Source organism: Elaeis guineensis, chromosome 1 (assembly GCF_000442705.2).
Source record: "Elaeis guineensis isolate ETL-2024a chromosome 1, EG11, whole genome shotgun sequence".
NCBI classification, from domain to species: Eukaryota; Viridiplantae; Streptophyta; class Magnoliopsida; order Arecales; family Arecaceae; genus Elaeis; species Elaeis guineensis.
Genome location: NC_025993.2, coordinates 172,001,553 through 172,145,731, shown reverse-complemented (window position 1 = coordinate 172,145,731; position 144,179 = coordinate 172,001,553). Strand labels below are relative to the sequence as shown.

Sequence of the window (144,179 nt, the reverse complement as noted above, 5' to 3'; positions counted from 1 at the left end):
TATTATATATTAAAATATTATTATACTATATAATATTATTATCATATAATATAGTATCATATTATAATATAATATAATATAATTATATTTTAAAAATATTATTTTATTGTATAATATTTTTATCATATAATGTAATATCATATAATATATGCTATATTATAATATTATTATTATTATGATGTAACATATAATGTAATATAATATAATGGATTATAATTTAATCTAATAATAAATTATAATATAACTGATTATATTATATTATTAATAGATATTGTTATATCAAATTATATTTTAATAATATAATAATACTATAATAGATTATATTATATATTTATAATATATTATTATATTAATTTATTATATTATATTATTTTTATAGTATAATGATATAATATGATAATTATGAAATTTGTTAGTAGGTATTTTTGTCATTAAAAAAATTTATTCAAATCAAAATAGCTTTCCAACATTAGTCAGAAAGTATTTTTGGAGAAAGCTTCAAAATAGAACTTTCCTCAAATAGATCTTTTCAATTTTTTGATAAAATCAAAATAATTTTTTAATTTTTTATCAAACATCACTGTCTCAAAGTGCTTTCTAAAGAACAGAAAATATTTTCTGGTATTTTCAAAACTTAGCCAAAAAGAGTCTTAGTACCACAATATGGTACACATAAGCCTACTATATAGTCGATAAAATCAACCAACTTTATATGCACTCACCCATATTTAGAAAGTACACGCTTCTTAACTCAAATTTTTTTAAAATATTATTTTTAATACTTATTTTTAAATTTACTTCTTTTTTCATCTTATTTCTCAAAATATGGCAGATGCGTCAAGTCGGCTGGCATGTCATGAAATCGCATTTTGAACCTATGATTTCAAGAGGATGTGGCAGGCCAATTAGAAATCACATCTTGAAGATGCGATTCCATTTTTTTTCTCCCCCGTTGCATCGAGGGGCAAGCATGGATGGAGGACATGCGGGGTGGAGGTGGGGGTGGGGGGCGTGGGGTGCGAGCACCGGGCCAAGGGAGGGTGGAAGGGGGGAGGGGGGCCCGCACAAAGCCGCGAGGGGGGTGTAGGGTGTGGGCTTCATTGGGTTTGGGGGAGAAGGGGAAATCGTGTGGAGCTGTGGGGTGCTAGCTTTAGGGGGGCTTGGGGGTGAGGAGGGGCGTGTGGGGGCGCTATGCCATGGGGGGTGTATGGTGCAGCTCAAGGGGGCATGGAGGGCTACAGAGGAGCAATGGAGTGCAAGCTTCGTCAAGGTCAGAGGGAGGGGAGGGTCGCATAAAGTCGTGAGGTGCAGGCTTTATTAAGGCTAGGGGAAAGAGGGTGCCGAGCTGCGGGAGATATGGGGTGAGGCATGGGGGGCATGGGGGACCATGGAGAAGTGACGAGCGAGGACCGTGGGGGGCATGGGGTGCAGACACCGAGGTCGGAGGTGGGTGGAGGGGGGGAGGTTCATGCGAAGCCGCGAGGGCCGTGGGTTGCGGGCTTCGCTGGGCCCTGAGAGAAGGAGGGATCCCCGTAGGGTTGGGGGGCTCACCAAGCCATGGGTTGTGTGGGGTGCAGTGCAGGGGGCATGGGGGTGTCACAGGGCATTTTTTTCCTTTTTTTTTTCTTTTTTTTTTTTTACTGAGGATGGAACACTTACGGGCTTGGGGCCGAAAAACCACCGTCCGTGCCACTTCATCGCCTCCCTCCCCAATCACGACATACAGGACACCCCATCTGTGATGCTGCCATGGACCTCTCTTCCTTACCGCCTCCCTCTCCTCTCACGATGTCCAGGCCATCACTGTCCATTCCACACCCGCATGTCCTCCGCCTGCGCTGGCCCTTTGATACAAAGAGGAAAAAAAAAATCGCACCTTTAAGATGCAATTTCATTTTAAATTTGAAATCAAACTGAAATCGCATGTTTGGCCTATGATTTTAAAAAATTGTATCTTGAACATATAATTTTTTATTAGCCTGCCATGTCATCTTGAAACCATAGATTCAAAACACGATTTTGTGATGTGGCAGCCGACTCACTGCCTCTTTCGTATTTTGGGAAGTAAGATGAGAAGGCTTAAATTTGAAAATAAGTATTAAAAAAATAATATTAAAAAAAAAAATCCTCCAAACTCAAACGAGAGAAGGAAGAGAGCACAACATAAGTTAAGTAGAATCGTATCATCCATATTCCATAATATAAATAAAATAGGAAAAAGGGGAAATTGGATGCAGCATCACAGCCGTCTATGCTTTCCTAGGCCCGGAGAGCGACGGCTGGAGAGGGGTGAGATAAGCGGGGGCCTAACCTGCCTAGTATCAGAAAGGCTGTTGGCTCCCGGCTAAGAAGAAGGGGAGGAAGGAGATGGCGGCGCCGCCGCAGAAGCTCCGGTGGGGGGAGCTGGAGGAGGAGGATGACGGGGGGGACTTGGATTTTCTGCTTCCGCCGCCGGTAGTGTTGGGGCCGGACGAGAACGGGGTGAAGAAGACGATCCAGTATCGGTTCGACGAGGAGGGGAACAAGGTAAAGGTCACCACCACCACCCGCGTCCGCAAGCTCGCCCGCGCCCGCCTCAGCAAGCGTGCCCTCGAGCGCCGCTCTTGGGCCAAATTCGGCGACGCCGTCCACGAGGACGTCGGCAGCCGCCTCACCATGGTATCCACCGAGGAGATCGTGCTCGAAAGGCCCCGCGCCCCAGGTCAACCCTCCTTCCGTTTGACCTCTTTATTTTTATATAAGGATCTGTGTTGATTAGAAAGATTAGATGCTATGGTTTTGCTTAGACTAGAAATTAAAGATCGCTTCTTTTTGGTGGGTGATATTAAAAATTTGACCTTTTTTGGAGTTAATTTATTTGAAGCACGCTTTTGTGCCCCGTAGCAATTTGGGATTTTGCGACCGGAAATTTCTTTAATCTTGTTATCCTTAGTGTTTTTGGGGCTGCTTCTTCTTTAATGCTATATTAGGTTTGATTTACATAAAGTTTTAAAGTAGCAGGATGACAAGGTTTTTGTATGCTCTTGTTTTGCTTTAAACTTCCTTTCTTTGGTTGTTTAATAGTTACGCATAAAGATTTTTGCTCTTGGTTGCCAATTATTTGAAGAACACCTTGTACTTTAATTCTTTAAAGCAAGTTGGAATTTTTTTTGTTCTATAATATTTTGGTTTTCATTTTTCTTATGATCCATACTCTTTCCTTGGAAGTCTCCTTTACCATGATTACGACATGATGGACTGATGGACTCTAGCATGGCTACCTTGTTTGATCTAGTATATCAGTTAGGTTTATGATTTCTATCAAAAGTTGACAAGCATATTGCTAAACATATATTGTTAATTTGATTAATGAACTAGTAAAGATGCGGCAGTCTGTCACACCCTTCTTGCTTAAATTAACATCTTGTTGCTGGCAAGATCTTAGAAATGTAATTTACTTGCTAACTTCAAATGAAGGATTGCCATTAACTTTGAGATGAGTTATTATTTTAAGTCTGATAGTTATAGGAAAAGTCTATCTTGTTGACATAAGGAAGATGACAAGGCAACCCATCATTCTTTTGTATAATGCAAAGAAGTCGTTTGGAAATGCTAAGTTTCACTAGTGATATTCAATATTATTTAGGTAGCTGTGTCTTGTCAGTCCAAGTTATCATTCAATCTTGAGATGCTGTTTATGTGATAGAGATTAGTTTTTGTATGCCTTTTGGTTCATGATAGCAGCAATATTAATTGAAATATTCAACATCTTGAGGTTTGCCTAACATCAACCATTTGAGTACTTTTGAGATGTTGATAAGTTAATAAATCTACATACATGAGCACATTGTTCTATTGTTACAGAAAGGCTTTGCTAGTTTGTTACAGAGCAGGGATAGTATATCGAGATTGTAAACAGTTAAGGACGTAATTGAATGGAGAGACTATTTTTAGTATAAACTGCTTTTGCTACCTTGGTCCATTCGATAAAAGATGGAAAGATGTAATGTTCAGTCAGATCAATCCAAGGTGGATAAAGGAATGAAGCACCTGTGGTATGTTATTTTAAATCACACCAGTGATAATTTTATAGATAAGTAATGTGACTGGCTATATAAACTAGATGTCGGAAGGGAGGAGTCTCTGCAAATCTATAGTATGCATGGCAATCTTTGGGCAGCAAAGAGTCCCCGCACAACTTAAGCTGAGAGAGTAGAGCTGAGAATGTTGAGGTTGATGTCTCAGAATCAGGTGCATGGAATCAGAAACAACTCCATGCCACATTTCCTTGTTTGAGCAGATTGTTTTATAAACTGCTTGAGAAAATTCCCTTTTTGAACGTAATATCTGCTAAGACCAAATTTGATTGATTAATTTTGTTTTGTATCTTCTCCCCACTTTACTTTTTTTTTGCTCCTAAAAGAAACTGAAGAATGATTCTTTTTGTTTCCATCTTATTTATATGAGATAATTGGGGATAGAATATAACTTAAGTGCAGGTAGCAAAGCAGAAGAAACAAACATAGCTGGGGACGTGCTGGCTGCAGCTGGAAAGGCAGGTGCTGTTCTCATGGTATGCAGGACTTGTGGTAAGAAGGGTGATCACTGGACATCAAAGTGCCCATACAAGGATCTTGCGCCCCAGACCGACGGCTTCATTGACAAGTCCCTGGGGCCAGAGAATGCTGCTTCAGCATCTGGGACTAGCAAGGGGACATATGTGCCCCCTGGCATGAGAGGTGGCGATAGAAGTGGGGTGGAGATGAAACGCCGTGATGAGAACTCAGTCCGAGTTACCAACCTTTCAGAGGATACCCGCGAACCTGACCTTCTGGAGCTCTTTCGTGCCTTCGGTCCAGTTAGTCGTGTATATGTTGCTGTTGATCAGAAAACTGGAGTCAGTCGGGGCTTCGGTTTTGTCAATTTCATTCACAGGGAAGATGCTGAAAGAGCTATCAACAAACTCAATGGATATGGTTATGATAATCTTATTCTCAGAGTCGAGTGGGCTACTCCAAGGCCGAATTGAAGTTCCCTTCAGGGTTGATGACAGTTCATCCGAGGTCAATTTGCCTTTTTTTTTTTTTCCTCCCCTTTTTGTTTATGAGGCAAGTAATTCAGCTCTTGATACATTCGTTTGCTTCTACTTCAGGTTTCTATTTCGCTATGTGGATGTTTATGGCACATATCTGTGTGATACCGCCTGTGTTTCCTAACTGTTATTGAGCCCTGATTTTGCTGCTGCTGGTTCAATCCTTTTGCCTATGCGTTGCTGAACCCACGTCAGCTTTTATATAGTTGAAATGGCACTCGGATCAGGTCTATTTTGCTCCCCTGCCCTGTGCAATCAGTCTTCCAAGCAACTCCTAAATATTTGGCTTCTGGTCTCTCCAGACACTTCAGGAGAACTTCTATCATGGGACACAATTTGAATTATCATGGTCCAACATTTAAAGGATATAATGCAACTTAAATAAATAAAATTTGGATCATGAATATCATGACTAATTCTAAATGAAGCGAAAGTCATCAAAAGCACTCCTTCTTAAGCATGACTAAAGACGCGCTCATAAAATGAAACAGAAGTCATCCAAAGCACCCGCAAAGTGCGGCTGAGCACATTTCATCCACAAGCCTCAAATAGCAGAGAAACTGATAAGATAAGATGCAGCTAAACACATCTAAATCACAATGGCAAATACCACCTGCTTCCATATTATTATTTGAATCCCAATCCCGTCATTGGTGTAAAGGGCAGGGCCGCAAGTGCATATCATTAAAAATTGTTGGATGGAAACTTATCCTTCTGAAACAACATCACCGTAGATAGCTCATCCTCTTCATTTTAGGACTTTCGATCAGCACAGACATTCTTATAGAGCGGCGGAGTGTGCACTCACTGCCCCAACATTCCCAACTGGAAAGCTCTCTTAAAGAAGGTTCCATCTGCAAAAGCATCATTCACCCGAAAAATATCCCCGTATCCTTCCATCCTCATCAGTACAACCAACTAAAAAATCTCTTGGATAAGATTGCATTGCTTACGTTCTTCTTCCCAATGCTATGAACGGGCTCCCTTCGCCTAGAACGCTGGAACTCATATATCCGCAGTTCCACTAGTGGCAGAAGTTAGCATCAACTTTGTAAGGTGGTGGATCAGGCATGTCCTTCATTTTGCTCTATTACCATATCGAGGGGATGTGTTTGTTGGGTGTGGCGTTGGGGCTTGCATGGCTATAGTGGGATTCTACTAGGAATAGAATGAGTTTGGGTGGGGAAGTTTCTTGGCACCATTAAAGGTGGGATTTCAGGAAGATCGTCACAGTTTGTCTGGCTTCAGGTGTTGCCGTAATGAAACATGCTGTTCTCATTTGAGAAGTTGATACTATATCTAGTTCCAGGATAAGACAGGATAAATTGGATTTATATTGGCGTATTACATTGCTAGCGCGGTGAATCTCCACACAATGCATGCCCAGGATTGGGTTATGTACCTCATGCCCGCCGCCCTCTAGAACGGCACCGCTGCGCTCCAACCACCGACTCGGTCGACACCATCGCCGCCTCCTTATCTTTCCTTCCTGGTTTTACGCCCTTCTCTCGGACCCAGATTGCTTCAGGTAGACTATTGTTTGAAAATGACGCACGATCACGTTATAACGGTCCCCACCAAAACCGTTATGGGTCACACTACAATACTTATCAAAAAAATAATTTTTAATTCTATAATATTAAACAATCACTGAAATATAATGATTATTGTTGGGTATAAAATACCCGCACTCCTACTGGAGCCGGGCTCCTCCTCCAACAGCAGTACGGCTCCGCCCGGACTCCTACGGGAGCAGGGCTCCTCCTTCAACAACAGTACGGCTCCGCCCGGACTCCTACGGGAGCCGGGCTCCTCCTTCAACAACAGTACGGTTCCGCCCGGACTCCTACGGGAGCCGGGCTTCAGACGAATTTGACATCAGCACGGCTCCGTCCGGACTCCTACGGGAGCCGGGCTCCTCCTCCAACAGCAGTACGGCTCCGTCCGGACTCCTACGGGAGCCGGACTCCTCCTTCAACAGCAGTACGGCTCCGCCCGGACTCCTACGGGAGCCGGGCTCCAGACGAATTCGACATCAACACGGCTCCGCCCGGACTCCTACGGGAGCCGGGCTCCTCCTCCAACAGCAGTACGGCTCCGTCCGGACTCCTACGGGAGCCGGGCTCCTCCTTCAACATCAGCACGGCTCCGCCCGGACTCCTACGGGAGCCGGGCTCCTCCTTCAACAGTAGTACGGCTTCGCCCGGACTCCTACGGGAGCCGGGCTCCTCCTTCAACAGCAGTACGGCTCCGCTCGGACTCCTACGGGAGTCGGGCTTCAGACGAATTCGACATCAGCACGGCTCCGCCCGGACTCCTACGGGAGCCGGGCTCCTCCATCGGCAGCAGGACGACTCCGTCCGGATTCCTACGGGAGCCAGGCCCCGCCTGCAACTTCAGTTCTGAGAGGGTTTCACCCGGACTCCTACGGGAGCCAAGCTCCGACCTCAGTCTCCGACCTCAGCATCAGCCGCTGGAGCCGAACCCCACCCACGACCTCAACCAAGGGGGGATTCCTCCCGGACTCCTGCAAAGGCCGAACTCCGACCGCTGCCGAGCCTTGATCGACAGATCCGCGTCCCTTGGCAGATAACAATAACTGCCAAGATCCTATTCCACTTCTTGTAGTGGATTCCGCGCGGCTCCACCTCCCCCTGCGACAGGTGCTGCACGATCCCACTACCCTCTGACAGGCTGTATCGACAGCTATGATGCTGCTCCGCTTCCTACGGCAGGTGCTGCACGATCCCACTACTCTCTGACATGCTGTGTCGACAGCTATGATGCTGCTCCGCTCCCTGCGGCAGGTGCTGCACGATCCCACTACTCGCTGACAACTAGCGGCAACGGACGCCGCTCCACTACCTGCAGCGGGCTATGATGATGGCCACGTGTCTGCTCCATTATCTTTCGCAATCAATTTCCCTGACCATGGGCGGCCCACTACCAGGCGGTTACAAACGTCGCCATCAGTCCGTTGCCTCCCCCGCCTATAAAAGGGGGACTCAGATACGTTATTCTTTAAGCTCTTTTGCCTTATCCTAAAACTCTGCTAAACTCTCCGTTCGAGCACTCCATTCTTGTTGAGGCAGAGAACTGACTTGAGCGTCGGAGGGTCTTGCCGGAGCAACCCCACCTCCGGTTTAGACTTCCCTTGCAGGTCCCGGCGGCGACCGCGGCTTCCTCAACTCCAGCTTCTCCGGCGCAGGCGGATTTTTGCACCAACAGGATTGGCGCTAGAGGAAGGGCGTGTGTCTTCGCAGCACCCTTGTTCTTGAAGGAGCGCTCAACGGATCCACTTCCGGCCATCTTTTCCGGCATCCCATCCTCTTTTCCCCATCCGATGCCCTCTCGCGAGGTTTCTGCACAACTACCTCCAGCTATGGTTGCTGATAAAGGATGGCCGGATGACCAGTCTTCGCCAGATTCCGTCAACGTCATCTCGGGGGAATCCCGGCAGGAGGCAATTATCACATCAGCTGCACCCCTCAAGCGGCAAAAAGTTGAAGAACCCATAGCCTTCACTGAAGAAGATGCCCAGGGAGTCCAATTCCCTCATAACGACGCGGTCGTAGTTTCTTTGAATATAGCAGATTATGATGTCCGTCGCATTCTCGTCGACAACGGAAGTTCGGCCGACATCTTATTCTACAGTGCCTTTTCGAGAATGGCCGCTCTTGGCGGTCATCTAAGGCCGATGTGCTCCCCCTTGATAGGGTTTACTGGTGACTCCGTTCCGACGGAAGGAACGATAGCTCTAACTGTGACCGCGGGTCAGCATCCAAAGCAGTCCAGAGCCCTGGTGAATTTTCTGGTGGTAAAGGCGCCATCTGCCTACAACGCAATTCTTGGCCGACCCGGCCTCAATGCCCTCAAAGCCGTTGTTTCAACCTACCATTTGAAATTGAAGTTCCCACTGACAAGGGGATTGGAGAAGTTCGGGGAGACCAAGCGCTGGCCAGGCACTGCTACAATATTACCCTGCAAAGAAGCGATCAAGCGGACCTCTGTCCCGTCGACGGGTTGGATGCGCGCGACGACCTCACTGAAGAGAGGGGCGGCCCGATCGAGGACCTAATACCAATTCCTTTGAATGATGGGAATGCGGAGCATGTGGTGTTAATTGGCTCCAACCTGGAAAAGGAGGTGCGGACGCATCTCGTGGATTTCCTCCGAAGGAATGCAGACGTTTTCGCATGGGTCCCGGCGGATATGCCGGGGATTGACACAGAAGTCATGGAACATCATCTGGCGGTCGACCCTAAACACCGGCCAACAAAAGAAAAAATCCGGAGTCACGCCCCGGAGAGGCAGAAGGCAATAGCCGAGGAAGTGGATAAACTTCTCAAGGCCGGATTCATCAAGGAGGTCAACTATCCGGAATGGATCTCCAATGTTGTCTTGGTTAAGAAAGCAAACGGCAAGTGGAGGATGTGTATCGATTTCAAAAAGCTGAACAAGGCTTGTCCAAAGGACAGCTACCCCCTTTCCAGGATCGACCAACTGGTGGATGCTACCTCGGGCCACGAGCTTCTCACTTTTATGGACGCATTCTCCGGCTATAACCAGATTAGGATGGCATCGGAAGACGAAGAAAAGACTGCTTTTATCACTAATCGCGGCCTTTACTGCTACAGGGTTATGCCGTTCGGCCTCAAGAACGCGGGGGCAACCTATCAACGACTGGTGAACAAAATCTTCAAGGAGCAGATCGGCCGAAATATGGAAGTTTATGTGGACGATATGCTCGTGAAAAGCAGGTCTTCCGGGAATCATGTCACCGACCTCGAAGAAACCTTTGGCGCTCTTCGAAAGTATAGAATGAAGCTGAACCCAACCAAATGCGCCTTCGGGGTAACCTCGGGGAAGTTCCTGGGCTTCATGGTATCAGGGCGCGGGATCGAGGCCAATCCGGAGAAAATCCGCGCCATCCAAAATATGATTGCCCCAAGATCGATCAAAGAGGTTCAGTGCCTCACGGGAAGAGTTGCGGCTCTTAATCGCTTTGTCGCAAGGTCGGTCGAGCGATGTCTGCCCTTCTTTCACCCGGACTCCTACGGGAGCCGGGTTCCGCCGCCAAAGAGACTTCGCCCGGACTCCTACGGGAGCCGGGTTCCGCCGCCAAAGAGACTTCGCCCGGACTCCTACGGGAGCCGGGTTCCTACACCAAGGAGACTTCGCCCGGACTCCTACGGGAGCCGGGTTCCGCCGTCAAAGGGACTTCACCCGGACTCCTACGGGAGCCGGGTTCCGCCGCCAAAGGGACTTCACCCGGACTCCTACGGGAGTCGGGTTCCGCCGCAAAAAATACTTCACCCGGACTCCCACGGGAGCCGGGCTCTACCGTTAACATCAGCTACAGGACAGCTCCACCCGGACTTCTACGGAAGCCGGGCTTTGTTTGTGACTTTGATTACAGAAAAACTCTGCCCCGACTTTTACGAGAATCGAGCTACTCCAACCTCTGGAGGGCTTCTCCGTTCGGACTATCAAGGGGGCCGAACTTAGCCTCGACTTCAGCGGAGAAAAATCCAGGCAAACCTGACAAGCGGGTATCTCCGAACGACATGAACTGAAAAGGTCGCTGACGACCCTGGAACGACGTAACACAGACAAAGAGAAGGAAAGGAAAATGAAGAAGTTCGGCAGACAACTATTTAACACAAGATGCAGACAAGCTCTCGCCCATCTCGCCTCATTCTGTTCCCGAGGTCCCAACCTTAACAGGAAAGGGGCGGGGTAGATCCCCGGAGGCGGAGGAGACAACGACGGCCGCCGCTCGAGACGCTCCGGCAAGGTCGGCATGCGTTACTTCCACCGTCCCCGCAACAAGTTCTACTGCCCCACCATCGACACCGACCGCCTCTGGTCTCTCAGCCCCGACGGCGTCAAGGATCCCGTCATGGCTTGTAACGGCTATTCTGCCCTCTTGACCGGTATCACCCTGCCTTGCTACTCCGAGATTCGCGGACAGAACAACCTCACCGACAGCCCCCGTTATTAAACCCTTGTTGTTGAAGGAATTCTTCCTTGGGCTCCTTTTGGGACGACGGAGATTCCCACCGGCCGCCATTTTCCTTCTCTCCTTCCTCCAAACCCTAAGAATTCCCTCGAGGACAGCCTCCCGAGTGGATAACATGGTATAAGGGGAGGAGACAGGAACCGGGGCGAGAGAAGCAGGACTCTCAGATGAAAGAATCACGCCAGGATGAAATCACGAAGGGACTGAGGGATTTAAATAGCCGATGGATCCTGGCGTAATTATGGCAGCGGGTATTCCTGGGCCAAATGGCGTGTGCCGCGTGGCGCGCTTATCCCCTTCACCACCATCAAGGGTTGACCGCTCGCGAATTCCCGCAGAGCGACGCTTGGGACCGCGTTTCGACGGAAACTCCGAAAAGACTTTTCAAGTCACCTTCACCGAAAAACGGATTCTGACGTACGCGCATTAAATGGGGGCGGCAGTGCGCAAAGTTCGAAGGGGCGATTCCGGCTGCGCGCATCTCTCTCTGTGTACTTCCTTCGCTTGAAATTCAAACTCGGAAGTAGGGGGACTGGTATTGGGTATAAAATACCCGCACTCCTACTGGAGCTGGGCTCCTCCTCCAACAGCAGTACGGCTCCGCCCGGACTCCTACGGGAGCCGGGCTCCTCCTTCAACAGCAGTACGGCTCCGCCCGGACTCCTACGGGAGCCGGGCTCCTCCTCCAATAGCAGTACGGCTGCGCCCGGACTCCTACGGGAGCCGGGCTCCTCCTTCAACAGCAGTACGGCTCCGCCCGGACTCCTACGGGAGCCGGGCTTCAGACGAATTCGACATCAGCACGGCTCCGCCCGGACTCCTACGGGAGCCGGGCTCCTCCTCCAACAGCAGTACGGCTCCGCCCGGACTCCTACGGGAGCCGGGCTCCTCCTTCAACATCAGCACGGCTCCGCCCGGACTCCTACGGGAGCTGGGCTCCTCCTCCAACAGCAGTACGGCTCCGTCCGGACTCCTACGGGAGTCGGGCTCCTCCTTCAACAGCAGTACGGCTCCGCCCGGACTCCTACGGGAGCCGGGCTCCAGACGAATTCGACATCAGCACGGCTCCGCCCGGACTCCTACGGGAGCCGGGCTCCTCCTCCAACAGCAGTACGGCTCCGCCCGGACTCCTACGGGAGCCGGGCTCCTCCTCCAACAGCAGTACGGCTCCGTCCGGACTCCTACGGGAGTCGGGCTCCTCCTTCAACATCAGCACGGCTCCGCCCGGACTCCTACGGGAGTCGGGCTCCTCCTTCAACAGCAGTACGGCTCCGCCCGGACTCCTACGGGAGCCGGACTCCTCCTTCAACAGTAGTACGGCTCCGCTCGGACTCCTACGGGAGCCGGACTTTAGACGAATTCGACATCAGCACGACTCCGCCCGGACTCCTACGGGAGCCGGGCTCCTCCATCGGCAGCAGGACGACTCCGTCCGGATTCCTACGAGAGCCAGGCCCCGCCTGCAACTTCAGTTCCGAGAGGGTTTCACCCGGACTCCTACGGGAGCCAAGCTCCGACCTCAGCATCAGCCGCTGGAGCCGAACCCCACCCACGACCTCAACCGAGGGGGGGACTCCTCCCGGACTCCTGCAAAGGCCGAACTCCGACCGCTGTCGAGCCTTGATCGACAGATCCGCGTCCCTTGGCAGATAACAATAACTGCCAAGATCCTGTTCCACTTCCTGTAGTGGATTCCGCGCAGCTCCACCTCCCCCTGCGACAGGTGCTGCACGATCCCACTACCCTCTGACAGGCTGTGTCGACAGCTATGATGCTGCTCCGCTCTCTACGGCAGGTGCTGCACGATCCCACTACTCTCTGACAGGCTGTGTCGACAGCTATGATGCTGCTCCGCTCCCTGCGGCAGGTGCTGCACGATCCCACTACTCGCTGACAACTAGCGGCAACGGACGCCGCTCCACTACCTGCAGCGGGCTATGATGATGGCCACGTGTCTGCTCCATTATCTTTCGCAATCAATTCCCCTGACCATGGGCGGTCCACTACCAGGCGGTTACAAACGTCGCCATCAGTCCGTTGCCTCCCCCGCCTATAAAAGGGGGACTCAGATACGTTATTCTTTAAGCTCTTTTGCCTTATCTTAAAACTCTGCTAAACTCTCTGTTCGAGCACTCAATTCTTGTTGAGGCAGAGAACTGACTTGAGCGTCGGAGGGTCTTGCCGGAGCAACCCCACCTCCGGTTTAGACTTCCCTTGCAGGTCCCGGCGGCGACCGCGGCTTCCTCAACTCCAGCTTCTCCGGCGCAGGCAGATTTTTGCACCAACAATTATTATGACACTATTATAATAGAAAATGAAAGAAAAATAACGACATTATCTTTTCCTTCATTTTTTATTGCTAAAATAATATTCTTGTGGAACTATATAACCATTTTTAGAGAAATTTTGAGGAAAAAAAGATATAAAAATATTATTTTATTGATAAGAAGATAGGGCTGGAAGTGGACTGGACTGGGTCACGCCATAACCCTATCTGAGCCCAGCTTGAAATCTTTTTTGAGGCTTTTGGCCAAGCTTAGGCCTGAGATTTTTTTGAAAGACTCAGATCCGAATCCGATACGAACCCAATTGAGCTCACGATCCACACCATCTCTTTTTTCTCTTATAAAAAAAAAAAAAACCTAAGCCCTAACTTGCTCCAACCACAACAATGACGATGACTACTTACTCTCCAGCAAAGACAATGACCTTCTGGAGCTCGAGCTTGGCTTGATCAGTATCAGCGATATTGGCAAAGGTGACGCTGGCCTTCGAAAACTTAGATTTAGAGCAAGCAAAGTCCATGGGACCATAGAGGCCATCAGGGCTACCTCCAGAGCCCCTTTAGGCACAACAAAAGAGGAAGAAGAGGTCGGCGAAGGTGAATTTGTTGATGAAGGTGAAGTGGCCATTACCGCCACACCTTCAGAGATGGAAATATCAATAATGTTCATGGGTGGTACGGACTGGTGTTAATGAGGTCGGGGTCGTTGGGGACAACGACGATGGTGCAGCGGCTGTCGACGATGGCGAGATGGAGGGCACCACCATCCTTGCTAAAGCGAACAAGGTGAACGGGAGCTCTAAAGCTTGGGGAGGTCCGGAGATGGTTAGGGCTTGGGGCGGTCTAGAGAGAATTGAGAAGGGGCAAATTTCGGAACATATGCACAGTGGATAGTGTGTAATTAGAAATTGGTTAAATACAAGAGGCAACATGGCGCGTTATGCACCGTGGGATTTGAATTGAGAAGTTGGACTGGGTTTCGAGTTCGGACCTAGGTGGGGCCAAAAATATACTTGATCTCGATCCAAAAAACAAAGAGGTTCTATAATTAGATCCAAACCTGACATGAATTGTTTTGGGTCTAACCCAAAGCCCAATCCGAAGTCGGACTGGCCCGATGAGCCTCGGGCCGGTCTGAGCCCAATTCCAGCCTTATAAAGAGGTACAAATAAAAATAATATCCGTTAATTGTATAATAACAGATGGTTATAAAAAAAAATACTGAAAATAATAACCATTATATCTTTCCATTCTATGCAACAAGATTGATCGAGTAGGCTTTTTTTCTTTTTAGTAACAACTAGCCTAAGTTATATAATGGACATAGAGACCACTCAATTTTAAAAAACTTGATCTAACTTATTCATAGAGATGTTTAATATAAAATTCATGCGCAGACAAAACCAGAAGAAGGAAATTGAAATTTCTACCAATACGCTTATTACATGTCATCAATGCCATCCATCGAACTTCCAATGCTATCTCGTTGTTTGCAAATGCTTCCTAAACTGTTTCTCACGTACTTCTTAGGATGGGGATTTTTCCTCATAACGACAGAAGTTTCACTAACTCCATCCCTTCGGTGGACCTAAACATGAATATGCTTTTAAATATTTCTGAATGTTCTATAAATACAACAATTGAAATCATACCTTTTACATTTCCCAGTCCACCCGTACGCATTTTTCTAGAACGAAATGCTTTGATGAGCATGGAAGAACTGCGAACGTGGCAGAAGAGACTAGACAAGACACTGAGTCAATTTTTTGCGGACATCGCACGAACTCTGCGTGACCATTCATAACAGGCAAATTCTTTGTGCACCATGCAAAAAATTCAACATAGATTTCAATATAAAATGCAACATTCTATATAAAGTACATTATTCTATATGATTGATCCATATAATTATTATTTTTTAATATATATTTAATATTTATAATTTTATTTTTTTATTTAAAAAATTTATATAATAAAAATATTTTATTTTTAAAAAAATTATAATATCTTATATGTAAAATATCATAATATGACTCAAAAAATTATGACATCTTATGACATTCTGCATCAAATTATGACTTTCTAAATATAAAATACTATAATATGACTTAAAATATCATAATATAGAAAAAAATATTTTTACCTAATTATTTTTCAATGCATATTTAATTCCTGTAATTTTTTTCTTTTGTTTAAAAATTTTGAATAACGATAATACTCCTACTCTTTAAAAAAATTTATGACATCCTCTAACATATTATGACATCCTGTATTAAAATTATTACTTTCCACATATACGCAGAATATCATAACATAAAATAAGACATCATAAATTTTTTCAAAGAACAAAAATATTTTCATCATTCAAAATTTTTAAATAAAAAAAATAAAACCACAAACATTAATTATATATTCAAAAATGATAACTACGTTGACCAATTACATAAAATGACATGCTCCATATCAGATTTTCTACACCACTCACGCTGCACAAAAAAGTAGCCTTCATAACAAAATCTATCAAGCGGAGCAATATCGCAGTCCGGGTCCATGACTGATTTCTAAAGCCCAAACTGCCCATTTTGCAAATGAAGCATATTCACTCCAAATACTTCAAATTGCTATTTATCAATAACTGATGCGAACAGCAAGGCAATTTGAGGTCTTGCTAATGAGCAACATCTAAACTTTTTCGCCAGCACGTCTACCTTGTTTGATACAATTTTGCTCATTAAACTTTACATTCCATCTTTTTTGATCAATGCCACATAACTTATGCCTCAATGAGAACCACCAAGGCTTGAGTGGGCTAAAAAAATGTAACTAGTAAAATTAAACCCAATAAAGATCTCAAACTGGCACGGCACGCATGAAAAGCTGGAAGGCCAAATTTTTCTAGCTTGTCTGACTTGAATGCCGAAGCCCTGGTAAGTAGGCATTCTGGACATGCAACCAAAAGAGCAGAATTACTCATTCCAACTTGTGTATTTTTTTTTTTTTAAAAAAAGAGAAAATCCTACACCAGCCGGTCAACAAAAACTCCACATTTTCAGCTTGCCAGCCTCAGCGGTTGATGGGAGTATGCATCCGCTCAACAATCCTGTTAACAGCATCTCGCGTCATGACAAGCGTGTCATGCTGCAGGATGCTGTAAACGTTCAGACCCTGCAAGAACCAAAAATTGATATCAACATACAGATCTAGAGGAAAATACACCACATCTCCTGTGAATAAATTCTTGCATCAAATATAGTCCAATATAGTCAAAAAACTCAATTGAAGGCAACACGTTGACATAACACCAAAAAACTCAAAAAAACAATAAAAAACACACTTTAGTTACTTACAATTGAAGGCAACACGTTCACATAACGTAGGTTTCTTGTTGCCAACTTCAGTTTGTCATCTACAGGACCACCGTCTACCAACAAAATCTTCTTCGTGTTCTCCATTTGGGAGACATAATTAACAATGTTCTTAGTCTTGTGGCTAGGAATTGCCAAATCCTCAAAAACTAAAAGCTGTTAGAAAGCGATGTTAGAAACATTTCTATATAATAAATACAGACAGGAAGATACAAGTTAGAGAAAACCAGCTTACAATGAAGGCAAGGTTATCAGGGCACTGGTTTAAATTGGTGCATGTTACCAACCACTGTTTGAAAATACCAATTAATTTGTCCAATCTATTGTTAAATTGACATACATACAGCTTTACTAGCAAAATTATCTTCAGTGTTTAGATATGAAAGCCAAAAAAAGACCATTATCACCACAGGAGATTTATTACACAAGAACTTACAAATTATCACAGGTCTTCGTTAATGTGACAAATACTAATAATAGACAAACTCAATGAAGAAGAGAAGTTTGCATGCAGTGATACCCGGTTGATTACCATTGGTAAAATTCTGATAATTCTGATAATTGACTTGTTTTCTTCTATAAATGTTCTTAGCTAAATAAGAATGAAATCGATTGATACCATGACAATACAACTTCAAAGTTTTCAAAATCCTACAGAATGTTGTGCCATTAAGGACACAGCAAATAACTTGAGCAAAAGCATGAAGCACTGACTAGAACTTTATCATTCATACGTCATGTAAGTAATAACAAGAGAAAAATGAAAGGTTAATTCTCAAAAACAAGAAAGAAAAAGATAAAATGTTTTATATGTAATAATCATGTTCAGAAATTTAAAGCATATTTGAGGTGGGAGTTGGAAAGGGAAGATGAGATGAAGACATGCCTTGCCTTCAGCTGTTCGAGCTGACAAAGCAATTTTTAGTCCTAGTCGTCGAACCTTCTTTTGCAGCTTGATTGCATGACTTCGTGGCTTCGGCCCATGCATGGTGGCACCATGCCTAAACTGTTGAGGTACACTTATTAAATCAGACAGCACTACTATGTCAGAAAACAGAAATAGTGGAAAGGTTGTTCCAATGCATGCCATTCACTAAAGCAAAACCAAAAGCTAGAGTAATTCAAGTAACCTGCGGCCCTCGCAAAGTCCCATGTCTTGCGCGCCCGGTGCCTTTTTGCCTGTATGGCTTTTTCCCAGTACCACTTACTTCACTAATTGTTTTGGTTGAGTGTGTTCCCTGTGAAACACATTAGATGAAACGTTCCAAAATTCAAAGATTTCTCTCTTTCAAATGTGGTTTTCCAGAGTGGCCAAAAAAAGGTTGATTGGCAAAGCAATTGTAGTTAAGAAGATACATGTCACATGCATTAGGATCTCATTTTACATCCATCCAGCCATCCATAAACATAAAACTGCAATTATACATGATCATATGTGTATGTATGCACGCAGGCATGTAGAAAGAGCAAATCTAATAATCAGGAAAAAATTATCCAAATTGATTGAAGTTCTGTGTTCTGCATGCTAAATCTCATCTCACTTCATAATAGATTACTTCTGGGTGAATATAAGTTGTTTGAATTCTAACATAATCATGCATATCAAATTCCAAGATTACAGGAAAAATCTACAAGTATAAATGCAAATAAAGAGCCTACACAGGTAACAGTTCACTGTACAATATATCGGGGTGTCAATGGGCTGCACCAGCTTGAACAGCCTGAAGACCCAACTGGAAAAAAAATCGGGCCCGAGCTCAGGTTTTGGGACCGAGGGCTGGGCTTGGGCTTGGAAAACGAGGCCCGAATAAATTTAGGGCCAGGCTGAGGCATGCTTAGATTTTTGAAGAAATCTGGGCCCAGGTACATTATGTTGAAGTCACTGTATTTGACCAGACATTCTAAGTGTGCACTCCTTTGATATTTATTTATATTGAAAGTGGACATTAAACTTGGAAGTCTACTTAACATCCTAACATCCCACTAATATCTAAAAGCTAATCTGAAGAAAACCCTAACCTTCTCTGCTCTCTCCATCTCCTCCTTCCCCTTTCCCTCTCCTCAATCCTCTTCTCTCCCTCTCTCCCATGGTTGATTCGCATGGATGTGCAGAGCATCTTGGTGGTGACTGATGAAGCATGAGCTCTCTTTCCTCCTCCCACAGTTCTCAAGATTCCAAGGACTAGTCCGAGACATCTTGCTATAGATCTAGTGGTCCTAGGCTCCGAGCACTTATTCATAGATCCTCTTCGATCTGGCAGTGCATCAATAAGGACTGGTAATCATAGATCTATAACCTAACTCTCCCATCATTTTTGTCCTCCTTTCTTTCTACATGAGGATATCTACATGTGGCCATTGTGTGGAAGTACGTAATATTATACTTTGTAGGAAAATAGGATTTCTTTTTATCATTTGGGTTTGATTAAGTTATGCCTTTAGTTTTCAGAGAGCATGCTTGGTTCCAAGGGAGTTTCATAATGTCATAGGGGTCTCATAGATGAAATTAGTTTTATATATATATATATATATATATATATATATATATATATATATATATATATATATATATATATATATATATCCTTCAAATAGTGTATATGATAGCATATATAATTAGGTATTTATATATGTTTTGATCCTTAGAATAGTGTACATGATAGCATATATATTTTCAAAAATGCAATACTATTTTCTGTCTTGTATGTACTTTCAGATTATAATTTTTAGTTTCTAATAATGTTACTGGTTCTTGATTCATGCAATACTATTTTCTGTCTTATATATATATATATATATATCCTTCAAATAGTGTATATGATAGCATATATAATTAGGTATTTATATATGTTTTGATCCTTAGAATAGTGTACATGATAGCATATATATTTTCAAAAATGCAATACTATTTTCTGTCTTGTATGTATTTTCAGATTATAATTTTTAGTTTCTAATAATGTTACTGGTTCTTGATTCATGCTCTTACAAATTTTGTTTGATTGGTGGCTTGTGCATTTGCTTCTTAGTCATTACCTTTTCTTTTTTAAATGCTTAGATATGTCAAAAAAAAATGAACTTGTTTGATCAAAATATGGAAGAGGGAGAGAATGATACTATAGAAAATAGTGTGTCTGGACCAAGCAAAAAGCAAAGAAAAGGAAAACCTAAATTTTGGGATGATTTTCAAAAAATCTTTGTCAGTGGGAAGCTTCATGGTGCTATCATGTTTTAATTAGTATTCTGCAAAAACTAGTGGAGGGCTAAGCAATTTGAAGAGGCACCTTGAATTATGTCATAAACATGCAGAGGTCACCAAAAAGCAGCTTTATATTGTCATTTTGTTGATCAACACACTGATTGGAAATTTGATCAATAAGTCTCTGGGAAGGAACATGCTAGGATGATTGTTTTACATGAACACCTTTTTTAATTGTAGAGTATGATGAGTTTAGAAGGTTTGTTGCAAGTCTTAATCCACAATTTATGGTGGCATCACATAATACCTCTAAAGATGATTGTATGGAGTTTGTTAATGATGATAAAGCAAACCATAAGGAAAAAATTATGAATTCATGTGAGCAGGATTCCTTAACAGTTCATATGTGGATTTCTAATCAAACAATAAGATATTTGATTTTAATGGCTCATGTCATTGATAAAGAATGGAATCTTCCACAGAGAATCATAAAATTTTGTAGGGTGGAACCACCTGACACTGCAATTCTTTAATCAGAGATTTTAATTAGAGATTGGAATCTTGACGGCAAGGTTTTAACTTGGATAATGCTTCGGTAAATGATTCACTTGCTTTGTTCCTTAAAGAACTTTTTTTGGAAAGGAATTTGCTTTCAGTCAGGGAAGTTGTTCCATATTCTTTGAGCAGCTCATGTACTTAATCTCGTTGATCAAGATGGGCTAAAAGAAATCCAAGATATCATTTATAATGTATGAGAGAGAGTGTTAAGTACATAAAGGGCTCGGCTTTGTGAAAGCAAAACTTTGAAGTTGTTCAACAACTAGGAATGTCACATAACAACCATCCTTGCTTGGATGTGGCGACATGTTGGAACTTGATGTATTGCATGTTGGAGAGTGCTATAATTTTCAAAAAAAAAAAAAGAGGAGCATTCTCTTCTTTGCCTTTTTGGGTCTCTAACTATAAATATGCACTCTCTCTTCAAGATTGGAAAGTGGCTAAACTACTGAAGCTCTTAAAGATCTTCTATCATGCAACTAAAGTGATTTTCAGATCCAATTATCAAACCTCTAACTCATATCTTTCATGAAATACGCAAAGCAAGGAGCCTTCTACAAATTAAAGCATCAAATAAAAAATCATTCAATTAGTCTTATGGTGATGGAAGTGCAAAGGAAATTTAAACAAATATTAGAATGTTTCATAGTTGTATCTAGTAATTCCAGTTATGTTAGAGCCTCAACTCAAGATAACTTTTGTGGAGTTTTGTTCTAAACAAGCTTTTGGCAGTGAAGAACAAAAAGTAAATTGGTAAAATTCATGAAGTTTTACAGGGGTATTTCAATGACAATGCCAACACAAGTGCTGAACATGTAATGCCTTCTCCCTTGAGCAAGGATGATAGCATTGAGAATCTAAATGATGACTTCGACCCATTGTCAGATTGAGACCAACATGCAAATATATAATCAAGAAATCAGCATGTAACACCACTTGATAGATGCTAAGAAGAGTGACTTTCCTCAAAAAGATGATTTCAATATTCTTAATGGGTGGATGACAAACACACCAAAATACCCAACACTTTCATGTACCGTACATGATTTGCTAGCCACACCCACTTCAACTGTTGCATCTGAATCAGCATTTTTAGTACCGGAGGATAAGTAATTAGTAAATTTAGAAGCTTACCGAATAGTGAAATACTTGAAGCACTCATTTGTGGTCAAGATTGGATTAAAGCAGAACATTTGTTACCATGTATCAATTCTTCTGTTTACAGTTGTTATTAGTTTGTCTGCATCGCGTAATAATTTTTTATTGTATATAGCATCTTCTAGCGCCTATGTGGGATCTTTTCAATGACTTTGAAGATAGCTTTACTTATCTTCAGAAATGACAGATAATGGTGAGTTTTATTGCATCCCCTCTAGTTCAAAACCTTGACATAACTGTTATCGCAACCCGTCTTACTTCTTTGGTTAATATTTGTAGGATGCAAATGAAAGCTTGGAGTCTTTACACTTGAGAGCCACAACAACTAGTTTGACCAATGCATTTGCTGCTGTTTTTTCATTGATCAATTTTATTTTCTGATTGTGCTGCCACGATGTTTTGTATTATCTTGTCGACTTTGGCAAGTATGAACTCTTGTTAATTTTAGACATGGCAACTGTTGTATTTTGGTTAGGAAAATGGCTCAGTTTTTAGTTGCTGGTATGGTTTTGGACATGAATTTCAAGGCTAGATATCAAGAATTTAGTTTCAATTGTTATGGTCAGCTTGCTCTCCCTGAAGGTCATATATTAACATTTTAATTCCTGTTTATATTCCATAGATATATTAACATTTCTATTTTAATTGTTTTGGTTCACCCCCCTTATATTGCTATTGTTGTATGCTTTTGAATAATAAACAATCACAGGTTATGTATGTTTCTGTTAGATAATCACATACATAAGCTGGACCAAAAATGTATGGCTTCAGGCCAGGCCATGCTAGGCCTCATAGATTAATCTGTGCCAAAATCAGCCCTATTTTCAAATATTCCATTCAGGGCCAGGCTCGAGCCTAAGAAACTTAGGCTATGTTTGGACTGGACCAGGCTTGGGCTTAAGGTTTGAGTCCTAGGCCTGCTTTGGGACTTGGCCTGGCCTATTGACACCCCTAACAATATACATGAACATTATGATTTACTGGATCACCACTGCAACAATGCTTATTCAATATCACTTATATTTACCTGCAGTAAGCAATAAGTTCCCTAGCCAAACATCATATTTATAACTGTCTAATGCCCCATCTCTGAATGCTGCAAACAATATCATATCACTCAGACTGGCGCTAACCATAGAATACTGATCCATGCCACTTATAGGTACACAAAAATATGCAAAATATTGAATTTTCTTTTTCTTCAGATAGTTTTTCTCATAATGCTTTAGCCAGTCAAAGAAGAGAAAGAAAGAAGGGAATGGAAGGAGAAAAGAGCAAGTGTCAAAAAAGTGGCGGTGCTGCAGGGCAAGGTGACAGCTAGTAAGGAAGCACTGTTGGCCAGAACCCTTTAATGCAAACCTGAACTCACAAAGCCAGTACATATGGTCTACTAGACGTCAAGACCCTTGCCCAATCAGACATGGGTCCAGTCAAGCTGGGTAAATGGGTTTAAGTCAAAATTGCCAGCCCCGCATACAGCAATTCCCCATGAGGTTATGGTCAACATGTATTTCCGATAAATCTAAATGGAAGTGAGTTCCTGGAATAGAAAAGGACCTGAAAGTCACAACTTAAGGGTTGCCCAAAATGTAGATGTTATGTCTCCAGACAACCATCCTATAAAACATTTCAATATTCAAAATTGTCAAGAATAAGAGTGAACGAATAGAGCACCGTATTGGTTAAATATGTTGCAAGATAATTAATATATAATTTCCTGGGTCATACATGTATATATAAAACATCCTTGAAGAAACCCAGTAAACCAAAAGGATCATAGAATACAATGACATATGATATGAGTCAGGCATCTGATATTGTTTTGATAGTCCTGTCACCATGCCTTATCCTCAAATAGGTTTCAATTCTGTCAACCATGGTCCAACAGTGATACTTATACAGCTAGAAGATCCATCACTTCCACAGATTCAACAACATAACCATATTTAAATTATAGGAAAAGTTAAACCCAATCAGGTCATAATTAAAAAACTCTATCTCTTGGATTAAAATGTCAGAAAATACTGTGTAAAAGAATGGACTGTATATCAAACAATGAAACTTTAAAAGAAACAAATTAATATATAAGTTTAAGCCAGCCAAGGAAAATGCGTAGGAATTTAGTCTGTTCCATACAACACAAAATTGCAAGCAACTTGAAAAAGTGCTATGATACCAAAAATAAAAGGTCTTGAGCAGAAATCAACTACATGCTCCAAAAGTCCAGACATGTCTAAAGATTACTGATTAAACATTCCGCAAACATATTCCTGGTGCTTTTTTGAAATCCTCATAGCAAAACATTGTCACAACTACAACCATGATAATCATATGATCACCATCTAATCACCATTTTCCAACTTCTAAATGAATAAGTTAAACAAATATAAAACCACCTTTTCATTGTCACTGCATAAACCCTGATGACTTGTTTATAATAGTGTTACAAGACATAAAATTCGATCGAAAAAATTAGGCCTACAATTTGATTTGAAAAGCATGTTTTAATGGTGGAGTTCATGATTAAATAGAAAAGAAAAATTGGGACCTCCCATAAGATAGACCATCTACAAATTAAAAGAATGTCAATATAGACACAATGAACAAAAGGCCAATAAGAAGACAAAAATGTGATTGAAGTTGCATAAAAATGGTGAAGGTAGTACGGGTGGTAGATTAATTTTGAAAGGTCAATAAGCAAACAATCTTATGAGCTTTTGTTTATCATTCAGAAGAACACATGTTGTAGGTTACCTGTTGTCGTTTTGCAAGCTGCCACCTTACAACTCGATGAACGATATCCTTCCTAATTGGCACATCGAAAACATCACCAGCCAATACCATGAAGCCCTTATCCTCATTATGGAAATTTGTCACTCTTGTTACTAAGTCTGCATATTGCCCTGAAATATCAAAAAAAAAAAAATGTTTCACATGAATGTTTATATGAATTTGTTAATAATACTAATGAATTTGGAAACCTACCAGAGTGAAATAGGCCACAAATTACATTTACTTAGTTGAAAAAAGAAAAAGACATACAAATACATATTAAGCTTAGATGAAAGAAGATGCATGTGTAACAAATCTAGATGGAAGATCCACAGTGCACATGCTTACATAAAAAGACCACAAATAGCAATTATCCATTTCATTCCAATATTTCTTTCCATTTGTGACCTGTGTATCGGGCTGGATAAATTGGCTCATAGTCTTCTTTGTTACATTTATAAGCCTAGGAGCCATTATATCACCAACATCATGATGACCGTCATTCCAGAAGAAGCTTGGCTCCATCCTTGATAAGCACAACAAATTGAAAGATATAGACAGTGTGAGACCACTTAGCATATTCTTTATCAAATCAGCTCAACTGTCCAAGTAGAACAACTCCTACATTCATAAATTGAGTTCAAGCTTACCATAGTACTGATGTCCATAAAGAAGTTCAAAATGCACACCGAGGTCCCTAGACATAGATAGCATGTCTTCAATGTCTAATGGATATCACAATGTTGTCCACATCCTAGGGAATGATCATCATATTTTACACCGATTTTGATTAAAAACTAACATATTGCCTCAGGCCAGCCAATATTGTTACTAGCTTTACATTCTCAACCGAGTTCTATTACAGGAAATGACCTCCAAAGGTGTAATAGTGGAGATAATTTTAGAAAATCATCAATGATGTAGGTAAAGGACTTAAATGAAGTTTAAATGCATGGGTTGGCAGTTGGCTCTTTACCCAGGGGCAGGGGCACGCCCTTTTTGGAAAAAGAGTTGCGGGGCAGGGGTGTTGTGGCGAAATACACAAACTCAAAAGCATAAGAAATGCAAAACTTCTATTTAAGAATGCAGTCATCTTTCGGGCTGTACAAATAGGGTTTTCAAAAAAGAAAAAAAAATTATTTACACATCTAACCAAAACATATAAATGTAATGCAGGTCCAGCAGAACCTTCCTTAACTATGTTGTATGAACATATGGTGATGAGTTCAGAGTCAACAAGAAAAAATTTCCAGATAATTTGATTCATCCATACATGAGAGACTGTACATGCATGAACACAACTTAGAGGTATGGCCTAAGAAAAGATATGACTACATCATGCTATTAATCATGTTTCTCACTAAATTGGGTAAACCATCAGATTCATCAAATGTTGCTATGACAGCACTGACGCCTGAGTGAATATAGCTTTGATGTGTGGAATATAAGTGCAGTGGATAAAGAATATTTCATTTGGCCACCATACAATAGGGACAATAGACAAATCTCCACAATACTAGAAACCAACAGTATAAAACTTTTGTGCAAAAAATGCATCAAGTTGATCTATATGTGTGTGTAATAACTTAATTGAACATAAAGTAAAAGTACCTATATCATGGTCTGGCCTTAACACAGTTTGATTTGTTAACAGCTCTGGTGGAATCAGACCCTCATTTGCTTGAGACTCAAGCGTGGAAAACCTCTTAGAACTGATAAAAGGCAAACCATGCTGCAAATATACAGTTGCAGATCCACTAATTCAGACTAAAATGTTAAACAAAGAGAGTAATAAGGACAAAAACTATATGTACTTTGTTTATATCACTGTATTTGCATATTGCTAAGAAACCTGATTGGTCATGGAGACAGTTGCATGTTGCTATTCAATTGCTAAGAAGCTTACACCATTTGTCTACATTATATTTTTATCCAATGTGGCATGATATAGGCCTCAACTTTGAGAAGAAAAATTTCTAGATCTTTTCTCTTTATTTAAAAGATCAGAAAATTCCCAATAAAATGACTTATCCAAACCCACAGGCATTAAAACTTCGGAAGAACATGGCAATAAACTGAAAAAAAAAATCAGAAGCCACTGAAGCAAATACCCTCCAGAACCAACATCTTAATTGATTAGAGGATAAGACATATCCAGCAAAGCCAAATTTACGATATTCTACAATTTCTGATTCTTTTTCCAGTGCATCAGGGTCCCCAGAAGACGGAAATCTAAAAAATAGTTTCGATTAACTCAACAAAGCAGAAGAACTAGTCATAGAGAATCTGACCTACAATAATCATATTCATGGATGGCAGTCAGCATTTGAATTTCAGTAAAAATGCAACGGCCAATAATATATGTTGAATGTGATGAAGATATCTTGTAGAAAATCTCATCCCTAACTGCATTTGTACTTGTGGTGACACCAAGACAGAACCATGGCGGATTAACTCCAGAATTTCATAAATCCAAGTTAAACAAACTAGCAAATTCAATTGGAAAACAGTTTCAAATGTAACTTTTCATCACAATAGACAAATTAGAAAATATGCTAACCAATTGGGAAAAAGGTCACCACTGTTATCTAGCATAGATTAAATATCACGGTTTGTGTTGTGTCTGTTACAATTCAGAAAGTCAAAAAATATATGGTAAGGGGTTACAGCTTTCAGAGGGTTCGTATTTTGGAGATTAGGACTAGGTCGATATATCTCTGCGTTACCCGTCAAACCCTTCGGATAAATACAAGAATACTAGGCATTCGGAGGCTCAAGATTAGGGCATCAATGCTCAATGACTTAAAAATCTAGTGGTTCTTTTTTTTTTCACCTCCCACTTTTGTTTCAGGAAAACAACATAAATTCAAGAAAACTTCATCAAACAATTCAACAATAGGACCTCGAAACTGTAAAAAATTTAGCCAAGCATAGGGAAATAAAAGAGATGGAGCAAACTTTCTTCACCCATGGATCATGGAGTGCTCCACTCTTTGGGGCGATTGAAAGTGAACCCCTAATCACGACGGAGAGCCTCCGCGCCATGCTCAGATTCCACGCCGCCCGTGCGATATTCCACAACATCTTTTCTATCCCCAAATCTTTAGATAAAACGAGAAAAAGCGAGGATGTGGGAACGCCGGACTTCCGCACTCGATAAGCTGGGAGGCGATGGTGCGAGACCCACAGCCGTCGGCGCGCCAGGAATTAGGGATGACAACTATTTGACGGGTCGGATCCTTATAGCCGCGTCCGGACTCTGTTTGCTAATTGTTAAGTAGATCCGAGTCCGGGTCCAGATTTGGTTGTCCATGTGGATCCTAGAGCCCGCTGTCGAATCAATATCGATTCGATGGGGTTTGAAATTGGATAAAGGCCACGACGGTTATGTTGCTATTTTTAAATCTTCCCTTCTCATCCTTTTTTTCAGTTCAATTTCTTTTAGTGCTTCAATTCGACCTTTTCCGCGGTTTGTTTTTTTTTGGCTTAATTATATAAAAAATTTTAATTTTTTTTAAATATTTAATTTCATTCTAATTTTTTATTTAATATAATTAAATTTTTTTAATTTTTTAATTTTTTTAGTCCTCTAATTTTCATATATTTATACTGAATTGTCACGTGATATACATGACTTGCTTATGTCATCGCGTTCATATGGCAAAAAAATTTAGAAATCTTTCTCACCCTTTTTTTCTTTTTTTTTTTCGTCTAAAGTTTCTATCAATAGAAAGATTTTAAAAAAAAAATCCTCTCTACAGATCTCTATCCTCTAGGACTGAGTAAATAATCAAAATTTAAAAAAACTCATCCAAGCCAACCCAATAAACATCGATTTCAATCGGTTGAAAGATATAAATTGAATGAAATCGGATTGAGATTTGTAAAAAATCGATTATTTATGGTCGAATACAATTTTTATATTTTTAAACCGCATAAAATTGAATCAAATCGATGTAGTATTTCACAAACTCACTTATATTTTGGGACTACGTTGTTTAGAATTCAATACTTCATTCTAAAAAATACCGCGTCACTTATTTGGATTCATGTGAATATTAATGTTGAATTATTGATGGAAGCATGTCAATTTGAAATAATTCTAAAATGAAAACTTTCAGATGCAGTTGTTTTTTAGATGAATAAATTTTATTTTTATTTTTATTTTATATATATTTAAAAATAAATTTAAAATTATAACTTATAAAGTTTAGATTTTTTTGTATTAAATTGATAAAAAAATAAAAATAAACTTAAGTGGGCTAACATTAGACTTAAAATCAATAGTGAGTTAATATTGAAGCTTAAATCGATACTATCTATCCGAACTCGCTCTAAACCATTGATTTCAATTTTAAATGGTTTATACATGATGAATGATCGACAGCAGATTGAATTTTTCTGAATCCGATTGGATTCGATCGAATGAAATTTTTCTTTCAAACCGATCGAACTCAATCCATACTCAATCCTACTATCTTCTCTCTCCTTTGTATCTTCTTGTAATAGAAAGATGAGATTTTATTTTACGGGAGTGTTTGGTTGGGAAGAGTGGGAGTTTGGAATCGGAATGGGTGACTCTTATTCTAATCGTTTGGTTTGAAAGAGTCCCATTCCGATTCTGATTTCAAAGTGGAATGAAAATGGCTCGATTTATATAGAACTCAATCTCTACTCTTCTTTATGGATTCAAATTTTTATTTGATGAAGCTCGAGCTCATCTCTTGCCAAGCTAGCTCCGATGCTACTGCTTAGCTCAACTCAATTTTAATTCTAATTCCGATTACAAACCAAATGCTTAAGAGGATTTGGCCATTCTGATTCTGATTCCAAGGCATTCCGATTCTCATTTCTATTTTGATTTCGATTACGAACCAAACACCCCCTACATTTATAGAGACCAAAGCTAATACAACTTATCTCTTCCAATCCCTTTTCATTTTAATTTCACCATTTCAATCACTTCTCGTTAATGGGTTGGGTCATTTTCTGCTCAAAATTATTATTTATATTTTTTTTATATTAAAATAATCCTTGCATTATTTTTTCAGATTAACTGTGAGATCAATGACGTAAGGATTAGGAATTATATGAAAAAAATATCTAAAATCATGTACAATCTAATGCAAATCAAAAATATTATTTTCATCATTAAAATTAAGGACTGTTCACTGATGCTCATCGTTGAAGGCAAACACCATCTCTTTCAAGACCATCATTGATGTTCAAGCACCAAAAAGATAAGAAGGGCTTTGGATCGAAATGAGTCAAAATTTTAGTTAAAAAAGAACTAATTTGAAGAATACAAATCACCATTTTATTTCATCATCATTTTTTACTATATAAGTAAATTTTTACCATCTGAACAAGCCATGTCATAATTCTGTCAGGCCAATAGAAATTATAATTAAATTTAATTTAAAAAATTTGAAAAATTTAATGATACGATTGTACTAAATAAAATTTTAAAAATTTTAAATAAATAAATAAATAATTTATTTATTTTTGATTTTTTATTTCCCAATAGTTTGTAAATTTGATCTCTTTCTGACCCACCCGCCGCTCACTCAGACCACCACACGCCGCTCCTCCGCTCGACAACATTGTAACAGAAAAATACTGCTTCATTATACCGTTATACGCCCGCAAATTGTTTTGCATTTGCTCTCTATGAACTAGCGTAGTCCGCGTACTTATACGCGTATCAGACAATGACAATAGTCTACGCGTATCTCATGTCCAGCGTGCTTGGTACGCAATGACACGACCGCCTTTGGCCTTTACTCCATAAATAAGCATCCGGGGGCCCCCTCCCGCCTTTTTCTATCTCATGTGCCCACACCATCCTCGCCCCTCTCTCCCCGTCCGATCCCCTTCAGAAACCCTCGGGGATCTCCTCCCCGCCAAAACCTAATCTGCTTGATCCCTCTACTCTGTTTCTCAGGGACAGAGAAGGATATCTCTCGTCCGGAAACCCATATCTCCTTCAAGAATTCTAAGGTCCCTCTTCAAGGAAAGAGGAGCGCATTGTCGGGGGAATGGGGATCATGGTGGACTTGAACCCTACATCCTCGCCGGTGATACTTTGGGCGGATCCTTCTGGTAGGTACGTTGCTAATGTGACCATTTCTTTATCTCGCTCTCATATTTTTATTGATTCTTGATGAGGTGATCTGTTTCACTGTTTTGAGATTGCCTTTGTTTTCTTCCTTTGATTGGTTGGGAGTGATTTAATGATTCTTCTTATTAGGTCTTTTTCATGCGTTGAATTCGATTCTAGTTTTGTAATTACCATTGGAAACAATCGCTTCCTGTATTCAGGTGAAATTTTTGAGATGAGGTTTCTCCGTTGGATGCAAAAGCAAGGCGAAGCCATAGATGGCATCGTCCCTCTTATTTTGGGGACTCAAAACCCTAGATTCTCTCTCTCCTGTGATTCCTTGAAAATATCCTGCTGGGTCGTTGTCAACATGATCCTCTCTTTATCTCATTCTCATATCTATTGATTCTTGAAGAGGCGACTTGATTCTTTCTTATCTCGTTCTCATGTCTGTTAATTCTTGAAGTGGGGATCTGCTCCTATAACCTATTCTGAGATTGGCTGTGTTTTTTTACCCTTTTGATTGAACCAGATTTCTCATGAATTTAGTAATCATTCTTCTTACATTTTGCTAATGCATGGTATTCCTAGTTTTATTGTTGTCAGGAAGCAATATCTTTATTCAAGTCAGGTGAACTTCTTGAGATTGAAGTTCTTTTGTGTCAATCTGAATACAAGGTGAGGCTTGGTTAATTTTTTTACATACTTAGGTACAGTGATTCACATCACCTTATCTGAAAAATCACATCCATAGAGATTGATAATTTATTTTTTCTGAAATCATTGTCATCGTCATCATCATCTATGTCCAGCACTTCAGGACCATCCAATCTGTTGTTAACTATCAATGGTTTATGAGAAAAGATTTTAATGCCTTCCCCCGTTCACTGTTGCTCTCACATTTTCATGTTTAATATTACTAATACATGCTAGTACAGAGTTAACTCGTAATGCTTGTGGATCTGGTCAATCTCTACAATTTGAAAATATAGCCTTGCTATTTGTTTATGGACTGCTGTAATTTGGTTCATACTTTAAAGCTTTTTATTTCCTTGCTTTATGTCATCTAAACAGATTTGCTGATCATGGTTTTTGATTGTTCACCATTATAATAATTTCAATAACCTCTGTTCCCTTTGCATTTCCCTACCATTCTAGTTTTCTTATTCAACTCAAACTATTGTGATTCTATTCTATGCATAAACTAGAGATCAAATATGCAACAAATACTCCAGATGAAGTCACATCTCTCCACCATCCTGCCATATGAAGAAGCCATGACCTATGAGTGATTTGGTTATCTACATGCAGATGAAACTTGGGTTAAGGAGTTCAACCTGCTATCCATGTGGATATTAAAATTTAAATGGTTGGATGATCTGTCTTGAGTGCATTTTGAGGGTCGCTAGTGCCCGAGTGACCATGTTTTCATCTATATGCATGTTTTTATTGCAGGTAAGGTGTTTAGAGAACCAGTTACCTGTAAAAACATTCCACAGCTCACTTCTTAATATGTGTAACTATACCATATATACCTGTCTATCCTGAAATGTTCTGTTCTCAGGATTTAAAGAGCTTATTGTAACTGAAAGAATGCATTTGGTGATCAGAATTGATGAACTGATGCAGGTACTAAGGGGCATGGCAAGTTCAGATTTGATTGGAGGAATCCTGCTTCATGGTTTTGTACCAAGATAAAAAGGCCTCAGTCCCATGGGTTACCATGTTATTTTTGTGAATTCTGATTCTTCTTTTACCATTCGCTTTTTCTTTTCATTGAGTCTTCCATCCTATGTTTGTACTTCTAGAGGGAAAATAAGAGGATGCTGAACTGAAAAAAAAAAAAAAATCACTGGTGCTGGCAGAGTCGTCTTATCTATGTATAATACTGTGAGGGTGAAATCATCGCCCAGTTGTTTGCTGATTATACAAGTTAACTGATTGATGCTCTCTCTGCTGCTAATTTATTCTTTATCACATGACTCTGCCTGGTAAATATTCAAGTGGCTACTTTATCCTAGCATCAAAAATAATTTGAAGAAACTTGGAGATTTGCACCTAATATTTGCATTGCAATTTCTTGTGCCCTTCTAAATCTGCAGTTATTATCTCCCCTTACTGTTTTTGTCACATACTTAATTCCATCCTGCAGTTTTAAGGACATTCCTGCATGAAACTAAACAAAAAGTGTAAGCAAGTGGCTGCAGAAATCTGGTGAGTTGCCACCAATTGCTTAGCATCAGTCACACATTCAAATCTTTAAGTAAATTAGGGGGTGTTTGGTTGGAGGGAGTGGGGGTCTAGAATCGGAATCAGAATGGATGACTCCCATTCCAATTGTTTGGTTGGGAGGATTCCCATTCCGATTCTGATTCCGATTCCAGAATGGAATGGGAATGGCTCAATCTATATAGAACTCAATCCCTACTCTCCTCTATGGATTCAAATTTTCATTCTAATTCCGATTCCGGTTACGAACCAAACGTTTCGGAGGATTTGGCCATTCCGATTCCGATTCCAAGCCATTCCGATTCAGATTTCCATTCTGATTTCGGTTACAAACCAAACACCCCCTTAATGAGTATGAATGTTGTCTCATGGACGTCATGGTTGCCTTTTGCACCTAACAAGGAATTTGGTGATGTGTGGGCTTGGAAGAACTATGATGGAAATATATACAATGATTTCTTGGTTCAAGTGTTGAACTTTTTTATTATCTATCTTAGTAGGCAATTCTGATTTAAAAGTTTGTGTTGTAATTGGAGTTAAAGGTAATTTGGTAAATTATCAATGCTCGCATTAGAAAATCAAGTTGGGAATTCAAATGTTCTAATCATCTTATGTAATTCTTTCATCTTGCATTTTTCAGGTTTTGGATCTCTCAGTTGAATTACTCCATTACTGGTATGTATATGCCTATGCCAATCTGCTGTGCATGTCCTGAAAAAATCCTTGTATTTTGAATTTCTACAGTAAAAATATAATACTATGATACATGCTAAGAATAGAGCACCTGGTAGTTCTTAATTGTGCATTGTGAATGTGCTTCCTTCTAATAGTGAAAGTGGGTTGTAATCAAAGAGAAGATGTTGCGCTTCTTTAGTTACATGTAATGATGCATCTTGGACTGAGAATATCTATGCATATTGTGGGAATCTGCTCTATTTCTCATTTTATCTGTAGACCAATTAGTCTTTATATTTTGAAATTGCTGCTTTTGATTTAAACAATATCGCTGTATGGTTTATGGTGTTCAACTCTACTGTATCTCTGACTGAAATAGCAATTCCAATTGCTTTTACCTTGATAGGGTACTTGGTTACTCTCTCTCTCTCTCTGTGTGGGTTTGCTTTACCATGGGTTATTGCTTTGGTTTTTTGGCTTGTGTACGTAGCATCCCATGAAACTAAATTTTGTTGTCAATAACCAACTTATTATCTAGTTCAACTATACCCCTGGAAAGTGACATCTAAGTTGTAATGGCATCATGGACATGTGAATATCAATGTGTACATTGCATTTTTGAAGCATGTCTAATTTATTTGAACATTGTCTAATCATTTTGCCATGAGCAATATTAATGTATAGTGGACTTTTTTATTTGTTCTAGGTTTGTCCTGATGTAAAAATCATCGAATCTGCAGTTGAACATGGTGCAATAATGAATCTGCAGTTGAACATAGTGCAATAACCTGCCATTAGAGTCTACAAGATTTGCAATCTCAATACAGGACCCCGTATCAGTACCATCTTGGTATGCCTAATATGAGGGTTAGTTTGGTGTACTAATACCCGGTACACCCTCCTTACTGCATACAATTCAGCATTGGCACACTACGATACACCTGATATGCATTGATACAGACTACTATGGCATAATATGATCCTTTGAGAAGGAGGTGAAACCACCGAATAGCATTGCTTCAATCTTTGCCTGGTCATGAGGGCTTGTATACCGGTACTCTTGGCTTTCTTTTTGATTATAGTAACGGTTGCTACCATCAGCAATAACTGGAAAGTTTAAGGACCATTGACTATTGCTCTTGTTTTCTTTTCTTTTCTTTCTTTCTCTCTTTTTTTTGAAATTCGAGAAGAAAGTTGAACTTGACTGAATATATATGTATGATGAACCCTCTTATTTTTTATTTGTTTGCAAAACTTTCGGAACTTTTGGCAGGAAAGTTTTTTTGCTTTCATAAAAGTGAAATAAAAGCATGGAATGGAAGAATTTCCATGCAAATGCTATCTCCAACATCAATCTCCAAGCAGTGTTTCACTTATTTGTACATAATCATTATTCTAAAGTTTATTATGTTTCAAAAACATGATAATTCCATCTTTAAATTCCCATATGCTCCATTTTTCACTTCCTGTGGTTACTGTATGCTCTGATCTCCCCTCTTCACTCTCCCCCCCCTCTCTATCTCCCTTCTAGAAACGCTAACCCTAATCTCTTTGAGGTGTCTCTTCTTTGTTTCTCTGCAAAGGATCCAAGGTCAAGGGAAGAGGAGGAACCCTCTTTTCCGGAAACCATAATCTCCTTTGAGAATTCTGACATCCCTCGTCAAGCAAAGAAAAGGGCATTGTTGGGGAATATGGGAATCATTGGCAGACTCAAACCCTATGCTCTGCCCTTTGATACTTTGAGGACATCATTTTGGTCAGTACTTTGTTAGTATGACCATTTCTTTCTGTTGCTCTCATATATATTGATTCTTGAATAGGTGATCTGTTCTGCAATTGGCTGTATTTTCTTCCTTTGGTTGAACTAACTGAAGTGATCTTAGGTTCAGTAGAACAAAATCATATTGTTTTGCTGAATTTGAAAGCAAGCTTTATTAAAGTTAGGGGAACTTCGAGATGTTGATTCTTTGTTGGATGCAAAGGCAAGGTGGAGCTAAGTCTTTCTATCTCATACTCCTAATAGGATGCTGCTTGACAAGTTCTTAAAGCCCTTTCTTTCACAAAGAAGTGAGTGAACTCAGAAGTCCAATTGGGTCTCGAGAAGGGCAACCCTAGAGAATAGAAGTCAGCTGATCATCCCCATTTCATTCAAGTTCTCAGCTAGGGCTGAAAACGGATCGGATACGGATCGGATAGTGGTATATCCATATTTATATCCATATTTTTTAACGAATACGGATATGGATACGGATACGAATCGGATATCAAGCATATCCGTATTTGTTATAAATGGACATGAATACGAATTGGATATCAAGCATATCCGTATTTGTTATAAATGGATATGGATACGAATTGGATATCAAGCATATCCATATTTATTATATCCGGATACGGATATACATCGGATATTATTTTAGATATTAATCAAATTGTAAACAAAATTCAATGATGAAAATTAGATATAATGATATGATCATTAAGAATCTAAGATAATCATAATCATAATTACATGCAAGAAAGATAATTATAATCCAAAGCTCCATTGAAGGTAAAAAGTAGATAATAAAAATCTAAAATATTTAGAAATAAAGATGATATGTACCTTATATTGAGAATCCAAATGATCAGCAACACCCTCTTTAGTTAGTATGAACATATGTTTGTCCATACTCGTAATGAAAGTACCTAAATGCAAATAAAAGAAAATAAAAAAATTAATTAAGATACATCAATATTCCAAAATAATAATCATTCAAAAAAAAAAAAATATACCTACTTTCTCACTAGAGCTCTTATATTTCGACTTCATCATAACAAGAATCGTAATATTATTTTAGATTTATAGCTTTCATTTATTAAAAGAGCAAGAATTCAAATGATAAATGATTCAAATAAGTAGCATAATCCCCATAAGATAAATGATATAAGAATAAGGATTTAAATGCATAAATAGTATCAAAAAATACAACCACCATCCACCATAGTTAATCTCATTCAAAGATAAACCTTAATTATATCCCATAAACTCAAATATCTTTAGAAAAGTTTTATAAACTATTAAGTAAAATAGTTTAATTTAGTTGATAACATCATGTGGCAATCTTCAATGCTCCAATCGGCAATCATCCTGAAATAAAAAAGATGATATTAGTATATAAATAAAAATAATAACAAAATTTTTTAAAACTATATATTATACTCATTTACCTTATCATAATATATGAATTGATGTTGATTTGTTTGAGTCTTCAACAGAGATAGAATAGCTATCCGATGCAACAGTAGAATCAAGATCATGAACAACAGAAGCAATAGGACCTAAAACAAAATAAAAAAATAACTAGTAAAGTATTATAAATAAGTTAAACTTAATAAAAATTTTATGTAAAATACAACAAGTTACCTTTTGTTTCAGATCTTAGCCAATCTTGAAGATAAATCACAGCTTCAACAATATTAAGGATCTAATGAACTTCGGAATGCATCTATCACTCATCCACCTGTACTAAATGCTAATTCTGAAGCTACAGTATATGCTGGAATTGCCAAAATATCTCTTGCAATCCGAGATAGGATGGGATACTTTGGACCATTAGATTTCCACCAGCCTAAAATTTCAAAAACATCACCTTCAACCCATGGCCAAATAGGTTCCTCTCTCTCTATATATATATATATCCAAATCTGTTTTAAATTTGTTGAGGCTGTCCATTCTTCTTCATAAATTATGCAAACCTTCTTTTTCTTCCTTTCATCTCATCAAATTCATCAGAAATATATCCACTATCTTTCGATGAACCAATATTATGAGTAAGTGGAACAGAAGATGAAGGAAATTTGCTTTCATACTCACTATAAAGCTTCCGAATAACATTATGAACATTATTGACATCTTTTTCTCCATTTAAAGAATAGATTTGTGAGTAATAAAATTCTACCATCTTCATTTTGCAGCGAGGATCTAGGAATGAGCCCATTGCTAGCATAAGATTTGATTGTTGCCAATATTTATCAAATTTCTCTTTCATTGATAATGACATAACGAGAAAAAATTGATCCTTAGGATTTGTGCACCACTCAATAAATTGCAATTGAATTTCGCAAAATTCTTGAAAAAAAAAATTTGCAGTTGGATATGTTGTGCCTGAAAGGAGCTCGGTGATGTTATAGAAGTTTTTCAATGCTTGACAAAATACTTTTACCTCTTTTCATTGATAATTTATTGGACACATATCGAATTTGTATGGATCAACACACTGCAATCTTTTGAAAGTCTCTTTATAACAACAAGCATCCCTAAGCATCATATATGTAGAGTTCCACCGTGTAGGAACATTAAGTGACAAACCTCTGTATGTCTCCAAATTACATTCTTTGTCCCTCTTCTCAAACTCCTCTAATTATAGTGGAGAGCTTCGAACAATTTTCACCATTTCTCGGATATTTTCAATTGCCATATTGATTTTTTTTAGTCCATCTTGTACAACTAAGTTAATAATATGTGCTGCACATCTCACATGAAAGAACTGGCCATTGCATACAAGTGCTACTTTAAGTTTTTCCACAATTCTCTAGCATAAACATCATTGGCATGATCATTGTCCCAGGTTAATACAAATAACTTACGATCAATGTTCCAATCTATCATATTTTTGATAAATATATTGCATAAATTGACTCCTATATGACTTCCTCCCATATGCATAAAGTTAATTATTTTTTTTTTTAATTTCAATCATCATCAATAAAATGTGCCAGTACACACAAATAAGACTTATTTTGTCTAAAAGTTCATAAATCCATAGTTGTGCTTATCTGACAAGAAAGTAGACCCAATATATCATAGGCCTTTTTTCTTTCCTTTAAATATGTCTTCATAATCCTCTTTTTAAGAGTTATGCGACTCTTTAATTCGAAAGATGGTCGTAAAGATTTAACAAAATCAACAAATCCATCATGCTCAACCATAGAAAATGGATATTCATGCATAACAAACATTTGTATCAGTTTCTTATGGCTAATCTCTTCACAATATGCATGTGTCCAAAGAACAAGTACCATCCTCTCTTTTCAATGATGCTTGCAACATTTGTTGGCCTTTAGCAGTAGCATTCTTCAAAAATGGATGACATTTGTCAAGATGGTTTTTCAAATGTGTTGTCCCTAAGCTATTGGCTTTATTAAATATTCTTTTGCAGTGATTGCATCTTGCCTTTTCTTTTTTAATAATTTTTTCATCTACTTCCTTTTGTAATTCATACTTTGTAAAATCATCCCAAATTTTAGATGTTAGCTTTTTCTTTTTTCTTTGCCCCTCTATTTGATTTGTAGGCTCAACTGATTTACTATTTGCATCTTCAATTGTCCCACTAGAAGACATGGTGTATAACAACTGCATTCAAAAGACAAAAAATTTATCTTATGCATCAAGTTATGATCAAACAAAGTAAAGAGTAATTGTCAGATAAAAGATCAAAATATCTATATACAAGTTTTTGACTAATGAAACATAATAAATGATATGCAGAAAAATCCTTTGTAACAACATTAAAATAATAACATCAAATAATATTATTATTATGTAAAGATATTGTTCTCCAAGATAGAAAGGTGAGGAAGTAGGAATGGATACGGATGACCATTTAAGAAGGGAAGAAAGGTCCTCCTCACAGGTCAACATATAATTTTATTTAGTTGGCATTGGAAGCATGAGTCATTCTTCCACGGTAGATTGGGAGGAGAAGCTCTTTCTTGAAGTCAAGGTACAGTACCTTCTTTGCATTAAAAAAAGGTACAGTACCTTCCTCATTAATAAATTAACATAAGCGTTTGTTCTTATTCCACTAGAGCACACATGCCTTTTGTTCTGTTCTCTTTATTTATTTTGTTGTGTTGGGGCCCAAGAACATTGCCCAAAAACCTATTAGTTTCGAAGAAAGCAGTAATAAGAGAAATTTGCCAAAAGGAATGCTTGTTTTATCTTGATTTTCCTAGTTCAAAAGAACATGCTCTTTTCTCTCATCTGTGATTTTTCTATACTGTTTTTATCTACCGTGGAATTCTTAGAGACTCAAGGAAGACCACGAGAGAAGGGCGGGCCTGCTAAGGAAGCAAGAGGCATGGGGAGTGGACTATGTGAGAGTTGAGAAGAATAGGAAGGAGATTCATAGACTGGAGTCCCAGATGTTGGTGTCCTCCCAGGCCATAGAGATCACCACCTCTGAGATCATCAGGCTAAGGAAGTCCGAACTGTTTTCCCGGCTCCTTGAGCTGAGGGAGGCTAAAAGCAAGCATTGGCCTGTGGGAGATGTTGTTCTTTGGGATGGAAAGGCGAGGGAGCAGGGATGGGTATGGATGACCACTGGGCCACATTGGATGACAGTGGGTCTTTGGGAAAGCTTCGATTTGTAACGAGTCTCAGGGCCCCAAGCAACGAAAAAAGCAAAGCAAAAAAATACCAAGATCAAAGGCCAAAGCTAAAGCAAAAGCGACATCCTTCTCCACCTGTCACCGGAATCCATTCATTGGAAAGGATTCTTGATGGAAAGGACTCTTACCAGAAAGGATTCTTGTCACCGGAAGATGGTCAAGAAACCAGGAAGAAGAAGAACCCTTGTCAGCGAATGATTTGGAAACGATATGCTTGCCGTCGAAGTGTTGAACATTGATTGAAAAGGACCTTGTCGTTACCAGTTGCCTGTTGAGAAGGATGCTGATCGCTGGCTGTCGGTCGTTGGTTGAGATTCCTTGTGGTGGTGTGGAAGGAGGGAAGCAAAACCCTGGCCGTCAGTCGGGATGGAGAAGAAAGACTCGAAGTCGAAGAGTCGAAGGGTCGGGGAATATCGGGATGGAAAGGAAATAGGATTATTAATCGACGGGTTCGCGGATGCGGATAGTTGAGGAAATTGGATCTGAATCTGAGATATGGATTGTATTATGCGGATATCCGTATCCGAATTCGAAAAAATAAGTAAAATCCGTATTCGAATCCGTATCTGTATATTTTCCTGCCTAAGTATCCGGATCCAATCAGATTCAATGAAATATATCCGAATCCAACCCAAATCGGATGCGGATACGGATACGATCAGATAAAATCCGACCCTTTTTCAGCCCTATCCCAGTGCAGTATTCAAAGGAGTCAGACTTACTCAGTGCTTTGCTTCAGAGGATCCAAGGACAAAGAAAGATGAAGGCATTGTGATGCTGGAGCCATAGACCACATTGTTCCTGTTTTATGGGGACTCAGACCCTGGATTCTCTCTCTCCGGTGATACCCTGAGGAGATCTTTCTGGAATATTGCTAACGTGATCTTCTATCTCATTCACATATATTGATTCTTGAAAATGTGGTCTGTGCCCACTGACTTGTTCTGAGATTGGCTGTCTTCTTTTTTTAACTGAATTGGAGTGATTTTAATTTCATTAATTATTCATGGTGGATCTTATTATTGCATTGAGGTCTTATTTTTATGCTTATGCAACTGTAGGAAGCAATCTCTTTATTCAAGTAAGGTGAATTTCTTGACATGTGAAGTTCTTTATGTTGATCTGAAAAAACAAGATAAAACTCAGTTGATTTGTTTTATCTACATATTACTATGATTCATTTCTTCTTTTCTATAAAACTATATCCATAGAGAGTGTATATATGATGTTTTATTATAGAAAGACACATCATCATCATCATTATCATAATTTATGCCCATCAAATTCAGGACAATGTGATCTGTTCTTAATTATCAATGCATAATTACAAAAGATTTCAATGCGTCTCCCCATTCACAGTTGCTTTCTCATGTTTGATATTTGCAATGCATTGCTTTTTCTACTATGTAGTTAACGGGTAATATTTGTTGATCTGGTCCTATCTTGCTCTTTGCCTATAATGAAAATATTGGCTTGCTATTTGTTTATGGACGGCTATAATTTTGTCCATATTTTAGAGCTTTTTATTTCCTCACTTTGTCACTCTAGACGGAGTTGCTGATGATGACTTTGATAGTTCATCAGTATATTAATTAGTAACTTATATTCCATGGACTGTTCTCCATTCTTCTATAGGTTTGTCTTTTCGTAGTGAGCTCAAAATAATGTGGTTCTATTGCAGATATAATGTAGCAATCAAATGCCCATGCAAAGTCTCATCTCTGCAGCATCTTGCTATGTGCAGAAGCCATAGCTTACAACTGATCCGTTTATGTACATGTGAATGAAGCTCGTGTTAATGAGTTCAACCTGCAATCCATGTGAAAGAGCCCAAATGGAAAAATCAAGAATATGTTATAACTTAAATGATTGGATTATCTGTCTTGGCTGCATTTTATAGGTTGCTAGTGCCAAGATAATCATGTTTCATGTTAATACTATCCTATTGCTCTTGACTATTTGGTGCACCAGCCTTTTCAAATCATGGTATATGAATACAGAAAGGCTGGCTTTGATGCACTTGTATGGTTGCTTCCTTGTGACTTGGGTGTCATGGATTCGAAATACAGAAACAACCTCACCACATGTAGAGGCAAGGCTTTGTACATCTAAACCCACAACAATCTCTGCCCCCCACCCCCCACAACAACCAATGCACTACTTTTTGCTTGAGGCATGGGAAAAAGAACTTGAAGGAGCAGCTTCCCAACTGAGCCACTAACAGCCACAAAACACTCAGATTTTAAATCTTCTCCCAGCACTCTCTTGATGGAAAATCTGTGACACCCAATGCATTTCAAGAATTGAACTTCTCAAGTTACCCTCGATTTTATATCATTATAGATGCCAAATTATTTCATTTTTTTGCATTTTGCAGGAAGGAGAGGAATTCTTACCGAACAGGTGGGAAAGTCGAACACACTATATTTGTACACTGCTTTGATATTTATGAGATCAATTCAATATAGGCTCTCCTTGTGCTGTGTCTTAGTTTTGAACTTGTTGCAGATGCAAAGCTCCCTTGAAGAGCATTTTATATGCTTGGGTTTACTTTTGAAGTCTAGCCTCCTTTGCTTTGCCAACTTCAAATTCCTTCTATTCGACCATAGCATCCACCCTTTTTTTAATCCCTAAGCTCCTATTTTACTTCTCGTAATTAAGGTAATCTCTTTTCATTAACATTCTCTCAAGGAACTATGACATAGATAATCTCTTCCTCAAGGCAATCATCTCTCTCCCGTTTCTTTTTTCACTTTTAATGTTTTATTTTGCCAAGATTTGTTCCTTATTTTGTCTCTTTGTATTATGTATGCTGCTTTTTTTGCAGGGCTGGATTGAGTGTTGTATATGATCAAGGCTTTGTATGCTATCCCTTTACTTTTTCTGTTTTGGTATTTTGTTTCATGATTTTTTCAAGGTATTCAGTGCAAACTTTTATCTTAATATTTAAAGTTGTTGTCATCGATGTTGGATTTTGTGATATCTATTTTACTTTTTAATCTTATGAATCTTAAGTTATCCTGGGGTCTTCTCTATTCCTTTGATGAGTTTGTATTCATTTTTTGTGTTTTGTCTATTTTTGCATTCTTTTAATATACTGATGTGGGCATGGTTCAATATCCAGGTCTACATTATGTGGGTTAGATTCAGTGTTATAATTCTTGCTTGAAATTCTTTATTGGGGCCTCCTAATTCTTTTGTTAAGTTATTTTTTTTTATTTTATATATCTCTATTTGGTGTTCTTTTTTTTTTTTTAATTAAATATGTTAACATGAGCTCTATTTCAGTGTCTAAGGTCTTTATTGTTTGAGCTGGATCTAGTGTTTTATTATGTATTTGATCTCTTTTGTGAATCTTAATGTGGGCTTGGACTTTCTTTGTTTGTTTGATCAGCTTATTTTCTTTTTTTTTTCTTTACTTTCTCCATTTAGAATTTTATTTTATTTTTTGAATATGTTGATGCTGATTCAATGTTTAGATTTTTTGAGATATTTGCTATTTGCTTTGTATTTGGTGTTATGTTTCTTTGGCTCTGAAACTTTGAGAATCTTAAATTAGCCCCATGTTTTATTTGCTTCTTAAATCAATTTATTTTCCTTTTCCCCTCATTATGATTTTCTTTTATTTGTTTATTCATTTATTCTCTGTCTAGGCTGAAATTTCATATCTCATGTCTTCGCCCTTTAATTTGATATTTCTCATGTCTTTAAAATTTAAATTCTTATGAACTTTAATTTAGCTAGGGGTTTTCTGTGTCTCTTCAATTAGTTTGATATCTTCTTTTTGCCTTATTTATATTTGCTATTTTTTAAATGCATTTAAGTCGACCTTTCTTTTAGTATTTCTAGTGTTTGCTATTTGAGTTGTTATTTCTTGATTCTGTTTGCTATTTGACTTGTCATTTCTTTATTCTGAAGTTAGCCTTGTGTCTTGGTTGCTTTTTTTATCAGTTTATTTCTTTGTTTCCATATTTTCTCTTATACTTCTCTTGTAAGTTGCCTTGTGTCTTAGTTGCTTCTTTTTTTTGGCTTATGTAAGCTGCCTGGCCTTATACCTCTGAACTAGAATTGCTCTTATATAATTTTTGTATTAATTAAATGTTCCATTTTATGCTACAGATTTATAGTTAAGCTATACTTTTGTTAAACATTATCATCATATCTCTTCTGCTTTGCTTGTTGAGCAGACTTAGAAACGGCACTGTGCTGCAAATTCTTTCATTTATTCTTTTGTTTGACATGCGGAACTTAATTGTATTAAAAAAAATTTCGTTTTTCAATATACTTAAAACATTTATAAATGGCTTCCTTACTGTGATTGAACTTTGGCATCTGTTTTATGTGGTACGTTGAAACTTAAATTTGATGGATATAAGGATGCATGTCAATGTGAGCAAAATAATTTTTTCTTATGTTAGTAATTGGACTGATTTTTTATGCATTCATAATTTCATATTGACAGGATGCTTTCTAATTTTACTGTTTTTGTATGTACGAGGCTTTAGTAGCAACAGAGCTGCTGCTTCAAGGTCAAGTTTCATTAGAACAGGCAAAGATGCATCAAGAGATCCTGGATTGTTTGTCGGAATGTCTAAGTGGTTATGACTGCCAGTAATAATTGGTCAGTGTTTTTATGGTGGTACATATACATATACATCGTTCCTTTGTGTGTATGTATGTATGCAGATGACTTATAATTGGTTTTTAGCAGCAAAAGGGAGGAGAGGAAAACGAATACCACGGATAAACATTTTGGCATGGTTATGTCAGTTCATGTTTCTTTCGCTCCCATAACTCGTGGTTTTCAGGCTGCTTACCTGTGGTGATTGGGCTGTAACTCATCAACCATTTGAGCTTGGATTATCAGATTCATGATCGAAGAATTTCTAGATCTGGTTGAATAAAACAATACCCTCTTGTTGGTTCCTTAACCATTTTATGATATCTTTTTCTTATCCATATTGAGTGATGTTTCTAAAATGCGAAAGAAATCCATGGTATATGAAGAGCAAGTTTTTGTAAAAATTGAAACATATTAAAATAAATTGGACCTGTTGACCTAGGATATCAGAAAATATACAATATCTAGAAAGATAAATCACCAGTATAATGAATATAAACATTATAGCAAAAATAATAGAAACTATGGTATTTTGTAATAAGCCTTTCTGAGAAACATATCGTCAGGTTGGGCAAGGTCAGTCCAACGCTGGTCCCAGGGACAGGTCAACCCGTCTGAGATGCATGCTGCGTCAAGCAAGCTAAGCTAACCCAATAGCGGCCTTTACGTTCGCTACTCCAAATGAGGTTTCATACGTCTCGAAGAAGTCGGTTAAAAATCTGACAACCAATTTATTTTTTAACCGAGGCATCATCTGGAGTATGGTCGTCGGAACACTTGCTTCTCAGTGACACGACGACTTCTAAAGGTATTGGACTGGGGATTTTTCTAACGTTAATGATTATTTGCATGCTTGTCATAAGCTATTTAGCTTAAGAAAATAATAAGCATATTTTTGAGCAAAGAGAAAAAGTAAGTTTATTAATTCTAAGAAAGCTAATTGAGAAGGATAAGTTTCTTAATACTTGGAAAGCTTATCCAGTTAGTTCGAAAGGCACTATTTTCCAATTATTTGATGAATGAAGTAGTCTAAAACCGACCACCATTTGCTTGCCACTTTAATAAGAGAAGGGGAGTTTCAACGGAGGAGACATTGTAGAAAAGGTGGAAATTAGCCTGTCATGGTCTTTCTTTCAAAAACCTCTTTATTGATGATTTTCCTGCAAATTTGAATTTATTTTCAATAGTAATGCCTTTCAGTCGTGTGTGCAAGAGAACTTTAATCCATCTTAATTCGTTAGGCAAGCTGTTCAACAAACATAAAGCAGCTTTCTTTTTTCCTTTAAATTTATTTGAAGAGAATGTATAAGTCTTGTCGACTGACCAAATTCTGCATGAAAATGACGAATTTGTTTCATACTCGCATATTGCACCCTAGTTGAACTCTAGTTTGTACAAAATTACTAGCTCTCGCATGTTTACATGGTGTCATTATTTTGTGTATCGCAGGCGGAGGCATGCATCTTTGTTTTCCATCTTTTTGGATTGTGGCCGAAAGTTCTTTTGCTGCACAAGGACCTCATGTATTCTTACCGACCTTGTCATATTGTCCAAGGGAACATGATGGTTGTATCCCAAGACGTGCCACCAAAAATGGTTTTATCCAAAGCCACCAAAAGATAACACCATCCCTGATCGTTCAAACATTACAATCAAGGAGGTGGCATTATGTACGTGCAAACAAGAGGAAGAAAAAGGTCTAATTCCTGTCAATAATAGAACACACAGGAGGAATCCCTCAATGTGAACAAGAAGAAAGAAATGGTAACATAAGTATAGATACAGGGAAGAAGAAAACAGATGGGGCTTTGGATCAGTCACTTGCATGGGCCATGCTTCTGAGATCGTTTGGGAGACACGACTGGTGGAGGTTCTTGTTTCCACCGTGAAAAGATGGATTTGAGTCATGAAAAGAGGAAGGTGGGGAAGCCTAAGGTGGGTCTGAAGTCTTGGAAGCATCTCAGCTTCCTTTTTGGCTTGTCACAAAGCTTAGCTTGTCTTTTTTTGGGTGGACAGGGAATGGAGGAACGGATGTTCATTGAATCTTTCCCCCAACAAACCATGGGTAGGGTGAAAACCAACCACTGTTTAAACAGAGAAAAGTCTTGTGGTTTGAGACTTTGAGGGCGTAGACTTAAACCTTCTTTCCTTTCCAATCAAGAACTTCAATCCAATTTGAAGGAGGCAGCTCTAGAAGCAAACTAACAGTAGCATGAAATGTGACCTTTCCGAGTCCGTTCCGTGGACTGACTTCCTACGTTTAGTTACTTAAAAGTGCTTTTGCAATTAACTTAGGATGGGATCTGGCCTAAATTTTCTTTTGAAAAAGATAATAATAAAGGATGGAATCAGTTCTGGCACATGGTTATAGTGAATCAATAGACCGTTATTATTTTTGCATGGCATTTATTCAATCATCTCATCATGAAATATGGAATTGGTTCGTGCAGGAAACATCAGTCCGTACGTAACTGGAGTGAACTTGGATATATGTGACTCTGTGATCAGTCTAAGATCCAGACCAAAGAGTTAAGAGCTGGGTTAAAGTTTTAGCCCAAAATTTTGGATCCAGATCTCAATCACCTCACTTAAGACAATTTTGCACACCGACAAACCTACTGGCAAATGGAACGAGAGTTAATGCCCAAGCGAAACCGAGCTCAAATAAATCCATGCCACATATTCCAAACCAAATGGCTAGATTAGTGGGCCAGGCCTAGGAGAATGTGAAAGTTAGCCCAGTTCATTGCCATCCCTGACTCCAGGCCAAAGCCATTCATGAAAGCATGAGGTGGGAATGCGCCTTTACGCTTTTAATGGCCTGGGAGGCATGAAGAGCGGCATGCAGGATAAAAAGCCGAACGAGACCCGAGAATAGTGGGAAGGAGAAGCTCAAAACTAGCCAAACAAAGGCGTCGTACCGTAAAAGATAGAAAGATAAAAAGCTGAGCACCTTAGCCTCGTCTAACGTGCCATCCCACCCCAAGATTCTCTCCCCTGCTCTACTCGGACGCTTCTCCTTTTTAGGCTACATCCCTATCTCCCCATGTTGTGGGTACGGGACATGTATTTTGGTAAAATATTCTATCCTTCAGCACTCGAGGAGAGAAGAGATAGATTTCCTAAGGATAGATTCTTGCCCCCCCCCCCCCCCTCCTTTCCGCTTTCCCAACCCAAGTTGCTGCAACCTTGCAGTGAGAAAAGGTTGGAGCAACTTTGTTCTGTTCCTTTTTTCTGTCCTTGCCTTTGTATGATTCGGCCAAAAGCTACTTTATTGCCTTTTTTTTTTTTTAACTTTCTTGTGCCACTTTTTCTTGCACCCTTCCCCCTAAAGTCCCCCGTCTTATTAATATCACAAGAAAATGGAGCTCTGCAGATGAGTGGATAGCTCACGTTGGACAGCACTATACAGCCTGGTAATTCTGACCCTTGAGACTGATTTAAATAGAAGAAAAGTACAATCTAAGTTCAAACTAGAACGTATCTATCGATTCACATGAATAAAAAATTTAGAGTCGTCAGAAACACATTAATCTTCTTTATCTCTTAAGAAATTATTTAGATAAGGCGTTTACATATATTGCATATAAGCTAGGATCGGTTCTCATATTCACAAGCTAGATTATCTTCTCTATATAAAATATATGGTTGACAATTAGCTCAAGAATCCTAGCAAAGGCTGTATCAGTGCAGGAGTCATGCTTCTTGTCTTTTAGGAAGTAGTATAACAGACTGCTACCAACCTTTTAGGTTGAGGTAGCATGGCTATAGACTTGTTTAAATCATAGAATAAATTGACTTAAGATAAAAAGAAAGTACATGATAATTTCTATTTTAGTTTTATATTTACACACACAGACACACGTATATATCTGGGTTATCTGTCTTGCTTTTTCATTTGTGAAACATTTCTGAGGATTTTTCAAAAAAAAAATGAAAACTCTCTCAATGTTTTGAAAATTGCCGCATACTGCCACCCAATGCCATACCGTTGTTGCGGTCAGATAATCACTACCTCTTGTTTGCACCATCATTGCCGTTGCCAACGGCCGTTGCCACCGCAATCAAAATGAGTACCAAATAAATTGAGTTTTAGTTTCAAAACAAACGAAACTAATTCTTGTTTTCATGTAATAAATTGAAGGCTGAAAAATTAAAATTACTGGGGGAGCATTGGGTAAGTCCTCAAGGACCTCATCTTCAAACTAGGAGTGTAGTTGCTAAACCTCCAGTGGATGCTCCTGTTTGGCCTCAAAAGATGCCTCGACTTCTTTGGCCTCCCAACGCAGAGGCAAAACCCACTTCCTCACCCTCCTCAAATTGGCGGACGGAAAGAACCGGAGGATTACTAGGCTAATTCTTTGATTTAGGCTTTGCCCTGTTCTACAACTCTTCATCAAGTCATGAAATGAGCATGATATTCTTATTCAGAGTAGGTACAATTGTTGTCATGACCATGGTAGGTGACATCGAGGTCGTAGAGCCAAGGGTGACCAAGGAAGTGAGTCAAATTAAAGGATATGGGGCACTTTGGTCATTAGCCCAAGCGACTCGATAGGGTCTAGGGTCTGGGATGGACTCGAACTCGAGTTTGTCCACGAGCTCTTTGAGGTCACATTGTTGGTGCTGCTGCTGTTGACGATGACTGTGATTGAGTATTCCGGTAGACAACGTGAAGGTGGAAGATGCTGTTATTCCTCCAAGATGATGTTATATGCCACCAATCTTGCTTCTGTTCTTCCCCGGAGGGTAGCGAGGACTTGATGGATTGCCATGAGCTTTTGAGGCTCCATTGTTGGTACTGTCGTTGATCATGATAGTGATCGAGTATTCTGGTAGACAACATGAAGTTGGAAGATGATGTTATGCCTCCAATCTGTCTTCTGTTCTTCCCAGGGGGCAATGAGGACTTGACGGACAACAAGGCTAGCTGCAGAAGCCATCCTAGTTTCCATCATTAATATGAAATCTATAATCTTGTGGTTCCTCAAGTTTGTCATTAGCTAGAGTAGACTTTGGCTCTTTATCTTCTTCATCATAACCTTCAGATATCTCAATCTGCTCTTCACAACCTGGTTGGTAGTAGTTGAGAGTTCAGGTTGGACACTGCATAGCAATGTAACCAAGCACTTGAAAAACTAAATAGAGCTCTTGCTTAGTGGGACTTGTCGTGACCGAGTCCTTCGTCCTTTTGGCAATAGGCTTAGAGGCACCGCTTTTGTGAAAGTTGGTGGGGGGGGAGGAGGGATGTATTCACTTGGACTGTGACAAATCAAGCGCATAAAGAAGCAAACATTGGGCCATCGGTGGCCATTTGGTGGTCGTCCAAATGGCACAATAGACTGTCAATTATTGAGCGACAAGTTATTGGAGTTGCCTCAAAGTCTTCAAGCTAATCGATTTTAGAGTCGGCGTTTTTTGTTGGTTGGATTCATGGTCAGTGACATTTGCTATTGTGGCTAAGCTCTTGCAAGGTAGATTTCCTTGCCTTCTGAGAGCTGCTAGCTACTGCTAGCTTTAAATGGTGGAACTAGCTAGGGCTGTCAAAAGGTTATGATGGTGAGCTTATGGCATTAGAAAATTACTGATAGTGAATTCCAAGCATTGGGTGGACTACCATTGCTGAGATTGATGCTTGTAGGGTTACAATCATAGTGGGTTGGGATTGTCAGATGATACTGATGGTGTCTAGCTTGCCATCAATAAGTTTCTGATAGTAACTGGTTGACCGTCAATAATCTCGGAATACATGAAAAATCTGGCTGCGAGAAACCCAAGTTGGTAGCAAGAATATAGGTTTCAGATGTGTGAACCACTTTACCTTGGCTGGGCATGACTACAAGAGCGAGTTTGCAGCTAGGGTAGTGGGTGTGCTGTAAAGGATACCCGTGAGTGCTTGGCAGGTTGGGGTCGAACTAGTAGAATAAATCCAAAGGGGACCCAAACAATCCCTCAAACTGCCTTAGCTAGATAGGATAAGGAGTAATAATTGCTCTTCAACTTACAGAAGTAAAAAAGTAGCAGTCAGAGGAAGAATAAATTTCGACTCCAAGTAGTACATCTTATGTATCCCCACTTGAAAATAGAATTGAAAGTAGCAGGTTTTATTTATTTATTTATTTATTTTTTTGGGTAAAAGCAAAGCCGGTTTTACAATAATTAATTTCTTGTCCAAATAAGATTTTGAAACAAACAAGAAATCAAATTCTTGGCAAAATATAAGAATCTCAAAAGAAAAATTGTCAGCAAGAAGAAACTAAAAATAATCTCACTCCAACTCCAGAAGATTGACACGGGCCGGAGGGCCTAGCATAAGCTTCAGAGTTCCCTAGTGGAAGGCCAAGCAATCATATACAATTAAAACAAAACTTAAATATACAATTTGGAAAACAATTATAAATTTGTAAATCAAAGGATAAGGGTTTATATGCTAAAAAAGAAACTAGAAAAAAGGATAACTAATAGTATATAATATATGCGCATATTTGTATTGTATAATTTCAACTTCTTGGTTTGATCTATTAACTTGATGATAATTAATTAAGGACATCCTACTAACATGGCTGCCACCATCATGTCTACCAATCAGTGTTGATCATAATCGCAGGTGGACCCTCACATTTAAATCAACCAAGATATGGGCGATCTATGCTACAGACGGGATGAAAAGTCCTCTCTAAGTGATACAACGCATATGGACTTCAGGAGTCATTATACAAATCATAGTACGTCATAATTTAAGTTAGGTCAAGCAACATGTAGGGTTTGCTTATTTAAAGCTCACCGAGCTTGGACATCAAGCATTGATTCTTGAATGGGCCCTCCCAATCTAGACCAAAGAAATAGTCCCCAAGAGCTTTCTAGGCTAGGGAATGTACAACTCAATCCTGGACAAATCGCACGCTTACTGATAAAAGTGACCGTGCATGTCAATAGCATTTAGCGTCTGGACCTTGCATGATTGTAACTAATCACAACATGGTTTGTATCAAAAAAAAAAAAAAAAAAAAAAATCACAGCAAATTAATGTTGGTTCATTGTAAGAAAATTTTCAGCAGAACTTCCACTTTGTTTCACTTGCATATCTAGTCACATTGCTTCATTTTCTCAAACTCAACTCCCCCAACCAATATGAAGTAACTAATTAAGAGAAAACGACACTCGATCGAGCTCAGTAACCATCACATGGGCATCGATCGACAGGGCTAGAAGTTGAGGTCGTCGATTTTTAAATTCCGAGTCATTTTGGTGTAACATCCATTTGATCCACCCTAACATTTTTCGCATTGTCCCAGTCATTGATGATGGGTGATCCATATTCCAAACAAATTACTCATAGGTCTATGCCATGCTATCCCCCATATATATAGCACAAACATGTTAATGTTTACTGATCGAACATGGTAGTGGAAGTCCCCACGTTCAAGGATGGAAATGTGAAAGGAGGAAGGGGAAATGGGGCAAGGAGAAAAGGCAATGAATGGAAGCACATGGAAAGTGGTTGTGAGTGGGTCCCTTCGCTTTTTGGTTTGATAAAGCCTCAAGAGAATGGCTTGTCTTGTTTGATAGCTCCGAGCTTTTAGACTGTTGTGTGAGAAGGCATCCTTTTTTAACTACTCTCCGATGCATTTAGTGAGTGGTCACGGTCTCTCTCTCTCTCTCTGTGTGTGTGGGTTGGCCCAGCCTTCACGGCATTGGGATGGCCGGTGCCCCCATTTCAAGCATTCGTGATAGTGAAAAGGGAAGGGATGTAAACCTCCAGACCCATCCTACTTTTGCGCTCTTCCCTCAGATATTTAGGTACATGAACATGACTCTTGATGCAGAAAATTGCCTGTTTTAAAAGGGCACCTTTCATATGTGAGCCATGTACCACATATTGTGTGGAAATATAATGTCAACAGTCACATGGATTCCTGTACTCTTCTCTCTCTTGTTTTTTTGATAAATTAGATAAATTAAATCAAAAAAATCTACATAAATCTACCGGGGAGCCGACAAATAAAATATTTATGAACAGATCTGAAAGATTTATGATTGGCCATATATATAGGATGCCATTCAATTAGCTGTACTATTTGATCTCTCTATATGTGCAAATCTTCTCTTCTGGGTTCATATATTACGAAGGCATTCATGACAACCACACTTGCATGCCCCATTCACCATAACAATCCTTCCACTGTCATTTTCCCGTACAAAATTTTAATACTAGTGGTTCTGGTATTTAAGCTGAGCAACTATTTCGTGATGTGGATTTGGAAGCTGTCTCCATTAAAAGCCAGTGAGAACATGTATAGATCCTCTTTAAGAAATGCAGTCAATCAATGTTAGAATTGTAGACATGAATTGCAATTTGGAGGGGATCATAAACACTATGGGATCATCAACAGGTTCTACCAAAGCAGGACAACTGATTTTGATGTTTGAACTACATATCGACATCATGTCTTGCGAGTAGGAGAAGTGGCTACAGAAAAATATAATGGCAACGTCACCGGACCCATGAGCAAAGTAAATTATCCAATCTACAGGACCAAGCTCCATAGCCCAAGCAATTATTAACCAGGCATATATTTCATTTCATCTGAGTCCCAACATGCTGTTAAGGTGAAACAAGTCTGAATCAAAATGACTAACTTGCCGAAATTGACCACATTCTTTTAGCAATTTTCCATTCAAGATTGGCATGGATGTCATGATCGAGTTGCAGACAATAAGTTTCGATTGTTAGAAATAGCTATCTCAATGGTTGGCAATCTCTTGATATAGGGTCCCAACCTTGAAATAAAGAAGACGATGGGAATGATCTCAACACAATGTTTCAGTGGCATTAACAGAACATTAAATGTCTTCAATTATTCATTCAGGACGTCCAAGAGAAGCTGACCGTGACAACTTCCTACTTCCCATGCAAACTTGATCAACATATTTACTCTGAAACCCCACCATGCATGGACCCAACATTGGAAAGCCCGAACATCATCTCTTAGTTGCAGAGTCCTCACATAGTTATTATCTCTCTCTCTCTCTCTCTCTCTCACACACACACACACACACACACTTAAATGTGAGAGTATGGGTTGATCGAGGGAGGATATCCTCCTTAACAAGTATTAATCTGTGTATGTGGAGAGAATGTGCAAAAAGGCAATGGTGTCTGACGTAGTGGTGTTCGCATGCCAATAGGTTTTTGTGGGGAAGTTTGTTGCGTTTTACCTAGTCCGAGAACTCTCAAGTAGTTACCAATAGTGCGCACCCATTTTGGCCTTGTTTCATATTCCCCAGACATCCCTAAATTCTCGAGAATGGTGCTATCACAACCCAATACTCCCCTTTCTCTTAAAGCTTGTCCTTCATGAGGCCAAGGGCCACCTTGATGGACTTCCTTTCATTCTCTTCTGTGCAGTCCACAACATGTTATTCACGGTCTTATACCAACATTTTATTAATAACATATTAGTTGGGTCACTAAACCTACATACCAGTATAATTAATATAATCCTACATTACTCATGAATAACTCAAGGGGAGGAAAAGGAGACACTCTCCCATGTTTGAGGCCTGAAAGATAGACATTGGAGCTGATATATTGTAATTCACTTGGTTCGAGAGGAAAAGGTGAATCTTTGCAGGCCACTCCAGCCAGTGGGAAGAGAGAGATAGGATTAGTTAGTGCCCTTCTCCACGCGGGATCCGTACGTGAAAAAAGAAGAGACGCATGCAATTGCAAGCGCTCCCTTTTTGGCTAGGTATGGAAGAGCTAAGCACTTTTTGTCTTGGCTTCATCATTGTCTCTAATTTAAAGATGGCATTAGGTTTATGCTTTGGGCTAAAAGCCTGTCACTTTTTTTATCGAGCAAGAATTGATATTTTACTGGGAATAGCTGATGGTTAGAGGATAGAAACTTTGAGAAAAATGTTAATTCGAGCTGGGGAAGTAGCTCTCGTAAAGAGGTGAGTGGAGAAGATGCAATAACTTGAGAGAGGATATTGTACTTCCATTATGAAGCGTATAAATGGGGAATGCCGCAAATGAGGTGCTCCTTGAAGAAAACTGCATAAAAATCATCCTCCACACCATCTTCTTTGTATGGAGGTAGGACATGTGAGATGCCTAAAAGAACATTGTTAATCATGTGTCTTTGAATTTTTTTTTTATCTGTCCATATTATATTTTGGATTGAGAGAGTTAGACACTGGAATAGAAATGAGAATGAGCAACTCTCATTTTTTTTTTCTTTTCTGATAAGATGGATTATTCATACCTTTCTAGTGTGAATACATCCAAAAAAAATTAAAAAACAAAATATCTCTGTAAGGTCTACGGGTCGTAGAGATATCGGTCTAACAAAAAGATCCAGAGTATTTTACAATAAAAATCACAATCCAATCTGCTGTCGTGTTCGTCTCCCGAAAGATATGTCTGATGATGAGGCATGCAAGCTCGACAATAGCATCGATATGTCGCGTAGCAGAAGGTGGCAGGTAGCCTCCTGTATACTCTATTGGATTTAGGTCACGACAATGGTCGAGTCACCTTTGATAATCAGATGATTGGTATGAAAGTTCCATCGAGCATAGGTAATCTTGATCCATGCCGCACTAAGCTCTACAGTAGGGATCGAGTGACTTCCACTTTAGTTATTTAATTAGGGAGAATCCTATTTTCATTCTCATTCTAGGAAGATATGAGTAATGCCCCAATCCTCCAAAATTTAATTCTGATTTGCTTCCCAATATTCAAATTCTATCTATCAAGGTTATTTAAAAAATTGATTTTCTAAAATTTTGTTAGTTTAATTGATTTTTTAAAAATATTTCAACCAATAATTTTAGTTTTAATTTTGATAAAAAAATAAATATATCAAAAAATATGATCATGCTGATTTTTATTTCAATTCATTCGAATTCCAATACCAATTTGGAGCATGAACTAAATGCACCCTATATATAACTCATTATTTATGTTAAGTTAGTAGTCTAGTTTTCTCGTTATGCATTTTGATCTCTTGTACCATAGTTTGAAAATCTTGATTTATGAGTGCATCGGTTAGAAAATGCCGTACATTAGAAAAAGTAATGGGCATAGCTTCAAGCAGATTTTGTGTGCGTGTGTGTGAGAGAGACAGAGAAGCTTCAAGCAGTAACAGAGAACCTATCTGGTCTGAAATTTGTGTGCATGAGCGAGAGAGAGAGAGAGAGAGAGAGACGGTTGGGGTTTTGAGATGAGTTAGAAGCATGGACGTCAAAGAATATTTTGATGGGCCAAATGGGAATAATTACCTCCAAGGTTCTGTTAAGCAATCCACAGGAACAGGATCCACTTGGTTAGGATGTCACCTATTAATACTGTTTAGGCCACATGACAGCAGCTTTCGTGATTGATAGCTCCCAACCATCCAATCAATCAAAATTTTCCTTACCCACCATTCAGGTCCTAATCCAAGTACCATGAAGAGAGAGACATGTCCTTAAAATAATCCAAAAACCCGACATGGGATCTTGCACCAGGATTAGTCTCGTTACATCCACCTAAATACCTACATTGCAGACAGCAGGATCCCTCTGTATCCAATGTGCATAAGAGACAGGAAGAGTTAAAAGTCGTGCCATTTTATTATTACCCATCCCACAGACCAATCACTATAATATTGGACCAGTGATGTTTAAAATAAATAATACACATAAAAATAAGCTTCCTCCAATCTATATCCTAATTCTAAACTATATGACTTAAATTTCCCCCTCCAAACCTATTCTCCTCATATATTTACAAACCGCTCCCTTGCAAACTTTATAGCTCAATCATGCCCTCTACAACCCCTCTCCATGGATCATCACTGAGCTCGGCAGCAGATCCCCGGCAGCATTACACCTTTGCACTCGAACACCAGTCTTCACTGATGATAACCTCACCGTAGCTCCGTTCTTCGAACTGTTCTTCATTTGTTGAATGCTGGGAACCAACACCCTCTCTGCCCACGCCTCAAATGCGGCAGCGGTGGCTCCGGTGAGCCAAACTCCGCCGACCAATTGATCGAGTGCGTCTTCATCGACCTGTATGGATCGCCCGTCGCCCATGATCTCCCTGAATTTTTTGGAGATGGATTCTGAGATCCTCCTCCTCATCGGGCTGAAGTCAACAGGCTTGAACATGATGGCATTGTCGACCAATTCCATCAGCTCTGCCGCATTTGATGGTGTCGAACACCTGACAGCAAAACGTTCTGCCTCGTTCTCATGCTCCACCGTGAGGTCACTGGAATTCCGGGAGCCCTCACAAGCGTCGTCATCAGTGGCAACACCCAAATTCAAGTCGAGCGATAGGCCAAGTCCAGCGGAGTCTTTCCTCGCTTTGGTGTTCCCTTCATAGTTCAGTAACCAATCCGCTCGACGCTTTCCGGTCTTCCCCCCTATGGAGAACTCCAGCTGCCACCCTGAATTTACCGAGTCCAATATCTTCTCCTCGCACCGGAGAAGGAAATCCTGCGAGCTCTTGAGTTCTTCAGGCAACCAATTGGAGGTGAGGAGAAAGATGCCACCACCCAAACTGACCTCCCGGCCGTAGGAGTCCGGGAGCCGACCTCTTTCTATTGCTTTCTTGATGGTTCCCCGTGCCAGTGTGTCAGCATCGTCGATGTCCTCTAGCACAAAGACGGCAAATGGATTCCGCTTGATGGCTTCGGCGAGCCGGTCCAGCGCCGTCTTACCTCGGAGGTTCATGTTGGATTCTCCATCATCGCCTTCGGTTCGTGGGCTACCGAGATGGATGGTGATTGGTCTCGTGTCAAATACTAGCTCAGACAGGGCATAAGCCATCTTCCTCTTCCCAACCTTGTCAGGGCCGAGAAACAGTAGCCATGTATCCGCCTTGGGTCCAAGGCCACGCCGTTTCCCATTACCGGACCTGCACTGCATCACAGTACCGGCGACCGAAGAGGCCGCCTCAGGCTGCCATTCAATACACTCCATCAGGCCCTTGAAGAGCCTCTTGAGAGAATTGGTGTCGGAATTGCCGCCTATTTTATCTCTTGGTTGGTCGGAGATCAGATCCTTCATGCACCCTGGAAAGTCTTTGACACGCTCTCTACGAGTTACCTCCAAGGAGTTACTGAGAGCCTTCGACTGCCCGAGAACTAGGTCGGTCCTCACCGGGCTACCGGGTGGGCTCATAGGGCGCTCTGACGATGAGTTTAGCTGAAGGTCGGGATCGCTGCTCATCCGAAGGGGGTCGATGCTTCGAGGAGAAAGCGTTAATCTTGTTTGGAAAGTTTGTTGGGGACGAACACTAGGGGTATTTGCGCTTAGCAAAGGAAAAGTGGGAGCCAAAGGCCTCTCTGTGGTGGCGGCCAGCAGGTGGGAGTTCCGATGAAGGCGGACGCATGTCACATGCCATTTATTCAGCAATTCTTCATTCCTCTGCTTCCTGAGCTCTTGCCCCTTGGTCTGTCGATAAAAAACTAAGCTTTAGAAATCTTTTAACAGATGGGATTCATGAACATGGATTAGAGTGTCGCATCGCATGCAAACCTGAGGCTGGTCTGATATTGTCTTCGTGCAATTGGGTGTCCCAAGCTGCAACCAATGAGGCAATGCCTGCCTGCTTTCTGGTCTGGATTCAGAAGACGACTTCTCGAACTCACTGGATACGAGCTTGGCGAGCTCACGCTCGTAGTTCTCTGTGCAAAGTTTGCAGAGGCTTATTTGGTGAGAGGAATTGGTGCGCTCAGGAGGGCGACATGGTGGGATGTTATCCGGGCTCATGGCCTGGAAACCCTTCAATGGCGAGAGAGACTCGACTGAGCTGCTTAGAATTCCATTGCCCCCAAACCTAAAACGTCGCATTTGAAAGATATACTAAACTTTGTAAGCATCATGCTTCTCTTGGATTCAAACGAGTGAAAAAACAGGGGAAAAGAAGCAGTGTAGAAAAGTAGTCTAAAAAATTTGTATTCTATAATTGACCAATGAACAGTAAATTGTTTCCTAATACTATTAGGTTCATATCCACAACCAAATTTGGAAGGACCTGCACTGCTTCTAGTTATATTTTTCTATTTTTTTTTCTCAAAAAAAAAAAAAAAGAAAAAAGAAAAAAAATCCGGACACTAAAGCAAGGCCCTATATGTTTTGATTTTCCTTTTCCCTCTGTGATGTAGGATTTCTTGTTCCTTCTTTGAGATTGAGCTAACAAAAGCATCAGCTAGCAACTGAATCCATTCGACAAAAATCCCGGTAATTTTCAAGCAGCAATAAAGTAGAGATGAAAGCCACAACCATGAATGAACTAAGGGCTAATGAAGAAGATCAAAACAGGAAGCGAGTGCAGGAAATTCACACCTCGGGAACAAGCCGGTAAGCACCGATCTTGGTGCAACGGGCACGGCCTGGAGGTCCCAGTCAACCTCCATGGAGGGAAAGTAGACCTGGCACCTCAGGTATGTGGCGCATGTCGCCGTCCCGACAACCCACACCCGTCCGCCATTGCCGCCACCTTCTCCAAACCTCTGCAGAAGCCTCCCCATCTCCGCCACCACCTCTCGGCTCATCTCCGAAACGACCTGCCGCTGCTGCAGCTGAATTGGGCCTGAGCTGACCGACTGCCCGTATCCACCAGGGCTCTCCACCAGCCATTTTAGGTCCCCCAGATCAAGAATCACTCCTCCCCCGCCATTAATGGCGGAAGCCTGGATCCGGGCTTCGACCAAGCCACCCAATTCCCTGATCTTGGAGGGGATCAGGGATCTATCCGAGGAGGAGAATTCCCTCTCCAAGGTGATGACTTGGGCCAACAGAAGAGCTGGCAGGGTATGGCTGCCAAGCTCCCGCCTTTCGATCATCAGCAGAACCTCTCTCTTCACGGCGTCCGGGTCGGTGTCCCCAACGAGGACGGGATTGTGCTTCTTGGTTCTTGTCAGTATCTCCAGCACCTTCTTCACCTCCTCCCTCCTCTGTGGCTGCTGCTGCTGCTGGAGGCGGGGGCTGACGTAGAGGTTCCGGGAAGGGGGGAGGGCGCCGGGACTCAATCCAAAGCCGGCGGCGGTAGCCGTGGGGGAGGGGAGGGAATTGGCGACAGGGGAGGGGGAGGTGAGGGACTGCTCGATGGCGGCCTTGACGGCGGGGCTGGAGAAGCTGGCCTCACGCATGACGCGGCTGACGGAGGGATCGTCGAGGATGGAGACGACGAGCTGCTCGAGCTCGACCTTGACGGCGAGGAGAGGGGCCTGCTGCTGGTCGGGGCAGCCGCGGCGCTGGTGCGCCTGGGCGCGCTTGAGGGCGGCCATGAGGGCGTTGGAGAGCGGCGGGTCCGAAACGGGATCGGCGCCGGATGAGGCTGGGAGGCGGTCGAGGGCGACGGAGAAGCAGAGCTCGAGGGCGCGGCACTGGAGCGGGTGGGAGGAGAGCGGATGGGAGCGGGCGCAGGCCTGGCGGAGGAGCCCGGTAGGGGTCGCCAGGAGGGTGGCGGCCACGTGCAGCGGCGTCGTCTGGCCGTGTCGCCTCCGGGACGCCTCCGCGATGGCCCGGTTGAGCACTGCCGCCGCCTCCGTCGTCAGCGTCTGCTGGATCGTTGCCAGCCCCGCCCTCATCTCTCTCTCTCTCTCTCTAATTCTTCTTCAAAGAAGTAAAACTAAAAATATATATATGTTAGATTTTAAGGCTGTAGAGAAAGGTGGCGAAAGATATGGAAGGATTCATTCATCATTCATTTTGCGGGGGTTTTCTTTTCTTTGTTTCTATTATTTGAGGAGGAGGCAATAGAGAGGAGGAGCTAGGGGAGGCGAGTGGGTGTCCACAACAGTGAAACCAGGAGGAAGAACGAGAAGCGCGTTTTTTCTTTTGTTTTTTTTTTTTTCCTCCTTTGTTTTGGAGAGCTTGGGTGGGGGTTTGTGGGGAGAGGGATGACAGAGAGAGGAGGGTGGGGGTGAGATGGTTTGAGCGTGAACTAATGAGAAAAGGAGGGGGAAGAAGGAATATGGCTGTGGAAAGAGAGATCGCTAGAATATCTGTTTGGCTATTTATGAGACAACAGGCCTTCTCCCATTTCTCCTCCCTGTTTACCCTTCCCGATAGTTCTGTTCAAACATTCTAATATTTAAAAATATAGAAATTTTTATATTTTCCATCAATTTTTTTTTTTTTTAAAGCTTTTCTGTACAAAAAAAAAAAAAACTTCTAGTTAACTCCTTTTACTTTTAAAGAAAATATAATCTGAGAGAAAAATTCTCAATCTCTCCTATTAATTTGTTAAATTAATTAACCTTTTTTCCAATTATTAGTCTCTCACAACCTTATCAATCAGTCACTCAAAGCTGACCCACAATTGACTACGAATCTCTGCTTTTTGCTGCCTGAAAAAACGACACCACATCACCCTCCCCTCACTTCCAATCTGCCTTTCTTTCCTCATGCCTTCTCTTCATAAAAAATAATAAAAAAAAAGGTTAGCTTTTATCATTACTTTTCTAGTTTTCAAAACTATATTATTATTATATTAACTTTCCCATCCAACAAATTGTTTAACTTTACTGTCTCATTTCTCGGTACTTTTTTCTTTTTTATTTTAAATCTAATAGATATAATGTGTATTATATTTTTTTCCGTACTTTCACGTTTCACTAAAGTTGGCGAAAGACAAAGCTAGAGGAAAGAAATCATCAGCATCATTATTCGCAGTCCCACGGCACCATAACGCGCACGCCCGCCCGCTTTTTCCTCGCTTCCCCCCTACGCGTCTCTCGAGTCGTTGGGTGGTGTGTAAAGGCAGCAGCGAGTTCAACCAATTCTTTTCTTCTTTATTCCGAATCCATCACTGGCCTTTCACTACAAAGCCAAAACACCAACCTTCGTTGCCACTTTCCCTTCTTGCTCGGCCTATTTACTCTGTCCCCACGAAAGTTCCAATTTTCAAATCATCTAATAAGTAATAACCAGATCCAACAACTTAATTAGCTACTATAGTAGCTATTGATTAAGATGGATGATGGCATTTCTTATGAGCAAGGTAACTAGGAGAAAACGATTGCTGGACTCATAATTAGGCTGATCGATTTGATTCTTTTGGTGCCATAGAAGATTGCTTGTCTTAAAACTCAATTAGCATTGATAAGTATAAAATTGATGTTTTATTTTTGATTTTTGATGGAAATACTTAATTACATGTTTTTCTATTCTCAGAGAGTAAGTGAATTTGAATATGACAGAATAAAAATCATATGGGGCGGGCATTGGAGAAGAAAATAGGGGGTGTGTTTTTTATTTTGCGATATTTTTCCTAGTGTTCATCTTAAAACAAAAACCTAAAAGTCCGATACTTCTACTAATAGAGTTGTTGGTCTCACGATTTAAAAAAAAAAAAAAAAAAGTGCGGCATCCTCTATATTTGTCTTCAAGCCAATCCCATCCTCTTCTTCATCAAGCCATCTCTCCTATTAAGTCTTCATTTTTCTTTTGAGTTTCTTTCTCCTCCAAATCTTTTACTCTTTTCTAGAATCTTTTGCACTTAAAACTTCATGAAATCTCAAAAATGATATGCATATAATTTTTTATATTAGATAAGGCTACGAAACTATGCACTATATACCAATATTGATGAACATCATATTTTAAAAATTATATATTGACTCATCTTAAAATATATATTGGTTTGCTAAATGACTTAATTTGCTTAGTATATATCACTTAGCCATGTAGTACATACTGATAAAAAATATGTTTTAAAAATTATGTATCAATTTATCAAAAGATATATATTAAATCACTGCTAACTGGATATATATTAAATTTGTAATATGTATCGGGAAGTCGATGGCCTCATATCATCTAGCCATTTAGTATGTATCGACAAATATAATATTTTAAAAATATATATCAATTTACTTGAAGATATATATTAGATTGTTAGATGACTAATTTGCTAAGTGTGTAGTATTTGATCGTATATTATATACCGATGAATATCATATTTTAAAAATAATATATTAATTTATCTAATTATTTATATTTGATTTGCTAGATAACTAATTTGTTTAGTATATATCATCTAACCATATAGTATATATTGGTAAAAAGTATGTTCTGAAAATAAAAAAAAAAGAGGACAACATATGTAATTTTCTGTTGTGGCTAATCTCCTGTTGCATCCGTCGTCGGTGAAGAGCACTTGCAAAACGAAGTCCACACTGATCAGAATTGTGTCCGACAGGGACCCTCCAATGCTTAAGTCAGTGGGAAGTGGTGAACAACAGATGAAGAATATTTGAAATGACAGAATCTTCATCCAAAATTATCTTACCAATGCTATTCATTTACCTTCCCTTTATAGATGATTCAGATGTAACTGTCAAACACATGGTCTCACTTTTTATGGCACTAAATTATCGGACCATAATCATAGAGTTAATGGGCTATTTATGCCCACTAATGATCGTGATATGTAGTTGATAACCGTTCATAATGGTTAGATATGTAGATTTCGCATATTCCGACATCATGTGATCGTGAGAAGATAAGCCGACTATATGTTGGTAGTCGTGAAGATCCGAATAAGCATCGATCGATAACTATGATATGCCAATAGTCATTGATTGGATATTAACTTAGTTGTTGTGGTTGTCCGTTGATAGTTGAAAATAGCTGACCGTAGATCGGTCAACTGATTGTCAGTCGGCATGCTATATTTATGAAGCCGATCCATAGTCGGAATCGAGGGTCGGTTGAATTGTCCCAACAGTTACCCTCCACTCTCAAGTTCAAGGTGGCCTGATATGCATGTTATCACGTGTCTGTCACGTTGGACGAAGGAAGTTGTTACGTCACGTGCTGCTTCGAGCCTCGATTCAGATGCTGGCATTAATGATTTTTTGAAATACGAGAAGTCTCCAGCTATTTTATTATTTCGATAATTATAAAATCATCATTGGACTGTCATTTCGGAAAGATAATTCGATGTCTGAAGAATCCAGACGATTTGATTCTGACTAATAGATCTTATCCACGTATCCAAATGCCATTGGCTCTGTGTCATTCATGCGGATAACAGTGAGGTGGTATAATTTGGAAGCAGGTGCATCGAACCATCCGACCAACGGTCGGTCTTGATGTCGTCATATGTCGACATCTGAAGAGATCCTAATTTAACTGATTTCATCCAGACCGTTGAAGGGTCCTATATATATAAGTCGCTTTCATCCAGACTTTACTTTTGCATTTGTTGCCTCTCTGCAACAGAAGGTTCTGCTGCTCCAATACTAGAAGCTTTTTGGATTCTGTCTTTCGCACCATCTTTGGCTTCAGATCGAGTTTTCCTTCCTTCTCTTAGGGTTTTTCACTTAGAATTTTTTTTTCTTTTCTAGTTTTTCATTTTCGATGGCCAGTAAGAAGGCTTCATCTTCTCGGGATAGTCAGTCGGAGAATTCGACCGACGACTCTCTTTCGGATATGAAAATAGAAGTTTCTTCCTTTTTCAGACCCAATGTTGAATGGCTTCGAAAACAGTATCGTATCCCGGAGCAGTATCAGCTTTCTGCTCCTGGTCCAGACGGTCAGGTGAACTCTCTTCTTCCGAATCAGATCATATTTTATGTCGAAGACCTTCAGACCGATCTTCAATTTTCGATTCCAGAATTCATCTGGAATCTTTTTGATTACTATGGTCTTTGTCCTGCTCAGCTGGCTCCAAATTTCATCCGGTTGATCATTAGTTTTGCTTTGTTATATCGACTTATCCCGACCGAATCTCATCCTTCTCTATTTCAATCTTTCTTTATTCTTCATCCTCATCCGAAGGTCAAAGATTGGTGGTTCTTCAATCCGAGGAAAGGCCTTTCTTTTATCTCTAGTCTTCCATTATCTATTCATGGATGGAAGAACTAATTTTTTTTTTGTCTCTTCTTCTTCTCCCTGGAGCTTTACTTCGTGCTGGGGTGATCCAAGAACTGACCCCAATGAGAACAATCTAGTGGATGCCAATGATCGAAAAGATTTTATCTGACTGAAAGACATGAAAGTTCCATCGCAACGAGAGCTGATGACCGAACAAGCTCTCTATGATGTCGGACTTGGTTTGATAACTTCCTTAGATATAACATAGTTGGTCATTTTGCTTTTTCTTTTTGTTTGTTTCTGAATTCTGTACTGATCTTTTTTTTTGATTGTAGCTATACAGACAAGGGTCTGAGTTTCAACTGCCGACAATTTGCTTGTATGCTGCCAAGAAGAAGCAGCAGCTGAAGTTGGACCTTTTCGACCGTCGAAAAAGAGTCGGGTCGCTACTCCATCGGTACCGGTGAGAGAATCCAACATTCCGTTGGAGACAGTTTCTGAGCCGGTCTTAGCATTGTCAGTGCCGACAATGCTTCTTCCGACTGAGGCACCATTTGCTGAAGCTGGGATGGTGAGAGATGAAGGAACTATGGCAGAACCATCGACGGCTCCATCAGCGGGGGTTCAGGCCAGATCGATTGCGATCGAACCTCAATAGTCTGCGGCTGCACCAGCTGTTCCTCTAGCAGAACGATCTCGAACGTAGTCAAGTACTAATTTTTTGATGGTCTCAAGTGCGCGACTGCCGACTAGAGATTGGAGAAAGGCTCCAACAACTTCGACCGATAATGGATCGTCTGTGGGCCTCTCCATGCTCTTCGACATCAGGATCTCCGAAGGTGAGTCGGCTTTGGCCAATCCAGCATTAGCCAAGTGAATCATTGAAGCTACTCTTCTCCCAACTGATAGAGAGAACTCGAAGAGTCGGACGTGGCCAAAATATTCTCTTCCTTCTATCCGATGATACTTGGGATAATTTTTCGACATTCCCTCTTTTTTTTACTTGACTTATCTTTTCTTTTCAGTGGGCACACGATATGCATGCTTTGGAGAGCAGATATCGAAAGATCGTCGACTTTCGTCAGTCTTGGATGGATAAGGTGATGGCTGCCAATGCTGAGAAGACTGCTGTCGTCGAACAACTTCAGGCGGCAACTAACGGGAGGCAAAGCTTCAAGAAGAAATCTCCCGTCTGACTGCCAACCTTCAGTCTTCTAAAGTCGAGCTTGAGTTGGCTCATCAAAATATTACATCTCTCGAATCTCGGATCAGGAGTAAGAAGCACTCTATCCATCGGCTCTGGAGAGAAAGGGATGGATGTATTGAAGAGCTGGAAGCGAAACGCAGAAGGCATCGGACCATCCTGGAAAGGCTGGCACTGATCGATATTAAGTCGGCCTCTACAAGAGCTGAAGCTGAGTCGGTGAGGGATGCCCTAAATCTGACCGTCGAGAACTTCAGGAATGCAGAAGAATTCAAGAAAGAAATTTTCAAAGGCGAATTTATTTTCTACTGCATTGGATACGAGGACGGTCGAGATACGGTCGGTAAATTATATCCGGACTTGGACTTGAGCAGCATCATTCCTCCTATCTCAGAAGAAGAAACTGCTGAACAGGGAACCATGCCAGTCAAAGATGATGCATCGACTGCACTAGGACCTGCTCTAGCTACCGAAGCTGTGCCGGAGCAAGATGACGAAGAAAACGACTGGTGATCAATATAGTATTTTTATTTTTTTAATTAAATTTTGTAATTAGATTTTGGTTCAATTTTTGTAACTTTTTCTTCAATGAATGAAAAGAAAAATTTTTAAAGTACAAATTCTCTCTTCTTTTTGTGTACTTTTAATATCATAGAATCATAGTCGGATAACCGAATACCAATCAGCGAATCAAATGTTCAGTAATAACTGTTGTAGCATTTATCCGTTAGTCAAATATATATAGACATACTTTATCTTTTAGGTATTTGGATAGATGGTGATAAGTCGAATATCCTTCGACTAATCGTAGTCAAGTCGATATGTCTAAATATTTGATAAACGATGGTAAGCCGAATATCCTTCGACCAACCGTAGTTAAGTGAGTATGTTTTTGATTCAGTCGGGATTGAATCGACATAATATTCTGCTTAGTTAAAATTAAGTCGGTATAAATAGTTATTCGACTAAAATTGATTTTTACGATAAAAATCTAAATATAGTCAGTGTGTCGATTTTTACAGTAAAAAATTGAGATACAGTCGATAAGAATTGATCGTTTATTTATCGGTCTACTATCATTTTATAGTTGGTTGAAGCTTTCATAATTTTGAAATTCAATATTTCATTCTGAACATTGTACATATGAACAACTTTATTGATAATACATTTTCAAATTATCAATATTTCAAGTCTGAAGAATAGTTGTTTCATCAAGAGTTTCTAACTGATATGCATCCGATCGAAGTGTCTCAGTTATTCTGTAAGATCCTTCCTAATTTAGAAATAATTTTTTTTGATCTAAAGGTTTTGAGACTTCTGTCTTTCTTAGGACCATATCTCCTGGACGGAAGATCTTCTATTTAACTTTTGTATTATAATATCGGACTACTCTTTGTCGATATGTTGTAATCCGAATCTGAGCTTGCTATCAGATTTCTGGAAGTAAGTCTGGATTAGCTCTCCGATATTCTAAATTGCTCGGTTCATTGTATTGTTCCACCTTTGCTGATGGTAATTCAATCTCAAGTGGGATCATTGCTTCTGTTCCATAGGTCAGATTGAATGACGATTCTTCCGTTAGTATGCGAGGAGTTATTCGATATGTCCATTGGATCGGATATAGTTCTTTCACTCAGAGGCCTTTAGCTTTATTCAGTCTGATTTTGAGATCATGTAGGATTGTTCGGTTGGTTACTTCTACCTCACCGTTAGATTATGGATGGCCGACTGACGTGAGCTTGTGCATAATGTGATATTTCGCACAGAATTCTTTGAAGTTCTGATTGTCGAATTATTGACCATTGTCAGTGATGATGGTGTGTGGTAGATCGAATCTGCATATGATTGACTTTTGAATAAAGTTTTTCATTTTACTTTTAGTGATTTATGTCAGAGGTTCAGCTTCCACCCATTTGGTGAAGTAATCAATGGCAACCACTATAAATTTTCTCTGATCAGATGTCGGAGGGAAATGATCAAATATGTCGATTCTCCATTATGTGAAGGGCCATGGTGCAACAATTGATGTCAGCTGACTGATCGATTGATGCTGTATATTTGCGTACTTCTGACATGGTTCATATCTTTGAATGAGTTCAGCTGCATCTTTCTTCATGGTGAGCCAATAATATCCTTGTCGTAAGACTATAAGCCAGAGATTTATCTCCCAAGTGATTTTCACAGATCTCTTCATGAACTTCTCTGAATGCATAGTCAGCATCTGCTGGTCTCAAATATTTTAGTAAGAAAAAAAAATGACCTTTTATAAAGTTGGCTATTCATCAAAATATATTGCGAAACCGTCCACCTGAGTTGTTTGGCTTCTGAAAGATCTGTTGGTAGAGTTCCATCAGTCAAGTAATGGATGATCGGGTCCATCCAATTTGGCCCATCATTGACTTGTAACATTTTTTCGACTTTATCAATGCTTGGCTGTTCGAAGCATTCGACGAATGTCTGACCTAGCGAGTTAAATGATGTAAGATCAGCTCGAACATTTTCTGTTCTTGGAATGTGAGAGATCTCAAAAGATTTTAAAGTTGATGTAAGATCTTTTACTTTCTAAAGATACTTCATTATAGCGGAATCTTGAGCTTCAAATTCGCCCTTGACTTATCCGATAATCAATTACGAGTCAATGAAGACCTTCAGGTTGTCGATGTCAATCTCTTTGGTAATCTTCAAGCCGACTAGGAGAGCTTCATATTCGGCTTGATTATTTGAAGCTTTAAAATTGAATCGAAGGACATATTTGGTTATAATCCTTTCAGAATTGGTGAGGATGAGACCAGCTCCATTGTCTTGTGCATTGGATGCTCCATCAATATGTAGCATCCATACCAATGTGGAGTCAGACTTGAAAGTTTCAACTGATTTTATTTTGTCATTAGATTCATCCTCAGGATTATTGTCTGGTATAGTACACTCGACGATAAAGTCGGTCAAAACTTATGCCTTCATCGATGAACGTGGACGATATTTTATATCAAACTCACTGAGTTTTATTATCCACTTTGTTATTTATCCTAAAGTATCAGGTCGGTATAAAATCATCTTCAACAGCTGATCTGTCAAGACAACAATGAAATGTGCTTGAAAGTATGGGTGAAGTCGCTGCGCTGATATGATCAGGGCGTAAATCATCTTCTCCATCCTTGAATATCTTATTTCAATATTATGAAGTACCTTGCTAATGTAGTAAATAGATCGTTGAATTCGATTTCGATTTTCATTCTCTTGAACGAGTACCGAACTAATTGCTTCTGTCAAAGTCGTTAAATAGAGATATAAAGTTTCTTCAACTTTTGATTTTGTAAGTAATGATGGAGATGCCAGATATCTTTTCAGATCTTCGAAAGACTGTTAGCACTCGTCCAACCATGAGAAGTCGTTTGCTTGTCTCAGGATCTTAAAAAAGGGCAAACATCTTTTTGCCAATCTTGAGATGAATTGGCTGAGTGCGGCGATCCTTCCATTAAGCTGTTGTATCTCTTTCTTGAAGCTTGGATGCTTCATATTGATGATAGCCTTTATTTTCTAGAGATTGACATCAATTCTTCGTTGTGACATAAGAAATCCAAAAAATTTATCAGAAGTTACTCCAAATGCACACTTGGTTAGATTTAATTTCATCTGATGTTGTCAAAGTGTGCCGAAGGTTTCTTCCAAATTTTGAATATAATCAGAAGTTTGAAGATTTTTTACCAACATATCATCCACATAGACTTCTATATTTCATCCGATTTGTGTCTTGAATATTTTGTTGACTAGTCGTTGATAAGTAGCTCTGGTATTTTTTAAATCAAATGGCATTATTTTGTAACAGTAGATGTCTTTGTTGGTTATGAAGGCTATGTGTTCCTCATCTTCGAATGTCATTCAAATCTGATTATAGCCAGAAAGACATCCATGAAGTTTAAGAGCCGATGCTCCAAAGTCGCATCAATTAGTTGATCAATCTTCGACAAGAAAAAGCTGTCCTTTGAACAGACTTCATTTAGATTTGTATTCATCGATATAAATTCTTCATTTTTCATTAGCTTTTTTCACCATCACCATATTAGCGAGCCAATCGAAATAATTAGCTTTTCTGATAAAATTAGCCACGAGGAGCTTGTCAACTTCTTCGTCAATGACTTTCTATCTTTCGGAAGCAAAAGATCTTTTTTTTTGTCTCACCGGCTTAACTTTTGGATCAATGTTTAGTCGGTGGGTTATTATCTCTGATGGAATATCTGGCATAACAGTAGCCGACTAAGCAAAAATATCAGCATTCGCTCTTAATAGATTTATTAATTATTGTCGCTCTGAATCAGGCAACTGCGATCCAATTTGGATTGTCTTCTCAGGATCTTCTTCTTTTAGTGGGATGGAAACCAGTTGCTCGGCTAGTTCATCTCTTTCTTCATTTTTTTTGGTCCAATTTATCAACGGACAAAGAGTCTTCAGATTAATTATTCTGTGTGGAGACTAGAAAGCAATGTCAGATGAGTTGTTGATCTCCATACATCTCTCCGACTTTGTTTCTTATTGAGAATCGGATCAATAGATGATATGTTGAGATTACTGCTCTCAGGATATTAAGTCCAGATCATCCGAGTATGGTATTATAAGTCAAAAAAACTTGGACAACTGTGAATGTCAATAGAACAGTACTTTATTATGGATCTATTCCTGCGGTTAATGGGAGAGTGATTTCTCCTTCTACAGTAACTGCATCTGTAATAAAATCGACTAATGGCGTCGAGACTCTTCTAAGTCGATCAATCAATAGTTGCATTCGAAAAAAAATTGAATAAAAAAAAATATCTGTTGAGCTTTCATTATTAACTATTTTTTTTTATATCATAATTTGCTATCGTCGTCGAAACAACGACAGCATCATCATAGGAAATTTGTATTCTCCGAATATCATCTTTCGAAAAAGTAATTACATTATCGAGTCGTTGTTTCTTCATCGACTCTTCTTTGGAAGTTGCCCTCCAGCTCTTTGATCGCCCAGAGATCATGTTGATTACTTCCGCCATTGATTGACTGTTGATTGTCTCCTCAGCTTACGGCTGAAGTTGTTGGCCGGTGGGAGGTTGAGTTGGACGATCTCGTTGAAATTTCTCGAGGTAGTCTCATCAAATCAGGGTCTTTATCTCATCTCTGAGCTAGATGCACTGTTCGATATCATGACCATGATCACGATGAAACTAATAATATTTCTTTCTGTCACGGCTCCTCGATGGCGTTTTCATTGGTTGGGGGTGTCGAAGATACTCCTCTCCTTCGATCTCTATTAAAATCTCTGCACAGAGAGTAGAAAGAGGAGTATAGGAGTCATATCTGTCATGACTGTTTGGCTTTAGACTCCGTCGTCAAGGTGAAGCTCGCTTATTGGTAATTGACTTACTTGATTCGGCTGGAGCTTCACTTTTCTTCTACTTTTTTTTGACCTTTTTCATCTGTTTGGCATCGATCAGAAGCACTTTCGTCTGCACGGATATACTTATATGCGCACTCTAAAAGATCAGTATAGGTCCGGGAGAGAGTCTTGTTCAGAGAATAGGTGAATCTGGATCTCCTCAGACCCCTCTTCATGGCCAATATGGCCATATCTTCATTGAGATCTCTGACCTCAAGTGTGGCTGTATTGAAACAAGCCACAAAATCTTTCAACATCTCTATCTCATCCTGCTTAATAGAGAAGAGATTGTCTAATGTCTATGGCACCTTTCGGCTAGTGCTGAAATAAGTCACGAAAGAATGCTCGAGCTGCTCGAAGGAGTTAATGCTCTCCGATTGAAGCTCAGAGTATCAGACTTGAGTAGCCTTCCGAATAGTCACCAGAAAGTCGATGCATAGGAGGGCGTCGGTTGTCCCCTGAATCATCATGAGCGCCTTGTAGCTCTCCAAATAGTTGATCGGATCGGTGGAGCCGTCGCATGGCTCCATTTACGGTATCTTGAACCAAGATAGAATCGGTTCATCTAGGATATGCTGAGAGAGAGGCTGGGCAGTGTAGAAGTCGTAGTTGTTGGAAGATTTTTGACCTTCTATCTGAAGTCAGACAAGTTGACAGTCGATCTCCTTGAACTTGCGCTCGTAGTCATCGAGTCACCGTTGCCGAAAAACTTCAGAGGTAGAACCCTCTGAAGAGCTTAAAGATGGAGAAGCAGAAGGCGTTCGCAGCCTTTTCTCTTTCTTGATACTATATACACGGGAAGGAGCGGGAGAATGCCGTGAAAGACGGACAGCACGATGGGAGTGCCAAGAATATAGTTGTCCATCTCGAAGAGAGTGTCTAGACGGTCGTCTCTCTGAAGATGAGGAGGGTGAACGCCGTGTAGGATGGCGGCTGTGCCTAGATGGCATTGAATGAGCCACCGACTCCTGCATCGGCGGTTGCTGTTACTGCTGAGTTTGTTACTGTTGAAGATTTTGGACTGTCTCTGTTAATACCTTTATTTGCTACATTAATACAGCAATTTGTACGTCTGTGGTGACCATAGGACATGAAGAGCTGGGCTCTACCAATAGAGGTGGAGGAAAAACATCTTCCTGATGGAGAGACTGCCTTACAGATCTGTTGAATATTGAGTTCTAATTTTTAGCATGGTTGCTTGTATCCTCTTTTCCTATCCGGTACGTCAATCTGTTGCGGCCAATCTCCTGTTGCGCCTGTCGCCGGTGAAGAGCACCTACAAAATGAAGTCCACACTGATTGAAATTGTATCCGACGGAGACCCTCCGATGCTTCAGTCAGTGGGGAGTGGTGAATAGCAGATGAAGAATATTTGAAATGACAGAGTCTACGTCCAGAATTATCTTATCAATGCTATTTATTTTTCTTCCTTTTATAGATGATTCAGATGTAATCGTTGAGCACGTGGTCCCGTTTTTTATGGGACTAAATTATCGGACCATAATCATGGAGTTAATAGGTTGTTTATGCTTACTAATGATCGTAACATGTAGTTGATAACCATTTATAATGATTAGATATGTAGGTTCCGCATATTCCGGCATTATGTGATCTTGGGAAGATAAACCGACTATATATCGGTAGTCATGAAGATCCGAATGAACATCGGTCGATAACTCTGATATGTCGATGATTATCGATCGGATATTAATTGAGTTGTCGTGGTTGTCCGTTGATGGTTGAAAATAATCGATCGTCAACTGATTGTCAATCGACATGCTGTGTTTATGAAGTCAATCCATAGTCAGAATCAGAGATCGGTTGAATTATCCCAATATATATATATATTTTAAAATTTTTTAATCATTAGACTGATGATTTCATTGATAGGAGTTTTTGATTTTTTAATTTTTTTTTAAAGATAGATACTAGGAGAAATATAACAAAATAAAAAGTTTATCTTATATTTCCTTCTCTAATGTTTTCCTTATATGATTTTGGTTCACATACGGCAACTATTATAAAGTTCACTAACCGATATCTATGATTTTCTATTTATAGATGGACAGGATTCCTCTGGTGGGCCTACGAAGGGATGACACGTAGATTTGCGTGAAGCGCTGCCTACAGGGAGCACGGCAAGAGGCAAAAAGTTTCTAATGTAGAATGGTGCCTTGAAAGTACTAAGTTATACTTTGCATTAGATAAAAGATAAGTGATATTGTCTCAAATCCTCAAAAGAAGAAGTCCAATAATAGTTTGATAAATGCTCCCATAAGTTAGTACGTGACATTGTTACAAAGAGCAATTATTGTCATACCTACTCAATATAGTACACTCTAGAGTAGTTCACATCATCACGATGCTATGAATGATCACATATAGTTGCATGTCTTGAAGTCCAAATAGCATTACCCCCACACTACTGTAAATCAAAATTTGATATTAATTTAAAATATATAAATCGAAATGAGGTTTTGTTTCATTATTTATGGAAATGCATTTATTGCCCTTGCCAAGAATGATGGCTTCAACACTAAAAAATATAGATTATTTTGCATTTATGGAAGGACAGGATTCCACGAGTTAGTCTAGGAAGATGTAAACATAGTGCAAGCTTGCATATGGCTACCTAGAGGGTACCAGGATAAGAGGGTATATTTTTTTTTCTTATTGATCAAAAGTACTAAATAACATTAACTGAAAATACTGAATAAAGGATATGTGGTATTTTATAAAAATTTTAAAGGAATATATTGTTTTATAATACTTTGAGGGATTCTAAAGCGCAATATGTCAATAACAACTCTTCAACATAAATATGGTTTGCGCCATCACATAATACTAAGAGTGATCACTTATCACTATATATATATAAGAGTCCATACATACATAGCATTACAATGCTCTAAATTAAATTTTGATATTTATTTGAAAGAAAATATAAAAAGAAGAGCTTTTGTTGAATTGTTGATGGAAATGAACGACTATATTTCTGCTGCTGTTGCAAAGTTTATTGGTTTGAATAAGACAAATTCTATAAAGTTTGTCTATCAATATTTAGCATTCTATATTATTTTTTGCATTTATGGAGGTAGAATTTCTCAAGGTGAAGTGGATCACTTGCATGTGTTTTTGCATATATAAAGTAGCCTAAGACAACAAGTGGCAAATTAAGGCTAAGATAATGAGTGGCAAATTAAGTGGCTCCCCATACAGTGAGGAACTTGTTCCTTTTTGTGCTAATCACCTCATTTTTCTTCCTTTTCTTTATTTTTTATTGAAGTGTTAACATTGCAAGGATGTGAGTCATGTTTATTAATAATATTAGATAAAAAAGATATACTTTGTTTGCTAAGTTTTAAGAAAATAAACTACAATCAATAAGAAAAGTCAAAAAGTAGTGTACACCAACATATAATACGAAATAAAAAGTAGTTACTTTCATAAGCTTATAGATAGAATGAGCACTTTAGAGCTAGCTATTCATGCTCCCTAATATTTCTTGTAGAATAATCACTTTAGCTTTAATCTCAATGTTGGTGCTGTTTGGTTGACATTTTTTCTTTTAATAAAAGATTAATTTGCCTTGTTTATATATCCAATTATTAATGTACAAAAAAATTCATTTGAAATAGCAACATCCATCATTTCAAGGAAATAATGAAATAATTATCCATGTGAAATATTTTAGAGATGCATCTTCCAGAATTTGAATGCAAAACATCATCTCAGTGGGAGAAGGATTAGACATTAGGCTATTGTCTGTTTGCCGCATCCAAAAGAATATTAACCATAAATGATAATTTGATTCTATAAATTCTATAAAGTATATTACAGATACATAGCCTACCTACATGGTGCAAGAGAGAAGAATTTCTTCTCGAGACACAAAGAAGCGAATTATATTCTTGAATCTGACCATTTTTATATTGTAGTATAGTTTGTCTATTATCACCATTTGAAACTAGTCCTGGGTTACAATACTAGGAGTCACCATGCCTTCATATCATATTTGGACTGGATAAAATTGGTACTTAGCCTACAAGAAATTATTGTCTTTATACTATAAATACTAAGATGTTGGCATATAGCATTGTTAGAACTTTAAGCAAGATTCTTTTTTAATTAAAAGAAACTCTAGGCAGCATATAATAGAAAACTAAGCACTTTTGTCTATAACCCTAGATAAAGGTACCCAAATGTGCTAACCAAACCTTTTTTTTTCAATTCCACATGCTAATATAATATCAGTTTATGATACACTTTTTTAGAGTTGCCTTGCTCTTGCCAATCAAATTGAAGAAAATATCTAAAAAGAGGAATGAAAATAAGTAAAAATAATTCTTCTATATTTAAAATAATGATTCCATGTATTTACAAGCATGACTTGCTACCACAATAATAAAACCTTAAGAGACAGAATTGCTTCTTGATATTTTTACCATTATTAATTCTTCATCTCTTTATCACTTAATCCCGAGAAATACTTCCATCTAAATACATCCTACTTGCTTTTTACTATTAAGCAAAGAGAAATAAGAAAAGCGCAAACACAAAAATAGGAATCTATTTATTAACTTCCGTATTTGATTAAAAATATTCAATATAAGAGATCACAACTATCTATGTATCACCTCATTTTACATGCTTAGAACTAGTAGACAAGTTTCTCTAAAAGTAATATAAAATAAAAATAATATAAAAGTCAATAGAACTAGTAAGTGATCAAAATGTTACATATGAATTATTGTTATAAATAGCATAACATTATGATAAGAAAATTCCCAGCATTAATTTTCATCTGCTTTATCTTTTCTTTTCAAATGTATATATAGTGTCAAGAATACATGGTGATAATAAAAAAAACTAATAATATTTATGATACATGATGAATAGAAATCTCATAATACTTATTATAGGACTGTGAGAAAGAGAAACAAAGAGATTTTATTAATATTCCCTTGACCAGTCTCCTTGCATTGTAACATTTATCTAATGTTCATGTTTATATTAAATTGTTAACCATTGGCTGATTGATTAGTCATTGTAATGCTAATCGAATAAACATGGACCAGTTAAGGATTAAGTAGTTGAGATTCACAAATATATTAGAGCCATGTGGCCAGGTTAAAGTTAGGGTTATGGTACACAAATACATTAGCTAGTAGTGCTACGGCTTGGGTATAGTAATTGGGGTAGATTTAGAGTAGATCAAAGGTCACCTCGAGGTCAAATACCTTAGAAAAGCTCCAAATTAAAGAAGCAAGGCCTTGGTGTGTGAGATAAGTGTATTGTTAGGGTTTAACCTTTTGGGGCTAGGGTTAAAGATTTTAGTGTTAAAATCAAAGAGCAAGATATCAGAAAACTGATCGAGCATGGAGAGGCAAAGGAACGAAAGCAAACATTGACTGCAAAGAAATGATGGATGGGTTAGAGAACGGAATGAGAAGGTGAGAAGAAATGTGGGGAGGAGAGGAGGGACGAACTAGAGCTTAGGAGATGAAAGCAAACATCGATTGTCGGCGAAGCTCCGCTAATACAGGCAATAGCCAGATAGGTAGGATGATGGCTAGGGCGGCTCGAGTAGTTAGAGTTTCCATGAGAGGGAGGTGATCCTAATACTCACCTTTTACATCTAATCATCGTAAGAAAGAATTATTAATTAAGGCATCTCATGGGATTCTATCTTATATACGATCACTTTGGCTATAAAACAAAGTCCTACAACTCAACAATAAATGTATTAGCACTTACATAGGCCCCACAACAATTACACCAAAAGCATGATTTTGGCTAACTCCTTCAACTGGGGTTCACTTACACCAAGTCATAGGTAACCAAACAGGCCATTATCCATAAGATTCCTTGGGCACATTGTGCCTATTGATTCCTTCAAAAAAAAATGCTGGAATGTACCAGTTAGCTATATCTAGATCTTGTTACAAAGACATGGCTTTTATAATTGATAAATAGTAATTCAAAGCATCAGACCATCTATACTGGGTTAATAATGTCGATTGGCACTTCTATTAGTTAGTAGGGCAGTCAAAGATATGAATCTTAGTTAATCAACCTTCTTTTCAGTGGACTCGGCCAGTAAGCTGAAGGAAATACATCTGTTGGCACGAAGAAAGTTCTGACCATTAGCTGAGCTATGACTATTTAAAATATATATCTGTGCAACATCATCTGGAATAAAAAATTTATAGTGGGGAGAATGATTAATCCAGGCCAAATCAGATACTATATGGGTAGTAGCTTGAGATATAAAAAGACTAGTTTCAACAAAGAATGCCAAACGCTCAAAAAGCATATAGAGATCATGATTAAGAACAGACGCAGCGTACTCCCACTATCCATTCATGAATCCAAAAGATAAGACGGCATCCACAGCTAGAGCCATAGAGAAAAAGCTCATGTAGGCCTCCCTTTACAAAAGTAGTAGTTGTAGTCGTTGCTTTGAAGCGGGTGGGAACTTCCCTCGGGAAATCTCTTTCCCTTGTCCACCTCTACCAAACCATATCTAAACCATCATATTTTAGTGATTCCTTTCCCATCCCAAAAGCCATGACTGACCTCACCATTCCAACTCCCACTACCTTTAGTGATCCTTCAAGGACCACACTTCTCTAACCATCATTCAACCTCTTAACCTTCTTGTCCTCTCTCTCTTTGCCATGCTCATGGTAGCTGATGATTGAATTAGCAGGACCAATGGCCGATGGACACAATTGGAGGAATTCTCAACAAGGATTATGAGATTGTTTTAGAAAGCAGGGAAGCAATGTAATGGAATAAATCATATGAATGGGCTTGACTTGAGGTGCAACATGCCTGGTTGATTGGATATCGTTAGATTTGAGGGTCCATTAAGGCTTTTCACTAGTATAAGCAACCACCCTCGACCACCATAACCTCTATAATCATCATGCACAATGATGCTCTCGTCATCAAGGCAAAGCTTTAAGCAACATGCACAATGGATTGTGAGAAGGGGAAGGGCTGAAGGGGGCTTGAATAGGTCTTGATATCCTCTTGCACCCACAGAGTGGCCGGCATTGAGAAAGTAGATTTACTTTAAGAAGGATAATTAGTTTGGCACTTGGAAACACAAATCAAACAACGAGAAGACCATTGGTTCCTTTTGGGAATAAAGGAGATGCATAAATTAATTAAAAGTCGTATGAAAAGTTGTCTTCAACATGGACAATTGCAAAGTGGAATGCACCCCAAAAGGCTTGCTTTTTCACACAAAGGCATCCTCCTTCCATGTGGCTTTTGTGTCTTAGGATTCCTCAAAATTCGCCAGCAAAAGAAACTCCCCACTTGCACAGAAGAAGCTTTTTCTACCGATATAGAAAGCTTATATTAACACAACTTTAGACCATATCTTAAACTAATGGGACAGCAATTGGCCGTCCAATTGGGTTGGGAGTTTGGAAAAGTTATACAAGATATGTATATGAGATATTTCATATACCAAATGCTCTTAAACGATTTGAACAGAACAGGGCTAGTTTAAGAAGTTATGGTCACCTTTTTGGTTTGTATATTTTCTAATAAAAATATGCCATAGAAGTTAAGCAAACATAAACTTTACTAAAAAAATGCTATATTCGAAATATTAATTTTTCTTGGCACTTGTGGATGATGTCTATCCTGGTGGATTATGTGAACCATTGTTTTAAACGTTTCACCATCATTAAACGTCAGTTATTTCTCTCGACCAAAAAAAAAAAAAAAAAAAATCTCTTGGTTATTCCCTAGGAATATCCGGTCACCCTCTCTAGAGATAGATAGGCACACGTGCATAATGTTTACACGCACACATGCATGCAACAAGATCTATCATGAAAACAACAAGATCTTGTAACATGTCAATGAACATTAATAACAATTGTTGGACATTTTCATTAATTTATACCAAGATTTTGGATGGGCCGTCTTGCAAAAGTAATCCAATTTTAGCAAATATATGTATGGATGCAAAATTCAACAAAAGATATATAAGCTCAAAGCAACGTCAAGCATCAACATACCACTTGATCTACCCTTTAGGAAGTTGATAATATGTTCTTAAATACTTTTGAAGCGCCATCTACTAACTCTTCAATTAATTCAATCATAGTCCTTTCCTTTCTACCGTTCCTATCTTGAGTTATGATTTGATGAAACATTAAAGCATTGTGAGGTGGGTCGACAAGGCAGAAAGGGAATCATGAGATGATAAGAGAAAAAGGACGACTAAAAAGGTGAAGACAAAAATAAGTTGGTGAACGATTCTTTTCCACATTTCACATGTGAACAAACTTTATGGGGTGTAAAATGAAAAGCCCATTTTGTATGGCCGACTCAAAATATGAGATAATCAAGCACCATTAGTGTCCTACGTCAAAGAGTGGGCCTTGGCACAATATTAAGATTCCTCCATTATGATCTAAGTATTATAGATTCAAAATATAGAAATAACCTCACCATGTATGAGGTAAAATTGCATGCAAATCCTATAGTGGCATGAAAACACCCTATTTTAGGGCCCTTCGTCAAACTCAAAGGCGTTTTGTTTTGTTTTAGAAGAAGAAAAGATCAAGTTTCATCTCCTTCTATGGTCCACCCAACCATAGAGCACTCCAGATTTTAGGACTGAAACCTGATCGGATATTGATTGGATACTAGTATATCCATATCCATATTTATTTTATATTTGAGAATATAAATACGGATATTAGTCGAATGCAGAAAGTTATATCCGTATTTGTTTTAGATGGATACGGATACAAGTCAGATACTGAAGTATGGATATAAATTGGATAACTAAACTTTATAATCATAAAATTGAAGATATTACAAAGTAGATGATAAATCAAATTAATAGCATGTTAATATGATTATATATTTTTCATAAAAGTTCATGAGTACTATAAAAATTAAATAAAATTATAAATAGAATTGGATATTCAAATACGAGTTAGATAGTTGTCTATAATATTTATATCTATTTTTTTTTAATGAATATAGATACAGATATAGATATTAGTTGAATACTTAAAATTCTATCCCAATCTAAACAGATTCGGATATAAAAATGGATCCGGATAGATATTATTTGATCCACTTCCTCTCCACCAGGCTTCCTCAAAGAGTCAAACCAATCCCCGGACATTTGACTGGGCAAACCCTACTCCCAGCAGAGACGCATGTATTTACGAAGTTAGGAGGCCTGTGAGTGAAAGTCATTTCCAAGTACAATGAATATCTCTTCAGAGTAATTACTTCTCCAGAAAAACTATAGGCCTAATTTGCACAAAGAAGAAGCATAGCATACGGTTAAAAACATATTCCCTGATCCAGAATTGCTACAAAATTATGAGCAAATGCCCATGGTCATATGGGGCAGCGTCTTAAACGTGCTTCTTTAGTAGGAGGGTGCTCATAAATTATACAGACAATAAACCAAGGAATCCAACACTAGATTAAAGAGAAGAAATCAGGTTGAGCACCAGCCCTACAGCTTCTCTAAGCCTGGGTAGATCATAATCTCCCTACATAGATAGGATAAACTAACGCAGAGAGCAAAACTTGGTAATCATTCCCTGTACTCGGAAGCAAAATGCCTCTAGTGCCAGTATTTTATGGTTGGATATCCCGGTATATGTTATATCTTTATATCTCTTGCAAAAAGAAATTAGATGAGGAAAAAAAAAAAAAGAATTGGAACGGCCGAGTAATTATGATCTACCAAAAAGACTGAAAAAAAACGGAGGTCAGCCCGTTCGAGCTTGGGATCCGGCCCACAGGCCAGGCGTTGTACCATGGGCTACCCCTTGTCGTGATCCGGAGATGGAGAATCTCACCGTACCAACGGCTATGATCCACCCTACTTTCTCTGACTTGAGAACCCATTTTTTTTGATTGAGAAAGAAAAAACAAAGAAAGAAAGAAATGGTGCCATTGTCCTGATCAACGGCCAACGTCTTATATGGCTACATGAGGTACTCTGTGGCCCTCTTGCTCCCCCCCCCCAACACCATTTCCGCGGACCACGGATTTGAGGGATGGAAAGAGAGCACCAATCAATCGTACGGTGGAGACTTATTCATAGGCTTCCATGAGAACCCACATTAACGTGTCAGTGTATTCGTACCCTCATTTACTTAGGATGCTCTTCCTGATCCCAACTTTTTTTTTGGTGAATTCTAATTATTTTGAGAGGAGCAGAGTTCCAGCATCCAGGTACGCTATTCATATGATATCCTGTGCTGGTTTGGAAATGTGCGAGTAATTACATACTTTTAATATCCAGAGACACTATCCGTACGATATCCTGTGGACAATGGCTGGAAATGTTAGGCCTGCAGGGACAGCTAGTAACGAAGTACTTCACATTCAATTGAAAAGTTGCTGTAGAAAAAGGAGGAAGCCATGCATCTAATAGTGTCTCCAGATTTCCAAGATGTCAGAAAGAACTTCAACAGTAATTTCCCCTATCTAAAGATCTTGTGATTTTTAGATCAACAGCCTCTCCCACTTTCTTCTCGCCTCTGTTTTTATGTTTTATTTCGTAACCATGTGTTCAGTATTGGAATAATATGACAGCCATCCGATTAGAATCTTCCTTTTATATTCAGCATTTCACATGCGCATAGTGACACCTTGTGACTTTGTGAGTGCATGCTTGAGATGCCTGCTGCCGTGGGTGTTACACCTCACGAACGGATGGGAACTAAAGAGAGCATGAGGGATGATGGACCAGCCTATCGATCCTACACTTATTGGACACCAGAGAGAGGATTTTGTCGAGCTACAAACAAGAACTCTATATTCGTTTTTGCAAACAAGTGAGCAACATTTTATTTTTGACAAAAATAAATCACTCAGGGTCATTATACTCCTACTCATAAATGAAATGCATACGTTTTCAGAGCATGTATGTTGATGATGGATGCACACGTGTTTGCACCTGTAGCAATGTTCTTGCATTAGTTGAATAGGCAACTTGCAAGAGTCACATAAAGTCCAAAATCACCATTTCTAGGGAAAAAAAAATGATTTTTCTTTCAAAATTTTCAGGTAATAACAATAGGAACAACAATAATAATAAATATTATAGTAATCTCTCTCAAAACATGCATGATTTCCAGTGTCCAAATCTGATAAACAGCAATAATCATTCTTTTTTTCCCACTTGGGGACCTATAAATCCACATGACACGTGTGCGCGTATAAAGGATGTCCAGTTCAGTCTAGAGGGCGTCAAATAGATCAAACGTCACCTTTGCTTGTGTAGAAGCTGTTTTCGTGTGTTAAACCCCTTGAACTCAGGTTACAATTGAGCCTTACCATTGCACCATACTTGCCCTGATATAATACAACTTAGAATTCTCGGACTTACCCAGAACTGCAAGATCATGGACTTCCTAGAGCTTGAGGACAACAATCTGGGACCAAAGACCGCAAATTAAAAGGCAAGTTCAAGAAGTTCCAACTCAGGTCAACAGGATTGCAAATAAAAAAGCAAGCTTGTGGATCAACAATCTTGGACCAAAGAAAGTGGATTGCAAATAAAAAGGTAAGCTCAAGAAGCACCAAATCAAGTCGAGGATTAACCCGACCTATCATAAGGTAATAGGGAAGGACAGATCCTCAATAATTTATCAGAAGAGCTCTGAGATTCACATGCAGGTCGAACGTATCCATTTCCATGTTCATTGGTCAATTAATCACAAACAACTTGAAAGAAAGCCAATAATTATCGACAAAGGCTATGAATCTTTCAGAGATTGGTTTTCCCGTTCATAAAAAGTTCTTCTTCCTTCCAATTCTTGATTGCAAACACAAACATCATCCAAAATATATGATATAATATAAAATATTTTATTTCAGCTCTTTCTTTAAAGGGAAGACTCCAACAAAGACGTCACCTTCAACATGTAAAATCCGGCTTACATGAAAAAAGTTAAAAGAGTTGCAGAAGGAAAATTAGGGCATCAAGACATTACTAATCTTTTGTAAATACTCCTGGTCATTGAACAAAAACAACAACAGTAGTTATTCAGCTATGACATCAAACTAACAGTTATTCAGCCAAAATTTAATTGAAATGGCTGAAGTATCTATTGCAGTAACTGTTTCTGAAAGCTTTCACCTCAATAGCTGCTTGTGATCCGTGTTATTGAAGAATACGTTCCTACGGCTGCACTGACAATGCCCAATGCGACAATTGCAATGCTCACAATAACCTGAAATTCATGAGCATGTGAAAAGAGGAATCGAAGCGTGTTATCACAGAATGCATTTTTCTCCACTTATGCTCCAAACAATCTTATACATAACAAGGTCTGAAAAACTTGGATTTGAATTTGGTTTCGAAGTTCAGCCGTTTTGGCAAAACTCACTCCAGCATTTGGAGTTCCGGTCATCAAAACAAGAAAAATCACAAAAAAGTTAAAAAAAGATAAGTCTAGAGAAATATTGCACAACAATTTATGATATATAGATTCATAATGCATATGGTTTCAATAGTTTTGAGTTGCATATGATTAAAACTAAAAGGGTGTAATGGTATCTTGTATTGCCATATATTCTATATCATCTACTTCTTGAACTTCAATTGTTAAAAATTTATTATATTTAGCAATGCAGAAACTCTTAATGCCTTGAAGCTTTTCAATGCCTAAGGCATTACAATCTTCTTCATCATCATTTTTTAAGTATAATTTATAAATTTATTGAATTTGGATTTTATTTTTAAAAAGAAGTCATTAATAATGAATGGTGGTGTTTCCTGTTTAACTGGTTGTATTAGTCCTTTTACTAATAATAAGGGCCTTTTCAAGGGTAATGCCCATTTAGGGTTACACTTATTATTTAATATCCTCGTTAAAATCAAGAAAACGATAAAAACTACCAAAAGTTGACATTATGTAGCCTGCATGCCTAAAGAAATAAATAAATAACCATAATTTAATGCTAAACACCACAAAAGGACATTAGAAAAGCATCAGGTCAAAACCACCAAAAAAAGTGGACCAAAACCGGCCTGTTTTGACCAAAACTATAATTGAAACTATCGAAGCTGAAACTCAAAACTTGGGGTCAACGCAGGTCGGTTTCAGCCAAAACCGATTAAAGAGGGCTAAACATTAAGCTAAGGAAGCCCTTTAATCTACCAATCATTCATTCTGAAAGCACCTTAGCATGACAAAAATATTAATGTGATAACATGTCTACTTTGAAAAGGTTTCTAAGTTTTCTGCCGTCCCGTGAATGCTCACACCAAAATAACTCCATGCCTACCTGCAAATGTGTAGCTTTGTTCCTTGCTATCTTTAGGAAGCAGAGAGCTGGCATTATGACAGCCTGCAAAGAGAGCATTGTTAGATTGCTTATGCTCTCACTAGACTGGTTTCTTTTGGTATAAAAAAAGGCAACAACTTATATCCTTTCACTAAAACTTATTTATTTTTTGATAATAAAAATTGCCATGATTGCTCGTTCATTGAAGAATTCTGACCCATGAAGATGTAAAGATGTAAGAAAAAGAGTGACAGAGAAGAAGAAATAGTATGGTACAGAACACTACCCAAACAATGAATTAGTCATGAATGTAGCTTAGATTTTTGCACGCATATAAATGGAAAATGCTAAGACAGTCTTTATACTGATTCAGTTGGAAAGAGGCTGCCATTGTTATAAATTTGGTGCCAAAAAATGATAATTCATAAACAAATTTACAGTAGAAAACAGATATTATCCAGTCAATCCATAAAAATGACGAACATGAATCATGCTACTACTCACAGTCTGTCTCTTACATCCTTCTTCTGAATCAAAATAAGCATTATGATATCCTCTAATAACAACTTCAGCATTTTTTTTTTTTTTAATTTAACAATTTGGGGCTGGCCCTGACATACCCTTCTTTCCCATTCATTTATATGAGATGTTACAGTTTTTATCAAAATAAGCTTTAAGAAATCTAGTATCGCAACTTATGTCAAAGAACAATCACCACTAATGCAGCTAGGACCCAAGCCTTATTCCACCAAAGAAAAAGTCCCAAGCCTGAAAAAAAATGCCATACAATTCTAGCACATATCACCATTTGAATTTAAGCAGAATGACATATTTGCAGTTTCTCAACATACATTGTCATGCATACGATGTAGTCTCCAAAATTTGCTTCCAAAAAAAAAAAAAGCGCATACTCATCCTACACAACTATTTACATAAAGATAAAGGTAAAAGAAATACCACAAGTATACTAAGGAGAGATCCAATCAAAGCCATCACAAGACCTGTACAAAATGGCATAATAGACAGCAACTGAGATAGTGAGAAACAAAATTTTTGGAAAGCAAAAAAATCAACTAAAAAAGGGCAGCCCATCAACTACAGTTAATAATACACCAAAACAAAACTATGCCCGGGTATGACTATTAACCATAATGGATTGACCAGCAAATTGATGATCTGATCACAATACTACAATAACCTTTTCATAGCATGAAAACGTAAGCAACAGGACAGGCATGTAGACTGATAAAATAATCAATTGAAAGAGATAAGAATGTAAAGTTTTGAACTATTCTACATCCCAATCAGGAGTCATACACCTATGGGTTAGGTATGGTTCCAGAGATAGACCCACATATTTTTTCAGATTCAGATCAACTAAAGGTTTGGACAACTGAACCTTACCCGGTCTGGTAATTTAAAAGTGGAGGTGTAGGTCTGATTTTCATGGATCCTACTCAACCTGAACCCAGCCCAATCCATGCGCTACAGTTTACCTCATAGATAATATAAATTTTACATTAACATCCCTTATCTTTCTTATAAAACTTATTAATTATACTTTGACTTTATCTCATCAGTGATTAATTTTCAGGCATGAAGAGAACTGAGCTTTCCAAAAAAAAAAAAAATAATGTTACCTGCCCAAGACACAAATCTGGTCCTGATCCATACACAAGACAACCCGGACCTCATCCAACGAAGACCCAATCTCTAGCCGACTAGATTCCTATGTGATTCCACCTTGACCCAGCCCAATCCTACTATTGGATGCAGAGTGTATGGGTCCAAATGTAGACCCAAACCCCTCAACAACTTGGTTCTAGATGAGACAATACCTGAACCTAACTTGCCCAAATAGCATTCCTAATCCCATCCACCTCTTGTTGAAGCCTCTCAAAGCCCACCATGGTTGCAACTTAATCCCCAGGTCTCCTTATGAAGAAGTAACCACCCATTTTCAATGATCATGCTCTATCAATTTTTTCTTCTCCTCAGAACAACCAACTGCACTTCAACACTATATCACACTTGTAGCCCTCACTTCTTACCCCTCCACCAACCTTTCCTGGCCCCAACCCTTCCCAAACACCACACTTTGATGAACCACATTTTTTTATTAGACACAGGACTAGGCTTAGATCCTCTCTACCTCATGAAACTAAATTTAAGGTTCAGAATTTTTGAACCCAATTTCTTATTAGGCACAGGACTAGGCTTAGATCCTCTCTACCTTATCAAATTGAATGTCAGGTTCAGAACTTATAAAACATACACAACCAAGTTCATGATGATTTAAAACCCAGTTCAAACACAATTAAATGCCACCCTGGTAACAGTAAGCAGCAGATCAGCTACCATGATATGTGATTTGGGTCAGGTCAAAACTTATGCATCTAACAAGATATGTCTCCCTTTCAAAGAGCTACAGGCAGGCCCTTGTCTTGCCCAAAGTTGCCTTATTTAGGATTTCATTGTTAACCCACACAAAGCTGATTTTAGGCTGATAGCTGGTAATATAAGATCATCAAAACTTCAATCAGGCACCTTTGCATCCGTAAATCTATCCCAGTATGCTTGGGACACATGTTGCAGGTCATGGTTGAAGTACAATGGTGCAAGTGCTTTTATATATATATATATATATACACACACACACACACACACACATGCACAATGGTAAAAGTGCTTATATATATACATATATATTTGGTAGGGCGGTTCATTAAAACAAGTCTTGTAGGAATACACCAAGGGAGTCAGAAAACAAAAAATCCCATAATCGCTTAGGGATGACCCTCATCTCAATCCAGAGAGTTTCTCCAGTGTGCTCAGCTACAAAAGCTGCCACCCAATCAGCAACAGTGTTCACCTCACAAAAGATGTGCCTGATCATTAGAGCAGTGCACCCTTCCAGCAACCTCATGACATTATGCAAAAGGGGATGAATGGCTTTGCTACGAGTGCACCTTTGGAGCCAAGTCACCACCGTAGCCGAGTCTCCTACAACAATCCAAGTCGCCCCCAAGGTTCGCTTGGCAAAAACAATCCCCGCCCAGGCCGCACGAAGCTCCGCCTTAAAGATCAAAGGCTCCAACAGGTGATTCCCCCCAGCTGCCACAAACCTGGAGTCCAGCCCGTGAATCATAAAACCAGCCCTACCCTGCCTACCTCTAACACTCCCATCAAACTTAACTTTCAGGTAGAACGAAGGAGGGGGCTCCTTGGAGATGAACATCCGATAAGTCGCTACGAGAGCAAGATGAGAGCTCCAGATCTTTGACGGCCTAGATGTCATATCGATAAGCTCCGTTGCCATAATTGAGGCTCTTTCAAAAATAAGCCGTGCCGAATACCACCTAGAGTCAAGCACCGGACTGTTCCTGGCCAATCAAATATGGAGGGCCACATAAGCCACACTGTTAGACAGCTGTGTATTAGTTGTCAAGATACATCTAGCTTTCTTCTTCAGTAAGATTTGGGTGAGTTGTACATGGGTGTCAAGATACACCTAGCTAGCTTTCCTTTCTAGTAAGATTTGAGTGAGTTGTACATGGGTGTCAAGATATACCTAGCTAGCTTTCCTTTCTAGAAAGATTTGGGTGAGATGTACATGGGTTGTGTATAAGTTGTATATGAGTAGGCGTAGGTTGGCACTTGCCTGACTTGTTTAACCTCATGTATATAAAGAGGCATCCTGTAACATATTTAGGCATCAAGTAATATAGCAAATTTATCCCTTCTATCATGGTATCAGAGCATTAGGGCTCACGCCCTAGATCCCTGCTGTGCCGCCACATCGCATTCACCCCGGACCGCATCATTCCATCCCGGCCATGGCTTCTAGTTCCACTACTACGGCTCTTCCGATCGTCAACATCAAGAGTCTTGTCACCATCGAGCTGACTAAGAACAACTTACTTTGGAAGATCTTTTCTAATGTTCTTTCTACCTTTAAGGTGTTAGAACATGTGAACGGTACCAGCCTCCCACCTGTGTTTATTGAAGAAGATTCAAAAAATCATCTTTCTAATCCGACATTTGAGACCTGACAGGAGGACAACACTGTTCAGCTGTGGCTCGCTGCCATCATGTCTCCTACTATGCTTCAACACATTCTTTTTGGTACTGAGAACACTGCTAGGGACATTTGACTTGCCATTGAGAAGCTCTTGGTGACAAGACCACCGCTATAGAGTTCTAGTTGGAGGGTGAGCCTCGCCTTTTGAAGAAGGGCATTATGTCTATCTCTGACTATATCTTAAAAATTAAAGATATTGATCAGAGTCTTCGCTCCATTGATAGTCATGGGACAGATCGTGAGCTTGTGATGGCTGCTCTTTATGGTCTTCCCGAGGAGTACAGGAGTTTCATTACCATTGTTACTATGCATGGTAATCTTTCTGATCTTGAGGAGCTTCGCCTGTTGCTACTTCAGAAGGAACAGCAGGATCAGCACTTTAGTGCTCTTCGCAGTTCCGCTCCCACTAGCCATTCTACTGCCTTTGTGGCTGCACGTGATGGTGGTCAACCAGGCAATCAGGGTGGCCACAGAGATCGATCTCGGGGAGGCAGAGGCAATCGTGGAGGATGATGCCAGGGACCAAGATAGATGACTATCAATACAGTGTTCCACCCAACTACCAGCAGCAACATCCACACTACCGAGCCACACCACCTCCCAGACCTCCTAACCCTTCCCTCTTTCAGAAGCAATCTGGCCCCACGTGCCAGATATGTGGTAAATTTAATCATATAGCACTTCAGTGCAGACAGTGTTTTAATCATAATTATATATCCTATGATATATCACAGTCCTTTATTGCCATGAGTATTTTACAGGATGAGTCTGACCAGGAGGTGTGGCATCCTAATATGGGGGCGACGAACCACATGATTGTCACTTCAGGTATACTTTCGCACTCTCAACCTTATCACAATAGTGATCATATTCTAATAGGAAATGGAGAACAAATTGCTATTCATGCTGTTGGTGAATCTAGGCCGCATACATCTCATACTAACTTTTCTTTGCATAATATTTTAGTCATTCCTTCCATTAAGAAAAATTTATTATCTGTTCGATAATTTTGTTGTGATAATAATTGTTCTATGGAATTTGATTCATCTGATTTTTCTAAGGATCTGAGAACAAGGAGCTTCTTCGGTGCAATAGTCCTAACTTGTCACTTTACCCTATTGCTTCTCAAGTTTTCACTATCGGTGTTAGGAATAAGACAACATTAGCAGCTGTCCAATTGAGTCCTGAACTTTGGCATAGGAGATTAGGTCATCCCAGTAGTGATGTTTTGCTTTGTTTCTTGAAAGATATTAATAATGTTTCACATGCATCTGTTAAGTCTGTTCAATTCAATAATTGTAATGCTTGTCATCTTAGAAAGTATGTCAAATTACCATTTAGTGTTTCTCAATCAAAATCTTCTTATCCATTTGAACAAATTCACTCTGATGTTTGGCAATCACCTGTTCTTTCTCCCTCTAGATATCGGTATTGTGTTGTTTGTTGATGATTTTTCTCGATATATCTCGGTATATACTCTTAGATTTAAACATAAAATTTATGATAAATTTGTGAAATTTCATGCCATGTTAAAAAATATTTACAAAGCAAATATTTGTTACTTTCATTTTGATGGGGGAAAAGAGTTTGTTAATAAAGCTTTTACTGATTTTATGAGTGCCAATGATATTTTTCATCGATTATCGTGTCCCTTTATGCCTCAGCAGAATGGCATTGCTGAGCGCAAAATAGACACAGCAAATGCTATTCACACTCTTTTATTTCAATCTGCTATGCGAGTGCAGTTTTGGATTGAAGCCCTATACTTTGCTGTATTTCTTTTAAATCGCATTCCATCATTGACTGTTTTGAATGGCTCCACTACTTATAAAAAATTACATGGATATTCTCCTACTGTGAATGTTCCTAAAGTTTTTGGGTGTCTTTGTTATCCAAGCATTTAGGATATTGCATCGCATAAGCTCCATCTACGGTCTCTGCCTTATGTTTTTCTTGGTCCTTCTGAGCATCACAAGGGATTTCACTGTTTATATCCTTCCTCTGGTAAAATTCTCATTTTCCGTCATGTTGTGTTTGTTGAGTCTGTATTTCTTTACACTTGTTTACAGTCCTTTTCAAAACAATCACATGACATGCCTACTGCTGGTGACTTAAATACACTGAATTTGTTTGTCTCATATCCACAACATGATTTAGATCCCTCTACTACCTGCTCCATTTGTGAGCTGGTATTTCACATGTCACAGTTTGATATCAATGACAACATCACTGCATCTGCATTTGCATCTGGTCTAGCCCTAGATTCACCCAGTGCTGTTGCTACTTGTTCTCCTGTTCCTACTGTGGATACTAACAGTTCTATAGAGGTTCCTGTTGGTAGTTGTGTGGATCGACCGTCGATTTGGATTATGTATCAACGCACTCAGGTACGGACTCTTGAATTTACTCTGATTCCCACACCCCCCAGATAAATTCTATCCAATCCAATGTTGCTGCTGACCTTAAACCTCCTAGACAACCTCATCCTATTCTACAACGCTCGCACCATATGATTCTTAGGCATCGGTCCTCTTCTCAGGCTGATCCCTCTACATTGCTTGTATCTTCTAGTTCTGATTTTTCGTAGGAACCATCGATGTTCAAGGAGGCTTCTCAGCACCTTGGATGGGTCGCTGCTATCTAAGCAGAATATGATGCTTTGATATCAAACTATACCTGGGATCTTGTTCCTCTGTCCCATGCTAACATTATTGGATGCAAATGGTTTTATAAAGTCAAAACTCATGCTGATGGTTCACTTGAGCACCTTAAAGCTCGCTTTGTGGCATAGGGATATAAGCAGTAACAAGGTATTGATTTTGAGGAAACCTTCTCTCCTATTGTTAAGGCCACTATGACAACTTGATGTCAAGAATGCCTTCATGGCATTCTTCAGGAGGTCTATATGAGACAGCCTCCAGGATTTATTGATGCTACTAATCCGCATTACCTTTGTAGACTTAAGAAAGCCTTATATGGTCTCAAGTAGGCTCCTCATGCCTGATTTCAGAGGTTTACCTCATTTTTTGCTGAGATGGACTTTCATTCTAATGCTGCAAATGCATCTCTGTTTGTTCATTTCAGTACTCATGGCACCTTAATACTGCTCTTGTATATGGATGATATTATAGTCACAGACAGTTCTGGCCCTCTTTTGGAATCTCTCATTGCCACTGTTCAATCTGAGTTTGCTATGAAGGACATTGGGTCACTTCATTACTTCTTGGGAATTGAGGTTAAGTCTAGTTCCTCATGTCTTCATCTCTCACAAGGCAAGTATGCTATGGAGTTACTTTCTCGCCATGGTATGAAAGATTGCAAATCTGTCAACACACCACTCTCTTGTAGCACACATCTATCCATTCATGAAGGATAGCCTCCTTTAGACCCGTATGAATATTGTCAAATTATTGGGGCTTTACAGTACCTTACCTTCACCCGGCCTGACTTATCTTATGTTGTGAATCTGGTAGATCAGTTTCTTCATGCGCCATGTGAACCACATCTTTAGACTGTAAAGTGGATCCTCCATTATATTAGTGGTACACTCAGCTATGGATTACATTTCTCTCGGTATCAAAATCCATCGCTTATTGCTTATTTAGATGCCGATTGGGTTGGGTGTCCTGATACCCGACATTCCATTGCTGGATTTTGCCTTTCTCGGGCCCAAATCTCATTTCTTGGTCTACCAAGAAACAACCCACAATTTTCAAATCTAGTTCTGAGGTCGAATATCGTGCCATGGCTTTGGCACTTGCTGAAACAGTTTGGATCCGTCATCTTCATGATTTGGGATGCTTCTTGTCACATCCAATCCAGTTATATTGTGACAACCTCAGTGCAACCTACCTTATCGCCAATCCTATTCTCCATGCTCGCACTAAATACGTTGAACTTGATCATCATTTTCTTTGAGAGAAACTGTTGTGTGGCAAGCTGTCCATGTTTCATATTTTCTCTGACAAGTAATTGGCTAATATCTTCACTAAACCATTATCTACATCGCGCTTTCATACTCTCCGCACCAATCTTCACATCCATCCACCAGATGCTCAACTTGTAGGGGAATGTTAGACAGCTATGTATTAGTTGTCAAGAAAAACCTAGCTAGCTTTCCTCTTCAGTAAGTTTGGATGAGATGTACATGGGTTGTGTATAAGTTGTATATGAGTAGGCGTAGGCTGACACTTGTCTGACTTAGTTTACCTCTTGTACATATAAGGAGGCATCCTTTAACATATTTGGATATCAAGTAATATAAGCAAATTTATCCCTTCTATCACACACGAACCCCGACCGCCCTAGACACATCACCTCCAGTGTTGTGCTAAAAGAGCTCCAAAAGGGCCGGAGTGGGGTCCTCCGCTTGAGCAATTCCCAAGTGCAACCCCATCAGGGATCAAAAACTGTCACCCTCGAGCATCGAAAGAGTGTGCTCCATGGTCTCCTCCTCGAAGTCGCAGCAAGGGCACACCACCTGAAGATCCATGCCTCGAGCTCACAAGAGGGATCTGGTCGGGAGCCAGGCCCAAGCCACCTTCCAGAGAAATAGGCTCACCCTAGGATGCACCCCCATCCTCCAGATCCACCCAAGATCTCTGTTTGATAGGCTCCCTCCAATATGTCTGATAGAGGTCCGCCGTCATGACTCTCGGAATGCAGCACTGTCCCCAAACTTTGATGTCTGGGCTGTTGGATATGGGAGTTGCAAGGGACATCATCCACTCCCCCAACTGCTCATCAAACAAACTAGACATGACTGTTGGATCCCACCCTCCATCAGCACGAAAGAGATTCGTAACTCTCATGGAGTCTGTCACCTCCACATTGATAAAGGTCGGTCACTGATTGAATGGTAGATCTCCAATCCAAACATCATGAAGAATACCCCCAGTGTCCATCTCCCATTAGCTATCTTGACTAGGGGAAGATATCAGAAGCATAAGCACAAATCTTTTGTCATAAAAAGCAGTATGCCTAGAATGAACCTCACTCCTGGCAGGCCACGAACCATACCGAGCCATCATGATTGAGCTCCATAGAGAGTCTGGATAGAGCAGAAGCTGTGCGATATGCCTCGCAATTAGGACCTCCCTTATCGTGGCTAAGAATTGGATGCCCAGACCGCCCTCCCTCAGAGGCTGGCACACCACCTCCCAAGCAAGCAAATGGACACCTCCCCCTCCTAATCAGGATCCCCACAGAAAGCTTCGAAAAAACTGCTCCACTTCGGCCACCAAGCCTTGGGAGAATCATGTGAAAACAGATAAACAGGAATGGAGCTGAGAACGAACCTTACCAGGGTTATCCGCCCATCATGGATAGTGCACGGCCTTGCCAACCCTCCAGTTGCTCCCGGATCGCCTGCTCAATATCCACACACTCCGTCCTTCTCAGCTTGCACCCGATAATAGGAACGCCCAACTATTGCAAGGCCCGCTGTGCTCCCTGATCCCAAAAATATCCCTAATCGCAAGCCGCTGCTAGGCCGACATCCTCGGACTAAACACAGCCGCTGATTTAAGAAGCTTAACCTTCTGGTCCGAAGCTGCACAGTAATCCTCCAAAATCCTCCAGAAGCCAATCGTATTTTGAACAGAAGCCCGACCGACCAACAAACAATCATTTGCGAAGAGGTGCGAGATCGATCGAGCATCGGGTGCCGATATGTAAGGGTCTAAGGCTGACCTCCGGATGCAGCATGAATAGCTCACGAGAGTGTCAGCACATATAATGAAGAAATATAAGGATAGAAGACAACCTTGGCTTAGCCCAACAGTGAAGTAGAAGTCTGAAGGCATCCCATTGAGTAGGATGGCAAAGAAAGGACTCCGAATACAAGCCAAGGTCCAATTGATCCATGTAGGGTGGAACCCAAAGTCCAAGGCCCTCTCTAGAAAATCTCAGCTCATGCGATCATACGCTTGCTCCATGTCAAGCATCATCACCATCAGACCATGACAAGGGGTGGCTGATCGAAGATCATGCATGAATTCTTGGACGATAAGAACATTATCAAAAATGCTACGCCCATCTACGAATGCCCCCTGCTCCGGACATATCAACCATAGAAGAATAGACTTCATCCTGCACACCATCAACCTGGCACATATCTTATACACGGTATTGCATAAGCTGATTGGCCTGAAGTGGTTGGGTTCTGAAGCATCCTGTCTCTTTGGGATCGGGTCATCGAATGTCTGCTTCCACCTCTCCAGCATCTAATTGGTACCAAAAACCTCCTGCACCACCACAACCACCTCAGGCTGGAGTAGTGGCCAATCTCCTGAAGAAGAGCGGGAGAAAACTATTCGGGCCCAAGGCTTTGTCCTCAACTATGGTCCAAAGAGCCCTCTAAATCTCCTCCCTAGAAACATCCACCACCAGGTCCCTATTCTCCTTCACCATGACTGCCGCCCTCAAAGGGGGAAAGGTAGTCCAACCCCCTAATGGCACCATCCAACGAGCTCTAAAGAATTGAACAACCTCCTATATGATCTCCTCCTCAAAGGTCCTCCACTGCCCCGTTGTATCCCTGATCGTCCTAATCCGATTCTTGTCGTCGGATGATGGTGGATTGATGAAAAAATCTCATATTTCGGTCACCCTCCCTAGTCCACTGCATCCTAGACTTTTGCCTCAGAAGATCTTCTGTTGCCGTAGCAGGGTGTGGTGGGCGGACAGTAAGCCACTCAGGTCAATCAGCTCAGCCTCTGCAAGCCCCCCCACGCTCTTGGAGCTCCAAGATAGAGGTCTCCATAACCTCGAGTCTCCTGAATATATCACCCACCTCAACCCTGTTCCACCTCAACAGATGCCTCCTCGCCAACTCCAACCTCCTGGTCACACAGTACCTGGCATCACCACAGACCGATAGTCTCTAGACCTCCCTGACAATCTCCCATGATATGAAATAAGAGAGCCAAAACTTCTCAAACCGAAAGGGGCTCCGATGAGAAGTAGAGGTGTCGGTGACCAATAGCAGTGGGCAATGGTCAGAAGCAATCCTCAACAGGTGGTGAACAAGATAGGTAGGATGGTGGTGGATCCAGCCAGTCGTAGTAAACACCCTGTCAATCCTCACCCACATCCGAGCAGCGCTAAGGTGGTTGTTGCACCAGGTGAACCTCTGCCCCACCAATCCAAGATCCACAAGACCAGTAGACTGGATGAACTCTCTAAACTCTTTAGAGCCCACATCATCCACAAAAGGCCTGCCCCCCTTGTATCCTCTGGACCAATAGTGCAATTAAAGTCGCCCGCCACTACTATAGAAATCCCTTGGTCAATTAGGCTAGCCACCTCATGCCTAACAATCTTTCCTCTATACTCAGTGCTAGCATACACATTGGACAAAAATCAAGTAAATCCATTTATTTCAGTGATAACAATATTAACTTGCTAATTACAGCAGTGGAACACATCCACAATAGCAACCCCAGTACGCCCCACAACAATAAACCCTCCCGACAAACCCTGAGACTCTACAGCATAGAACCCCCAGTTGGAAGGAAAGTGACAACGAGCACGAGCCACACTAAGCGCTGACAATCTATTCTCCATCAAGACACTAATTTTTGGATTGTGTTGTTGTACTAGTCTTCGAAAGGTGGAGCGAAAGATGGTTTCTCCGCTTTACGAATATTCCAAATGAGAATCTTCATAAGTGAGAGTGGTAAGAGGGCGAACCCAACATGGACTCCTCCAGCGTCACTCCATCTCCACTTCCCCCACAACCAACTTTGATGCCTTACTGAACATTTGCAGTCAACAAGGCTGTTTTGAGCCTACCCACAAACTCCTTATGGCCCACGATCACCCCAGCTTCCGTTTTCCTTTTCCAACTGTTGCCTTTCCTCCAATCAACCCACTGCATCACCGTCGGGGAGGGATCATTGACTGTGGAAGGCATATCCAGCCCCTTTTCCTCCACTGCTCCAGCCGCCTGCTCACCCCCGATTCTCGCCGCTCGCCTGCTGGCCAGAGAACCCTCACCATGAGGGGAGACAGCCCCCGCTTCATTCCCGGCTCCATCGCTGTCGTCGGAGAGCCCACCCCACTGGTGACGTCCGCTGTGGTGCTGGCTAGGCCCACCTCCCACTGGAACGAAGTCAACAATCACCGGAGAAGCCACAGCTAGTGTAGTAGCGCCCTTCTTCCACAAGATCAATCCCCCGCCTGGGGACCCACCGTGCAGGCCTGCATCCTGATCCGCCGTGCAATCCCGACCCACCTCATTTCCCTGGGTTGAGCTTGATTTTGCATCCCGGGCCAAGCTTCTGGCCCGCTTTAGGGATAGCCGAGCCGCCTCACCCATATACCGATCGACTGGGCCTGGGCTCAACGTCAGGTCCATCTCCATCGCATCCAGACCCAGGCCCAACTCAATCAGCACTTGGAACCCGGATCCAGACTCGTCCGCCTCAACTCAATCAGCACCCGCTTCAACCCTATCCTTCATCGATGACCACCGTCGGGCAACCTTAATCAGCTTTTGCCAACCGTCAGAGTTTGATGGTGATCTCGAAGAGCTTTCCAATGGTGAAGGGAGCTGGGACACGATGAAGAGGAGCTGGGGGCCGAGTCAGGGTTGGAGTCCTCCATTCCCTTAGGCTTCGTTGGAACCCTGATCGGCTGCAGCATCTGAATCCTAGAGGCCACCATCCACAGGCCCATTTGCGGTCAGGTGATGGTAGGTTCCTTGGCACTCATCCCCAGATCCCCTTCCACCACCATTGAAGAAACCAAGAAGTTCTCTGACTAAAGCTCTCAGCTCCCATCCTTCTCCAATGGGAACGCAGTCCTCGTTGACATGCCCCATCCAGCCGCAGCCATAGCAAATGGCTGGAATGTTATTGTAAACAAAAGCTTGCCAACAAATCCCATCATTTCCCCGGATAAGGACTCCTGACTTCAAGGGTTCTCTTGCATCGAGATCCACTCAAAACTGTGCGAACCCCATCTTCCGATAGCGGACCGTGAACTCGTCTGTCACTACCGATTTGCCGACCTCCGCCATAATCCCCCTTAGCATCTCGAGACTCCATTGGTAACCTTAGCAACCGAACCCATAAAACCACTCTTCGAACCTGTTTCATCCCCACGACAAAACCCGACACCCATGGCTCGACTGTCGGTAAATGTCCAGCAACGAACCACAGCCCACCTTAGAGAAGCCCCTTGTAGTCTGCCACAAATTGAAACCGGATTAGGTGGTCTTCCGCTAGGGCAAAAGCCTCTGGGTCGTATGCCAGCTTACCCCGATCATTAAATTGCTTTCCCACCCACTCCGACGGCACCCATTGGCCGATACTACGTAGCAAAATGGAGACCTCCCATTGCTTCCGCACCACCACCCTCCGAGAACTCAAGAACCTTCATAAAATACTGTCGAAGCTCCTCCAACTCCGATGGTGAGATCATATGTTCCATCCATTGGGGTTGCCATGCCTACCCTTACACTGCCTGAACCCACATCTTCGCCTCCCCGCACGACTCCGATGAGGAGCGATCTCTATCACTACGGCCCTTCCCCTTGTCCGCCATAGCCACCACCACCAAGTGCTGAGCTTCCGTTCGAACAAAAGTCTCAAAGATTGCACGATTCTCAATGGAAATGCCCCAAAATTATTATCATATATAGATTTGATGCCTATGTTGATCCATGGATTGATTTTGATGAATACAAAATATTTGAGTATGATATTAATGAATGTGTATTTTTGGAGAAATTAATTTGTTTTGTAGGAAGCCAATATCTCTCATAAACTTCGAAGTCACTTGAATGATTGTGAACTTTAAACATCAAATTTGGAGATGGATTCATTGAGAAAAGCCAACTTGAGAAGTTGGAATCGACTGTTGCTAAAGACGAGTCGACCTTGTCACATAGAAAGATTCGGCACATTTCTGCGAGTCAACTCTTGGAAGGGCTGAGTTGACTCTCTCAAAGGGACGAACTAATTTTTGACACATCCTGCAAGAATCGACTCTTGGTTCCTATGAGTCGACTCTCAAATAGCATGAGTCGACTCTTGACTTCTACGAGTCGACTCTTGAGCCTTTACAGCCATAACAGCTGGTTCTGCAGAAGGTGCAAAATTATCTTAAAAAGTTTGTAACGGCTAATTTTGGTCTACAATAGGCAAAAACAGCTAGTTTGGCTTTTATAAAGGATTTAAAGACTTCCAAACTCAATGAAGAGCCAAGAAAAGTGGATCTAAAAGGAAAAAAAAAGAAAAACATAATTTCTTAATAAGGATATAGAATATCCTTAAGTATGTCAAAAAGAGAGAAATCAAGTATAATTAATTGAATGAGCTTCCAAGAGATTATCCATAGCAAATCAAAAGAGAGCCTCTCATTCATTCAAGTGAAAAAAATCCAAGCTTCAAAGAGTATTCATCATTAACTTCAATCAAGCTTCAACGAGTTTATTTTTCTTGTACTCTTGATTATTCTTTGTATTCTCTATTGTATATTTTGTTTCTTTGCAAGTTTCTTGAGATAGAAGCTTGTGGGATAGGCTTGTTCAAGCCCATAACTGGACATTATATTGACTAAGCCTAGGGATGACTTAGTTGGAAAGGTTTTGATTAATTTCTTGTGCAAAATCAACTAGATTGATTAAGAGTCTGCTAAAATAATCGATTGGATTGATTGTGAACTCAGTTAAAACAATCATGCTATAATCAAGAAGATTATAGTGGAATTTCCAAATAGAAAGACTTGGAGAGTGGATGTAGGTGCTAAGCTTAGCACCAAACCACTATAAATTTTTATGTTTGTGTGCTCTTGCTTATTTTTTTTTTGCTCTTATTTACTTCAACACACTTCTTGTTTTGATTTATTACTTCCACTGTATACTCACTTAGTTTATCTTATTTAAGCACATACTTGTTCTAAGATTGTAAAAGTTAATGAAAATCTAATTCACCCTCCACCCTCTTGGGTTGTTTCTGAGCAACAGCCTAGCAAAACAAAAATACAAAAGATAAAAGAATTATGTTAGCTTCAATATACTTCCTTATAGAACATGTCCTAGAAGCCAGTGTAGAACTCACAAAAGGTTCATTTCAAGTGTATCATATTCATGTGAATTAAAAATAATTAAATATTATTAATCACCTCATAAAACCACATCTCATGCATTCTGTTGAGAAAAATATCTCGAGATTCAATCCACAATATGTCTAGAACGAGGTTAAAATGACGAACGAAATCCAACGAGCTCAAAAACAGTCCAAACGAAGTCCAGATAATAGAGATATGCACGATGAAAGCTCGACAGTAGGCTGGTACGGCCCATGGACCATCGAAGAGGACCCATGGGTCGGAGCAGGCCCCAGCGGGCGGGCGGACGTGGCCCACAATGCACGAGGCCCAGGTGCCTGATCCATGCAGGCCCCATGGACCGTCGGTGCACCATGAGCCGCATGGACTAGGCCCTGGGCCTCTCGCGCGTTGTAGGCCCCGCTCGCCCATGTTGGGTCGGGGCCACGCTGGGCCGCACGCGCCAGCCTGGGCCGTGCCCAACTGCGGCCTGCTCCGACTAGTGGGCCCTCTCCAACGGCCCGTGGACAATACCAGCCTGCTGTCGAGCTTCCTTCACGTGTATCTTCATAATCTAGACTCCGTTTGGACTGTTCTTGAGCTCATTAGATTCCGTTCGTCATTTTGAACCTCATTCTAGACTTATTGTGGATCGAATCTCGAGATATTTTTCTCAACAATCTCCATCTTGACTCGATGTTCGGCCTCCACCTATCTTTGAGAGCCTATGATCCGTCTCGCCCCCGCATCTTGGAACACACTTGCTGTCTCAAGGATGGAAAAACGTGGGAGTCAAACCAGGCCGCTCGATTCCACCTCCATCATAGACTGTATCCTCTCTGACCAAAGATCTGCTCAAGAAAGTCTCCTGCGGTAATAGAAACTTCACTCTACGATGTCGCTTCTCATCTCTCGAGTCTCCGATCTCGTATCCGATCCACCACCTGGAGCTCCATCTCGCATTGAGCTCCCCCTGACTCCTGAAGCTCCATCTCGCACTGAGCTCCCTACTAGATAGTAATGTCCTTTGATCTTCTTCCCCTCCAATATTACTCTATCGCCCCACATGACCTTCAGGATTCCATCACCAGCTATCCACTTGCAGCCATTTGAATTCAATCTACTCAATGAGATAAGATTCTATCTAAAATTGGATATATATCAAACCTCCCCTAATCTTCTCACTGCACCATCATGTGTCCTCCAGCTGACCGTTCTGGTGCCTCTGATCACACAGCTCGATCCATCCGATAGATGAATAATGCTCTCACTGCTCTCTAAAGAGTCAAATAGCTCCTCTCTGCAACATACATAATGGGTGTATGCAAAATCTAAAATTCACTATCGAAAAAAAATAGATACCTCGTCAGATATCACTAGAACATCATCCTTGACTCGCTACTGACCGTCGCTGTAGTAGTCCTCGTCGATCCCTTAGTCGAGGGCAATCTCTGACATGATGCCCCAACTCATTACATCGGTAGCACCTAATCTTGTTGGGAACCCTGTCTTAGACCTGGATCGTCCTCCTTGCAATTCTCTGCCGCTTCGTCTGCTGCTATCTGCTCCAAAAACCACCAAAGTTGAACTGTCGCCATCTGAACTCGAGCCTGATTTTTCCTTATGAGAACCATGTTCTGGAGAATCGTCATGGTGACCTCATCCATCTTGATGGTGCTCTTCCTCACTAGAAGAGCAGTCACCAAGAACTCATATAGAGGGAAGGTGCTGGCAAGATCAATATCCTGATCTTCTCAACCTTCTCATCTACACTGAGAAGATCGATGAGAATTTTTTGGGAGTAGCTGAGATGCTCCTGCATGCTGTCCCTCGTCTATCCGCAGTTGGTAGAACTGCCTTCAGAGGAAGAGTATTGGTGAGGTACTTCACCATATACAACTCGAGCTTCGACGACAGTACCATCAGAGAAGTCTTGTCGAGTACATAAATTGCTACCTCATCCGTCAAGTATAAATGGATGGTACTCACCGTCTACATCTGTAGCCACTCATAGGTCTTCTCCTCTATGGTGTTCAGTTTCTTCTCGTACAAGAGAGTATTGATCAACCCATGTTGGATGAGCACGTCTTTCATCCTCGCTTGCCACAGAAATTGCTCTTCCTGTCGAACCGATTGATCTTCACATCGATTGTGCTTTTCTTCATTTTCTATCTCGATCAACACTACCACAATCTAACGCTGATACCGTCTGGCTCTAATACCACTTATTGGACAGGATCCAGTATCAATTATTATGAAAAAAAAAATAAAAATAAAAAAATAATGACATACATGGATCAACCAAAAGACTCACCTCTACGAGGCATGCAAAGCTTCACTGTGAAAAGAGAAATTAATTACAAGAGAAAACCATACCCTCAACCCTCATACACCAATCCCTCTCTCAACAAGCACTCCCTCACAAAGCTCTCTAGGAGACCCTCTGAAGTGATTGCTGTCCGCTATCTGACAGTCTATCTGAACCACCCCTATACTTTTGCTCTCTATCGCTCCTCTTAGTTTGCTGCTGCTGCTCAGGGCTCTGTCGAACTCTGGTTCCACCTCTGGGCTCTCTACCGACCACACCACCAAAGCCACTAAATCCCTATCGCCCACAGGGTCTTTTCAAGGCCTGAGACCGAGTCTCACTCGGTAACAGAGCTCAAACATGATTCAAAAACCTCCCTAGTCCTTCCGATCAAGTGGGACTTGATCTCATGTCTTTAAAAGACCTTATGGGCGATAGCGATTTAGTGGCTTAGTGGTGTAGTCGGCAGAGAGCCCAGAGGTGGAAATAGAGTTTGACAGAGCCCTGAGCAGCAGTAGCAGACCGAGAGAAATCGACAGAGAGCAGAAATACAGGGGTGCTTTAGGCAACCTGTCAGACAGCGGTCGCTTCAGGAAATCTTCTAAAGAGAGCTTTGTGAGGGAGTGCTTCTTGTTGAGAGAGAGGGATTGGTGTACGAGGGTTGAGGGTATGGTCTTCTCTTGTAATTAATTTCTTTTTTCATAGTGAAACTTTGCATGCCTCGTGGAGGTGAGCTTTTTGGCTGATCCACGTATTTGATAGTTTTCTTGTTTTTATTTTTCTTTTTCTGCAATAATTGGTACCGGATCCTGCCCAACACATTCACAAGCATTTTAAAGTCCTAACCCTAGATGTATTAGAATTATTTTATGTAGTACACAACAGGAAAAACTAATTGTCCGACTTTTGTTAATTTTACGAATTCACATGTCAAACTTTCTAACTGAAAAACACATGGAAAGAAAAATAATCCAAGAACTTGATACATGAAGCAAGTTAGTTGCATGTTGAGAAGCAAAGATAAAAGATAACTGCACTATAAGAGAATATCAAGATGACACCAAAGAGGGCTTAGAGGAGATGTCAAGAGAACACTCCTGTACTTTCATGATAAGATCCCCTTCCTGGCTATGTTTACATATAAAAATACAAGAGAATAATGATATCAACGTACATAATTATTTCACAATGCTAATCAGCATTTCAAATAGATAATGAAAAATAAGAGCCTATTAAGCATGGTATTATCACTAACAAGCCCTTGCAGGTGTCAGATGGTCACTAAGATCTTGTAATTCCCGTGCCTTGAAAACATTTCAAGGCATTACAAACTATAGATATCAAAAACACAAGGAAGTGCAACAAGGACTACCAGTCATGGGGCTTCCAGTTTGAAACGAGAGCATTCTTATTGCCTCAAAACAATGACAAAGTATTTCATTAATTAATTTCACCTTTGAGTTCAACTTTATTTTGCATGATGTTAATTATAAGATCAACAGCTTACACATTGTTGCTGCTTAAATCGGCCGAGGCTGGAAGACGGACGACTGAGGTCGGAAGACGGATGCCTGATCCTCATGCAGCGATGCCGGCACTGGAGTGACCTGCAAAACAAGTCCCGAACTGGAGGTTGTGGCTCCAGCGAGAACTCTCCGATGCTCAAGTCAGAAAAACTAAAAACAAAAGAGCAGCAACGGATTCTCTGGGAAGGATTTGATTTGACTCACCTGGATCCTTGGGACTCTAATTGTTTATATAGAAAGATGGTAAACAGCTGGATTGTTAGCTATGAGATTGCACGATCCCGAGATTGGCTGGTCGTTGAAATTGCCATAATAGGCGAAATAATTCAGCCCTCAATCGCTCCCGCGAGATAAGGAGAGACCGTTACGTCAGATCTTATCTGTTTGGGATGGACAGCTATTCGTATACGATGAAGGGATAGGTCGGCTAAGGCAGCTCATGCACAGATCGGATGTCCTAGCTCAGCAGGGAGACTAACTTCTCAGCTCATACGGCAGTCAGAGGTCGTGTTGCCGACCAAAGGGCCTGAAATACCTTGCGATGTAGTTCCGATTCGAGGTGCTCACGGTAATCACTGTAACACTACCCCCATGGTTCCGAGTCTGAGAATCAAATGGACTCCAAAAGTACCTCAGATCCGATGTCATGCATTTAAGGCTTGTGACATCAGCTTGATATGACCGATGCGGACGGGCAAAACTGATGGGACCACTCAGACGACGATCCTCTCGAGATTTTAATTACTTTTGCGGCAGCTTTTCATTTTCTTCCTCCTTTAAATTTGCACCTTGAAGGCCAGGTATCCACAGGCCTCTTCTAGTGCTGGTTTCTTGTCACGATTCCTTAGGGCAGGATGGATTCACAACGCGTAAAAATACTAGAGCAAATTTTGGCTCATAGGAGACAAGTTGTGGTTTCGATCGCTGAAACGGAACCTGCAGTCAAGGAGATTAGGCTGCTCCTATCGTTGAGTCCACGTCCCCACCTTCAGAAGCCGTGGTGTGGGATTCTCTGGAAAAAGTTTCGATCGTTGGGCCACCGTCGGAGACAACACCAGAAACGAACGCCGAGGGATGCTTCGAAAAGGATCCGATTGAGGTATCATTAGTGGAGAAGGCGATTGACAATCCGAAGAAGGATCTAGCGATGGCGATGGAAACTGGGAGATCTCCAGGGATAGTGACTCCTTGGCGCCTACACGCATCTACTTCCCCTGCGGGGTCTTCAGATCTGACGCTTCATGCTCCATCCGCAAGAGAGAAGCTTCAATCCACGGTAGAGTATCTAAGGAATCTCCTGCTGCCAACTGAGAGGCTGCTTCTCGAGAAACAAAGGAGAAGCAATTTGCCGATGCTTTGCGATCCCTTGCACATGTGGGTCGATACAATGTGAGCCTTGCCAATTCCAATCTCAATGTTCCGATGATGGAGAAGGACGAGATCAACTTGCTAAAGTACCGATCCGAGCAGCTAGAAAGGAACAATGCCAAGTTGGTCAAGGAACTCAATTCTACTGAGGCTCTTCAGGAGGCCCAGGAGTCGATCTTCCATCGGGATGAAGAACTGGGTCGGGTCAAAAGGAAGATCATGGCCTTTGAGTGGTTGAAATCTAGGGATAATAAGATCGAAGGTCTCGAGGAGCGGATTAGAACCCTCGAAAGACAAAAATCTGAAGCTGAGAGACTATCGCCGGGCCCATGATGACTTGAAGCATTTGTGGAGGGCACCTTAAGGGAGAAGAGGCTCTCCTCATCTTGAAGCTCATCCTCGAAGGAGCCCCGGTGGGGGTCTGTCTAAAAGAGCCAGGACTTTCGAGGGGATGAGCTGTGGAGAGAGAGCTCCTCGAGAAGATGGGCATTCTACTTCCAAGAGAGTTCAGACTTCTTCAGAGCCACTTAGAAATCCAGGAGGCTAGATTGGAGGTGGAGCACCTGAAGAAAAAGCCGTCGTACAGTTTTTGAAAAAAGTTGGAATTCGAATTGTCTTCGCATGGGAGCAGCTGGGGCACGTCTGTACGCACTCCTTCAAAAGTGGCGTAAAGTGCAATTCGTCTGCCACTGGCATTAACTACCGTATCGACGGCAGCAATCATGTCCATTCGCAGCCTCCACGCATTGCGCATATGTTAATCATCTGACGATGCACGTCTTCTGCAATTAGTGCGCAAACGAGGTGCAACTTTTGACAATCCCGTTCACGTCTGAGGTCATTTAAAACCCTCATACAGGATGAGACACAGACTTTGCAAAGTTGCGGTTACCTTCTTCCATTGCGATTTCCTTTCCTCTTCATCTTTTCATGGCTTTCTTGCATGAGAAAGAGAGATGGCCACCACAGAGCCTTTGCGCCGCTGGGCTTCAAGTCAGAAATGACAGAGCAAGATATAATTATGCTGCATGAGAAGTACCAAATACCTCCCGCGTTTCAATTTGAAGTCCTGGAACCAGATGATAGAGTTTACCGTCCACCTCCGGGATGTATGAGTTTCTACGAGTGCTTCCGAACCGGGCTGAGGCTTCCTCTCCACCCTTTTTTCGTGGCGCTCCAATACTTTGAGATATTGCCGTGCACGATGGTTCCGAATGCATGGCGGCATATCTGTGGATTCGTTGCGGTATGCGTGCTGGCTTGGGTTATGCCGAATGTCGCATTCTTCCACTTTCTCTTCAGCCTTAAGCGACATCTTGACTCGCGCGGGTGGTGGTATGTGACTCCACAGAGGAAGGACAACTTTTGCTTGATATTTTTGGATATGCCTTCCACTGTGCACGGCTGGAAGCCGAAGTTTCTTTTTGTCTCGCAGATGACAGACGAAGACTGAAACTTTACTACCTGGGGCGAACCCCAAGAGGCTTCGTTAAAGAAGCCTTCAATGAACCAGACCCTGGAGCAGGAGTTGGCAGCTCTGCGGGGCTTCAAGATTCCAGAGTTGGAGTTGCTATCGGCTTAGACGTTGTTTAATGCTGGTATCGCCAAGTTGCTCCCCAAGGTATGTGAGTAAACTGTTGTGACCTTAATTCTCCTGGCTTTGTTCATCTCACAATTGGATCACCATGATGATTACAGAGCTGGAAGCTGGGAAGAGCTGGAGCTTACCGAAGAAAAAAATCTTACAGAAAAGAGATGCCAAGCTTGCCACCGGGTGGAACCTCCGGCCTAAAGTCAGAGACCCCGCATAACCGACCCTGGAGATCGAGAAGTCTAAACCCTCCCCTCCGGAGAGTCATGAGATTGTTCGGGTAAGAGAAGACTTGCCTACCATCTCTGACGTTGCAGGTTACTGGATGGGTCATGCAGAGCATGGCATGGACGAGGTGATTCTGAGCTTACCCGCTCCTAGCTCGCCGACCCGACCAGCTTCACCCGTAGCTGAAACTTCCTCAGATGAGGCTCCAGCCGAGGTTGCCAGTGCGTCTGAAGCTGCACCACTTGGGTTGAAGCTTGAGGCCTCGGTGCTGAGGGATCCCACATTGGCGAGCAAGCTACTTTTCAGACTGCTCCCCACCGACGCGAACGAGCTACTGGACGTCCCTCGAAGCCGAGATGCTCAAAAGGGCAAGAGAGAAGACCGAGGAGGTCGGTGAAGTCTCCATGAGAGCCGACGCCACTGAGAGGAGAGCCGAAAATGTCGAGACAGCGTTGAGAAAGACTGTTGAAGAGAATTCTCGGCTACTCAAAAAAATAAAAGAGCTGAAGACCCATCTGGAGGCTGAGGAGAAACGAATAGCCGAGGCCGCTTTTAAGGCTGTGGACTTTCGGGCCTCTAAAAAATGAAGGGCTGAATATTCTGCCTACGTCTATGATGCTGGAAGGCAGTCTATTCAAGCCCGAGTTGCCACCAAATATCCGGATCTGGACTTGAATTTTTTGAATGAAATTTGGGATCCTACTGCAGTGGATGTTTCAGTGGCTTGCACCTCAGATCCCGGCACCGCCTCATAATTTTTGTATATTTTTATTTTTTTTGGATCCCTTTGGGATCATTTGTAAGAAAATTTCAAAGGAATAAAATGAAAAGAACCTTTTTGCCATACCTCGACTAGTGGACTTACTTATGCCGATCTAGGGGGATTTAATTTTGAACGATAACCTCATTTTGCTTCTTTAAATGTGAAAGATTACGGAGAATGACGGTTGATAACTTCTGATAAGGTCGCTCTTGGGAAACGGCACGAGGCTTGAGAAAATGCACCATGCAGGTCCATTCTATTTTGCGAAGCATCGCAGAGATTTATTCCCACTTCGAAGAAAGCACATTATTAACTGCTTGGCCATTAACTTCTGGGAAGCATCGATTGGCGATTGATGTGGTTGCTAATGCCTATAAATAGAGAACCAAAGAGCAGAGAAATCTCCACTTCTCCTGTGGCAAGAAGTCCTTTTCTTCGACTGCTGCAATGTCTTCGCCTTTGAACCTACCATTCTTGGAGCAAATCAAGCAATGAGTAAGAACGAAATACCTTTGCAAGAGATGCTTGTCGGAGGTACTTAGCTCGCGAAAGGGAGAAATATAGGCGGGCTGGCACATCCTCTTCCTATGGGGCTCCCACCGCTTCTAGAGTTGCCGCTCCAAGGACGATGCCGGTGTCGCTGTTGCCGCTTCCTTTGTCGGAGCATATTCCGCTTGTAGTCCAGGAGCACTGCATTGCAGAGTTTCGAAATTCTACGACATTCCGAAGGGAGATGCTCGATGTTGCCGCCACCACCTTTATCCAGGGTCTTAATGATTGCAAGATCCGTTTGCAGGAGATAATGCCATATTTAGAACTCCACGGCATACAAGCTGGCGGCACTGATGAAGAGGTGGAGGCCTCGATGGATGAAGATTGAATCAGCTCACTTGGATGGTGAGGAGGTGAGGTCCCTGATGGACGAAAATCGAACCAGCTCATCTGATCGATTTGATGTTCCGTTGATTGCAGCGGAACGTCCCTCCTTGTCCTCTTTTTTTATTTTCCTCTCCATCTTCTCCCATCTTCCTCTTTCCTTCCTCATTTTCTTCTCTTGTTCGCAAGACACTGTCCGGAGCGATTGTCCTCTCTGTGAAGCATGTATCAGCTTTTTCTTTGTAAAAAATTTTTCTTTGTAAAGATTTTAATAAAATGAATTGCTTTTGCTTTCGTTTTTGAATTTGAATCTGTGAATTTGTGTGAATCTTGCTCGGCTTGTTGAGAACAGCACAGACAAATGCTTGGATTGAATTTTGCCCAACTCGTTGAGAACAGCACAGACAAATGCTTAGATTAAATCTTGCTCGACTCGTTGAGAATAGCACAGACAAATGCTTAAATTGGCATAAGGAGATGCTCACAGCTTAGCTCAGCACAAGTAGAGATCTAGGTAGCTCAGCTTTAGCGTAACTGAGGAATCATGGTAACTATCTCAATACTACCCTCCTATTCCTGGGTCTGAGGCAACGCTTCAGGCAGAAGGAATGTTGTTGAGATAATGCCTCTGGCCAGGTATTGTCTGTCTTTTTTATTCTTCCTCTAGCATCCGATCGGTTGTTTTTTACGAGTGGCGTTGTGTGCCTACGACGATCTCATGCCTGCGGCATCTAGCACTTGTCTTCTCGAGCGACTTGGGCTTTGCTGGGGTCTTGTAAGTTAGTCTCACCTCGGAGTCATCAAGTTCTTCTTGAGGGTCTGATAAATTAGCCCTCACAAATGGCATTGTGCCTGCGGCGATCTTGTGCCTACGGTATCTAGCACTTTTCATCTTCACGCGAGAGGTATTTTGTGCCAGTGGCGAGCTTATGCATATAGCATGCACTCTCGATGGCCTTTTGAGAGTCTGATTAGTTATCCCTCATAAGTGGCTTTGTGTGCCTGCGGCGATCTTGTGCCTGCGGCATCTAGCACTTCTCGTTTTCGCATGAGGCATTATTGTGCTGGCGACGAGCTTATGCCTGTGCCATGCACTCTCGACGGTCATCTGAGGGTCTAATTAATTATCCTTCACGAGTGGCTTTGTGTGCCTGTGGCGATCTTGTGCCTACGGCATCTAGCACTGCTCGTCTTCGCATGAGAGGCATTGTTGTGCCGACGACAAGCTCGTGCCTGTGACATGCACTCTCGACGGCCTTCTGAGGGTCTAATTAGTTATCCCTCATGAGTGACTTTGTGTGCCTGCGGTGATCTTGTGCCTACGGCACCTAGCACTTTTTGTCTTCGCATGAGAGGCATTGTTATGCTGGTGATGAGCTTGTGCCTGTGGCATGTACTCTCGGTGACTTTCTGAAGATCTGATTAATTATCCCTCACGCTAGTTGACCGTCGTCATGGTTCAGGATCTCAAGCAAGAGAATTCTTGGGAGACTCGGGCGCTCATCACAAATTGATGGCCCTGTAAATTTTATTTCCATAAAAAATGTTATTACATTAGTGGTAATACATGCAGAAGTTTGCCGAATTTAAATTGAAGTCCCGCCAAGATGCCTTAGCCCATGATAGCCTCCTGACACTCTGGGGCAAAACGCCGCCTTTTATGCTTTTTCGACAGATAAATTGGGTACGCCTTTAGATGATGGGATATCACTTCAGCATTGATGTCGAGCACGTTTGCAGCAGTCTGCATTTTCTTGCAAAAGATAAATTAGTCGGCATTTGGTTACCTCATATAGACGTGAGGCGGGTTTCACCAGTCGGCTCGGATTCTCCTCGACTGGTTGGGGACATCCGTCAATCAGGCCAAACCAGGCCTATAGGGAATCCCAAACGACCCCCCAGTAATCATGTAGATTTCTCCATGGATGGGTCGCTCTTCTTCCGCCACCTATTCTCCGACCTGATGCCGCTCCTGTCGCGCTGGCGCTTGCTGCGACTGAGGTAGAGGAAGAGGCTGCTGAGGCATAGGGGGTGGCTGCTGAACTCTTGGAGCTTGACGTTGAGGGATTGCTCTCCGGACAAAATGATTCAACCACCCCTACCTAACGAGCCTCTCGATCTCATCGCGAAGTTGGTGGCAGTCTTCAATATCGTGGCCACGATCACGATAATAAAAGCAATATTTTGTCGGATCACGACGATGTTCCGCGCTCATTCTCATCAACTGAGGCACAGATAACTCAGGCCCCACTTGCAAAAACACCTCGCTCCGAGGGACAGTCAGGGACGTGTAGCTGTCGTACTATCCAGGCAATGATAGTCGTCGGGCCCTTCTCGGGGGACTCCGAGATCGACAACCTCGACTCCCATTATTCTGCCTCGAAGGCGGAGAACGGAAGCGCAGGCGGCTTTTCTTTATTCATCTCGGATGACGCTCTTTGCTGGATCCCACCGTGGTTGAATCGATAGGAGAATCATCGACGAAGGCTTCTTCCATGCGGGCATATTTCTCCGCACGGGCAAACATATCCAAAAAATTTCGAGGATAAGTCTTTATTAACAACTTTTTTAAGTCGTACTTCAACAGATCGCTCATCATTGCGGCCATCGCGGTCGACTGATCCAAGCTTTGGACCTCCAGAGTCACCAAGTTGAATCTGTTCATAAAAGAGCGAATCGACTAATCCTCCTTTTGTTTGATGGTGTGGAGGTAGTCAAACTGCTTCTGGTGTCGTCGACTGTTGGTGAAATGGCCAATGAAAGACCAGCACAAATCTTCAAAGGGATAGATGCCGGCCTCAAACTCGAGTACCACTGCCGAGCGGCCCCTTTAAGGGTTGGAGGAAATGCTCGACAGAAGATCGCATCCAATACTCCTTGAAGGAGCATTGCTGTCTTGAAGGTCTCCACATGATCGATGGGGTCGGTAGTCCCGTCGTAGACCTCCAGCTGGGGCAGCTTGAAGCGCAGAGGGAGCCGCTCCTGCACAATCCTCGGGACAAAAGGTGGCTGGCTGTTATATCCTTCGTAGGGCAATGCCTAGGAGCCATTATTATTGAGGGCTCTTTCTATTTTCTGGCCCAATCGCTGGTCGAACTCCTGGAATCGCCTTTCAAAATCTTCACAAATGGTACCAACCTCGGAGAGCAGTGGAGATCGATGTCCAGAGGTTGAGTCATGGCCCAATTGGGGGCTCGAAGATCGCCATCGGACCGATTGCTGGGCCCTAGGATGACTTTGATGAGTCAACCTCCTCTTTGGACTTCGAGGCGTCTTGCGGCTCCGATTGGGATGGTGGTTGCGGAGCCACAATCGAAGCAGGATTCTGCGGAGGCGCCACTGCGGAAGGCACAAACAGCACCGCCGAAGGAACTATATGATGCACCACTGTAGGGGGTACAGGGACAGCCTGAGGCTATGGCGCCGCTTGAAAGGACGCGATAAAGGTCTGGACCACTTGAATTGCAGTCATCAGATGTTAAACTTGCTAGGTAAGCTGACCAAATTGGTCAGCTGTGACTCACGCTGGGAGGACCGATTGAACCGATGGAGGGACCTCTGGTGCCAAAGGTTGAACTTGATTGTCGGCTTGGCTGACCGCCTGTCATGAGGCGGCAGCATTAGAAAGCCGAAAACATGTCCGTCTTGGAGCCATGAATATGAATGCAAACCCTTCCTCTATTTGTTGCTGCTTAAATCAGTCGAGATCGGAAGATAGATGGTTGAGGTCAAAAGACGGATGCCTAATCCTCGTGCAAGGATGCCGGTGCTGGAGTGACTTGCAAAACAAGTCCCAAACCGGAGGTTGTGGCTCCGACGAGGACCCTCCGACGCTTAAGTCAGAAAAGCAGAGAACAAAGAAGCAGCAACGGATTCTCTGAGAGAGATTTGATTTGAATCACCTGGATCCTCGGAGCTCTAATTATTTATATAGAAAGATGGTAAACAGCTTGATTGTTAGCTATGAGATCGCACGATCCCGAGATTGGCGAACCGTTGAAATTGCCATAATGGACGAGATAATTCAGCCCTCAATCGCTCCCGTGAGATCAAGAAAGACCGTTACGTCAGATCTTATTTGTTTGGGATGGACAGCTGTTCATATACGAAGAAGGGATAGGTCGGCTGAGATAGCTCATGCACAGGTCGGACGCCCCACCTCAGCAGGGAGACTGATTCCTCGGCTCATACGGCAGTCAGAGGTCGTGTTGCCGACCAGAGGACCTGAAATGCATTGCGATGTAGTTCCAATCCGAAGTGCTCATGGTAACCACCGTAACACACACAAAGCCTTTTTATAATCAAATATTTTAATAATAACAAGCACAAAAGCAAAATGAATCCACAAGCCTTTATATTATCAAATGTCTTAATAATCACAAGCATAAAACAAAAAAAGAATCCCCAGAGGTGATAATAATTTACAAAGGGAAGCATAAGAAACTAATGTATTGCATGTATCTTGCAGCACAGACATGTTGAATATGGTGTTCATATGTATCTCTTTATCTTTGAGTAAGAAAGAAATTGTGGTCTACCAAGGTCTAAAACATGGCATAGTACCTGCACCAGTAATTTGGTTTCTACTCGTAGGTTGTGTGAGGTTCATGTCCTAAGGAATATTGCAGTCAAATAGCTGCTCCTGATGTCTATTACTATCATAGCCCAAGCAATTCAAGTCCTAGGGAGAACATGATTATTCTTCTACTATGCACATTGCATAATGTACCTAACCAACATCTACATCAGCGGCCTTTGTCCTTGCTACCTAGAGATCCACACAAAATTCTTACATAGCTCAGGGCACAAGATTTGTCCTTGCAAAACCTGATCTTCTCAAGATCCTTACTGTAAATATAGAGTATCATCTCATTTCACTCTGCAAATTTAGCATGTCTGCTTCTTCTTGTCTATGCATATAACTTTATTACTATAACCCTCTTCCATTTGTATTTGCTTCCCAGTAAGCAAATAAAAATATATACTTTATGGTCAAAAAAAAGTAAACTCTTAGGGTAAGATCTGTGTTGATTGAGGGAACAGATCTATAGAAAAAGGCTTATAATAATGTATTGCTTCTCTATCTTTGCTACTTGTTAACTGTGCTATCATATGTACTCTTATTTATATTAGTTGCAAATGGACACCCGAACATGTGTTATCCTGTACATAGAGTGATCTCGTTTTAACCATACACATATGGCTTAATACCTTATCTCGGTTTTCATATTTCACTTATAAATAACACAAAAATTATCCAAACTCGAACAAATAACTGCCCAAGCAATATAGCCTTTATATTCTTACAGACTATACAGGTATGAGTAGAAATCAGATCTTTGTTCAAACACCAACTGAAATACATACCAAAGAAGGGCAGAAGGAAGGCAATGCATACTGTTGAAATGACAAGAGTGGTTCTCAGTAACATGGAGCACCAAACTTCATTTGCGGGTCCCATAGGAAGCAGCTCCTCTAAACTCCTGGCTATTGGATTTAGCAATAGCGCATATATGTTCATAGCTAAGGATAAAATAGCAGTATAGATAATAGCATAATACAGAGGCAACCAAACACAACGCATGTATGTTTGCAACACGTGCACAGACCCCGAAGAAGGAACAAAGAGTAGATTCTTTATGTTCAAACTTTTGAAGCCAGAAAGGATACTTCGTGAAAGGATTAACCACCTGACAACGAAGATAGAATTAGATTTTTAGGATAATAAAGTTGTATAAAGAAAAAATAATAACAAGATGAATTTACAATAATTAACCAGACATTTACCGTTGTCCACAAGGCAACTTTTGCGAAAAAGGAATGCATTGGCAAATTCAATGTTATCTGAGAGAGAGTACTTTCACCAAACATGAGATATCCAATGGTGGCAAAAGAGCCATAGATTGCTGTACACAGAGTGAAACTGTTTCACAGTAGGAAAGAAAAGAAAGAATTTTTCAGGAAATGAACAAGGCACACATAACTACATAGCCTCAACAACTTAATGTCCTCATTCTGGAATTTTATGATGCCATACCTAATCAAAAATGCCTTGTTGAATTTTGTGCGATCAGACATTGATTGGTAAATATTGGGAAAGACTGCATGTCCGGAGAAACAAAAACCATATACACCAATGGCAAAAGGAAGACCGCTCCACTTCACTGCATTACCAGTCTGATGGAACCCAATTCCATCCGTGGTACCAATAAGGAGAACAGAGAGGAAAATCAGCATAGTGGTAAGCACACCACCAGCTGCAGAAAAAATTACTTGTGAAAAATTTATAAGATACTACAATACAGAATAAATAAACAGTACATGTCCATGTCACATGATAAGTCGGACCTGAAAGGTAAGAGATGACTCTAAGATCTCGCAGCCAAACAGTTGGTAAAACAAGCAAAGCAGTCAATATTCCAAAAAAGTGCAAAGAATCAACATGCAGCCCAGCCAAATCAAAAGCAGCACCAGGAAAGATCCTTGTGAGATTATCACCTTCCAATATAATAAATTCCACGCAATATGACTGCATTCATGGAATAAGAATGATATGGTAAATTTGCAGATAGGTTCATAAATTTGACCATCAACAGATAGCAGAAATTAGATGATTTACTCTCCCAAGATCAGAATCTGAGCTCCACTTACATATAATTCTGTGTATAATGCAACCTGCATAATGAACATAAGAGTATTAAGACACTTACGAACAAAAATACGGGAAACAATTATGGCTGTTCCCTCAGTTACAGCTGCTATTGCTGTGACCTGATAGCAAAAACACTTGATATGCAAAGGGCAGAAATCAGCAAACTATAAACACAAGAAACCCAACAGACTAACTATTAAGTCAGAAGAAACTGAATTTGACAGTGCAACTCATTATTCATTGTGCAGTTCAAGTTTGCAAGATCCACCAAAAGACTAGCAGACTGTTTCTTCGCAATTTGGGTTATTACTCGCAAAAAATCTTGATGCATTAACTTCTTCCAAGATAAATTTAAGGGTCACTATATCACAGGCAACAAATAAATAAGGAAATGCATAGTGCCTCTTTTATCTTCAAAGCTCCAGTCCATAGACTAATCCATCATATTTTTACTGCTCTCCCATACAAATCAAAGAACTAAATTAAAACAACATGAAATTCCCTGAGGTAAGGTGGGTTAAATAGAGAATTTGCCAACTTTCCAAAGAACAACATCAGTATGTCTGAACATTTTTGATGAACTTTCTAGAGACAATAGTTATTTCTAAAATTTTACAGGTGTCAGGATAAACATGGAACAATCTCCATTGGGATGTTAATAAATTAAGAACAAGAAATGACTATACTGCTATTTGCACCAAAACCTTTCAGCACTATAAAAAACAAGTGACTGCCTAGAGACAGAACGGTTATTTCTAAAATTTTACAGGGGTCAGGATAAACATGGAACAATCTTCTTTGTGATGTTAGTAAAATTAAGAACTAGAAATGACTATATTGCTATTTTCACCAAAACCTTTCAACACTATAACAAACATGTGACCACCATGCCTGTTGATAATTATTAGATGTGTGCCCTAGAAGCCAATTGTTGGCTGACACATATTGTAAATTCCAGAACACAATTTGTACCTGCAAAAATTTTATTTATTAATAAAAAGATAATTTTTATTCCAATCATGTTTTTATGTGTCCATGATTCGTCCAAAGAATTAACAAATGACAACAAATATTCTCAAAGTGTTGAAAATTTGGGGAATGTATTATTAATGGTTAATTCCTAAAAGCTCCCGATCGAGGGATCATCATGCAGGACGGTGATCGATTCAGTTAGATCGGTGCACGAACCACTTTCCTTCCAGACAGATGAGTTTCGAGTCTGTAATGTGAAAACACTGGGGCAAGAGTGCAGATGATTGTTAGAGAACAATTTGATTGAGTATGACCAACACGAGAAACCACTTGGATGTCTCCTCACTCGTCAATGGTTTGCTCGATGCTGCAGTGATGTGCATGGTCCTTTGACTTACAGTGCCTCGACTATTCGCAGTGAGGCTACTGTAGTTTGACTGCACATAAACTTGAACCCTTAGCCACTTGGATCCTTGCAGTGTATATTAACTATAGTGGATTTAGGTTCACTGATAGGAATAGGATGCACCTAGATGGAATCTATCGACCTTAGCAGAAAAGGAGTAGTCCTATGCGATTCGCGAGACTGAGTTCAGAAAGTCTTTGACCAAAGCAAGCATGAATACTGAAAAAGAATTTCTACAGAAATTCACAAATGAAGTTGAGTCGAGCCAATCTTGCATATGACTGATGTTGGGGTTTAACGAATTTTTCATGACCTTCGTCTAGTTGGGACTCATGATAAAAAGACTAAATCACACAGTAACTACACCTAGAAGTTCAATACTTCCATTCTGCTGGATTGCCATTACATAGTACTAGATGTCACTGATGGATTATGAGATTCATCGAGCGTTATCTTGATGATCGATGATCCTTGATGGACAAAATTAAAATTGTTCCAACCCACTGAAAGGAGTTTTGATGATATTGTGATAGGGATCACGATATATCTCACTATCAAATAGAATAGAACCTATGAGGTCACACACAATAGAGGTATTTGACTGGTCAGATGATTGATTAACGATTATGAATCGCTATTGGATCTAATCATCAATATGATTGATGATTGATCCAATGCAAAAGTTAGAATAAAATAATTCACTAAGAGTTAGTGAGTTGTAGGAGGATTAATTAGTAATTGGATTGCTAATTGGCTCAATCTGATTGAGCAATGAGATTTAGATCAAGTCTAATTGAATTGAATTTGATTTGACTTGATATGGAATTGATTAGATCAAGCCTAATTAAATTATGAGATAACCCGATTACAAAGGAGACCAATTTCTTATTTGATTTGGGCTTGATTCGGGCTTGATTCAACTAATTTCCTAATTGGATTAGGGTCTGATTGGATTCCTAGTTAGACTAGAATTTTTTTTCTTGGGTGCAACCAAATCCTAAATTGGTTAGGATTAATTAACCACCTAAAATGAGAGTCCTAATCAACTGAGACTCTCTCTCCCTAGTGCCCCCCCTCATGCCGCACGCCCATCTTATTCCATGCCAATACTTCTTCATGCAAACTTGGTTTTTGCATGAGAAAACTTGCGCCCACCCTTCTCCACACCCTCTTCTCAACGCCAAAGGTGATAAGGATCAAGTTCTACTGGAACTTGAATCCTTATTAGATAAGGTTTGACCTTATCTTTGGATGCCATTTTAAGAGGAGAGATTTTTGGGGCATGAGCATGTGGAGAAATCAAATTTCACCATAGAAAAAAAAAAGAGAGGGACGTGGGTTTTTTCCTTTAGGCGTCATCTATCATCTTGGTGTGTAGGGTTTTAGGAAGAGAAAAAAAAAAAGAAAGGATTTCTCCTTTTTTTGTTCTTCCTCCTCCAATACTTCTTCTTTGAGAGGATCTGAGAGAAGAAAAGAAGATCTTCAATCAACCATCAGAAAGTGATTTCTGCAAGGAAGCTAGTATCCCGAAGAGATCAAGAAGCCTCTGATCAAATCAAAATTTCGTGTAGATACCTGTAGAAGCCAGACGCGTGTGCGGCTCGAGAAATACAGGCATCCACAATCATCGACTGTGGTGTAGATCGACCCGTGCAAAGGTATGGAGATCAGATCTCTTCTTGATAGATTAGATTTTAAATTAGATTCCAGATGCATGATTATGTTTATATCATAGATCTATTTGTAGGAGGTTTAGCAAATTTGTTCTGATACATATTTAGATTAAAAATGTTTTAATCTACATTTACTACCGCTACGTAATTCAAAATTGTTTTGAAACTACATGCATGAAACCACCTAATCCAACAGTGGTCCCAGAGCCACAATTTTGATATGAACATGAATGCATGCTATTTGAAATCTGATTTGCAGAAATCAGATCTGAAATTAAATATTTCAACATCGTTCTGGAATAAAGTTGCCCTGGCATAACTCAATTATGCTAAATGATTGGCCTAAAACGATGTTGAACATTATAAATTATTAGATCTAAAATTTTTGCATGATACATGATATGATTGTGTGATTGTTTCAGATCTAAAATAAATTTTTTTTCTTGCAGGTCTGAAATTAGATTCAGATGTAAAAAAGTTTTAAGTCGTTTCGTTCGGATCTAAAATTTGTTTCAGATTTGAATTTAGATCTGAATTTTATGTCAAGATTTGAAATTTCTGCGATTTGGGTTCATGGGTAGACCAATTTGGATCTCTAATTTGATTAGAGTCCTAGAATTTTTGATTGGCACATGTTGGGCTCAATCGAGATGAGCAATCGATCTAGTTGAATCAAGGAGTTGATTGTGATTAGGTCAAGTCAGCTCAAGATCAAATAATAGTTGCAGGATCAAATTGATTAAGTTGCATGTGTTAAAAATTTTTGACCCATAATCTGATCTTGGCTCAGTAGCTCAAGCCTCGATCACTTAGGTTAACCCAATTAAAATTGGTCAGCACCAGTTGGTGTCTAAGATGAGCACATTGAGCGATGGTTATTTAATTAGGACCGTTGCCACCAGCAGTGGAGAGTTTCCCATCAATCTCTTGTTTATCTCGCCAACTGTGATCAGTTTTGATTTGGGTGCCTGATGATTTGAGCTGAACCAATGCCCTAATCAATTAAAGATTTGCATGAAATGTAAATGGTTAAAAGAGACCTAAATAAATCTTCTTGCATATATTAAATCTAGCGGTCTTCCATCGTTGTAGAGATGCAGGCATCTTCCTGGCGTTGATCGTTTTCGGCTGATTACAGTGGCTCGATTGCATCGAGAAGGTGCAACCACTCTATTAGCATTAGATGCTCCGAGATAGAGATGGGGTTGGGTCCAATAACTATTAAGTGACGGACTCAATGACGGCATTACATCCGCTGATCAATGGTGAGTCTGACTTAACTAAGAAATATGCCTACAACTGTTAGATGAGGCCACGACTTAGAGACTGATATTGCCGCATCTTGCTTAGTGAAGCAATGGACAAAGTGTTGTTCACTCATTGATCTGCATGTTACCAATAACTGTTAGGTGAGGTGCGCGTAGATTAGTAGAAGCGCAGTACTCACTTGAAACCGTAGTCGCATACGGATTTTCATTTCTCCATCCGAGTATAGGAGACTCGAGAAAATAGTGATAGTATTTATTTTTAAAGTCCCTAAAACAAATCAAAAACAAGTATAAACATCTCATTAGAAAATTTTACTGTCTGCAGTTAGTCATGTTATCTTCCAACCCATTAGCTCATATCCTAAAGACCAGCAGGTTGACTGAAACCAATTATAAGGACTGACTCAAGAACTTGAGAATAGTTCTCAGTTTTGAGAAATTGACCCATGTTCTTGACCAAGAAATCCCTATGTTGCTGACTCGTCCATCTCCTGATCAACGAGCTGCACTTGAGAAGTAGATGGATGATGATAATTAGGTTAGGTGCTACATCTTGGCATCTATGTCTAACGATCTTCAGCATCAGCACGAAGATATCAAGACTGTCAAGGATATGCTGACTCACCTGCAAGAGTCATATGATGATCAGAGTCACACAGCTCGCTTTGAAGTCTCCAAGAGACTCTTCAGAGCGAAGATGCGTGATGGGCAGTCGGTTCGCGATCATTGTTTGATAATGATCAAGGACATTAAGAAACTTCAGAAGCTCAAAATAAACATGGACAAAAAATTGTGGTAAATTTGATCCTACAATCTCTTCCTGATTTATATGGACAGTTTATTGTAAGCTATCATATAAATAAGATTGATAACACCCTATCCGAATTAATTAACATGTTGGTGACAGTTGAAAGGACCTTGAAGAGTTCAAGAGGCTTTATTCTGGCAAGCCTGAAGAACAAAGAGAAGGATATACCTTCTGAGAGTATGTCTGACTCGCTCATTATAGAAACTAACCTTACGGTTTTCTCTTCTTCCAGTTGAATTTTAGATTCTGGTTTTAATGTACATTTGTGCACTTCAATGCAGGATCTAAAGAAAACTAGAGGACTGAGGGAAGATGAAGTCACTCTTAGTGTCGACAATGGGGCAAGAGTTGCCGCTGTGACCGTAGGCACCTATCCTTTGCGATTACCGTCAGAATTTAATTAGTTCTAAGAGACTATTTTTATGTACCTATAACTAGCAGAAATTTGATTTTTGTATCTATGCTAGCACAGGATGATTATATATTCAATTTTAATAAGGATCAGTGCTCAATTTATTTTGCAAATATAATTGTTACACATGCCTTTATGATTGACGGTCTCTACCATTTGCATATTGATGCATTGGTGAACGTTAATGAGCAAATTATGAATGCTATAGGATCTAAGAGATCAAGAGATAGGCTAAACCAAAGATATCTGTGGCACCTTAGGTTAGACCATACAAGAGAGGACAAAATTAACAAATTGAAGAAAGATGGCCTTCTCGGACCATTGACTTCCGAGTCTTATCCAATTTGTGAGTGCTGTCTTTAAGGAAAGATGGCGAAGCTGCCTTTTATGGGATATGGGAAAAGAACCACTGAGATATTAGTCCTGGTACATACTGAGGTGTGTGGCCCATTTGATGTGCAGACCAAGGATGGCTCTCTCTACTTCATAACCTTTACCGATGATTATTCACGGTATGGATTTATATACTTGATGCGATGCAAGTTTGAAGCCTTTGAAAAGTTCAACGAGTTCAGATGTGAAGTAGAGAAGCAAACAGAAAAATTCATAAAGATTCTTCGATCAGATCGAGGAGATGAATATCTTAGTGAAAAATTTTATAGCTATCTCAAGAACAATGGCATAATCTCACAGTGGACACCTTCTAAAACACCTCAGCTCAACGGGGTATCCGAGAAGAAAAATCAAACTCTATTGACTATGATCCGATCCATGATAAGCTTCATAGATCTTCCAATATTTTTTTAGGACAAGCATTACTTTCTGCAATTTATCTTTTAAATAGGATTTCCTTTAAATCCGTTCTTACTATATCGTATGAGATATGATATGGTAAGAAATTAAGTCTTGGTTATCTTAAAATTTGGGAATGTCCGGTCCATGTCAAGCAATAGCAGACGGACAAGGTAGAGGCTAGATCAATTAGGGCTCGTTTCATAGGATATCCTAAAGAATCCATGGGATATTATTTTTACCTTTCAAAAGATCACAATGTGATTGTGAGCCGTCATGTTGCCTTCTTAATAAAATAGTTTATCCAAGATGAAGGCGGTGGAAGAAAAATTGAGCTCGAAGAGAAGATCTCTAAAGAGCCATGAGTCTTAGAGCCTAGACCCGTTTATAGTGAGCCAGTAGATGCAATATCTCCACCTCGTAGATCTAGTAGGATCTCCCGTTCTCCTGAAAGATACTTAAGTATACGTACAGAGGATGTAGAGGAAGCATTCCTTATAGGAGATAGAGACCATAGAGATGACGCAAAACCTATAATGAGGCGATGTTAGATGTTGACTCCGAGAAATAAAAGAAAGCAATGAAGTCAGAAATTGACTCTATGCATTCCAACCATATTTGAACTTTAGTAGATCCACCTGAAAATATAGTACCTATTGAGTGTAAATGGATCTACAAAAGAAAAATAGGTTCGGATGATAAGATAGTGATATATAAAAAAAGGCTGATAGCGAAATGTTATAGTCAACGCGAAGACATTGACTATCAGAAAATCTTCTCGTTGGTAGCCATGTTGAAATCTATCCAAACACTGCTCGCCGTTGCAGCATACTACGATTATGAAATTTGACAGATGAATGTAAAAATTGTCTTCTTAAATGGATATCTTTAGAAAGATATCTATATGAAACAGCCTATGAATTTCACATCTAATGATAGTGATCACAAAATCTGCAAGCTACAAAGATCCATATACGGACTTAAGCAAGCATCTCGGAGTTGGAACACTCACTTCAATTATGTGATCAAATCGTTTGATTTCATCAGAAATAAGGAAGAGCCATGTGTATACAAAAAGATCAGCAAAAATGCTGTCACATTTCTCGTACTGTACGTAGATGACATCTTCCTAATTGAAAATGACATTCTTATGTTGACCTCGATCAAAGCATGGCTGTCAAAAAAATTCTCAATGAAAGACCTACAGGAAGCATCCTACATTCTTAAAATTAAGATCTATAGGGATAGATCTAAAAAAATATTAGATCTCTCACAGAAAATGTACATAGAAAAAGTGTTGAAAAGATTCAGCATGAAAAACTTCAAGAGAAGACTTTTATTGTTTAGACATAATTTATCTCCAAGAAGATGTGTTCTAACACACCTGAGAAGATACAACGTATGAGCAAGATCCCTTATGCTTCGGCTATAGGGAGCCTCATGTATGCCATGCTATGTACTCGACCTGATATAGCTCTTGCTGTGAGTGTCACGAGCAGATATTAGTTGAATCCAGATGAAGAGCATTAGATAACTGTGAAAAATATCCTTAAGTACTTGAGGACTAAGAATTTGTCCTTAATCTTTGGAGGAGGATCTGAGCTAAAAGTAGGAGGATACACCAATTCAGACTTTATGTCTGATGTCGATGATAGATCTACATCGAGGTGTATATTCTTATGTAATAGAGGTTCTGTTAGTTGGAAGAGTTCCAAACAACCGATTATCGCAAATTCAACCATAAAAGCCGAATACATTACCCCCTCTGAAGCTGCTGAGGAAGCATTCTGGTTCAAAAAATTTGTTGTGAAGCTTGATGTCATGCCATCTGATGCCATTACACTGTATTACAACAACAACGACGTCATAGCCCTCGCTAAGGAGCCAAAGACTCATAAAAAATCCAAATATATAGAGCGGCGATTCTACATTATACGCGAATACATCGAGAAGAAGTTCATCGAAATGCAGAGAGTTGATTCCACATAAAATATGGCGGACCTGCTGACGAAGCCTCTTAGCTAGAAGAAGATCGAAGCTCACCTAAAAAAGATGGGACTTAGATTTATGGCCAATTGCATTTAGTGCAAGTGGGAGTTTGTTAGATGTGTGCCCTGAAAGTCAATTATTGGCTAACACATTGTAAATTTCAGTGCACAAAATTTGTACTTATAAATTTTATTTATTAATAAAAAAAATTTATTTCAATCATATTTTTGTGTTCATGATTCGTCCAAAAAATTAACAGATGATAATACATATTCTCAAATTATTGAAAATTTAAAACATATATTACTGATGGTTAATTCCTAAAAGCTCCCGATCGAAGGATCATCACGAAAGATGATGATTAATCCAATTAGATCGATGCACGGATCGCTTTCCTTCTGGACAGATGAGTCTCGAGTTTGCAGTGTGGAGACACTGGGACGAGTGCAGGTAGTTGTTAGAGAACTTGCATTGAGCATGACCAACACGAGAAACCACTTGGATGTCTACTCACTCGTCAGTGATTTGTTCAATGCTGCAGTTGTGTGCATAATCCTTTAACCTACGGTGCCTCGACTATTCGCAGTGAGGCTGCTGTAGTTTGACTGCACATAAACCTGAACCCTATCCATTTGAATATTTACGGTGTATGTTGGCTACAGTGAGTTCAGATTTAGTGTTAAGAGTAGGATGTACTTAGATGGAATCTATCGACCTTAATAGAAAAGGAGTAGTCCTATGCGATTCACGAGACTGAGTTCAGAAAATCTTTGACCAAAGCAAATGTGAATACTGAAAAGAAGTTTTCACGAAAATTTACGAAGGAACTCGAGTCGAACCAATCTTGCATATGACTGACGTTGGAATTTGATGAATTTTCTATGACCTATCTAATTGAAACTCACGATAGAAAGACTGAATCACACGGTAACTGCACCTAAAGGTTCAATACTTTCATTCTGCTGGGTTGCCACTACATACTGCTAAGTGTTACTGATGGATTGTGAGATTCGTCGAGCGTCATCTTGATGATCGATAATCCTTGATGGGCAAAGTTAGAATCGTTCCAACTCATTGAAAGAAATTTCGACGATACTGTGATAGATATCACGATATATCTTACTACCAGATAGAATAGAACCTATAGAATCACACACAATAGAGGTACTTGATTGATCAAATGGTTGATTAGCGATTCTGAATCGCTATTGAATCTAATCATCAATATGATTGATGATTGATCCAATGCAAAAATTATAATAAAGTAATTAACTAAGAGTTAGTGAATTATAAGAAGATTAACTAGCAATTGGATTGTTAATTGGTTCAATCTGATTGAGCAATGGGGTTTAGATCAAATCTAATTGAATTAGATTCGATTTGACTTGATTTGAATTTGATTGGATTAAGCTTAATTGAGTTATGAGATAATCCAATTGCAAGGAAGCCCAATTCCTTATTTGATTTGGACTTGGTTCACAATTAATTTTCTAATTGGATTAGGATCTGATTGGATTCCTAGTTAGACTAGGATTTTTCCTTTTTTGGATGCGACCAAATCCTAAATTGGTTAGGATTAATTAACCACCTAAAATGAGAGTCCCAATGGACTGAGATTCTCTCTCCCTAGTGCGCCCCCTCATGCTGCACACCCATCTTATTCCACGCCAATATTTCTTCACGCAAACTTGGTTTTTGCGTGAGAAAACTTGCGCCACCTTTCTCTACGCCCCTTCTCAACGCCAAAGGTGATAGGGATCAGGTTCTATTTGAACTTGAATCCTTATTAGATAAGGTTTGACCGTATCTTATCTTTGGACGCCATTTTAAGAGGGGAGATTTTTGGGGCGTGAGCATGTGGAGAAATCAGATTTCACCGTAGAAAAAAAAGGAGGGGTGGGTTTTTTCCTTTAGGCATCATCTATCATCTTGGCATGTAGGGTTTTGGGAAGAGAGAAAAAAAAAGAGAGGGTTTCTCCTATCTTCTTCTTCCTCCTCCTCCAATACTTCTTTTTTGAGAGGGTCTGAGAGAAGCAAAGAAGATCTTCAATCAACCATCAGGAAACAATCTCTGCAAAGGAGCTAGCACCCCGGAAGATCAAGAAGCTTCTAATCAAATCAAGACCTCGTGTGGATACCTGCAGAGACTACATGCATGTGCGGCTCGAAGAACTCAGATATCCACGATCATCGACTGCGATGTAGATCAACCCATGCAAAGGTATGGAGATCATATCTCCTCTTGGCAAATTAGATTTTAGATCAGATCTCAAAAGCATGATTATGTTTATATCATAGATTTGTGTGTAGGTGGTTTAGCAAATTTGATCTGATGCATATTTAGATTAAAAATGTTTTAATCTACATTTACTTCCGCTGAATAATTCAAAAATGTTTTGAAACTACATGCATGAAACCAACTAATCCAACAATAGTTTTCAAGCTATTGAAATCTCTAGGTGCAAAATTTTCAACATTTTTTCCCAAATTTCATTCTAACTTAACAACGAGAAGGCATAACTTTGGAACATAGAAGACCTTCTATGAATAAATCAACATTTTCTTATAGTCTTCATAAAATTCCATTTGCTGAATTCAACCAGAAGAATTTTTACAATGTTGGATGTTCACAATTTATTTTCTCTTCTAACTAATTTTACAATCTATGATTTTTCCAAATTTATTTTTCCTTTTCTGCATCACCAATTTTTGTGGCCAAGCAAATCTTTAAACATGATTGCCACTACAATATTCTAAAAATTAACAATATTTTCATATAAGCATATTTTATAAGTTGCAAGGTCAATACTATCAGTTTGCGCCACAATGCATCATTGGGTATATAACAGCCTCATCAGCTATGTTGACTAACCACTAGAACCCAACAGCTTAATCTATTAGGGAAGGGTTCAGCAATGTATATCAAGCATTAACACCCCACCTTCACGTGTGGATCCAACCACACACATTAAGACATGAATGAGTCACAAATAACTCAAGATAACAAGTTGAGAACGATTCAAGTAACTGGCAGAAATGAGTCAAGAGAAGAAAAGACTCAAGATAATAAATGGGTGGTAGTAACAAAATTGGCCTATAAATAGGGATTTGAATTCACGACCTTTGGCTCTAACATCATTTTAACACTAGAATCCAAAAGCTAAGCTATCAGTGAAGGGATCAATGATGTATATTGGGCTTTAACAAGATGATACACAGCCTCCACATCATAGGGAATGTATATAACCTGGAGCCAATAGATATCATATGTCTATGCATATTTGATCAAGGCACTAGTATACACATTTACCTATTGTTGGTGCAAAAATCCGCCGGTGTCGGAGAAGCTGGAGTTGAGGGAGTCGCGGTCGCCGCCGAGACCCGCAAAGAAAGTCTAAACCGGAGGTGGGGGTGCTCCGATAAGACCCTCCGACGCTCAAATCAGTTCTCTGCCTCAACAAGAATGGAATGCTCGAACGAAAATTCTAGTAGAGTTTTTTAGATAGAGATTAGAGCTTAGAGAATAACATATCTGGGGGTCCCCTTTTTATAGGCGGAGGGCGTAACAGATTGACAGCGACGTCTGTAACCGCCCGGTAGTGGGCCGTTCGGAGCCATGAGGAGTTTGTTACGGAGAGTAGTGGAGTGGAGTCGTGGCCATCGCCGTGGCCTGCCACGTGGAGCCTGTTGTGGAGAGTGGGGTGATGTCCGTTGTCGTGACTTGCCAGAGCATGATGGAGCCGCGTAGGATCCGTTATAGGAAGTGGAACAGAGTCGCAGCCATTACTGTGGCCTACCAGGGAGTCCAGGCCTGTCGGCCGAAGCTCGGTTGGGGTGTCTGGTGGAGAGGGGTAGCTCTCCGTCTGAGAGGAGCTCGGATGTTGCTGGCGAGCTTTCTACCGTTGGGTGCCTTGGGCGCTAGTACTGCTGGCGAAGGTCATTTGCTGTAGAAGCTCGGGCAGGGGCTTTCTGTGGACAAAGTTCAGTTTCACGCAGAATCCGTCAGAAGGTCGACCGGCAGTGGATGTCGGATGGCGCTGGAGAGGTTCACCCGCTGCAGAGGTTCGGCTGCTGGAGCCCGTGCGTCGTAGGAGTTCATCCAGAATTTATCTGCTACAGAAGTTCGGTCGGAGTCTGGTTCCCGTAGAAGTCCGGATGGGGATCATTTGTTGAGGAAGCTCGACCAAAGCCTGCCTGCAATAGAAGTCCGGAAGGAATTTGTTCACAAGGGAAGCTCGGATGGAGGCTTACAGTAGAAATCCGATGCGGACCGTTCGTAGTAGAAATTTGAAGTAGACCGCTTGTAGTAGTAGCTCGGAGTAGATCGCTTGTAGCAGAAGCTCGGAGTAGATCGCTTGTAGTGGAAGCTCGGAGTAGATCGCTTGTGGTGGAAGCTCGGAGTCCGGCCCTTGTAAGAATTCGGATGAGGTCTACCTGCAATGGGAGCTCAGGGCTGAAGTCCGACTCCCGTAGGAGCTCGGACGAAGTCTACCTGCAGTAGGAGTTCGGGGAAAAAGTCCGGCTCCCGTAGGAACCCGGATGAAGCCCAGAAGGCGGTCGACCGTCGGAGAGGTTTGGAAATATGTCGCCCAAGGTTGGACGTCGGCAGAGTCCCGAGAGGGTCGCTCCTGGCACGAACTTCGGCTGGGGGGTATTTTATACCCAACACCAGTCCCCCTACTTCCGAGTTCGAGTTTCGAATGAAGTATAGAGAAATTTTTACAGCCGAAGTTGCCCTCTTGAATTCTGCGCGCGACCGTCCTCAGATATCCAGGCATTTAATGCGCGCATGCCGGAGTCTTTTCAAATCGGGGCGATCCGAAGAGATTTTTCGGAATTCCCGCTGGAGCGTTGCTTTAGGTACGGTGCAATAATGGCCTTGCCAGCTGTCAACTGCTTTTAGCCGCCTGCTGTGGCGAGTGGGACACGTGGCGAACATGGGTCGGCCTAAGGAGATCTGCGATCATTATAGCGCCGGATCCCAGGGTCTATTTAAACCCGCCCTTCTGCCTCCAGGAGTTTCATTCTGTCTGAAAGTCCTGTTGGTGCCCGTCTTCTTTCCGAGAGCTCTGCCTCTCTCGACGTCCGTTTTGGCCCCAGGTGTTCTTCGAGTCATCCCTGTCCCTGCATCTCTGCATCCTTCGGAGCAACTTAGGTTAGTTCCTGAACTTCCGTTCCTTCTCTCACCATTTAGGTGTTCCTTCTTCATTTTTCTTCTGCCGCATTCCACCTGTCTGGTTCCCCACGGACCTTTCGTCTCTTCTTTTTCTCGATTTTTTTGAGATTTTTAGGATTTTTGCTTGAAATGTCTTCTGGCTCCTCCGCCTCTAGCGATTCCAGGAGTTCGTCTGCCTCAGCCCCTCAGAACCCTCATACGGTAGACGAACCCATATCTAGGGCTGGGCCTCGTTCGATTTTTGCGCCGGACGCCATTCCCTGTTCTCTGACTCCGGACGAACTTTTACTGATAAGGGTTCAGTATGGAGTTCCTCCGGAGTACGATCTGGAGCTTTCCGGTCCCGCCGACCGGGCTAGCACCCCCCCACCTGGCCGTTTCTGTCTGTACCAGGAGGCCTTCTGTGCTGGGCTCCGACTCCCGCTTCCGTCCTTCATCGTCGCCCTTTTCCATTTTCTAGACATTTCTTTAGCTTCAGTCGCGCCGAACTCCTTTAGGTTTTTCATAGGGTTCCTCTCCCTCTGCCATATAGTCAAAGTTCAGCCATCTCTTCCTTTGTTTAGGTATTTTTACACCTTCAAGCGCCACCCCTCGACAAAAGACTGGTGGTACTTCTCTCCCCAGTTCGACAAGAAGGGGTTACTGAAAGGTGCTCCTTCTATCCATAACTGAAAGGGGAAGTACCTCTACGTCCAATGTCCGACCTTAAAGCTGGGATTGCCCCCTTGGGGCTCCCTGAGGGATTCCGTCCGCCAGGCTCCTAGCTTGGGGGAGGACGACCTTCAAGCCGCCCGGAAGCTTCTTAGTTATCCAACTCCTTCCCTTCCCAACCTTCTGAAGGAGCAATTTCTGTTCAACATCGGCTTGAGTCCCCTGGATCCTGCGAATATTCCATCTTTTCTTTTCTTCTTCTTTTCTCCCCCCTCTTTTTTCTTTTTTCTTTTTTTTTACCATGCGTGACCTCTTCCTTTTTTCACTCCGTTGCTGATCTCTCTTTTTCTCTCTCTTTTTTTTTTTTTTAGGAATGGACGCCGAAGCAGCACGAATGCTTGCCAGGGGCCTCAAGGTTCACAAAAGAAAAGGCGCTGCGGCCTCCGGGTCGGCAAAGAAGGCCAGGACGGAGGAGACGAGCTCGGCCACGCCTGCCCAGGCGGCCCTCACTGTCGATGTTCCTTCAGATGCCGAGCCCCCAGTTCCCCGACCCTCTTCGAGGAGTTCTCCCACCGAGGTTCCCGCTTCGGGGGCCCGCTCCGAGGAGGTGCCAGGGGTTGAGAGGGGGAGGAGAAAGAAGACGATGGCCCGCAGGGTCAACGGCCGCCGAGCTGCCATCGAAGAATCCCACGGCTCCGAGGAAGAGCCGGTGGAGAATCCCTTTAATGACAGGGACCTGATAAAGTGACTGGTCGACGGGTGCGTCCTGCCCGAATTCTTCCAGAGGATCGTTCGCACCGATCCCGAACAGCGGGTTTGGGACTCTCTGGGATCCTTTCTCGAGGTAAGCAGATTCACTTTCCTCCTTCCCCTCGCTCCTTCATTCAATTAATTTCTCAGCTTTCATTCTGACCTTCTGGCCGCCCTTGCAGATCGAGCACCAGCTCCTCGCCAACATCGAGGCGATGAACAAGACGAGGAGGGACGCTATCCAGATGGAGGAAGGTCGCCGGACCGAGGCCGCCCGCCTCAAGGAAAAGGCTGCCGAGGTAGCCAACCTCCAAGAGGCACTTGAGAAAGAAAAGCAGGCCTCAGAGGAGATGGTGAGGAAGGCGGAGGCCGAGGTCGCAAATTTGACGGAGCAGATTCCGGTTCTGATCTCGGAGGTCAGGGTCCAAGCGGTGGAGGAGTTCAAGGCTTCTACTGAAATGAGGGACCTGAACGTCAAGTTCGGCCAAGATGCATTCATCAAAGGATTCGAGCTCTGTCAAGAGAAGATGGTCAAGAAATTTCCCGAGCTCGACTTCAGCTTCTTGGATGAGGCGTCTGAAGATGAAGCCGGGCCCTCTCCTACTGCCGCTGCCACCGCAGCCCCCCTTCCAAGAACACCGGGCTCTCCAACTCCTGCTTCGGAGGTCTGAGACCTCTGACTTTGTATTTTTCTTTCACTGCGATATTTTTTTTCCTTTTGTCTTTAAGAGACATTCAATCAATAAAATTGGGCTCCTCCTTATGGGGAACTTCTCTTCTCTTTTCTTTTTTTTTCTTTCTGCAATGAGCCGCGCCTTGACGCTTTTGTCTCCCGATGGTAGTGTCCTGCCGAAGTGCTTCCCTTGCCACAGGAAGTTCCGCTGAGGTCCACGATCCGACATCTAAGGAAGAAAGTCTGTCATTTAACAAAAAGGTCGAGGGAGATGGAGGACGAACTTCGCAGGCTGAGGGAGAGCCACTCAGAGGCCACTGCGGAGGCCACCTACTTTCGGAACCTCCACGTGAAAGGGATCATGGATTACAGCCGGAGGAAGGCAAACTTCAAGGAGCTCGAGGAACATAAGAAGCGCGCCAGCGACCGATCTTGGGCTCAGGCTTCCAAGATCAGCTCTCTTGGAGCGGAGCTGTCGGCTGCACGGGAGAAGATCGGTCAGCTGGAAGGAAGCTCATCCTGGCTTTCGACTCGGGCCGACCACGATCGAGAATGGTCGAAGTTCTCCGACCTTCAGCAACAGCTCCAGGATGCCGAGGCGAACTACAATACATACCGGGCCGGCTGGTGCAAGCAGGTGGACGACTACAGGAGGAAGCTCAGGATGGCGACCGACGAGGTTGCCCGCCTTCAAAGGCAGTTATCTGAAGGGGCCCAGTTCGTCCCTATTTGGGATCCCGACGAACTCCAATCCCTGAGAGGAACCATAGAAGAGTTATCCGTCGCCCTTAGGGAGGGGAAGACCGAGCTGCAGCAGTTGAAGATCCAGCTGGTATACGAGCAGCAGGTGGTCAAGGACGCGGAGGCAGAGTCCGAGGTCCTGAGAAAAAAGCTCCGAGAGGCGGAGAACGAAAGCCAACGGTCTCGTCGGATGTATCTGGATATACTAATAAGGGAGAAAGAATTGGAAGAAGTCGAAAGTTTAAGACACTCCCTGATGAGGGTCGAAGCCGAAAGTTCGAAGTCGGAAGAAGCCGGGCCCCCTTAGGGCTCTTTTTGCCTTCCGTCCTTCTATGTGTCCTCTTTCTCTGTTCTTGTCGTTTTTTCTCTTTTTTTTTTTTTGGGCCTTCTGGGCTCTGTAACGTAGACCTTGTTAACAAAATGAAAAAGAGATTTTTTGTTACCTTATCCGCGCGTTGTGTTGAATTGTCGTCCGCCGGACTTCTTTCATTTTTTGTCTCGTTCGATGTCGATGTTGTCCGAAGGTTCCTTGTTCATTTTTGTATTAGGTCGTCGTTACCGAATTTCTTTCGCCTTTTGATTTGTTCGACGTCGACATCGTTTGAAGGTTCCTAGCCGTTGTCGTGTTGATTTGCCTTTTCGTTCATGACCGTAGATCTCTTTTTCTCTTTCTCCTTCTTCATTGAGACGAGGTCCTTTGTGCCTTTGGTATAGTTTAGCTTCCATTTTTCACTGGTGTAGTTCGTCGCTTTTCCTTCGCATCTCCCTCCTCTTTTTAAATAAGGGTTCTCCCCAACTTTCTGCAGGGTCGCGGGAGCATAGAGGGGCCGTCGAGAAGGTTCTCTTTTTTCTTATCAGATCCTGAATGATCGGATCTTAATTGGAGTCAGGACGAGGTTCTCCTCCTATCCCTGATGTAGTCGATTTCAGCTCAGGTTAGGACGAGGTTCTCCTCCTGTTCCTAACAGGGCTGTGGGGGCACATATGGGCGTCGCAAGGCCTCTCCCTCCATCCGATCTAAAAGTAACCGGGCCTTCGACTTTGCTCATGTTAGGACGAGTGACCCTCCCAGGACTTTGCCGACGTCCAACCTTGGGCGACATATTTTCGAGCTTCTCCGACGGTCGACCGCCTTCTGGGCTTCATCCGGGCTCCTATGGGAGCCGGACTTCTTCCCTGAACTCCTACTGCAGGTAGACTTCGTCCGAACTCCTACGGAAGCCGGACTTCAGCCCTGAGCTCCTATTGCAGAAAGACCACATCCGAATTCTTACAAGGGCCGGACTCCGAGCTTCCACCACAAGCGAGATCTACTCCGAGCTTCCACCACAAGCGATTTACTCCGAGCTTCTGCTACAAGCGATCTACTCCGAGCTACTACTACAAGCGGTCTACTTCAAATTTCTACTACGAGCGGTCCGTGTCGGATTTCTACTGTAAGCCTCCACCCGAGCTTCCCTTGTGAACAAATTCCTTCCGGACTTCTATTGCAGGCAGGCTTCGACCGAGCTTCCTCAACAAATGATCCCCATCCGGACTTCTACGGGAACCAGACTCCGACCGAGCTTTTGTAGCAGACAGATTCCGGATGAACTCCTACGACGCACGGGCTCCAGCAGCCGAACCTCCCCAGCGGGTGAACCTCTCCAGCGCCATCCAACATCCACTGCCGGTCGACCTTCTGACGGATTCTGCGTGAAACTGAACTTCGTCCACAGAAAGCCCCTGCCCGAGCTTCTACAACAGATGACCTTCGCCAGCAGTACTAGCGCCCAAGGCACCCAACGGTAGAAAGCTCGCCAGCAACATCCGAGCTCCTCTCAGATGGAGAGCTATCCCTCTCCACCAGACACCCCAACCGAGCTTCGACCGACAGGCCTGGACTCCCTGGCAGGCCACAGTAATGGCCGCGACTCTGCTCCACTTCCTATAACGGATCCCACGCGGCTCCATCATGCTCTGACAAGTCACGACAACGGACATCACCCCACTCTCCACAACAGGCTCCACGTGGCAGGCCACGGCGATGGCTACGACTCCACTCCACTACTCTCCGTAACAAACTCCTCATGACCCCGAACGGCCCACTACCGAACGATTACAGACATCGCTGTCAATCTGTTACGCCCTCCGCCTATAAAAAGAGGACCCCTAGATACGTTATTCTCTAAGCTCTAATCTCTATCTAAAAAACTCTGCTAGAATTTTCGTTCGAGCACTCCATTCTTGTTAAGGTAGAGAACTGACTTGAGCGTCGGAGGGTCTTGCCGGAGCACCCCCACCTCCGGTTTAGACTTTCTTTGCAGGTTCCGACGGCGACCGCGACTCCCTCGACTCCAGCTTCTCCGACGCCAGCGGATTTTTGCACCAACAGGATTGGCGCTAGAGGAAGGGGACTGTATCTTCGTAGTACCCTTATTCTTAAAGGAGCGCTCAACGGAACCACCTCCGGTCATCTTCTCCGACATCTCCTCCTTCGGTTGCCTGCCTGATCTCCACCTGATGCCTCCCCGAAGGGCATCCACCAGACGGTCAACGGCCTCCACGGCCAGATCTCAGCGAGCTCCGCAAGCCCTGGCCTCATCTCCAGTTTTTCAGGCTCCTCCGGCGACGGCAGTCGGCATGGAGCAGTTTGACCTGCTAGTTCAACAGGTCAGAGGCCTCACCGAAGCAGTGCAGGCCATGCAGCAGCAGCCGCACGCATCGATGCGGCTGGAAAAAGCATCGTCGGAGTTCCAGAATCCGACGACCGGACGGGCCACATGGGCCAGCCGCCCTGTCTTTCCCAGAAAAGAAAAACAGAAGGCGGAGAGTCCTTCGTCCGATCATGATTCAACCCCCGGAGAGTCCCTGCCTCCGCTCCACCAGAAGACCCTCGAGGCCCGCAATCGAGAGGACCTCCTGGATCAGAGATTCCAGGAGATGAACCGGCGGATCGAAGAGCTCCGCCGCACTCCCACTGCTTACGGTGAGGACATCTGCACTAACCCTCCTTTCTCTCAAATGATCATGCAGGAATCAATCCCGCCGAACTTCAAGCTCCCCCAATTCGAGAGCTACGACGGAACTTCGGACCCGATCGACCACATGGAGGCCTTCCGGACCATAATGCTGTTCCATGGCGCGCCAGACGCCATCTTGTGTCGAGCTTTCCCGTCTACCTTGAAGGGAGCAGCAAGGAATTGGTACTCGACACTGAAGTCGGGTACAATCTTCTCCTTTGACCAGATGAGTCACCAGTTCGTGGCTCATTTCGTCAGCAGTCGGCATCCCCGACGAGATTCGGAATCCCTCATCTACATCAAGCAAAAAGAGGGAGAATCCATCCGAGCTTACGTCAACCGCTTCAACGCCGCCGCTCTGGAAGTCCGAAACCTGGATCAATCGGTTGCAATGGCCGCCTTAAAGAGCGGCCTTCAAAAGAATGACCTCCTCTTCTCCCTAGAAAAGAAGTATCCCAGAGACTTTGCCGATCTGCTGGCTCGGGCCGAAGGATATGCCCGAGCGGAGGAAGCCTTCAAGCTAAAGGACGAGGAAGCTGCGAAGGAGCGGCAGGCGGGCGACTCCAGCAAGCCCGCAGTTGAAAGAGGGCCGAGTGAGGCTCGGTCACGTTCTCGGACTCCTCCCGGGCACAAGCGCGCCCAGACTCCTCCCCGAGCACGCAGGCAGAGAAGTCCGGACCGCAGGGTTCGGCGGGGCTCCCCCCAGAAAGATTCCGCAGCTATGCCCCTCTCAACGCATCGAAAATCCAGGTGCTGATGGAGGTCAGGGAGCAGCTCCCAAGGCCAGAAAGGATGCGCACACACCCCGGAAAGCGCAATCCTAACAAGTTCTGCCTCTACCATCGTGACCACGGCCACGACACAGAGGAATGCATCCAACTCCGAGACGAGATCGAGGAGCTCATCAGAAGAGGTCGGCTCGACAGATTCATTCGACGCCGACCTGAGGGTAGAGAGGATCGGCCAAGGGTCCTGCCACAACCTGAGCCGCCGAGGAGGGAAGAGCAGCCCGGAGATCGGCCTCCAATTGGGATCATTAACTCCATTTCTGGAGGACCTCGACGGGAAGCAGACCTTCTACGACCATGGGATTTGAAAAATCTGTAAATGTGTTACTAACGACTTTGCTTTAAATCAAGATTCCTTTCAGACTTGCATATCTTTCCCTTTTGGCGTGGACCCGTAACGACAGGGGATAACCCCTTCAGACAACGAAAACAAATCCATGTTAGGAACAGGAAGAGAACCTTGTCCTAACATGGGCAAAATTGAAAGTCCAGTTATTTCAAGACCGGACGGGGGGAGAGGCCCATATAACGGTCCTTATGTACCCCCACAGCCATGTTAAGAACAGGAAGAGAACCTCATCCTAACATGAGCAAAGTCGAAGGCCCGGTTCTCCTTAGACCGGATGGGGGGAGAGGCCCTGCAACGCCCATATGTGCCCCCACAGCCCTGTTAGGGACAAGAGGAGAACCTCGCCCTAACATGAGCAAAGTCAAAGGCCCGATTCTCCTTAGACCGGATGGGGGGAGAGGCCCTGCAATGCCCATATGTGCCCCCACAGCCCTGTTAGGGACAGGAGGAGAACCTCGCCCTAACATGAACAAAGTCGAAGGCCCGATTCTCCTTAGATCGGATGGGGGGAAAGGCCCTGCAACGCCCATATGTGCCCCTACAGCCCTGTTAGGAACAGGAGGAGAACCTCGCCCTAACATGAGCAAAGTCGAAGGCCCAGTTACTTTTAGACCGAAGGGGGGGAGAGGCCCTGCAACGCCCATATGTGCCCCCACAACCCTGTTAGGGACAGGAGGAGAACCTCGCCCTAACATGAGCAAAGTTGAAGGCCCGGTTACTTTTAGACCGGAGGGAGAGAGAGGCCCTGCAACGCCCATATGTGCCCCCACACCTATTATAGGGAATGCATATGTGACAACACAGTAGCCCTCAAAGAAATGTTCTCATCATAATCGTCATCATCATCATCAACGCCTTTTCCCATCAAATATAGCTTTTTGTACAGCAGAACAATAGCTTGAGAAGGTTGCATGGGTGAATCAAAAAACAAAAAAGAAAAAGCTAATTCGGGACAAATTTAGAAAAGAGAAGGATCTATCAAGCCCAATAAGCAGGAAAGGTAGGGGGATATACCCCATTGGCCATATTTAAACTCAAACAATTAAGAAACCACATCCAAAATTCCAATAGATTTTGGAAGAACTTAAATAAAGGGGGAAAAATAGATGATGGTGACTTTTGATATAGAAACATGTATCTATATCTAAGACAAATATAAGTCAAAGAGCCAAACTAAACAATAAATGCCTAAATGCAACAAGAAAATTATTTTGTGGATACTTTCTAATGCCTGTAACTTTAAATCCCAAAGGTATAAAAGGTTGATAGGTCAGGTTTTCACAGTTCATATTTATCTAGAAGTTATAACAAATTTTTTCCAAAAGATAAATTGGTTTTCAAGCAGAGTATTCGTATGTAGCATATGTTTTTACAAAGCTCAGAGGTCACCTATTGTTCATTTTAAAATATTAGCAGTTTGACTTGAAAAGGTGACTTTCCAAATGTATCTTTGTGTTTCTCTCCAAACTTCAAAGAAAATTTTATACCAGATGCCAGAGGTTCCTCTCTGATATCAACATGCTTGCCTGCAAATCAGTCAGTTCAATTTATTTTCGACCTGTAAGTTAGTTATACATTAACCAACCAAAAAGTTCCACTTTGTTACATTACAACTAGATCTTTAACACTTAATGATCACACATCTGATGAATTGTCCATTACATTCCAATTTGCCCTCCCCCCTCTGGTGCAGGGGATAGTAAGTGTTGTACCAAAGTGCAACTCATATGTGAAGCTCGAAATACGTCTAAGGCTTTAATCATGCATGGGTATGGTCACTTACAGAGGCATACTCAGCATATAAGCTATTTTTAACCAGAAAGAGTCTACCCAGGGTATGTTCCTCTTTCTCATTCTCTAATTTTAAAATCCTCAAGGCTTTAATAATGAGAACTCACAGATATAAAAAGGCGCCCATATCTCCCAAATGCAGCTTCCCCGATATCTGGGTAGCTTGAAATGCCGTCTTTGCTTTCTAAACAGTATTTCATAAGAACGCCCGTATAAAAGCAGACAGCGGCAAAGAGAACCAAGAGTGTCATACAAGCCCACCCAGCCTCTTTAACTGTTGATGGAGTAGAAAGAAGACCAACGCCTACCAGTACATTAACTCCTGTCTCATAGCAAGAACATGAGAAGTAAAAATTGAATTTAGTTACAGGTCAAAATGAGTAATTGGCAATATAAATTAAGTGTGCCAGCAACTAAATCAAGTCAGTGATACAACTAGTAACAATATGACAGATTCAGTAAAGAATGAAACAGGGTTCATACATAGTCTAAGAAGAATCACAACACACAGAGAAAGATGGAGATACGACAATCAGTCAAGTAGATGAGTGTACCATTAAAGACAGTTTGAGTGACACTACAACAATGTTCAGTATACCCTTCTCCAGTATGCACATGGAAAAAGACACGCTCATCTGCTGCTGAAGTGTTCCTCGAGCTCTTATCTGATCCTTGCTTATCCAATATGCTATCAGATATAAAAGGCAATCTCATGTCTGAGTTTGGTCCACCTTCAGCACAGCTATCCAAACTTGAGTATCTAGGACTCGAAGTAGGCCTAAGGTGTCCAAAGTTTGGAGTTGCAGTGATTGTGTAAGAATCAGTTGTTTCCCTGTCAGAGCAATCAAAAAGGAACCGGAACCAACGGATGCGTTAAAACAAATTCCAGACACATTAAGCAATAAGACATCTTAAGCATAGAAATAAACCCACATAGACTATGGCAGCACCAAAATCCTTTTTGTTCAGCTACCAGTACAGATATTACTGGTACAAGGTGTGGATTTCATCAAACTCTAACAAGAATTCAAATTTTGATGTCACATCTATGTATTCTTATCTATGTTGTTTGGACCTATTTGCATGTTTATTCTGAGCTTAATTTAATAATCGATGAAATGTGTTGTGGAAATGCTATCTGAAAGCAAAATAATGAGGCAGCAAGAGATCAGATGGAAATTTCAAAATATGTCACTCAGTATACCCAAAGGCAAAAGGGAAAAAGAAGAAGAAGAAAAACACAAATAATTCCCAGAAGCATTTCTATTTTCAAAAGATATAATATAAACACTGAAATAAAGTCTAAATTTTCTTCATATTTTTGTGTTATTTTCCCAGATAATTTAGTAATTTTAGTTGGTAGATGTGGCTAAAAACAGAAAGGTGATGAATTCTATAGGATTCAGCATATAGCATTCTTGGATTCTTTCCTGCAAACTCAATATACTACATTTAGAAGGATGCATACGAATCATGTAAGAATCGTTCCGCATGAAAGTGTTTTTATGTATCGAATATCCCATGTCGCAGATGGGAACACGCGCATTGAATTATTTTACCTCGAATAGCTCCAAAACAAAAAGGAACATGCTTCCTGGTTAAAGGACTGTATTAAAGAATCATTCTGACATCATTTTTTTCCAATTCCTTCCCACAAGTGTTAAAGAATCATTCTGACATCATTATTTCCAATTCCTTCCCACAAGTGTCACCAAGACTATTTCTCGAGTCACAAGTTCTCATTTTACCGGTTTCTTCACCAATCCACACCACTTTTACCGATGGTAGCCGGTGCTAACGTGCCAAACAACTCACCACTCCGTGCTATCCGTACATGGGCGTTGTGGTGGGCTCTGTTCTTAACCGGCTATAACAGGTCAAGGTGCTGGATTAGGTAAAGAAACAACATGAACGAAGCCGCCATGAAAATCCCACCATCGCTGTGGGCCTCCGTGCTCCAAATCCAGAATTTAAACAGCAAGAAGAACAACAAAGACACTACTGGGGATAAAAAAAAAAAAAAAATCGACAACAAGAAAGAAGAACGGTAAAAGAAATGAACAGAGACTGGTAGCAGTTGCAGTGGATAAATAATTCTAAAATAAGTCTCAGAGAGGAGAGGATGGCAGAAGGAAGGGAGAAAGGAGGCCAAACTTGTAGCTTCGGGGCCATTGCCGAGAGTAGAACGGAGACGAGGGCTCCTCCTCCTGCTCTTCCCAATCGCTGCCACCCCAGCCGTCGGTCTTCACCACCACGCTGCCATCGTCGCTTGTGCCGTCCTCCATGAAAAGCTCCACGTCCTTCTCCGCCATGGCCCCGGACGATTTCTCCATCCGAGAGTCAGACATCCTCAACCCTAGCGACGCTCCGCTCCAAGCAAGATAAAAGAATCCAGAGCTCACGAATCACGGGAGAAAAATCCGGGGCGCCCTCCCTTTCCTGATAAGAAAGCGACGGCGAGGGAAGCGCGGGTATAACGTATGCGGTCCCGGGCGAGCGACATAGGATAGCGATCCGACCGTTCCAGAGAGTTTGGGAAACTGCGCACAGGGGAGTCGGGCATGTGCCAGCGGGGAACGATGCAGCGAATATGGAGGGAATAAGTATTAATTAAGTAATTTATGAGTATTTAAAGCAACCGGAACATGGTTCACTGTCCATGCTTGTTTTGTTTCTCGTCCTTTTATGGCGTAATCGTGCTGTCGTGGGGATATTTTGTCCTCGGATTCTGATGAAAAAAAAAAAGAAGCAATGGCGGCTGGTAAAGGGAAGTGCGTGCGTCCGTGGGACTCCTGTGCGTTCGGGATTGAAAGATGAAAGCTTTGCAGCTGGACAATCGCACACGCTGGCGCAAAGTATAAAAATTAATTAAAATATAAAAATAAATTTTTATAATAAATAAAGTATATTTAATAATTAATAATCATTTTATGATATCAACTAACACAAATCCTAATGTCATGATTTTTTTATTTGTGTATAAAAAATAAATTTTCATAAATTTGAAGTTTCCAACTCAAAATCTAAGTCATGCAATATTGTTTTAAAAAAATTTTCAACAAAAATAAAAAATCAAATTTTAATGGGCTTTGGGCTAATTTACTCACGATAGATTTTTATTACAAAGAGTACCATTTTGAACAAATTTTTTGAGCATGATTTTTTTTATGTGCACAATTATCTTTTTTTATATTTGGTTTTTTTCCGATTTCTTAAGAATAGCCAATTTTTTTACTAATTACTTTCTATTTTTTCTGAATTTCAATATTTTTTTTTATTTTTTAAAATAAATAAGAAACCAAATTTTTTGGAGGTTTTTGTGTGCTAATTTCCTCGTGGTAGATTTTCATTATGAAAAGTCTTGCATTAAATGAATCCTTATGTTTTTGGGCATCGAAAGATGGAAAGTTTGCAGCTAGGCAATTGTACATGGCAATGATGCCAACACGATGCGTGGAAGCTAATTAAAATATAAATATAATAATAAATAAAATATATATAATAATTAATAATCATTTCATGATACCAACTAACACTAATTTGCATGTCATGATTTTTTTTATTTATGTATAAAGAAACAAATTTTCTTAAATTTGAAGAGTCCGGATACAAATCTAAGTCGAGCAATATTGTTTAAAAGATTTTTTAGAAAAACAAGAAACCAAATTTTAATGGGCACCGTGCTAATTTACTCGTCTTAGATTTTTACTATAAAGAGTATTGCTTTGAGCAAATTCTTTGTGCATGATTTTTTTTATGTGCACAATTATTTTTTTTAGATTTATTTTTTTCTAATTTTATAATAATAATCAATTTTTCTATTAATATTTTTTTTTTGAATTTCAATATTTTTTATTTTTAAAATTTTTTAAAAAATCAAATTTTTGATGATTTTTATGTACTAATTTACTCGTAGTAGATTTTCACTATGAAAAGTCTTGCTTTAAATGAATCCTTCGTGCGTGAATCTTTTATGCACATAGTTGCTTTTATGTTTTTTGGTGTGTGGTTTTTTTTCTAAATTTTTCAAGAAAATTCAAATTTTTTATGAAAAATTGAATTTTTTATAAATTTTAGATAATTTTTTTAATCTATATAATAATAATAAAATAATATATGATATTAAAGATAATATTCTAAATTGATATATAGTATTATAGGTTATTCTCTCACAATGTCACATATCTAAGTTTGATTTTTTATTTTTTTTATTTTTCTCTGTTGTACGTGTTTCCGAGTCGCTTTATTCGATCGGGATCCCATGGAAGAGCGATCGGGACCCTCTCGACGTGCTTTCGGCTAGGAGGATCCGGAGACCGGCGAGCACCGCATCGAATCCGGAGCGGACCCTGATGGACCGCCACCTAGAAAGCTGACGTTGCGACGATCGGAGTGGTACAGTTACAGACGTGGGTGCAGCGGATGAGGAGGTGAACGGAGACCGACGAGCCATAGCACCTTCTAATGAAGAATAATAACGTGCGAAGTCTTCAGCACCACTAATCTTTTATATCGTCAGTTGAAGTCTCTTATTCGGGCCCATGTTCTTCAAGCTCCTTGCAGCTAAGAAGAAACTTAACATCAACAGATACTGAAAATAAGTTTGGCTCATGGGGGAACTTCTGTATATGTTGGTGATGTGCTCTCAATGGCACATTCCATTAATCCATTCAATTATCAGCTTATCAGCCTCTAAGGGCATCAATTATTTTCAATGCACATTTACGATATATAATGTAGAAGGGTTTGGCTTGTGCCTTCCACATCTCTGCAACTTTAGGTTTCGTAAATAGCTTGCCAGTAAGTCATGGTACTGTCCATCTACTTTCTGAAAATTGATAAAACAAATCAAGCATTCTCTTGCCAGTTTAAAGTAAGATTGCTTGGCTGTTCAGTATTTGATTCTTCCTACATTTTATGCTATATTTGTAGACTGTCACTTATTTAATACATGAGAAGTCATTGGTGATATTTCACTTTAGCAGAAGAATACTTTCCCCCTTAATGCAATAAGTTTTTGTTGTGATTATTTACATATTTATTTGAATAACATTAAATATGAAAGTGTATTTTGCATAAGAAACCAACTTAATTATTGATGTTGCAAGAAAAGGCTGGATATTTTTTTTTTGGCAAAATATTACCCATTTACCTAGGGTCCCAGACAATTTTGTCTCTAGCTCTGAAGTACGAGAGGGGCCATGCACAAATTTAAAACATTTGATGCACTTTTACTTATGTCCAATAGCGGTAGTAATACAAGCCGTTGTGGCCAGTAGAAATAGAAAAATTAGACCCATCCAGATTATCATTATATATCCGTTTGAAAATTTTAATTTCAATCGAGAGATCAAGGATAATAGAGTTTAATTTTACTTTCCCTTCTTTTTTATGTGATATTATATATATATATTAATCAGCAACCAAAATATCGCAATTGCGTTAGTACAAACTGCTACAATATTTCATGTAAATGACATAATAGCTAATTTTGCTCTTCATAGTAAGTAAAGATTTTTACATTAAAGCTGATGGGTTGGACATTTTGGCCGACTACTGCATGCTTTAGTTACCAATGAGATGCATATATACACCTCATTATTAATTTATAGAAAAAATTCCTCCTACCATAGATGTCAATTATATTGGAATCCATGCATGCCAATTGTCTAACTAATGTGCATTAGCTAGATTAAACATCGTACCGATTAGATTTTTGGATAAAATGATTAATAGGTATTATTCAATTTGATCTAAACTATTTCTTTGAATGTTTGATTTATTTTTCTGTTTGCTTCAATTAAATAACAAACTAAATTATTATATTTTTAGTTTATTTTATGTTAAAATCTATTATTATGATGGCTATTTTACTACATTTGTAAAATCAATAGGTTCGGACATCGCCTGGCCACTATGCTAGTTTAATAGGTATAGAAATAGAAATGGGTTGGCATAATTGCATACCAATAATAAAGTTTGATAATGTTGTCCAAAAATATACCTATTTATTAATATATTGAGGTTTTCCTGGGATATGCGTGTGCTGAAATAGCAAAAATGCCCTATATTGCCAACAAGATGCCTTGAGTCACGCACCTGACTCTATGTTAGATGGCATTCAAGTGCAGTGGAAAACTAGCTTTTTGTTATTTAATTAAGCTAAGGCTATCAACACTAAAGTTTCTTATCACCCACATTTGCTACTCAATTTCTATAAACATGTGTGGACGCTCAAGTTATGCCTATCTCTGCATGCCTAATGGAATATGCAGTTGGGCATGCCAAAACAAAACTAAACAATAGGTAAATCTCTTACCAATTGATTAAAACTCGTACTTTTTATTTATATTAATTTAGATGGGACATGCACGAGGGCATCTGCTCTTGGGGTTGAAGGATTCATGCTGGCTTGGAGGGTGCACGGCGCATGTAAAGAAAGTGAATCCCTTCTCTTTTCTCTACCTACCTCTCTGTTTGGCAATTGGCAACAAGAAAACGTGCAACGATGTTTTTTTTAGTCAGATATTTTATTTTTTTTATGATATTAATTTAATCATATTTTTTAAAAAATTTTGAAAAATCAGATTTTAGTATACATTTGTGGTAAAATGCTGGATATAAATTTTGCTATGATAGTAATTTAGCCATATTTCTAAAAAATGCTAGAAAATTTTATTTTGCCCCACATTTATAACAAAATGTTGGGTATAAATTCATAGAATTGTTATTTGGTTAGTCAATAAACGAGAAATGCTATGTTTTGTCGAGATAAAATAAAAATGCTAGCCGTGAGAAGCACTATTTCATGCCTATCCAAAAAAAATATAATTATTTATTTATGATTTTTTCTTCGAATAAAATTTACCCCTATCGTGATGGATAGCATCTTATTTGTTTAGTTTGATTCTTCGAGATTGACTATAAAAAAAAATATATAATAGATTATTTGTTAGATGGTGAATTAGTATATTCTTCAATCTTTCATTTTTGATCACCACTTTCTAAACGAATATAATTGTATAGTGACATCTTCAAACACAATGATAGAGATTTTATTCAATAATTAAAGAAAAGTCATGCAATATAAAATGGTCCCAGGATTGGGACTCCATCCACGCCAAACATCCTACTCCAAGACTTTTATAGAATTTGGACTCTATCAAGAAATGTAGATTTTTATATACGGACATCTATATATTTATATATATATATATATATATTAAAATGGGGTTGTCAATAAAGTAACCTCCATTTGGCACGTTGGATA

General features: G+C 40.9%; 4 protein-coding genes and 1 long non-coding RNA gene across 57 annotated transcripts; 2 read left to right on the top strand and 3 right to left on the bottom strand.

Annotated features, from left to right (window-relative positions):
- The first annotated feature begins 2,323 nt into the window (after positions 1 to 2,323).
- Positions 2,324 to 5,232, top strand: LOC105039594 (uncharacterized). Its single transcript, XM_010915793.2, has 3 exons — positions 2,324 to 2,701; positions 4,479 to 5,042; positions 5,132 to 5,232. Exons 1-2 carry the CDS (start codon positions 2,368 to 2,370, stop codon positions 5,006 to 5,008), a joined length of 864 nt encoding a protein of 287 aa, XP_010914095.1. The 5' UTR covers positions 2,324 to 2,367; the 3' UTR covers positions 5,009 to 5,042; positions 5,132 to 5,232.
- A 10,743-nt stretch (positions 5,233 to 15,975) lies between these two features.
- LOC105039593 (uncharacterized) lies at positions 15,976 to 27,645 on the bottom strand. 2 transcript variants are annotated; one of them, XM_010915790.4, is made up of 7 exons: positions 27,385 to 27,645; positions 26,038 to 26,158; positions 24,409 to 24,557; positions 17,873 to 17,980; positions 17,629 to 17,748; positions 16,725 to 16,898; positions 15,976 to 16,542 (listed from the first exon to the last, which is right to left on the bottom strand). In XM_010915790.4, the coding sequence occupies exons 1-7, from the start codon at positions 27,508 to 27,510 to the stop codon at positions 16,441 to 16,443; spliced, it is 900 nt and encodes a 299-aa protein (XP_010914092.1). In that variant the 5' UTR covers positions 27,511 to 27,645; the 3' UTR covers positions 15,976 to 16,440. The 2 variants fall into 2 exon arrangements, with proteins under 2 accessions (XP_010914092.1, XP_010914093.1); XM_010915791.4 differs by having other exon boundaries at positions 27,394 to 27,645.
- Positions 27,646 to 30,255: 2,610 nt separating this feature from the next.
- On the top strand, positions 30,256 to 44,804 carry LOC140853702 (uncharacterized). Of its 50 annotated transcripts, none has more exons than XR_012136803.1 (6): positions 30,256 to 30,532; positions 31,118 to 31,204; positions 32,679 to 32,740; positions 33,396 to 33,430; positions 34,137 to 34,484; positions 39,500 to 44,804. It is a non-coding gene; the product is annotated as an uncharacterized lncRNA (long non-coding RNA). The 50 variants fall into 50 exon arrangements; XR_012136800.1 differs by lacking the exon at positions 32,679 to 32,740 and adding an exon at positions 32,156 to 32,260 and having other exon boundaries at positions 34,171 to 34,484; XR_012136796.1 differs by lacking the exon at positions 32,679 to 32,740 and adding an exon at positions 32,156 to 32,260.
- Positions 44,805 to 56,081: 11,277 nt separating this feature from the next.
- Positions 56,082 to 60,254, bottom strand: LOC105039591 (protein SUPPRESSOR OF MAX2 1-like). The gene is made up of 3 exons (XM_010915786.4): positions 58,827 to 60,254; positions 58,017 to 58,317; positions 56,082 to 57,932 (listed from the first exon to the last, which is right to left on the bottom strand). Exons 1-3 carry the CDS (start codon positions 60,071 to 60,073, stop codon positions 56,301 to 56,303), a joined length of 3,180 nt encoding a protein of 1,059 aa, XP_010914088.4. The 5' UTR covers positions 60,074 to 60,254; the 3' UTR covers positions 56,082 to 56,300.
- Positions 60,255 to 82,777: 22,523 nt separating this feature from the next.
- Positions 82,778 to 139,482, bottom strand: LOC105039590 (amino acid transporter AVT1A). 3 transcript variants are annotated; one of them, XM_010915784.4, is made up of 13 exons: positions 139,064 to 139,480; positions 137,464 to 137,741; positions 137,017 to 137,231; positions 114,668 to 114,691; positions 114,365 to 114,545; positions 114,054 to 114,273; positions 113,804 to 113,939; positions 113,687 to 113,706; positions 113,384 to 113,529; positions 85,178 to 85,221; positions 84,221 to 84,283; positions 83,070 to 83,163; positions 82,778 to 82,942 (listed from the first exon to the last, which is right to left on the bottom strand). In XM_010915784.4, exons 1-12 carry the CDS (start codon positions 139,255 to 139,257, stop codon positions 83,071 to 83,073), a joined length of 1,614 nt encoding a protein of 537 aa, XP_010914086.1. In that variant the 5' UTR covers positions 139,258 to 139,480; the 3' UTR covers positions 82,778 to 82,942; position 83,070. The 3 variants fall into 3 exon arrangements, with proteins under 3 accessions (XP_010914086.1, XP_010914087.1, XP_073104625.1); XM_010915785.4 differs by lacking the exon at positions 85,178 to 85,221 and having other exon boundaries at positions 139,064 to 139,482; XM_073248524.1 differs by having other exon boundaries at positions 82,778 to 83,163; positions 139,064 to 139,479.
- Positions 139,483 to 144,179: the final 4,697 nt, after the last annotated feature.

What these genes read in the sequence shown, in the direction of transcription:
- LOC105039594 (XM_010915793.2), top strand. Translation starts at nt 2,368, where the DNA reads ATGGCGGCGCCGCCGCAGAAGCTCCGGTGGGGGGAGCTGGAGGAGGAG. An exon ending in CGAAAGGCCCCGCGCCCCAG is followed by an intron (nt 2,702 to 4,478) that starts GTCAACCCTCCT and finishes ACTTAAGTGCAG; the next exon opens with GTAGCAAAGCAGAAGAAACA.
- LOC105039593 (XM_010915790.4), bottom strand. Translation starts at nt 27,510, where the DNA reads ATGTTGTGGAATATCGCACGGGCGGCGTGGAATCTGAGCATGGCGCGG. An exon ending in AGCTTGCAAAACGACAACAG is followed by an intron (nt 17,981 to 24,408) that starts GTAACCTACAAC and finishes TGTGTTTCACAG; the next exon opens with GGAACACACTCAACCAAAAC. An exon ending in TGAACGTGTTGCCTTCAATT is followed by an intron (nt 16,543 to 16,724) that starts GTAAGTAACTAA and finishes TGGTTCTTGCAG; the next exon opens with GGTCTGAACGTTTACAGCAT.
- LOC105039591 (XM_010915786.4), bottom strand. Translation starts at nt 60,073, where the DNA reads ATGAGGGCGGGGCTGGCAACGATCCAGCAGACGCTGACGACGGAGGCG. An exon ending in CTTACCGGCTTGTTCCCGAG is followed by an intron (nt 58,318 to 58,826) that starts GTGTGAATTTCC and finishes GCGACGTTTTAG; the next exon opens with GTTTGGGGGCAATGGAATTC. An exon ending in CAATATCAGACCAGCCTCAG is followed by an intron (nt 57,933 to 58,016) that starts GTTTGCATGCGA and finishes TTTTATCGACAG; the next exon opens with ACCAAGGGGCAAGAGCTCAG.
- LOC105039590 (XM_010915784.4), bottom strand. Translation starts at nt 139,257, where the DNA reads ATGTCTGACTCTCGGATGGAGAAATCGTCCGGGGCCATGGCGGAGAAG. An exon ending in CAATGGCCCCGAAGCTACAA is followed by an intron (nt 137,742 to 139,063) that starts GTTTGGCCTCCT and finishes TTGCTCTGACAG; the next exon opens with GGAAACAACTGATTCTTACA. An exon ending in AGTCATCTCTTACCTTTCAG is followed by an intron (nt 114,274 to 114,364) that starts GTCCGACTTATC and finishes TTTTTTCTGCAG; the next exon opens with CTGGTGGTGTGCTTACCACT.